The sequence below is a fragment of the Equus quagga genome, unplaced genomic scaffold (genome assembly GCF_021613505.1).
Source record: "Equus quagga isolate Etosha38 unplaced genomic scaffold, UCLA_HA_Equagga_1.0 153_RagTag, whole genome shotgun sequence".
Taxonomy (NCBI): Eukaryota; Metazoa; Chordata; class Mammalia; order Perissodactyla; family Equidae; genus Equus; species Equus quagga.
Genome location: NW_025796915.1, coordinates 1 through 113960, shown reverse-complemented (window position 1 = coordinate 113960; position 113960 = coordinate 1). Strand labels below are relative to the sequence as shown.

General features: G+C 39.8%; 2 protein-coding genes across 2 annotated transcripts; one reads left to right on the top strand and one right to left on the bottom strand.

Annotated features, from left to right (window-relative positions):
• Positions 1-831: 831 nt before the first annotated feature.
• On the bottom strand, positions 832-5838 carry LOC124233062 (insulin gene enhancer protein ISL-2). The gene is made up of 6 exons (XM_046650122.1): positions 5717-5838; positions 4704-4893; positions 4196-4458; positions 2138-2421; positions 1354-1521; positions 832-948 (listed from the first exon to the last, which is right to left on the bottom strand). Exons 1-6 carry the CDS (start codon positions 5772-5774, stop codon positions 832-834), a joined length of 1080 nt encoding a protein of 359 aa, XP_046506078.1. The 5' UTR covers positions 5775-5838.
• A 25218-nt stretch (positions 5839-31056) lies between these two features.
• Positions 31057-107293, top strand: LOC124233046 (electron transfer flavoprotein subunit alpha, mitochondrial). The gene is made up of 10 exons (XM_046650067.1): positions 31057-31195; positions 43436-43582; positions 45870-45951; positions 46054-46136; positions 54845-54944; positions 58757-58867; positions 59525-59626; positions 60792-60860; positions 66269-66351; positions 107165-107293. The coding sequence occupies exons 1-10, from the start codon at positions 31157-31159 to the stop codon at positions 107246-107248; spliced, it is 900 nt and encodes a 299-aa protein (XP_046506023.1). The 5' UTR covers positions 31057-31156; the 3' UTR covers positions 107249-107293.
• The last annotated feature ends 6667 nt before the right edge of the window (positions 107294-113960 follow it).

Below are 113960 nucleotides of genomic sequence, written 5' to 3'. Positions count from 1 at the left end.
CACGCGGGCCCGCGGCGCGCGAGGCACGGGCACGAGCGCGGGGCCCCGCCCGGGCCGGGCCGCGGACGCCGCCGGGCCTTGTTTTCGTTGAAACGCCCCAAGCCTCGAGCCGCGTGCGCACGGCCCTCCCGCTGCGCCAACAGCACACCGGAGCAGCATCTCGAGGCTTGTTTTTTTTATTAAGATCAAAATATTCGTCCCACTATGAACTGGCTATTCTCTCAATAAATAACAATAACTTACGTTTTGTTCGGCAAAGGCTCACACACTCTGTCCTCCGTCGACTGATAATTTAAAACATTTTCAAAGAAAGTCTCGTTTCTACTTTTGTCCGGCAGTCATGCGCTTTGGGGGACTGAGTGTCCGTTCCTTTGGCTTGTCCCCGTCCTCTTCCCCGCTAGAGCCCCGCGAAGCCGCCCGGGAGCGCGGGGCCGGGTGGGGCAGGGGCCCGCGTGTGGAGCTGGGGGCCGGCGGAGCGCGGGAGGGGCCCTGCGCGCTCTCCACGCGGAGCGGGGCAGGTGGGGGGAGGACAGAGCGGCGGCGGCCCCGCGCAGCGAGGGAGAGGAGAGGGCAGACCTAACGCTAATAAATCCCAAATTCTGGTTTTGAAAAAATGAAAGTCCTCGGAGCTGGGCTCTCTGGTCTGGTGAAAGCAGGCTGCGTCTTGGCGCTTTTGGCTATCCTGACCGCGTCTGTCAGTCCTCTCTCTTTAAATAACAATAACAATAATTACAAAGACCAGAGAGTTTTCGGAGCTGGAATGGCTTGAGCATGGGTGAGTCTCATGCAGGGAGCATGCGAGGTCCGCGGGCTGGCGGGGAAGGGTCCCCCTCACGTCTCCACGGGACTCGGCACCATGCTGTTGGGGGTGTCCGGGAGCTGCGAGGACAGGGAGGTCACGTCGCTGCCAGAGGAGTTGCCTAGAGAGCCAGACTCGGAGAAGGATACCTGGGGTGGTGGAGACAGGAAGGAGCAGGTGAAGCCGCGCCCGAGCTGGTGCTCCCCGGCCGCGTGCTCCGAGTCGAGTGTCCTATGGGGTCGAGCCGCTGGCTGGGAGCAAGCCCTTGGGAGAAGTCAACCAGGTCCCCAAGCGCACGCAGGGATATTAGGGCGGGGGCGCGAGTTGGTTAATCCCTCCACCTCTCCTGCGAGCGCTTTAATCCAGGGAGGCCTGGTTTAGAGCGAATTATGGGCTGAGAATGGTTGCAGCTCCCCCTACCACCCACCCACCCCCGCCTAGCGCTGTCCCCAGCCCCTCAGTCCATGGAAAGCCCCCCATTCCCACCGTGGTTTAGTAGCTAAATCCCACCTCCCCCGAAGCCCTGAGGTCGCGCCGGTAGGGCTGAGCCTCACCAGCTGCTGGAAGGCGGGTTGGTCCAGGTCACTCTGGAGGGCGAACTCGCTGAGAGCTTTCCACGGCGGCTGGTACGTCTGCACCTCGACTGCGCTGCCTTGCACGGCGCTCTCATGGCGGATGGGGCTGCCCGCCACCAGGGGCGTCCCGGTCAGTCCCTGGAGACTCTGCGGGACAAGTAGAAAGGGGGATGGGGGGCGCTCGAGTAGGTCCTGGCGTTTCTCAACACCTTTGAGACTTGGGCCCCAGGCACTGGCGCATTATTTGGGGCCTGAAGCGGTCTAGCGGAGGCGGACACTCGACCGCACCCGAGTAAGCCCTCCTTTACCGGGAATACCCTGAAGCCCGAAAACCCGCCACCTTAGGCCAGGCCAGCCTCAGTACTGGGAGCCAACAGGGCAAGGAAACACGAGACATGCCTTCCCAATCCGTCTCTAGGCATGCAGAGGAAAAGTGTTCAAACCGAGTCATGCCAAGAGAAGGACACAACCCGCCCCGACTTGCGGGCGCTGCACAACTATGCTGCCTTGGGCTGCGAGCTGCGCACAGGACCACGAACTCAGGTGCGTCGCTGGGTCAATGAGAAGAGCCTACCTCAGATACAGTAATTAAGGAGACTTAAACCCCAAGGTAAGCCTTGCTCTGAAAGCCCAAACACACGCTCTTTGGAAAATCCAGTTGCCCCTGGATCTCCCCAGAGCCCACCCAGAAAAGGGCACGCAGATGCCGCGGGGCGCACCCGAGGCTCCACCCGACCAGCTCCTCCGGCACCTGGTCCCTCACCGTCTTGTCGTTATGCTGCTGCTGCTGCAGCTGTTTCATGAGGATGGATTTCTTCTTGTCCTTGCAACGCTTGTTCTGGAACCAAACGCGGATGACCCGCGGGCTCAGGCCAGTCATCTCCACCAGCTGCTCCTTCATGAGTGCGTCCGGCCGCGGGTTGGCAGCATAGCACGTCCGCAGAGTGTGCAGCTGCTTCTCGTTGAGCACGGTCCGCACGCGGGTCGTCTTCTCCGTCTGCTTGTGCACGTGCGGGCGCAGCGAAGCCTGCCGGCCCGCCCCGGGATCTGCGATGACAGGGGGTCGAGACACGGTGAGCCAGGGGCCGCCACCCGCCCGCCCAGTGCCCCGCCCCGCGGCGGCCGAGCCCTCCGAGGCCCGATTTCGTTTCTCTTTTATTCCGTTTATTTCGTTTTATTGTTCTTTTCCCTTTCCATCTGTTCGCCCTACCCGGAGGAAGGTGTGCGTTCTCGTCCCTCCCTTGTCCCCCAACTGTCCCCGCAGCGATCTCCCTGAAGCGCAAGCGGAGCGTGGGAGTTCCGCGCTGGGCCCCTGCGGGACAGGAGCGGCCGCTCGGGGCTGAGCCTCCTCCACTTACTGGGCGCTAGGAACGCCCGCGTGGGCGCCGCAGGACGAGGGAAGCCCTCCGGAAGAAGTCGGAGTTTCAGAGGAAGAGGAAGGAGGCGCGCCCCGGACTCTGGAGGGGGAAGGGGGTCGACGCGGACCCGGAGCGCCGCTCTGCTTCGGGATGGGGGGCTTGTCTCACGCTCCCGGGGGCCCGCGAGAGCCCTTCCCCCTTGTTCAGAGGCCACTCGGACAAGGCCGCGCCATGTGTCGCAAAGACCCAGCCCGGGGCGCGGATGGGCCCCAGGGACCGGAACGGTTCTTCCCTGCCAGCCCTCGGGCCTCCTCCCTCAAGGCTCCAGGATTTTTGGCGCTGCGGCCTGTCCGCCCTCCCAGCCCGCGCGCAGCCGCTAGCACTCTCCTCGCTTGGCCTTAGGTTCTATCAACCCCGGGTAAATAGAGCCTGATTCCCGCGGTCCTCAGCCTGCAACAAACAAAAGGGTGCCCCTCCGAGGTCGGAGAACTGGGTGCAGTCAACACCAGCTTCATCCTGTTTCACAGCCCCTTCCTAACCAGGTCTACATACCCACGGATGAACGCCGCACTGTGTGAATTTATATTCCCCTTCCAGGCATTTCTAGGTCTAGATAAATATTTACAAATAGACCATCCAGCCCAATTCCCTCATTCTATAGGGGAGGAAACAGAACCAGAAAGGGCAGGAGCACTACAAGACCACATAGCACCCAGAGGCTCAGCTTGGTCTAGAGGTTGGTGCTTCACGTCCGCGGCTGCCTGGCCTGGGACGCCGTCCCCACTCCCTAACCACACAGTCAGACCCCATGTTTGAGCAGCTCCTGATTAAGACCCAGAGCATCCCCTGAGGTGTTTCCTCTGATGCCCGAGTCGCCGGGCCTCCGCCCCCTCCCTACTGAGAAGCGTTCGGCTAAGTTATTCATCAAACTGGGCCTCAAAACACAAACACAGACACCCGCTCTTTGTTGGGTGGTTGGCTTTCAGGAGCCGTCTTCAGCGGGGAGATCCCGGCTGGCTGAGCCCAGGCCTAGCTCTAGGATGGGAGCTGTATTCCTGATACACGTACCCCCAGGCAAACCTATCTTTCCTCTCTGGCAGTAACACATCTTGCTTGAAATTCCCAGTGCAAGTTCCCCAGACAGGCACCACTTCAGATTCCCCGTTGTCATTCACCCTCCTGCTCCTAGTACTGTGTCCCACGTATTCCTGACCACGGCGAACACAATTCTCCACACTTCCCTCACTCTCAGACACTCAGACACAATCCTGGCTCACGTTGACCCACAGTTTTTCCCCTGGCACACACGCTCTCAGCCGTGTTCCCAGCACACAGTTCTGCACTCACACAGAAACATACAATCCTGACAAACCGAACCGCACACGAGTGACAACTTTTCGTCGGAGCACAAGCCTCCTGCACACACGCGCGCGCACACACTCACACCGGCGCGCGCGGCTTACCTGGGAGATGCAGGCCGCGGGCGCCGGGAAGCGGGCCGGGGCTGCGCGGGCTGCCGGCCGCGGCGCGCTCGAGCAGGAGGCCGTGGTCGGCGCGGCAGAGCAGCTCGTGCTCCCGGAGCGAGAACTCGTCGCCCGGCAGCAGCTGGCGGCTGCACACAGAGCAGCGGAAGCACTCAATGTGGTACACGCTGTCCCGAGCCCTCATCACCAGATCGCTGCTGCTGAAGCCCACCTGGCACTTGGCGCACTTGATGCCGAACAGCCTACGGGCCCAAGGCGGGCGGTGTCAGCGCGGGCCTGCGGCCGGCCTCGCCACCTGAGCCAGTCGGCTCGGGGCACGCGCGCCCAGGACGCTTTGTGGCCCAGGGGAGGCTGCGGGGAGCGGCCCTCGGGGAGTTCCCGGGCCCCGAGGCGCGCGGCGGCACGCGGTCGGGGTGGGGGCGGCCTTCCCCGACCCGGGCGCGCCGCCGGGCCGCCATCCCCGAGCCCCGGCTCCCGCGGGCCTCACCTGACGTAGTCCCGCTTGCAGTAGGTCTTCCCGTCTCTCACGAAGCACGTGCACGTCTCGTCCAGGTACTGGCTGCACTCGGCGCACTTGAGGCAGGCGGCGTGCCACTCGAGGTCGGGCGACACTCGCAGGATAAACTGGTCGTGGATCTGACTCCCGCAGCCCACGCACATGGCGGTCCCGGGCTTCTCTGCCGGAGAAGGACGCGGGGCCCGCGTCAGGCCTGGCTGCCCGTACCCAGGTCGGCCTCGGCCGCTCCAGCCCCAGCCCAACCCAATCGCTCTCTCGCTCTCTTTCAAGAATCGCGACAGGGGAAAGGCAGTGGGCTTTCTAAAGACCGGACAATTGGAAACGAAAACACAAAATCTTCCGAATTTGTAAAGGCTTTTTGTCCCCCACCCCTAAAAAAATTCTTTTCGCTATTAGATTCATTTGGACACAGTGGCTTTATCGACGTATCTTTTAACTAAAAGCTAACACGTAGGTGAGAAAAAAGAGTAAATAGACATTTAAGCACTGCGGACGCCACCGCATCCATACTGAACGGTGATGTGCCGGCATTTCCGTCCATACACCCCGCTGCCAGCGGCTCCCTCCTATCCCAACACAGACACATCAGCTTTTAGCGGCATCTCTGCTCATCCTCTCCGACATTTCTTAGCTTAACTATCCGAGATCAAGCTAAAGAAATCGTACTTATTTGAAAGACCAAAAGACAAGCAAGTAAACCAAAAAAAACCCCACATCCCTAAATCAAACCTAATTGCCTTAGCGCAAAACAGGAGGTTTCACATCCTGAGGTCAGCCTAGCAGGCTTGAGAAAGAGTGTTTAATTATCAATTAAACAACAGGATTCCAAAGGATAAGCGGTCCCGTAGGAGAAATGCATTCGTTTTGTTTTCTCTCTCATTATCCTGTCAAACAGAAGCCACTTGTAGAATCCGCTAAACATTCTTCTGCATTAGAAATATTGCATATTAAACACACACACACCCACACAGAGAAAGACTTACTCTTGGAATGATCCCCCATAGCACCCAGAAAAGGATAATGAAAAATAATATCCACCATGCAGAAAAAAGATGTGCGCAAAGTGTGCGGCCAGGGGCAGAAGGACCAGGGTCGCGCGCCCAGCCTCGGCTCTTTACTAACTCCTCCTGCCCCGCGGAGTTGAAGGAGCGATTCCGCACCGGCCCGCACGCAGCATGACGTCAGCACGCATTCGCCCGGGGCCTGGGCTGGGGGCGGGACCTGTGGCGTCACGAAGCTTCTCCCGAACAGCGGGGGATGCGGGGGAGGTGGTGGGGACCTGGGGGCTGACGCGCGGGGTGGGTTGGGTGGAAGGCGGGGGCGACGGGGGATTGGCTGGAAGGAAAAGGGCAAACCCTGATTGGCCCGGAGTGAACAATGGAGTGCAGGCCCCCTCCCCTGAAATCTACAAGAATCCTCTATCTGGCCCGGGGTCGGACAATCCTGGTTGGCCCTTGCGACGTCGCTGAGCTGTCTCCGGGGCCGCTGCAGCTTTGAGCTTTCTCTTGGAATTGCGGGCTGGTGTCCCCAGGCGCGCCCAAGCGGGGTGATGGATACCTGGGGAGTGCAGGGGTGCCTCTGTTTTAAAAATTGCCTTCTTTTATAAATAAAAAGATTAAAAATCCACTCTCTTGGGACCAGAGCTGGGGGAAAGGGGGGGTCCAAGGGACATGACATCGCCGTCCAGTCAGTCACCTTTCTCCTCTCGCACGCCTTTGTTCTCAGGGTCCAAGCTAGAGAGAGAGGAGAGGAAACGACCACTGTGGGGTTGGATAAACTGTTTTTAGTCTTCCCCACCCGCTGGCCCGTGGAAAACTTCTCCAAGTTGGAGCATTAGCTGGCTAGCGCCAGGACGCAGAATCCGAAGACGCTCACCGATCCTGATTCGAGGCTTGACTTGAATTTTTTTGGGGGGGGGGGGGGGGGGGTTTTTTAAAAAGACCTCCTTCCATTCTTTCTCCACCCGAATAGCACAGCTCCTTCTAGGAACAATGCTAGGGTTGAATTTGTGTCCCACTTCCAGAGTAAACGATTTGTATAAACTCTTCTGTTTCGTTTCACAAACCAACTGCAACGCAAATAATCAGAAACAAATGTGGCACACAGGGTAATTTATTATCTGTGCAGCGGCTTGTCGGTCCTTAGAAAACCCGCGACTTCTGAGCAGAGTCTAGGCATTTCTTTCTTTCAAAGAAATCGCTTTGGGTTTTGTGCGAAAGGGTTCAAAGACTGGCCTATGAATTATAAATAACACTTATCCGTTCATAGTGGCTGTTGTTTTACCATTAAAAGATGTACCAAGAACTTGGTGCGCGCCTGGGTGGGGCTCCGGTGAGCGCCTGCGGATAAAATGTCTCCACCGGTAATCCCAGACCGGGGCCCAGGTCTCCGAGGGCCGGTCGGCCTGAGGGCGCGGTCAGACGCGGCAGCCCTTCTGCTAACAATCTGAGGCTGCTTGGCCTCAAGCTCTGGGCGGCTGGGCGGGAAATGAGTGCAGCCAAGGCTGCAGGGAACGGCGTTGCGGAGAGCTGGGGCTAGGCCCTCAGTGCACACCAAAATCACTACCCGGTCCCTTCGGTCTACTGAGGCTTTTGACCACCGCTACCACCTTTGGAATGTCTGTCTAGTCTTCTCACCGGTCCGGTTCCTCAGCACAGCATACCAACCGCTCTACCAACAGGCCATTTCTTGAGTCTTTGGCCATTAGCGTCCCAAACAGCGCTCATCCTGAATGTGTGTGGAGCAGGGCCACGGTAGAGAGAATGCTTCGTTTGAATGAGTGTGTCTGTGTAAATAAATGAGGTTGAGGAGCGAGGGGGCGGGGCATCTGTGCGTGTGTCTGTGCCAAGCGGCTTTGTGACCTCAGATATTGTATTTTACTTCCCTGTCCCTCAGTTTCCTCATCTGCAAAATGGGGGATAAAAATAGTAGCTACCTCTACTATTGTAAGAATTAAACTATTCTCTGAAAAAGGCCTAGAACAATACCTGGCACATAGAAAGTGCGCAAGCTGTGTCACCTATGATAATTATCATTCTGGCTGTATCTTAGTGTTGGGACCCTCTGTGTATGTTGCGCCTTTCCTGTGTGCCGTGCCTGCGAGTGTCTGGGGCTGGATGGGAGGTCTAAGTGTATCTGTGTGTGTGTCATCTGATGATTTCTTTGTGTATTTCCAGGTGTGCGTGCTCTGTGTGTGTCTGCTGTGGGGATGGAGGATCAGAAAGTGTGGTCTGAGTGTGGAGTTTGTGTACAGGTGATGTCTGTGTACCTGGGTAGAGTCTTGGAATGGGCAGCATGTGATAAGTAGGCGCTCCTCCTGTTGAGCAAGAAGGTGCACCTGGCACATAGGCCTCCCCCTCAGGCCACCCTGGGCCTGGTCTGATTTCCTGTACCCAGCCAGGAGCAAGCAAATTAATAACTTAGGGGTGCAGGCGGCCAGGAGGGGGTGACTCCAGCCAGCCTATTTAACCCTCTCCTGCCAAGAGGAGAAACTCCTCCTTATTGCCCAGAAAAAACCAATCCTTTGAGACTGTATTACAGAGGATGGGAGAGATGGTCACCTCTCCAGGGATGCCAGGAAGCCCCAGCTCAAGAATTAATATTTGTTCAGCCCCGACCATGTGCAAAGCCCCTACTGTTAGCCTATTGGGTCTTTACAACGTTGTAAGGTGCATAGTGTTAGACTCATTCAATCCCTGAGGAAACTGAGGCTTAGACAGGTGACGTGATTGCCTCTGGTCACAAGGTCAGTCAGAGCTGGTGGTCAAAGCCAGTTCTGCCTGGCTCCATCTCCCTTTTGTCTTTCGCAGTGCCATTGAAGATCCACATGGGTGTGGTTCCACCACTCACCCCCTACACCTCCCTGGAGCTGTAAAACCAGAGACCCATTTCAAGATCCCTCCATGTGGGTCTCCTGGATCACAGCCACCCCTGGGAGACCTGCCCTAAGGTGGGAGAAGAGAAAACCTCACCCCCTAGCACAGCTACAGGTGCTGTTGATCTGGCCCTGTGCTGGTTCTCTGCCTCCTGGCCATTCCCAGGGTCCCTTGCTGGGGGACACAGGGGTCACACTGCTCTCTGCTTCCAAGGGTCCCAGGCTGCAGTACACGGAAGACTTGGATGCCTCCTTTCCTGGGTCTGAGAGCATTCTCTACCCTTACTGGGAATGGCAGCTTGAGCTCCATAGCTCTGCATTATCCCATAGAACTAGCCTGGCTATGACCCTTCTCCTAGGAAGATTTCAGAAGCACAGAGAAGTCTCCTTGGATTCCTTCTCCCTAAATCTCCCCCACCACATCACTGCTGCTTAAAACTCTGCTCACAACTCCCCTAAAAGATAGGCTTACTGTGCAAAGATCCTTGAGAAAGAATAGAAGAACAGGTGGTCATTCACACTCCAGTGACAGCAGCTCCTATTCTGGGAACAAGACCTGAGAGAAAGAACAGGAAATCATGAGACCTGGCGGCCTGGGGCTGGGAGGGGATCACTAAAGCAGGCCAGGTCACCAGAAACAAACCAGCCTTTACTATTTTACCATTTTGCTTAGTCAGTCCTTCCATCCTTCCTTTTTTTCTTCTTTCCTTCTAGAACTCTAGAACCAGAAAACTGGAAGAGCCTTTGGAGACTTTCTCTTCCAGGCCCTTGTTTGACAGAGAAGAAACTGCAGCCCAAAGAAGTGGTCATCATCTCCCTGCCTGCTCGTGCAAGCACAGATCCCTGCTTGGGGGGCCCAGACAGCTGCTACAGGCCCACGCGTGCACAGGTACACACATGCACACACATACTCGACTTCCCCACTAACTGCCTTCCCATTCCTACCCACTTGGGAGAACCCCTCCTGCATGGAGATGTTTTGTCTCCTATTTTTCATGGAATCACATGTATGGGGAGGAATGCTGGGCCCCACTTATATCTTCAGTATCATACTGGCTAACATACTGACTCTCACTTGGGGCCATCTTCACACACATGACTGCCCTTATCCTCACAACAATGCCAGGAAGGAGTTGCTATTGTTAAAATGATCCCTAGTTCATGGATAAGAAAGCTGAGGCATGGAGAGATTAAGTAATTTGTCCCAAGTTACATAGCTAGTGGAGCCAGGATTTGAACCAGGCTTTTTGCCTCCAAAGCCTGCTTATGGAATCATTACATGCCCTTGCCTCCCAATCAGTCACAAAAGGGGTACCACAGATGCAATGCCCACCCAACACAGATGGAGCTGTTGCCAGAGGTAGGAGCATTAATCCTCAACATAAGTATCAGAAAGGAAACTGATGCCCATGGACCTCTCACCCAGCATGTAAGTGACAAAGAAGGAGCCAGAAGCCAGGTCCCCTGACCCAGACCAGGTCTCTTCCTGCTGGAGTCCTTGGGGGTGGAATTCTGCCATTACCCACCTGAGGACCAGTCCTCTCCTCTGGCTCCTGCCTCCGTCCTCCTCCCGCCCCATGCCTGTAGGACTCTACTTTTTTCCAAAGGCAATTAGAGATGTTGTGTAGAACAGGCCAGAAAGGGCCTCAGTGTTCACATCATCACCTGCCATAGGCTCCTGAGAGCTCAATTTGGGGGTAGGAGCTGGGTACCATGTTTCAGAGAAAGCAGCTAAGGCATTGGAAGAGAGAGAAACTTGGCAAGTCAGGCTCAGATGCCAGGCCTCCTGATATCCAAGCCCCTGCTCTCTCCTGAGGCTCCCTTGCCTGCCCCCCACCTGACTCCCTTTGAGCAAACAGATACCCAATGGCACTGCTGGGTCCCTGTCCCTCCTTCCCGAGCCCCTTTCTCTCTCCCTAACATTCACTGTGCACTTGCAAACTTTCTCTACTTGACAAACTCTAGCCAGGCTCATCTGAGCCCTCTTCTTAACTAGGCCTCAACCTTGGCCCATGGTAAGGCCCTGGGCTAAGCAATCATAAAAGGTCTCATCTCAAGGTCCCAACAACTCCCTGAGCAGGATGGGCTACATAACTTGCAGATACTAGTGCAAAATGAAAAAGTGGGGCCCCTTGCTCAAATGTTATTAAGAATTTCAAGACAGTGATGGCAGAGCATTAAACCAAGTGTAGGGTGCTTCTAAAGCTCAGGGCCTGCAGATTGCACAGGCTGCATGCCCATGAAGCCTGCCTTGCCTCTGAGGCATTGACTTCAGAAATGAATAAATCAGTAACCTTCACCAGTTAGTACGAGTAGTAAAAGGTGGGACTGAGACTCAAACCCACTAGTCCATGAGACTGGCTATGGACTTGTGCTACGTGAGTCCGTCCAGATGGGAATGGTCTTGTTTGTTTATTTATTACTTTGTTTCTAGTAGCCATGTGCCAACGTCGTTCTGTATTAAGAAACCCACAGTCTATAGCACACTTGTCCTTGGGGGATCAATAGGATCACTAAGAAGGATGAGAAAAATGAACACTTTTAAAAAAACATGGGAGCCTTTTTTTCCAAATCACACCCTGAAGGTAGCTGCAGGGATAACCCTTCAAGCCTAGATCTTGGGAGGGGAGGGGGCCATGGGAAGGAGCTGTGCCTCATTGCTTTCAGAACGCTTGCATTTTTCCTATCTTTCCAGAAGGGGGCACCCCAGCTGGCTCAGCGTGGCCTGGGAGTGGTTCTAAGCAGTCTGGCCCAGGGTGTTCCTGCCTGGCTTCTGCCAGTCTGTAGCTTCACAGGGCATACCTTCTAGTGTTCAGTTTTCTTCTAGAACTGTCACTTCCCTTGCCGAGATGCAGTTAATGGGCAAAATGAGAAAGAAAGGGAGGGAAGGAAAGGAGGAGAGAATGAGCTCCAAAGGGAATAGATTCACCAAACCAGGATTGGATGGTTGTTTTGCAGAGAGGTCAGCCTCTTGCCAAATGGGCCAGCCTTCAGGCTGGGGCCCTGGATGGACAGGGTGCCCTCCACTGAAACAGGCAGAGCAGTGGGGAAGAAAAGAGGATGGATGATGGCAGGTGACAAAGATTCTCTACTTGACAAACTCTAGCCAGGCTCATCTGAGCCCTCTTCTTAACTAGGCCTCAACCTTGGCCCATGAAGACTTTAGCAAAACACTGACATAGTTTCTAACAGCTCAGGACCACATCCCTAGGATGACCCTTGCCCCTCGTAAAATGCCTCCCTGGGAAAACTGAAGGCTGCCAAAATAATTTACTACTTGTTCCAGCCAATTACCTGAAGATAGGACCCCTGTCTCCCAGCCTCTGTGGGAACGTAGGAGCCTGCCTTGGATCAGCACCAGTTAGCAAACTCAGATGGGTTTCTCATGGACCAATCCCTACTTCCTGCTTTTTGTAATTTTCATTTCCCTGACTCTACTGAGCCCCTGCTCATCCTCCTCCCTATTCCTTTATTCTCCCTTTAAAAGGCTGGGTCACCTCCGTACAAACTGAAGTTGAGTTCAGTTCATGCTGGTCTCTTTTCCCTGTTGCAGAAGTGTATTACTGATTGACATCTGTCCTTGCCACTTTACCTAGTGTCCAGCTTTGTTTACCTTTGACTTAGGGTCAGCACTCTGAAGAGTGCTACAATAGAGCCATGATCTAGGGCTGTCACAGGAACACAAAGGAGGGGGTACAGACTGGGATGGTTGGAAAGGCTTCCTGGAGCCTAAGGCATTTCACCTGTGCCCTTTAGGATGACTATGATTCTTTTAGGCAGAAAAGGAGCAGGAAAGTCTGCTTGGAAGAGGGAACGTCCTCGCAGACAGGAGGAGGAGATGTGTGAGTCAAGGGATTTTTGGGGAAAATGTGAGCAGCTGGGAGAGGCTTGAGGCAGGAATGAATATGGGCAGTGGCACAAGCAAAGCCAAAGAGACAGGGAAGACCCCATAGCCACCCAAGGCAGGTCCATGCAGATGGACTGTCATGGAGGAGACAGTATGAGCAAAACACTGAAAGGGAAGTTGCCTGCCTCTGGTGCCAGGATGAGGATTCTGAGGGAATTCTCTCAGCAAAGGGGACACTCTGTGATCCTGCTGTTGTGCTGAAGAGATTCACATGGGAAAATGGCATGGACATGGCATTGTGCTGTAGAAAGATTGGCACAGGGATGAGCGCAGTGAGGCAAGAGGTCACAAGGATGTGAGTCAGAGCATGGAGGAAGGGCAAAGGAAGAAGATGTGTATGTGGTCTTCATGGCCTGCTCCTCTCTCCCCCCTAGAAATGGGCAGGTCAGGAGGAAGGCTGGTTTGGAGGAGGGGGTGGATGATGATAGGTTACTCTCAGCCATTGACATGGGGTGAAGGGAAGAATTTCTATTTGTAATCCCGAGGAAAGAGGAAGAGAATAGCATTCACTTATAACTTACTTGTTAAAGATATTGAAAAACCCATCTGTGTTGAGATACAGACACCAGTATTGTAGGGAATAATCCTACTTTGTGACTTGCATTCTCCTGGTGTGGAAGTGACTTCAGGTTTTTTTCTGCTGTGCAACAGAACTCTAGGGACCACGAGTCAGGGAACGTGGGTGAGGAATCAGAATTGCCAGGACTCGTGTGGTCCTAGCATTTCCCTTTAGCAGTATTTCTAGATTCACATGAGAGGAACTGTCAGCTGTGAGAGTTCAGTTTGACTTGAATGTTAATGATGCCTCTTTTTTAACTTATTTTTCCAGCAGGAAAACTGAATATTGTAATACGCTCCTCCATCCTATACAGATGTGTGTGGGTTGAGGTTTTGCAGACTTTGGGGGCTGATTACAGACCCTTTATTAATCATACATGATTGTCTTTATGATAGTAAAACACATGGAAAATGATTTCTCATATACCATCAAATGTGAGAATGCCTCCTCATAAAGTTATTGTCATAATCTTCTAAAGGCTTTGAAGGATATCTTTTATTCCTTCCAACACACATTCATAAGAGGCTAAATATGTGTGTGTTTTTCTCATAACAAGGACCAGGGACTCATGTCCTGTTTAGTCTATTCCTCACCTTGCAACAAAATAGAATATATAAAATGACACCAAATGTTTGGCTCTAGTCAAAGCCGTCAAGCAACAATTTTTTCAAAAGAACCTACAGAGGATCTTCTTTGGCTGGAAAACATCTTCTGGAGGCTAGAATGACCAGCAAATTCCAAAAATAGATAATAAATGAGATAATAGAATCTGGGTTGTCACCTCTTGTCCAATGGGATTATCCAATGTCTAATCATGGACAGATTGTGATTAATGTGATTGCAAATGGGGCCTTAATCCGATTCCAGAGGGAATCTAGTCAGATTTTCATCTGCTCGGAATGTGTAATTGGTTTGGAGGCAGCAGAAAAGCAGCTTGTACCAGATTTTGCCACATCACTGTGATGAGGTCTATTTTGATCAGCTTGAGTTATAGACAATATATATTATTTATAGCCTCTTTAGACATGCCTTACACTTGTAAAGACCTTCAGAACAAAATAATAACACTTCTCTTGCTGTTGTAGAAATCTCACTCAGCTGAATCCCAGCACCCACAGCCCATAAAAAGCAACGGAGACAAGAGATTAAAGGCTGGTATGTTCACCATCAAGTACTGATTGAACATTACAAGGGGCATAACGGTGAACCAGGCCCAGCAGAGGAGGCCAACTGAGGCATAAAGAATGCCCTGGCTCCAAAGGGCTTCACTCTAGATGGGAAGGTGGACCCAGATTCAGGAGAGTACAGGCAGCTACAGAAGGCGATATGTGGTGAGGCCCGGACAAGCCAAGCATGGAGAATTTCCCATGAGCTAGACAGGGTTCATGAAGGAAGTGGGATTTGAGCTGGGTCTTTAAGGGTGAGAAAGCTTCAAATGTGGCCTGTGCATGAGGTGGGAGAGTGCAGGGGGCAAAGGCTGGAATGCACACATGCACTGGGCACAAGGAAGGATGGCCTGGGTAGAGCTGAGGGGAAGGGAAGGCGCTGTCATTTATTGAGCAGTCACTATGTGCTGGGAACTGGCTGGTACTTCATATATCTCATTCAATCCTCATGTATCAGTAGGGGGCTTTGGGCTAATAGAAAGACCAGCTAAAAGTGGTGTAAACAGAAAATGAGCTGGCATAAACAACAAGCACAGAGGTATGGCAGACCCTAGAGTTAGATGACCCAGGGGTTCAAAGATTGTCATCAGCAGGTTCTTTCTGTTTCTCTGTTCTACCATCCACAGACTCAGCTTCATTCTAAGGATGGTCCTGATGGTCACACAATGGCTGCCAAAATACTTGGGACCATATGCCTCCTTGTCTGTGACCGTAGGAGAAGCTGGCTTCCTGGGGCTCCTACCAAAGAACAAGGAAGCTTCTTTCCAGAACCCCCTAGAAAAACTCTTTTCTGTTTCATTGGCCCAACTTGGCTTAGATCTGCCCATTCCTGAACGAATTACTGGCCGGGAATTTGGGGTTCCCTTATTGGCTTAGACTAGTCAGCACAGGCTCATACACCCCACGAGTGGGGTAATAATAAACGTTTAAGAACTGGTTCTCTAGGAGACAAATCTTATACATATATATATATACAGACACACACAAACAAATATATGTTTATTATAAATTTTACTGATAAAAAGGAAATACAGCTAACAATTTACAAATAATAATAAAATATGCAATACTCTGTATTGAGAATTCCACACAGCCAATTGGTTCTCACAGAATTCTTTCATTGATTTTTGCCAAACTCTTGCTTACTTATGGTTACATAAGTAAGTGAATAAATAAATCTCTTTCCTATAATCTAGCAATAAACATTTATGAAAATATACTAGACTTAGTATATTTTAAACAACAATATATAAAACCCTGTTGTTAATTCAACAAGAAATATGTAAGGTCTGTATGAAGAGAACTATCTTGACTAGGGCTGTGTAAAAGAAAACAAATAGAGTGCCAAAACATGTTCTGGACTGGAATTATAGGACGGCAATTCTCCCCAATTAATCTATAAATCTGTAAGTCTATGTATGTAACTTGGTATAGCACAAATATACTTAAATTGACAATAGAATTTGACATAATAATTCTAAAGATAAAATGAAAGAAGAAATATGTGGGGAAAGGTTATAAAAGAAGAGAAATGAGGGACAACTTTCCCTACTAGATATTCAAACGCATTATAAAGTTCTAATAATGAAAACAGTTTTATACTAAAGCAGAACTTGACAGATTTAATGTAACAGATTGAAAAAGCCAAAATTAGACTTTTCATTTGATATAAATTTAAAGGAAAGCAAGTGATTATTCAGTAGACATTATTGGTAAATTTGAAAACAAAGTTGGGTTTCTCTGCACCACACCATTTACCAAAACTTTCTTCAGATAGATTAAAGATTTAAATGTATGTAATAATAAAACCACAAAGATATTAGACAAAAATATATGTGACGGGGCCGGCCCAGTGGCGCAGCAGTTAAGTTCGCATGTTCTACTTCAGTGGCCCAGGGTTCGCCAGTTCAGATCCCTGGTGTGGACATGGCACCACTTGTCAAGCCATGCTGTGGCAGGCATTCCACATATAAAGTAGAGGAAGATGGGCACGGATGTTAGCTCGGGGCCAGCCTTCCTCAGCAAAAAGGGGAGGATTGGCAGCAGGGCTAATCTTCCTCAAAAAAAGTTATATATATATATGTATATATGTATGTGACCATTCCTATAACCTAGGGATGCAGATGGGCCTTGCAAGTGGCACAACAAAGGTAGACTGCAGATGGGAGAGACCACCGGATCTGACCACATAAACATGAAATGGCTGTTTATGAGGTATGATAGACACAGAAGTTGATACTCTTACCAAAAAAACCCATAATGTACTAAGAACTTTAATAAGAAAATGATGAATGCTAACAGAAAAATGGACTGGAAAGCAAAAAAAAAAAAAAAAAAAACATGATCGATAACACGTGGAAAGCTTGTAGCCTTTTTAGTTGCCTTAGCACACAACTCAGTGGCTTAAGACAATACCCATTACCATCTCACGGTTTCTGTAATGCAGAATTATGGTCATGTCTTAATGAGATTCTCTGCTTAGGTCTTATAAGACTGAAATCAAGGTGTTGGCCAGGCTGCACTCTCATATGAGGCTTGACTAGGGAAGGATAAGCTTCCAAGCTCCCAGATTGGTGGTGGAATTCAGTTACTTGCAGCTTCATTTCAAAACAGTTTGCTTCTTCATAGCCAGCAACAGAGACAGTTTCTGCTACTTTAGTCTCTAACTTCAGGGAGCCCTTTTAAAGGGGTCACCTAATTAGGTAAGGCTCACCTAGGATAATCTCCTTTTTGATTAACTCAAAATCAGCTGATTAGGGACTTTACTTACATCTGCAAAATCCTTTCACTTTTGCCATATTCTTTTCATTAGAAACAAGTCACAGGCATTCAAGGGGAGGGGATTATGCAAGGGTTTGGATTTTTGGAGGTTACCTTTGGATGTGTCCAACACATTAGTAGTCAAAGAAGAGCAAATTAAAGTGTCATGAATTGCCAGTTTTGTCTCTCACACTGGCAAAAATTTTTTTTAAAAAAGAAAGAAAAACCTGAAAATTCCCAGCGTTGGCTAGGTCTGGGAAACTGGCCCTCTCATAGCCTGTTGGAAGGAGTGTGAAGGGAAGTACAATGATCTGAAATGCAGTTTGGCAAAATGTGTCAAAGGCTTAGTGCTGTGTAATCTCTTTGACTCAGCAAACCTTCTGCTAGAAATTATTCTGTGGACATGCTTATGGATAATGTACATAAAGATTTAATCAGGAAGTTTTACTCTGCAGCTTTATTTATAATACCAAAAATTTTAAAAAGGGAAATTAATATAAACAAAAGTGAAAGACTGGTTAAATAAATTGTGGTAAATCCATATAATAGAAGTACACTGAATCATGCTGTTTTAGAATTTGGACTCCAGCGCCAGGCACTCATGGTCAAGATCCAGGCTCTACTACTTAGCAGCTCTGTGAAATGGGTGTGTATCTTAACCTCTCTGAGCCTCAGTTACAAAGAGGGAATAAGTATCTACCTGACAGGGTTGTCATGAGGGCTAAATGATCATACACATAAATGCCCAGCACAGTGGCTATACTTAGCACCTAGTAACAGTGGGGGGGGTGGGGGAGAGGACCAGTATAATGGGATATCATGAAAGTTATCAAACAGCCCATAGAAAATAACTCCATTTTGGTTAAAAAGTTAAATGATAAATTCAAAAAAATGGAATAGAAGTCCATCTCTCAGACTGTTAAATTTATTTGTTCATTTATTTAGTGAGGAAGATTGGCCCTGAGCTAATACCTGTTGCCCATCTTCCTCTTTTTGCTTGAGGAAGATTGGTACTGAGCTAACATCTGTGCCAATCTTCCTCTATTTTATGTGGGATGCCACCACAGCATGGCTTGACAAGTGGTGCTAGGTCCATGCCCGGTATGCGAACCTGCAAACCCAGGGCTGCCAGCGAGGGCCATGGAAACTTAACTACTACACCACTGGGCCAGCCCCTAAATTTATTTTCTCTGAGAGGTGGAATCATAGAGGATTTGTATTTTCGTCTTTGAAAACTTTTTTATTTACCAATTGTCCTACACTATAGACTTAGAACTTTAGGGGGAAAATATCCAAACCAATATTTTTTTAAAGAAAGGAAGAGTGAGCCTTGAATGACTGGGGAAGGCCTCCAGAGTGAGAGGGAAATTGAACTGGTCTTGTATGACAGAGGTTCTCAGACTTTTGGAATTTAAGAACCAGGAAAAAAACAATGGACATTACATAGGACTGCCACTATTTCATGATGCCAAGTGAGACAAAAAAAATAATAGAGGCTGGCCTGGTGGCATAGCGGTTAAGTTCATATGTTCCACTTCTTGGCGGCCTGGGGTTCGCCGGTTCAGATCCCTGGTGCGGACATAGTACCGCTTGGCAAGCCATGCTGTGGCAGGTGTCCCACGTATAAAGTAGAGGAAGATGGGCATGGAAGTTAGCTCAGGGCCAGACTTCCTCAGCAAAAAGAGGAGGATTGGCAGTAGTTAGCTCAGGGCTAATCTTCCTCAAAAAAAAATTAATAATAATAATAACTGCTATCTACTGTCATCATTTCATACAAAAGGAAACACATTAACATCACAAAAGAAAAGCTCAGTTTCAGAATAAATAGTCATTTCCATTGAGCTTTGTGAAAAACTTGGGGCCGGCCCCATTGCCAAGTGGTTAAGTTCACGCGCTCCACTTCAGTGGTCCAGGGTTTTGCTGGTTCAGATCCTGGGCATGGACATGGCACCGCTCATCAGGCCATGCTGATGTGGCATCCCACATGCCACAACTAGAAGGACCCACAACTAAAAAAATAAATACAACTATGTCCTGGGGGGATATGGGGAGAAAAAGCATAAAAAAAAAAAAAAGATTGGCAACAGTTGTTAGCTTAGGTGCCAATCTTTAAAAAAAAGAAAAGATAAGAAAAGAAAAACTCATTACATCGTCCTGATTTTTCTCATTTGGCTGCAAAATGCTAAAACCATCATCCTGGGCTGAAGACTGGGACCCACTGGGGTAGAGTCTTGGAAATGAGGAGGGCACACTAAGCAGCAGGCACCTGGCAGCAAAGCAGAGAGGCAGGGATGAGACCAAAATGTGGGGACTGTGGAGGGTGTGGCCCTTCTCCTTGGCCCCAAGGCTTTTGTCACACTTGCGTGGTGTGTGTGGTAGGCATGGAGACTCCTGGAGGCCAAGTGATGATTTAGTTCTCAGGACCTCTAATGGAGATTGCTTGAAATACCTTCTCTAAGCATTGAGAATACAGCCATGAATAAGACAGACAGAATCCCTGCCCTTTCTCGTGGAGGAGGAGACTCTAGGACAAGTGTCTTTCTTTAAATCTGAGATCAGAGAGATGGTATCAGTCTCCCCACCTGCATCCTCCAAAGGACTAGTGGAGGACAGCAAGCTCAGCAAAGAGCTGGTGAACCACAAGGTCTTCGGGTGTCCTGAAAAGTCCGATCAAGGGCATTAGAGGGAAGGACAGCTATCCAGTGGGACTTCAATTATATCTCTTGGGCACCTGCAGGCTCTTCTGCATCAGCAAAAGTTCTAGTGTCCATTTCTGTCCATGGGTATATTGCAAAGATATACATGTTTTATTAAGCTCAGAATAAGACTTCAATATTTATGTATAGATCTCAAGCTTCCCTTCAGCATTGTGAAGGCTAGCGAGATGTGAGGCTAATTTGATCACGTAGGCAAATTCCTTTGCCATTAATCCCATGAATCATACATGTCTCTCTAAGAGACTGAAACATGAATGTTTTAGCATAAGTAAAGTATCAGGACACAGCCATCTTGGTGGTTTGATTGAAACTGAAATTGAAATAGCATTGTATTTAGAGATAAATTTGAGTGAGAAGTGACATATTTATGATATTGAGTCTTCCCCCAATAATCATTGTATGTCTTCTCACTCATTCAGATCTTCTTTTCTGTCCTTATAATTTTATCCATAGAATTCTTTCATGAAGTTTTTTTTAAATTTTCCATCTTTATTTTTTAATGTGTACTTCAATCTGGCAATTTTTTTTGTGAGCAAGTTTTCAATTCCCAACTCTCCCCTTTAGCTATGTCTAATCTGTTGTTAAACAAATTTATTCAACTTTTAATTTCAGGGTTTTTTGTTTTGTAATTTCTATTTGATTCTTTTTAAACAATACTTTCTAGTCATCTGCTATATTCTCTATCATACCATCTACTTTCTTAAACATATTAGTGAGTCCTTTTAAAGCCTTTCTCTGATAATACCAATATCTAAATGGCTGGTGAGTCTGAAACGAATGTTTTTTTTCCCTTAATTGTCAGGTTATTTTTATCTTTATGCATGTTTGGTTATGTTTTTATTAAATGTCAGACAATGTGTGTTAAAAAAAAGTATCAGGAGCATAAAATTTTACTAATTGGGACAAACTGGGAGAATGTCAGAGTGCCTTCTAGAAGGTGTTTGACTCAAGGTTGCCTTACTATATAGCACATACATGTCTATATATACATTAAACATCAATGAAATTGACAGTGGATGAGTCATTGCCAAATAGAGGTCCCATCTTAGCTGCTTCCACATAGAGATGAGGAGCCCTGGACTTTAGAACCTTATTAGTGTGCCTATAGATGCAGCCAATGTCTGAAAGAATAGTTTTGGAAAATAACCACCTTGCACGAGTGTGGATACCATCAACTTGCCTAGTACACCTTTTTCTCACAGACGATTATAATTGCTGTCTTTACTTCAGCTAGGATCCTAAATGTAAATTCTCAGCCTCTACACTGAAAATTACAGAGTCCTCCAACTTGTAGTTGTCACATCTGGGGAGGGTTTCCCTATTTTCCCAAGTGGGAATTACTTGGATTGTGGCTGTACCCCTGATTTGTGAGCTCCCCTTTTATGAAGTTTTTTTGTTTCTTCTGCATGGGGAGAAAATATATTTCTTAAGCACTTACTATGGACCTCTAGAAGGGAAGTCCTTGAGGGCAAGGACTATGTCTATTTTGTACCACCTAGGCCTGGATAAGGCCCTGTGCATGATAAATCCTCAATAAATGGCTGTTGAGTTAGTGATGTCCAGGTGTTCAAGCTGTGTGCTTTATATGTAGGTGGTAGCCAGCCTCCAAGATGGCCTCCAATGATCCCTGCCTTCTGTTATTTTCACCCTTTGGTAGTCCTCTCCCACACTGTATCGGGGTTGGTTAGCCATGATGGTATGTCACTACCGAGTTTAGGTTAGAAAGACAACAGCTTATGTCTCAGTATTGCTATCTCTATCTGTCTCTGATCACTGCCTCTGGGAGAAGCCATATGGATAGGTCCCTGTGGCAAGAAACTGAAGCCTTCTGCCAACAGCCACGGGTGAGCTTGGAAGCGAATCCTCTGATCCCATTTCAGTCTTCAGAGACTTAATAGCTGATAGTTTGGATGCAACCTTGTGAGAGATTCTGAGCCAGAACCACCCAGCTAAGCCACTCCGTGATTCCTAACCCTCGGAAAATGTGCAAGAGAATACTGTGAATGTTGTTTCAAGCTGCTAAATTTTTGGGGGTAGTTTGTTACACCACAATAGATAACTAATACAACATAAAATTCCACACATTTCTCACCAAAACCCTATGAGGAAGGCATTAGCAGCATTCTTTGACCAATGAAACACAGAGGATCAGTGAAATTAAGGAACTTGTCTAAGACATCTCAGGAGAAAAATGGATACAAACCCAGGTCAGATACCTGCTATCACTCAGAGAACAAAAATATCACATTTCTCCTGCCCGAATAACCTTACCGTTAAAGTCTGTCACTCTGTTATCATCCGAGATTTCAACATCTGGGAATAATAAGAGCAGTTATTATTAAAACATATAGCAAAGGAAGCTGTTTGCATAACCCATAAATGTTCGAGCTTTCACGGTTGTGATTTTCAAATAGAGAAATGACAACACATGGGAAGAAACAGATACGCTGAAAGGAGAATCTGAAAGTGGCACAGTTAAAATCATCTGTAGGTATTTTTAGCACAAAGAAAGAAGACCTGTTGGCAGACATTGCTAAAAAGGTGGTCCATTTTCATGTGCTGTGTTCAGAAAGGCAGATGTCACTGCAGAATCATTGCTTGTTGAGAACACACGGATGAGCCTTGAAAATACAAAGTAGGTTTTAAGAATATAGGTCCATTTCTATGTGGCCCTTATTGAATCAGAGGAGGGGACCACCTAGGAGCAGTATCCTGGCGTCCAGTCTCCATCAACCCCCAAATTTTAAGGGAAAAAGTGGATCTGCTATGCAAACACAGCTTCAAGACAAATCCCTGGGCCTCCCCATCTACGTAGACTGCTGCCCCTGATACACTCTGTGCAGAAGTCTGGAGCAGTTCTGGAAAATGGTGAATTTGAGTCATATAGAGGGATAACAGAGAGAACTGAAGAGTGTTAACCATGTTGAATTAAGGTGTAAAGCCGAGCTCTCATTCAGGGAGTTCTGAAACACCAGTGGGTCGAGGTTAGTGTTTGAGATGTGCTACAAGACCCTTGTAATTATTAACAGTTAAATTACTGGATTTTTCAAATGATTTGTTTTTTTAAACAGTAAGTAAATGAGAAGACTTTTCATAACATCCCTAACCCTCACGAGATGTGTGTGTATCTGTGCATGTGTGTATCTATACACTATGCAATTTACACATTTATTTATTTATTTAATTTTGAGGAAGATTAGCCCTGAGCTAACATCTGCTGCCAATCCTCCTCTTTTTGCTGAGGAAGACTGGCCCTGAGCAAACATCCATGCCCATCTTCCTCTATTTTATGTGGGACGCCTGCCACAGCGTGGCTTGACAAGCAGTGCATAGGTCCACAGCTGGGATCCGAGCTGGCGAACCCCGGGCCGCCAAAGTGGAACACGTGAACTTAACTGCTGCGCCACTGGGCCTGCCCAATTTACACATTTAAGGTGTACAGTTCAATGATTTTTAATATATTCACAGAGTTGTACAACCATCACCACTATCAAGTTTACTCATTTTCATTACTCTCAAAAGAAAGCCCATACCCAGTAGCAGTCACTCCCCATTCCTCTCTCAGCCCTAGGCAACCATTAATCTACCTCTGTCTCTGTAGATTTATCTATTCTGAGAAAAAGTAACTTTCTCATTGTGAGGTTTTCCAATGCAAAAGAATAAAGTTGGACCCCTTCCTCACACCATACACGAGAATTAACTCAAAATGGACCATAGACCTAAATGTAAGAGCCAAAACTGTAAAACTCAAGGCCAGCCCATGGCTGAGTGGTTAAGTTTGCGCACTCTGCTTTGGTGGCCCAGGGTTCCACCAGTTCCCATCCTGGGCATGGACCTATCACCACTCATTAAGCCATGGTGAGGCCGCATCCTACCTAGCACAACCAGAAGGACCTACAACTAGAATACACAACTATGTTGGGGGAGCTTTGGAGAGAAGAAGAAGAAGAAAAAAAGATCAGCAACAGATGTTAGCTCAGGTGCCAGTCTTAAAAAACAGGAAGCCAAGGAAAGAGTAAGTAGCTAAGCCACGGGAGGACCAACTAGAACTCGCAATGTAAATGCTTGACTGGACCTTCAAAAAAAAATGGTGTAGCCTGTTTGGTAAACAATCTGGCAGTTCTTCAAAACGTTAAATATAGAGTTAGCATTTACCCAGCAATTCCACTCCTAAGTATATACCCAAAAGAAATGAAAAGGTGTTCACACAAAACTTGTACACAAATGTTCATAGCAGCATTGTTCATCATAGCCAAAAAGTGAAAACAACTCAAATGTCCATCAGCTGATGAGTGGACAGATAAAATGTGGTATAGCCACAGAATAGAATGTTATTCGACCATTAAAAGGAATGAAGTACTGACACAACGTGAATGAACTTTGAAAACATTATGCTAAGTGAAAGAAGTCAGTCACAAAAGACCACAAATTACATGATTTCATTTATATGAAATGTGCAGAATAGGCAAATCTATAGACAGAAAGTAGATTAGTAGTTGCCTAGGGCTGGGGAGATGGCTGATAGGGGTGTGATAGCTAAAGAGTATGAGTTTCTTTTTGAGGTGATAAAAATATTCTAAAATTGACTATAGTGATGGTTGTACAACTCTGTGAAATACTAAAAATAATTTATTTGAATTATATGGTACATAAATTATATCTCAATAAAGCTGTTGTTAAAAACAAAACGTAAACAGCAAAGGCTGAACAGAAGAGAGAGCCCAGAATTAAATCCTGGCAAATACCATCAACTAGTATTCAACGAGGAAGCCAAAAACACCCAATGGGGAAGAGATAGTCTCTTCAACAAATGGTGCTGAGAAGACTAGAGAAATACATGCACAACAATGAAATTGGACCCCTATCTCACACGATTCACAAAAATTAACTCAGAATGGATCAAAGACTTAAATGTAAAACCTAACAAAACTAGAAGAAAACATAGGGAAGAAACTCCTCAGCATTGACCTTGGCAATGATTTTTTGGACTCAAAATCTAATAGTAGTAAATAAGTTAACTTTCTTTGGACACATTTTGTCAGCAGCTGCTGCAATCGAGCCCAATTTAATTAACTCACCATCAGTAAATGGCTTTCCTTGTTTGGCTAACAAATGAGCCACTCAGAAACTTACTTCAGTTGCAGCTTCATTTTAATTCTTTACATTCGTGAAGAAATTCTGATGTAATGAGACATTGAGATATTCTGTTTTAAATATCTCAGATAGGTGATACATTCTGTTTTAAATTTTCTACTTTTTCTGATGGTTGCTCTTCTGTGAGTTGAGAATATTATGGTGAATGTTTAGTCTGTTGATGTCGATATATACTGTATTCTTTTAGTATGGTTATAGTGTTATTGCATAATAAAAACATAATAAAAGCCAGCCCTGTGGCATAGTGGATGACTTTGGCATGCTCTGTTTTGGTGGCCCAGGTTTGCAGTTCATATTTCAGGTGTGGACCTACACCCCACCTTGTCAGCCATGCTGTGGTGGTGACCCACATATAAAGTGGAGGAAGACTGGCACAGATATTAGCTCAGGGCTAATCTTCCTCAGCAAACAAACAAACAAACAAAACACTGCTTTGTCATCTGATCCAATAACAGAATAATTCACATTCCAGTGGATATCCTGCGTATGGTCAGGGCTGCATATCCACCTGGCTTCTCCTTCTGCCAAATTCTGCTTTGTCTCATCTTTTACACCAGTGTGGATCCTAAGGGCACCCTCTAATAATCATCATGTACTTTAAACGTCTCAGTGCCTGCTTCCAATAAAAGCAGGAACGATCTGAGACAGCAGGTGGTAAGATGGAGTTTGGGAGCTATAATACTCTTTGCTAGACTAGCACTGAGGACCACATCACTGCTGGTAGCTGGAACACAGATAGCCCTTAGCATAAAGTGGTGGTCCAATTGTTAAAACTTTCACTGGTGGTGAATTGAGATGGTACACTTGTGGAAGGGAATGTGCTGGGCAGTTGAGAAACATGGGGAAATAGTAACTACAAGATAATGGCATTGGATGGCAGTTGCTAAGCTCCATTGATATCTTAGAAAAAAAAATTATGAAAGACTAGGAGTGATTAACAGGCAACTGAAAATCATGTACAAAAGCTAGAGGGCCTGTTTGTCAACATACAATGAAGCAACCTTCAAGGATCTAAAGGATCACCATCATTTTCTCATTTAATTCACAAGTATTGTCCCTGCAGAAACCAGACCAAACCTAAGGATGACAGTAGACTGCTACAAACTCACCTAAGTAGTAGCCCTATTGCTGTCACCACACCAGTTTTGATATCTTTGCTGGAGCAAATTAACAGCACCAAGTACATTTTGTGTGGACATTGATTTGGTGAATGGGTTCTTTTTTATTTCTATGAGAAAAGTAGATCAGAAACAGTATGCATTCACATGGAACAGACAACAGTACATATCTACAGTTTTGCCCCAGAGCTATGTTAACTTTTAGCTTCTGTCATAATATAGCCTGAAGAGATCAGGACCATTTGGACATCCTGCAGAAAATCACACTGATCTGTTACATCAGTGACATAATATGGATTCAGTCGGATGGACAAAAAGTGACTAGCATAATAGAGGACTTGGTCTGACTCATGTACTCCCAAGGGTAGGAGATAAATTCTATAAAGATGCAGGGGCCTCTTGCATCACTAAGATGTTTAGGGGTCCAGAGTCAGGGGAATGCCACACACCCCATCCAAAGAAAAAGATACATTATTGCACCTCCCACAGTGAAGAAGGAAGCATAATGTCTGGTAGGCCTCTTTGGGTTCTGGACATAGTATATTTCCCACCTGGGAGTATTGCTCTGGCCCATATACCAGGTGACACAAAAGGCTTCCAGCTTTAAGTGGAGTTCAGGGCAGAAAAAAGTTATACAGCAGGTTAAGGCTGTAGTGCAAGCAGTCCTGCTACTTGGCCATGATCACAAGATTAGATCACACGACAGGAACACATGGATCCAGCAATCAGGGGTGGAAGGAGGAGAGACCTACTTTACCATTTTTCTCAGTGAGCACTTAGGGAATTTGGGCTTCCAGACCTCATAACTCTGAGCTCTGCAGGGTTAAAGGTCTTTGACCTCAAGGGGGACTCTTCCACCAGAGGACACGGCAAGAGTCCCATTGAACTATTAGCAACAGATGCTACCTGGACACTTTGGGCACCTGGTATGTAGGGACCAGCAGGCAAGAAGAGGAGTCATCATCTTGGCCAAGAGTGATCCACTTGGGTGCTTCAGTACTCTCTGGCCCTATTGTGATGATAAACGGACAAGCGCAGCAACCCTAGCCTAAGAAGGGCATGGTGGTCAAGGGCTCAGATCCTCAGATAAGCCACTGAGACCAGAGAAGATGCTAGCTGAGGGTGAGGGGAAGTTAGAGTGGGTAATGAAGAAGGAGACAATGAGTATCAAGTGTGGTCCCCAGAAAGTTGCAGCAGCTGGGGCTGCAGTTCATCCCATTAGCCTTCCTCTTTTAAGTTTCCACTAGGAATCCTGGAGGAGCTGTTCCTGAAACTGGCCAGTGAAGAGGAAAGAGGACAGTGAGGTGCTTTTCCAAATAGACTGGAGTAAGTCTTCAAGAGTTGGCTGTGGCAACTCCTCCCTCCATCCCCCCAACCATCTCTTCCTTCCTTTTCTCTTTGGACAAACATTTCTACACTCACTCACTAAATATCCATAAACATGAAGCAGATAATAAACACCATGGGTCTCCACCAAAGCAGCTCATAACTTGGGTGGGAAAAACAGACACCCAAGTATCTGTAGGGAAAAATCCTCGAATACAAAGGTTTTAGTACACATATTTCCGTGGTACTTGACCCCCACATAAATAAAGAACTCCCCACCACTCCCTCACAAAGTCCCTAAGGGGTGCCTCAGGTGTGCTCGTGAGCAGGTCTGGTCAGTTATCACATACTTTTCCATTTTCTGCCTCTTTCTCAGCTCTGGTTCTGCTCTGCCAGGAACCACCCTGTCCCAGGGGCATCATGCTTCTGCGGGGGCAGCTGCTGCTGATTCACTAGAGCCTGGGAGGTGCCAAAGCTCTCCCAGAGTTGGGGGTAGGGGAAGCTTCTCTCTCCTTTGTGTTTTGCTTTGTCATGGGAGGGAAGGCAAGGAAGGAGGATAGTGTGTGTACCAATTTTTTACATGGTTTTTAGTAAAGTATTCCTTTCAGTTTTTACTGAAAGAACCCTTCCCTCTTCCTTCCACTTCTATAGTACTCAAAAATGAGTCCAGTGTGGGACTGGGTTGGGAGGCAAAGGCAGTGATAAACAGAACACTAAGTTGCCCTTCCCACACACAGCTTCGCCGAGGGGCATCCATAGCTCTGGTCTACCACACGGGCACAGACATGTTCTAAGTGGATGCAACTTATGTTCAAGTTGGGTCCTATCTTCTGTGTTCACAGAACTAGTAGAAGGAAGAAGAGGAAAGCATTCATTCATCCTGGAGGATCAGGGAAGACCTTACAGTAGAAATGTCACTCGAGCTGAGTGTTAAAGGTGGAACAGAGGTCTCTCAGGTGAGGAAGGGAATTTCAGACAGAGGGAAGAGCAAAAGCTGAGCATAAGGCCCTTAGAATGTGTTTTTATTTTTTTAATTAATTTATGTTTTAAAGATTGGCACCTGAGCTAACATCTGTTGCCAATCTTCTTTTTTTCCTTCTTCTCCCTAAAGCACTGCCCCCGACTCCTGTACGTAGTTGTATATTCTAGTTGCAGGGCCTTCTGGTTGTGCTATGTGGGACACCACCACAGCATGGCTTGATGAGTGGTGCCATGTCTGTGCCGAGGATCTGAACCAGCAAAACCCTGGGCCCACTGAAGGTGAGTGCGCAGACTTAACTACTCAGCCACAGGGTGGCCCCCCTCAGAATGTTTGTTGGCTCAAAGTTCTTGCTCCAGGGAACTTACATCCTCATGCAGGTAGAATAGCATTAAAGAAATGAACAAAAACGTGCACAGATGGTCCCTGATTTACAATTTTTCGACTTTACGATAGTAAGAAACCAATATGCATTCAGCAGAAACTGTACTTCGAATTTTGACCATTTCCCAGGCTAGCAATACGCAGTATGATACTCTCTTGTGATGCTGGGCAGGAGCAGCAGCCACGGCTCCCAATCAGCCACGTGATCACAAGGGTGAACAACTGATACACTTGCAACCATTCTGTACCCACACAACCGTTGTTTCACACTTTCAGTCCAGCAGGCAATAAATTAATGAGATATTCATGAGATATTCAACACTTTATAAAATATGTTTTGTGTTAGATGATTTTGCCCAACTGAAGGCTAATGTGAGTGTTCTGAGCTCATTTCAGGTAGGCTAGGCTAAGCTATGACGTTCAGTAGGTTAGGTGTCTTAAATGCGTTTTTGACAATGATATTTTCAACTTACAATGAATTTATCTGGATGTAACCCTATCTATGGTGAGGAAGAGCTGTATCTTCTTATATGGTGATAAATGCCAAGAAGAAAAATCAAACAAGATGATACAGAGTGCGGAGGGAGGGAGGGTGTTTTATGTAGGGTGGCCAAGGTCAGCCTTTCTGAAAATGTGGCTTATGAGAAGAGTGAGGAAAAGAGTGTGGATCCCCAAGAAAGAACATTTCAGGCAGAGGGAACAAGTGGAGTGCAAAGCCCTGAGATGGGAGCAGCTTGGCATGTTCAAGGAGCAGCCAGAAGGCCTGTGTCTGGGGCAGTAATAGAGGGGGACAGTGGTAGAAGAAGGCTTTGAGCAGAGGACACGATCAGTCTGCTGTTTAGAGAAGAGACTTCAGGAGGCACGTGTATAAACAGAAAGACCAGTTAGGAGGCTCTTGCAGTGATCCAGGAGAGAGACGATAGGGGCCTGTGGGCAGGGGGTAGTGGTGGAGGAATAAAGAAGTGTTGGTGGAAGTTGTTGGATTCTGGATATCTTTTGAAGGTAGAGCCAATGGGATTTGTTGGTGGACTTCATTGACAAGGTTGGAAAGATAGGTTGTTGCTAAATTGGGAATTGTGATAATTTCCAAACATACCACTCTCCTGCTTAAAAATTTCATGGTAAAGTCCAGGCTATTTAGCAAGTCATTTATTAACTTGGTGATTCATCCAACAAATAACATCATGTTAAGGGGGTTGCATTTCATCCTAAAAGCAATGGGGAGCCATTGAAGTGTATTCATCAGGAGAGTAACCTCACCAGTTTACCCTTTTGAAAGAGCCCTTTGGTTGCAGTGGGAGATGGATTGGAGGGTGGAGAAGACTGGAACAGTAAAACTGCAGCAATCTAAACACAGAGCGGGGTAGAAGAGAGTCCTAGGTGGATTTAGGAGCTGTTTCAGGAGCGGAATGGCTAAAACTTAGTGACAGGCAATAAAGGAGAGAAAGGAGTCAAGTATGACCTCAGGTTTCTGGCTTGAGCAGCTGCCTGGAGATGGAAAGTGTTCCCTGAGAAAGGCAAAACAGGAGGAGAATTAAATCTAGAAGAGAATGCTGTCAGTTGTGCACATATGGGTTTGAGGTATTGAGGGACATCCTGAGGAGATACCCAGCAGGCAGGTGGATATGTGGATCCAAAAGTCAGGAGAGATTTGTTAGTCAATGAGATTGAAGACAGGGTGTTAGTGGGACTGTGTGGGGATAGGTAGAATGGGGATTCCCAATAAGCTGTTGCAGCTGCATCTCCAGCCATTCTGCCTCCTTCTGCAGGCAGCACACAGGGTCCTACCCCTTGTCCTTGAACCTTCCTGTCATGTTCCTTACCTGTTGGTGCCCATGTGGTTCCTTCTACCGGAACCCAGCTCAAATATCACCAATTCAGTGAATCCCTCCATATCATAGCAATGATATGTTTACTTGTATGTTTCCTCCAGTCTCGTGAAGTCAACATCTTATACATCCTTTTATTATATTTCCTTGATCTGGAAAACGTGTTTAGCACATTGCAGATGTAGCGTTGAGGTCTGTGAATAAAAGAGTGAGCAAAAGAACAACTGGAGTGAGAGGGGTGGACTTCATCCAAAGAGCTGGCAATAGCGACGTTAGCAGCTCAGTGGGAACGTTCACTCTAACAACGTTGCCCACTGTGGGGCTGGGAGGCGGCCTAGGGCACTGTCACCAGCAGCTCGCCTGCTTTGCCCCAGCATTCCTGCACCTCGCTTCCCCGGAGACCTCCTAGAGAACAGCCTCACCTTGGCCCCACTCCCCAGTCCAGCCCTTAACTTTCCGCTGTCCTCATTGGCTGCGCGACCATCCAATGGCCAGGCAGGAACCGTGAGCTCGCTCTCCTCGCCTGGGGCGTCAGCTCTCGTTCTCGTGTCTCGCGAGCGTTACTGTGACTGGCGGAGGCGGCGCAGCTTGGTCCGGCTCAGGGGTGTTGTGAAGCCGAAGGTGCCGCGAGGCGGGAGGGAGCAGAGACCATGTTCCGAGTGGCGGCTCCTGGGCAGCTCCGGCTGGCGGTGAGTAGAGGCGGGGAGGGCCGAACTCGGCGACGGTCCAGCCTCAACCTGTCGTCCCTGTGAGTGTCTTCGCGAAGGTCACCGGCTCCCACAGACCTGACTGGCCCTCGCGAAGGCAGACTCCGGCTGGCCTCGGGCCCGGGCCAAAGTTCTGGGGCCTGCCCTTGACTCCTTCCAGGCCGCCAGCTGGGGAGCGAGGTCAGAGGTCGGGGGTCAGGGTGACCCAGAGTAAGGACCCTGCGCTTCCACTGCCTGTCCTCCTCTCCGCCGTCTCCCCAGCTCCTCTCCAACCCTCCAGGTTTACTCTTCGCGCTTGGCAGGGAGCGAGCAGCTACGCCCCAGGGAAATCTTTACCTGAGGGAGGAAAATGTCGCTTCTGGAATACCCTCTTGGAACGAGTTTTAGACCTGAATTCAGCGTGGAAGCCGACTTTTCTGGAAGAGTTAAACATTTTCACTGGGGGCGTTGTGGCTGCTCGAATGCTCTCAGTCATGGGCTGGGTGTAAAGGGCGGTGTGGCTATGGAAACTTGCTCTGCTCTGGCTAATGGGGCAGTGCTCAGTTAGGTGATTGTATGAAGTGTGTCATCCAGTTTGACAGCTTTAGCCAATTTTGAAAGGCAGCCGTCTTTTTGTACTGCATGCTGACTTGCTTTTAAATCAGCAGATTGTTGGTTAAATAGCCAGGGATGTGTTGGTAGTAGTAAGTTTTTGATGCTTTCGTTAGTGATAAATCATAAGTTTACCACGTTTCTCTCTTCTATTGTGAGAAAGACTGGTAGAAAATATATTTTTGTCTTAATACTATGGGACAACGATATTTGGAGGTTGACCGATTACAAGTCAATAACAGTTTATATTGTGGATTTTGTAGATTTTCTAATTTACAGTTAGGTTAAGTGAGAAGACTGCTTGCTAAACTTGGGTGAGAAACTTTCCTAGTGGTTTGTAATGTTTTTGCAATTTTTTTGTGCGTGCATGTTTTCCCATCCACCACTGGGATTTTCGCCCTGAGATATAGGTGGCAATCTTTCTAGATGCCTGTAGGATGTTTTCTTCTGTGTTCCTTGTTCCATTAAAAAATCCTGCCCCCCAAAAAAGTTCACACTCACATCTTTCAGGTCAGTGTTTATTCTTTCCCCATGAGATTATTTTCCTCAGAAGATCTAGACAGAAACAAGTTAAAGTCATGTATTTGGAAAAATTCTAGGTATCAAAGCCAGACTAGCAGAAAAATACTTCTCTGTGCAGTAATTGGAAGGAAGTTTTGTGGACAGGTTAGAAGTATGGCGTAAGTGAAATAATTGGGGTGGGGAGAATTTAGGACTCAGTTATTTTGTAGAGCTAACAGAAAAAAGTGGAATGATTAGCTTAAATAATTATTATGAACACAGTTTGCCAATATACATAGACAGTATTTCCAAATCTTTACTGTGGTTTGCCAAAGACTTTGACCTCGATTTATTTATAAAATTTGAAGTCAAGCTAAGTAGAGTGGCTGCTCTAAAGTCATTAAGAACGTTTGAGAGATTTGAATTTCAAGTGTATAAGAAAATGGCAGGAACGCTTCTAAAATGGATACATAAATACACATACCTATTTAACTTTTTTAAGTTTTGAAATTTCAAACTTACAGAAAAGTTTCAAGAATAATATGAAGAAATCTCACAACCCTTTGCTGAATTTCACCAGCTGTTAACAGTTTGGGACATTTGCTTTATGTCTCTTCCTATATACGTATTATTTTTTTTTTAACCATTTGAGAATATGTTGCAGACATGATGTTTACTCCTAAATAATTCATTGTATTTTCTAAGAACAAGGAGGTTTACCTTTCATAACCGCGATATAATTGGCAAAATCAGCAAGTTTAACAATGATATAATATTATTATCTAATCTACAGACATTATTCAAATATTGCCAATTGTCTTATTAATATCATAGCAGTTTTTCTTGTTGTGGCCTAGGATAGTCCAGGATCATGCCTTGTATTTAGTTTTCATGTCTATTTAGTCTTGGTTCAAAAAGTTCCTCAGCCTTTCTTTGGCTTTGATGGCATTGACATTTTTGAAGAGTACAGGCCTTCTATTTTGTTGACTGTCCCCCAATTTAGGTTTGTCTGCTGTTTTTCCTCATAATTAGATTCAGGTTATGTATTTTTGGCAGGAGTATCACAGGAGTGATACTGTGTTCTCAGCGCATCATATAAGGAGGCTCATAGTGTTGGTTTATCCCATTGTTGGTAGTGGTAACTTTAATTACTTGGCTGAAGTGTTGTTCACCTGGTTTCTCCACTATCAAGTTACTACTCCTCCCTTTGTGATTTTTAACTAATTTGTGGGGAGATACCTTGAGACTATGTAACTCTCCTGTTTCTCATCAAATTTTCACCCACTAGTCTTAACATCTGTTGATGATTCTTGCCTGAGTAATGGTTAGTGTGATGTAAAATAGTGATTTTTCTAATTCTATCATCCATTCTGCTTTTATTAGCATTCTGTTTCTGTTATAAGGAAGAACATTATCTTCTTGCTTATTTATGTTTTTATTTATGGAGTCGTGGATCCTTATTTTATTTAGTGGGTTATAATCCATTACTACTCTTAAATTTTTTGATGCTCAAGTTGTCCCATATTTCTAAAGTGGGAGTCCCTTCAGTCTGGCTCCTGTTTACTTATATTTGTGATCTCATAAAGTCAGAATAGCTTATCTAAAATCTCCACTCTTGAAATTTTAAAAAATTGTTCTGTAGCTAACCATGAGTAAATTTAGGAAGATAGATTTTCACAAAACCATATTTTTAATAATGGATTAATCTATTAAAAGATTTAAAAGATTACCTTAAACTGTTAACACAACACTGAAAATAGCTAACACTACTAAACTGTACACTTAAAAATGGTTAAGATGGTAAATTTTATGATATGTCTTTTACTGCAATTAATGAGAAAAAAAAGAGATACCTTAAACTGTTAGAATGTTAGTTAAATGACTTGCATTTGGTATCTTAAGTTCCGTTTCCAGTTTTGATTGATTTATGCCCTTGAGCAAAATCCTTCATCTTTGGGGCCTTCTCAATGCCGTCTGTTAATGAAGTGGTATTTTACATCTACAATAAAGAGCTAGAGAACACGCTAAGAGGACAATAGGTAGTCATTTGCAGTTGGTTAGCATTCTTGTGGGGATATTAATCTGATTTATTAGCATTTTATTCATTTGCATTTGAAATTGATTTGTTGACTAATAAGATACCAAAGAAATATTTTATATGGAGAGTAAAGCAATACTTTTCAAGATTGCTCAAGTGTTCCTGTTACTGTGTTCATTGCCAGACAGGAAGGCATATCCATCATGATTCAGAAGCTGTGAAACTGGTATGAAAGAACACGACATTTTTCAGAGTCCATAGTCTAGCATTGATGAATGAGACTGAACTCTGTAATTTGCATGTAAATTTTAATTTCTTTTGAAAGAAGACAGCCAATTTCCATGTGGTTCTAAAAGATTTATTGCATAAGGTGAATTCCATAAAATTGTGCTGCCTACCGATGTGTCTGCTAAGGGTCTTCTCTGTTTTTAAAGTGAAGTAGATCGACTGTTTTTAATATTGTAATCAATGTTATATGACATTTCCAGACATGATTAAAAGCTACCATATTGCTAAAGAGGTTAAAGTCGGTTATTTAAGTACAGAAATGTAATACACATTTTATTATTGCAAAATGTATGTTAAAATAGGGGTAGGTGACTTTGTATGTTATTTATCTGTTTCAGTAGAACTTGGAAAGATTTTATAGCTTATTCCTGCTTTTTTATTTTGGAGTTAAGAAGCAAAGACCCTCAAAAGAAAGGGTTAGAGACCCTCACACTTCCCCTCCCTTACACTTACCCCACTTAGCTTTCAAAGATGGTTGGGAGAAGTAGGTGAAAATTATTCTTACTACTTTAGGTTTTAAACTGGTTTGTAAGGGTAAAGTAGGGAGTTGGAGTCCAGCTGTTTTTTTCCCCCCTAACATCTGTGGTAGTTTACTATATGGACATAGAGTTAAAGTCACAGCAGGAACTCCTTAGTTCAAAATCAGTGTCAAAACTGTTAAGGTTGAATAAGAGAAGGACCAAAGCATGTTCATTGGACTTAGCTGTAACAAGGTTATTGGTGACTTTGACGAGATTGGGTTCAGTGTTGTAGTGGAAGTGAAAGCCGTTTTGCTGTGAGTAAGGGAGAAAGAGAGAGGTGAGGCAATAAAGTGGAGTGTACAGGCATTATTTTCAAGAAATTTGGCTCTGAAAGGGTGGAGAGAAGATGATAACCCCTTTCAACTCGGCCCTCAAGAAGTACACCATCTCATAAAGGTCAATCAACTTAATAAGCGTATGTGGCTGGTAGGTGAAAGAAAACTTCACATTTTACTATTTGGACATAAGTCTAGTCAGTAGTCTAGATAAGTTCCCTAAAAGCATGATGAGGTATCTGTCTTAGTAATTTAACAAGTTTTTGTACTGTTCTTGGGGGGTACACGTGTAAGTGCTTAGATAATTATCAATGAGATAGAAACAGTTGCTTTTTAGTTTTTGATCCTTTGAGGGAAGCTTTTCATTTATGTGCTAAACATTCATTGAATGCCAGCTATGTGCCAGGCACAAATGTAGGTGCTGAGCTCACAGTGGAGAACAAGACACACCTAATCCCTTCCCACGTGGTAAGAATAGACTGGGGAAGACAGACATTGAACATGTTATTTTAAGTGTAATCATTGTAACAGAAAAGTGTATAGACTTTTTGGGGAAATGTAATGAGGGAGAGGATTAATCTAGTTAGGGGCCTAGAAAAACTCTGAAAAGATAGGTGTGAAATTACTTTGTAAACTAAGGTGCTCTGCAACTATTGTTATTGGGTGATGAAGTAATAGTAAGGGTGAAGGATTTTCTTTAGATGAAAATGTCACTTTGTTTTTGAGTTTTGTGTGTCTTAAATCATCTGTTTATCATTGTTTTAATTCTGTTCATATTGTATGTGTTATTAGATACATATCTTTTTTAATGTGGCATTATTTCTAGAGTTGAATTAGAAACAAGAGAAAGCATCAGTCGCATTTGATTATTAAAAAAAAGCAAAACTAAAAGTCCATGTGAATCTGTCTAAGGTAAGGTGGATCAAGCTGAAAGGACCCTGGAAATTAAGAAAAGATAGTCCTGGAGTAATGACACAGTGTGAAAAGCAAGATTTACATCCCCCTTGCTTCAGTTCTGCACCACTCTGAAGGGCCATCCTAGCTCCAGGGCTCCTTGTGGGATCAGCTGAGATCTTTGTTGTGACTGCATTGCAGTTTTGCAGTTCAACTTCTTCCACTGCCCAGTCCTGTTTCCTTGATGCCTCATGGATGTTGTTCCCAAGAGTACTTCCCAATAAACATATTGCACACCCACACACACCAAAGGAAGAGGCAAGTGTAAGGTGGAAACAAGCTTTTATAATCTTAAAGCATCCACTGAATGTAATGAATTAACTTCTCACCTGTGTGTCTAGAATGGTCCTAGCTGTGTTCATTCTTGGGAGAATTAAGAAAATAGTCATTTACATCATTTTCTGTGCCTCAGATGAGCAACATTGGAGAATGGCTGATCTAGAGTCTTAAAATAGCTTTTTATAGTTCAATGTATAAAGTAGAAGTACTAAAAGGATGTTTTTAAAGCAACAAGATTAAAAAAAAGGTAGACTTTATTTTCTGGAGCAGTTTTAGATTCACAGCAAAATTGAGCAGAAAGTGCAGAGTGTTCCCATATCCTCCTTGCCTCCTACCCACGCAGCCTCCTTCACTATCAATAGCTTCCACTAGAGTGGTACATTTGTTACAATTGATGAACCTACCTTGACACATCATTAGCACCCAAGATTCATAGTTTACATTAGGGTTCACTCTTGGTGTTACACATTCTGTGGATTTTGACAAATGTACAGTGACGTGTATCCACTGTTGTAGTATCATACTGCCCTAAAATCCTCTGTGTTCTGTCTATTCATCCCTGCCCTCCCCCCCAACCCTGGCCGGCAACTACTGATCTTTTTATTGTCTGCATAGCTTTGCCTTTCCAGCATGTCATTTGGGGGAACCATACAGTATGTAGCCTTTTCAGACTATCTTTTCACTTAGTAATATGCATTTATGTTTCCTCCATGCCTTTTCATGGCCTGATAGCTCTTTTTTTAATTTTTTTTAGCACTGAATTATATTCCATTTGCTGAAAGTACCACAGTTTATTCATTCATCTGCTGAAGGACACTTTGGTTGCTACTAAGTTTTGGCAATTATGAATAAAGGTGCTGTAGACATCTGTGGGCAGGTTTTTGTGTGGACATAAACTCATAAAATGAGTTTTCAGCTTATTTGGGTAAATGTTAAGGAGCACGACTGCTGGATCGTATGGCAAGAGATATTTAATTTTGTGAGAAAGTGCCAAACTGTCTTCCAAAGTGGCTATATCATTTTGAATTTCCACCAGAGTTTCTATTGCTCCACATCCTCACCAACATTTGGTGTTGTCAGTGTTTTGGATTTTCACCATTCTAATAGGTGTGTAGTGGTATCTCATTCTTGTTTTAATTTGCAGTTCCCTAATGACATATGATATTTAGCATCTTTACATGTGTTTATTTACCATCTATATATCTTCTTTAGTGAGGTATCTGTTCAGATCTTTAGCCCATTTCTAAATCAATTTGTTCATTTCTTTTTGTTTTTGTTTTTTTTGAGGAAGACCAGCCCTGAGCTGACATTTGCCACCAATCCTCCTCTTTTTGCTGAGGAAGGCTGGCCCAGAGCTAACATCCGTGCCCATCCTCTTCCACTTTATATGTGGGTCGCCTGCCACAGCATGGCTTGCCAAGCAATGCCATGTCCACACCCGGGATCTGAACCAGCGATCCCCGTGCTGCCAAAGCAGAACGTGCACACTTAACTGCTGTGCCACCGGGCCGGGCCCAATTTGTTCACTTCTTGTTGTTGAGTTTTAAGAGTTCTTTGCATATTTCAGGTAACAGTCCTTTATCAGAAAGATGTTTTTTGCAAATATTTTCTCCCAGTCTGTTGCTTGTCATCTCATTCTTTTGATGAAGAGGTTTTTAAAGAGAATGCTCAGTTTATTTACTGGATGTATACTCTGTGCTAGACACTGAAGTAGAGGCTAGGGTTATAGTGGTAAGAAAATCAGATGTGGCCCCTGTAATCAAAATCAAGTGGGGAAGACAAGTTAATCAGGTGAATATAGTCAAGTGTGGATAAGTGCTATAATAAAGGCAAGGTAAAGCCTGAAAAGTATCTCTTGGTAATTTTGGTGAGAGCAGAAGCCAGAATGCAAGTAGTTGAGGCATGAGTGGGAGATGAGGAATTAGAAAGCTGGAGTGGAAGGTGGAGTAGTGGGTTTTTAATTTTGGGGTCCTTTAAAGTTGGGAGAGCCTCATACTTGTGAAAATGTTGATGGGAGGAAGCCTGGGAAAAGGGAGGGGTTGGAGACATTACTTAGAGGAGATTACAGAAAGAAGTCTGACTAGATTTGAAAGGATGAAGGAGGGGCGCCAGCTTGGTGACACAGCAGTTAACTGGGCACATTCCGCTTCGGCAGCCCGGGGTTCGCCGGTTTGGATCCCGGGTGAGGACATGGCACCGCTTGGCACGCCATGCTGTGGTAGTCATCCCATGTATAACGTAGAGTAAGATGGGCATGGATGCGAGCTCAGGGCCAGTCTTCCTCAGCAAAAAGAGGAGGATTGGCAGCAGATGTTAGCGCAGGGCTAATCTTCCTCAGAAAAAGAAAAAGAGAGGATGAAGGGATCAGATCCAGGAGGAAGGACCTGCAGCAGCTTCCACTGTGATAGGCAGGGGCAGAAATTTCTGTGTTGGATATCAGGAAGGGGAAGGAGGTTCATTCTGATGGCTTCAGTTTTCATTTTGAAGTAGGAAGTAAGGCTCTCTTCTGAGAGCAGGGAGCAGATTGTGTTCGCAGTTTGAGAAACATCAGAAGGAGATAATTGAAATAGTTGCTATGGAGAGTAAGTGAGTGCCAACAAGGATATCGTAGTAACATTGCCAGGGAGTTTTGAGGGTCCAGATAAAGGTGATGACCAAGAGTTATGGTGGCAGCAGTCTGCGTTAATTAATTTTAATTTAAGTAGCGTTGTTTTGAAGAGACTGAGATTTCTTTCTGGGCAGTTACCTTATTATTTCAATAGTTATTTTTAAATGTTTAAGAATTGGGCTCCTTTTTTCCCCATAAAAAAGAGGGCCCTAAAGTATACCAATGCAGTGGGTCATAAGATAATAAAATGACTTTTGTTTAAAAACCTTTTCAGTAATGGACCTGTACTTTTTGAATCTTTAATGATATTCTATGCCTCTCTGTTACTTAAGATAGGATTTTAGTGTTATAGAATTTTTAGAGCTGGAAGAGGCCTTTGATGTCACCTTTTTTTGTTTCTTTTTGACCAGGGCTGTTTTTTAAAAAATCAGGAGAATATTTGCTAAGTGAAATCTTATAGGAATGCCCCATATATACAACAGCTAAAAATGATGGTGCTTTGATGTGAGCTGGTAATTAAAAAACCCAATTTCTGAAGTCTGACTACTTGGACTTTTAACATGGCTCTACTTCCTAGCTATGTAGCTTCTAAGCTCCAGTGTCCTCATCTGTAAAGTCAGGGTAATAATAGTACCTACATCATAGAAGTTTTATGAGTTTTAAATAAGGTGTTTTTTCTATATATGCTTAGTACAGTGCTCTGTAAATGTTAGTTTGGTTAATTTGGTTAAAGCAAAGCTATGGGCCGTTCTGGCAGCCCTACCTGCCTGGTTCCTACTTTATCCTTTGTGGTGGTTCATTCCTTAGCTGCCTCCCTGAAAACCTTAGCTTTTTGTGGAGTGTAGTTTGAAAACATCTGATCTAGTTTGTTTCCCTCAATTCACAGATGAAGAAACTGGGCTGTAGGTTGAGGAGTAACATCTTGAAGGTCACAGACCAATTTCTCCTGCTCTAGGCTACACACAGCTATTATTGCTGAATTAAGCCCCATAACTGTTTAGATGATGGAGCTTCTCTTTAGGTAGTGTCTAAGAAATAGAAGGTAGAACGTTGAGTTAGAAGGAAACTTAGTATTAAAAAATGCTTTTATGCTTAGTAAAGATTGATCAGACAGATGGACTGAGTGTGTTCTTACATATTTTCTTTTGTTTACCCTCATAAATCTAACTTTGAACAGTGAACTGTCTTTTGAAAAGAATATACAGTGTCCCTCTGGAAGTTCTAGAAAACTTGATGATTCCTTAGGAGAACTACCTAAATTATCTTATGATAGAACTATAATTTACAGCAAATATGGGCTTTCTGCCACCAAATCTTGGATTTATTCTTCAAATGGTGATGGAAATCTCCTAATTTTTATGGTAAACGATGTGTGAAACATCAGAAATATGATGTCTGATATTTATTGGTAATAAATAGTTTGTTACTGGCAATTCTTGTGAAATGTGATTTAAATCATAAATTGTTCCATTGAGTCCTAATTACAAAGTTCTTTACGAGATATTATGCTCTTCTGGTTAAAAAAGAAAAAGTACCATGTAATTCTTTTTTTTCCTTTTTTTTTTTTTTGAGGAAGATTAGCCCTGAGCTAACTACTGCCAATCCTCCTGTTTTTGCTGAGGAAGACTGGTCCTGAGCTAACATCCATGCCCATCTTCCTCCACTTTTTTTTATACGTGGGACGCCTGCCACAGCATGGCTTGCCAAGTGGTTCCATGTCCGCACCTGGGATCCGAACTGGTGAACCCTGGGCCGCTGAGAAGGGCACTTGACTGCTGCATCACCAGGCCGGCCCCCACCATGTAATTCTACAGATATATATTTGTGTTAGACTCTGGGGATAAAAAAATGAACAGGTACGGGGCCGGCCTGGTGGCGCAGCGGTTAAGTTCACACATTCTGCTTTGGCGGCCAGGGTTCGCCGGTTTAGATCCCAGGTGTGGACCTATGCATGGCTTGTCAAGCCACGCTGTGGTAGGCGTCCCACATATAAAGTAGAGGAAGATGGGCACAGATGTTAGCTTATGGCCAGTCTTCCTCAACAAAAAGAGAATTGGCAGCAGATGTTAGCTCGGGGCTAATCTTCCTCAAAAAAAAAAAAAAGAACAGGTATGGTATTTGTCTTCTAAAAACTTTCATTCCCTCCCAAGGATTGTGAATTGTGAATTGCTATAACTTTTATGGAGAATGGTTTGTGTCAGTCAGTGTTAAAAAGCCTTAAAAGTGTGCCTACCTCTTGATCTAACACTTCTAGGAATTTTTCATTAGAAAAGCATCTTAAGATACGCATTAAGATTTCTAATGTTAATTTAAACCAGCTTGTGTAAGAAGGTAATTTTTTATTGTAAAAAAGAAAAAGATATACAGACAGGTACTTGATTTGACAACAACAAAAGTCTCATTTTCTCCCCTTTCCTTGCTTCAACTAAACAAAAAGGGAGGAAAAAGACAAAAAATGTCACCTATTGATACACAGTGCAGTGATTCCTTCCTCTGGCATGTCCTGCTGTGCTCATCTCTTCCTCTTCCCACCCTCAGGTTGGTGTGGCTCAGGAAGCATTTCTACTCCAGGGATGCTTACGCTAGAGTCTCTGGTCCCCGGCTCTGTGATTGAGTTCATCAAGGATAGAGGACGTTTAGAGGGCTGAGGAGAAGGTTAGGGATGAACTGGTAGTGTAGGAGGTAGGTAGGTGTGTAGGTATGTAGAGTAGAGGGGTAGGAGGGTTCCTATCTTCTTGAAAGTTGCACAGAATCTGGCTTAGTCTTCTGTGGAAGCAGAATAGCTAGAGTAGAGTCTGGCCGGCTTCCAGACAGAAAACTCTTTCTAGGAAAATAAGGGAACTGTCATCTGTTGAGCATCAGTGCAAAGATTTAGCTCTGAGGATGGTCTTCTCTGCATTGTTTATAATAATAAAAAATTACTGATAACCCAGATGACTGCAGAGACTGGTTAACTGGTATGCTTATATACTATATTAATGAAAAGGTGAAAAATATTAAAATGTAACCATTGATATTTACAATATATAAATGAAAACAGGTATTTTGTAAATTTAGTTGTGTAACCAGCATTATGGTTTCCTGTCTGGCTTCCCTTCATTCATACCCTCCTTGTAAATTTCCAGCTCTGGGTAAATTTTATACTATGCTTTCTTCACTCCAACTCCAGGTCTGAAGATTATTGCTGAGTTAAGCCACACAATCGTCAGTGCCTCTTTTTCTCATTGCCATTTCCCACAAGGATAGTTCCAGAGTTTTCTTCTTTCCTCATGCCTGTGGTGCCCGTCCTCCTCTTTTCGCATGACAGGAACACCTGAACTTCGTTCCTTTCTTCCTCATGATTCTCTACTTCATGCTTTGCAGCCTCCAACATTTTGGATCTCTTCATTAACTGAAAAACTGTTCTGACTTATAATTGTGTGTGAGCAAGTCTTATTTCCCTTCAAATCTTTGAGCACAGGGTCCATTTTTGTCCATCTATGTGTTCCTGGTGTTTGGAATTATTCCAGGTGAGCATGAACTATTGGTGATCTCTTGATAATCCACAGTAGATATGAGTGGATATTGGTTGGTTCCAAGATACTGTCTACAAGCTTCTTTTTTGAATTTGGAAGCATATTTGAACAGTTGAAACTTCAGCAAAATTGCTATGTAGTGTTGTATTTTCAAAGACAGATTTACATTATCTTTTATTTTGGTATTGAATGCATTTTGCCTGAAGCAATAAAATCAACTCTAGTAACTGATTTCAGATCCATTATTTCTGGATATACTGTACTCTTTAGCAGTATTGCTGCAGGTGAATGTAATTGGTAATAGTTTGATTCTTAGTTTGACGGTTAATATGTTCTAAGGATTTTAAATGTAGATATATTTGGCAGTTTCTAATTGAACATAGATTAGTGGGAAGGTTTTTTTTGAAATAATTAAAAATTTTTTCTAACAGTAAAACTAATTTGCATGTTTCATGTTAGGGAAAAATATTAGTAATAGAGTGATAGATACAAATAACTCAATTTTTGCTAGTGAACAAATACTTTATAAATACATTTATAGAACTGAGTATTATGTATAGTTTTCTTTAAAGTACATGTGCTTAACAATTAGAGTAAAAAAAACCCTACTTGTGTGACAACATTCTTTTCCCTTTTTTTTCCCTCTTTTTAGGCCTCATTGCTACGATTTCAGAGTACCCTGGTAATAGCTGAACATGCAAATAATACCCTAGCACCTATTACATTAAATACCATCACTGCAGCCAAACATCTTGGAGGTGAGGTGTCCTGCTTAGTAGCTGGAACCAAATGTGACAAGGTGAGAAATTTTTAAGGTCAACCATAGCAAATACAATCTCTATCAAGAGACCGGGAACGATGCGACAGAGAATTATACTGAGGACTTTAGCCCAGACTGGGCTCTAATTCTCATTAAATGGCCAATATCACAACCATTACTAAGTGTGAAAAAGGAGCTAAAAGGTTTGCTCACTAAGCATTTTGTCTTTTGAAATGAGCATACTTGATTTAGTTTCACTGGCACCATTATGTGCCATCAGGTACCAAGTAGAATGATAATGTTTGAGTCCCCTTTGAGGGCCAATCCTTTTTTTGTATTGATGAATATACTTGCTAATCGCTTGTAATTCCTGAAAGTGGTAAATCTGGATAAAGTGTCATGGGTGTTAATTTTTAATTGGTATGAGAATTCAAATGTAGGTATTATACTTTCCAAACTATAGCTGGAACTAAAAGATGTTCTTTGTTTTTTTTGTTGTTGTTGTTGTTAAGACAATGATAGCCTTGTAAACTAACCCCCTGGAAAGGTGCTATAATATGGTTTGCAGAGTATTGTACCACTGGGCTGCAGTGTAGTTGAAATTGTACTCCAATTAAGCTTACCCAGCTTCAGCCACCAGTTCCCTCTCAGACCACACGGTAGCTGCTGAGTGTGTGTAGTTGGGGGCTTGGACCTCAGAGGAGGAAGTGTGGAGAGAACATGTTTCTTTGTAGAGGAGTTTACGTATTTTTTATTAAATGTCATTGATGCAGAGCATGTGATAAAATATGCAGGTTCAGAATGCTAGTGTCACTTCTCTCTGATATCTTACATGAAATTGGTATCTTAAGAGAAGGTATTCTAACAGGTTTGGGGTTCAGTTGTCTGAATTTCTTTACCTAAATCCTGCTAACAACTATTGAATCTTATGTAGTTGATATTAACCACAATGGATGATGACATGGCTAAGCTATCTTTTTTGATTGCCCTGCTTTCAGATATGTAAGTTCTGGGTTTGAGCACTTATTTTGCTGTGAGTTTAAATAACTATTTTAATATTACTTTAAAAATATTTGAAGTGCTATTTTATTTACACTATTTTGAGAAAAATCAAAACAAGTCATCTTCTCTTCAATTATAATCTCATTATCATGTCATATTCTAATCTTAAAGAAAAATAATCAGTACCTGTATAAAGAGATTCTGTTAATAGCCTAGGCAGATTTCAGTTTTATTCTGTTTTCTTTAGCTGTTTATTGTAAACAGCAAGTGATTCTTCTGTGTAGTGCCTAAAGTTTTTGCTGGTAAAAAAAGATAGTTTTTATAGTACAAGATAGTCTGCCAGTGAATACTTGATTCAACACAGGTTTTTTTGTGCTGCATCCTTTCTTCAGTGAATATTGTTGCAACCTTACAGTCCATTGAGGGGGGCAGAAGGCACAGCCTTTTATGACTACTCATCAGTGAATCAGCGTGAAGGTAAACAAGAAGACAGAAGACCATAATATGATTTTCATGTCTCTGCTAAAGCAGAAACCAGTCATGCTGTAGTTAAAGAGACTTTAAAGGGGGAATTCTAATTGCCTTTTGTATAAAGGAAATCTCAGTGGTCAGAAAGCTTTCCCAGAACACCATCCTGATGCCAAACAGGAAAAATGAGGAGTTAAAATATTTTGCTTCATCATAAATAAATATATGTAGATGGATAGGAACTCAGTGACTGACAATGGACTATTATATAAGATTTTCTCTATGGCCCAGATTCACTAGTTTTGATATTGGCAGAAATTATTGCCAAATAAAGTGCAGTGGCCTGTATACCAGTGTGGTTAGGTCTTATTCTTTACCTCCAGGAAACCCTAAGCCTGGAATGTATTGGCTGTGTTATTAGTTTGTGTGTGTGTGTGTGTGTGTGTGTGTGTGTGTGAGTGTGAGAGAGAGAGAGAGAGAGAGAGAGAGAGAACCTAATCATTGCCTTATTTTCACCATTTCTAAAATGATGGCTTACACTTGCATTGAACAAAAGGTAAAGAGCTCAGTTTATAGTTAAATTTGAATAAAGAGCTGTGTTGATTTTAGTTTATTGATTAGTACTTTTCTTTTTTGGGGCAGGAATTTTTGTTTAAGGTCAATTGATAGCAAGATCAATTGGCATTATATTTTCTTTGTTAAAGAATTTTTTTTTTATTCCTAAGTAGCCCCTTTTCTAATAAGAATGATTTTTGCAAGTGGCCTTTAAGGTTTTATGCTCTGTTGATATTTATAGTGGGTGGCTCTATTTGTGTCTTTCTGTTAGGTGGATAATTAAAAAGTCTCTTAATCGTAGGTGGCACAAGATCTCTGCAAAGTAGCTGGTGTAGCAAAAGTTCTGGTGGCTCAACATGATGCATACAAAGGCCTCCTTCCAGGTAACGTTTTCCAGTGGAAAAAATGTAATGTCTAAATTACGCTTGAATATATGAATATGAAAATATTATGAAATGTGTTTATCAAATGTGTTTAATTCTCAGAGGAACTGACACCATTGATTTTGGCAACTCAGAAGCAGTTCAGTTACACACACATCTGTGCTGGAGCATCTGCTTTTGGAAAGGTAAGAAGATTGAGAATATGGCATCTGATGTCACTACTCAGAAGGGGTCGATTTCATTGTGCTGACAATGTACAACAGTCTTTGTTTAGATAGCTAATCATGGCTTTCTGAATGAATGTTGTAATTTTGCTAAAATTTATTCTTTCGAGATTTTATTGTAATTTTTGTTTAAAATGCTATCCCCATGTTTTGAAATTTTGTCACAGAGACAACTCTGTTCTTTAAAAATTTTGTCGTAATTTATTAGAATGCCTCTTTCCAATTTTCAAATTTTGTCATGGAGAAAACTCTATTTAGGCTATTTAAAAAATTATTTTTCTTTAAAAACAATGTTGGACTGTCTCTGTGTGTGAATGTCATTTGTATTAGAAACCCATCTTAAGTGGTAGTTTGTGTGGCTGATGGATATTTATCAAGGCCAAATCCTGTCTACTTGAGGGGTTTGGGCAGGGCTGTGTGGTGGTTGAAAACATTGTTAGGGTAAAGCAAGCTGTAATCTGATCTTGTGCATTGTGATATGTCTGAAGAAAGAATGTGCTATCAGATGGATAGTGGTCTGCATGAAGTTTTTTAAAAAGGGAGGAGAGGGAGGTAGGGGGAGCCCAAGAGAAGGAATTTGTCACTGGGTCTTGCTCTCTCTGTGGCCATGGGTATCGTCTTCGCTCCCTTTTCTTGTATCCCATTCTTAATCTACAGTTTTTAGTTTTTATTTTTGCTTTTAAAGATTATAAATCAAGTTGTACAAAAATACATTCTTCTTATAAAGGATGCATACAGTACAGCAGTATGCACAGCAAGGTATCAGAGTCTCCTTTCTTATTCCCAACTCTCTCTTCCATCTTCAGAAGTACAGATGTTAACAATTTTACATTCTTTTAGGCTTCTTTCTGTGTTGATTTTCAGATTGTAATACACACACAATTTTTTTTCTTTTAACTCTAAAATGGGATAATATTTTATGAATTGTTTAGCAACTAGTGGTTTTTACTTAAGAGTATGTCTGGAAAATATTTGCTCATAGCATGTCTGTCTCCTTTTTCTTATAACTGCATAATAATCTGTATTTAGCCAAGGATGGACAGTTAGGTTGTTTCTAATTTTTTTGTATTTATGAACTTTGCTGCAAGGAAATGTCCCTGTATGTACCTCTTTGTATACATATGCTGGTATTTATTTAAAATGGCGTCCAGGAAGTGAAATAGCTGGGTAAAGATTATGTGTTTTAAAATTTTGATATATATTGCTAAGTTACTCTTAAAAGAATGCCTCAGGGGCAATCCCCTGGGTTTAATGGTTGAGTTTGGTGTGTTCTGCTTTGGTGGCCCGGGTTCACAGCTTCAGGGCCTGAGTGGGGATCTATACCACTCATCAGCCATGCTGTGGCAGTGACCCACATACAAAATAGAGGAAGACTGGCAAAGATGTTAGCTCAGGGCTAATCTTCCTCAAGCAAAAAGAGAGGAAAATTGGCAACAGATGTCAGTTCAGGGTGACTCTTCCTTGGCCAAAAAAAAAAAGAGGGATGCCTCAGTTTATACTCCATCAGTGCATATGAGAATAGCTTGCCAATACTTTGTATTCTACATTTTAACATTTTTTCCCCTAATCTGACGGGTGAAGACTATATCTTTTTAAGTTTTGTATTTCTGTAATTGATATTGAGATCAAATATCTTTTCATATAATTATTGGTTATTTTTATTTCTTCTTTGAATTGTCTTAATTTGACTTTTTTCCCCTTTACATTTGCAGTTCTGTTATGATTGACTTTTAAATATGAGTTTGGGGAGTAAGATATAAGCTGTTTCATCAAATAACCATGTTGAGTGACATTAACAGTGAGTTCCCAATACATTGATCTCTCTCTCTTTTTTTTTTAAGGTATACTTTTTGGTGAGGAAGATTGGCACCGAGCTAACATCTGGTGTCAATCTTCCTCTTTTTTTTCCCTCCACAAAGCTCCAGCACATACTTGCATATCCTAGTTGTAAGTCATTCTTGTTCTTTTATGTGGGATGCCGCCACAGCATGGCTTAATGAGTGGTGTGTAGGCACATGCTCAGGATCCGAACTGGTGAACCCTGGGCTGCTGATGTGGAGTGTGCAGACTTAACCACTTGGCCACAGGGCCATCCCCTGATCCGTTTTCTTGCAAAATGTGTGTTTGTGAATATTTATCTGTGGTACAGTATTGCTTCTAGACATGAATCACCGCAAACTGTGTAGGGACCTTGCACAGTCCCTAAACACGTAAATCATTCTAGTTTGTTTTTAACTTCTAGAAGTATCAATTTGAACTCATTAAAATTTTTCTTTGAAAGTTAGTAGAATTCCTAGGCAATAACAGAATTTTCAGTGTACAATGTAAATACTGAGTTTAATGAACAATTGTTCTTTTTTTTAGGTTGTCACATTGCAGACTATCATAACTTTTTCAGTTTTTATATGAGGTTCAGTAATTGACAAGTAAGATGGTTCCACAGACATATCTGACCTTGGGCTATCATTTACCTTCCTGTAGTCTGTTTTTCTTACATGAAATGGTGCAGTTTGAACAATCGATGTTTTAAGATCTATCAACTAGAGAAGTTAAAAAATGGAGTGGGTTTCCTCTACAATAGGTTTTCTTTTCCCTGAGGATGATTAACTCAGAGGCTTGGCATCCAACTACTGTATTTTGGCATGTTAGAGATGAGCACTGAAATAAAAAATTTCCTCTCTGAGAGTTTTGATCCTGTTTTGTGTGATTTACACAATTTCATGCATCTTGAGTTCCTGTGATGGCAGTTCACCTAAAAGATTGTTAAACCAAGGAAGGGTGTTTGTTGTATCTAATTAGCTAGATTTTAATACTCTGGACTTAATTACTATGTTGTGACATATTGGAGTTTTGAGGACAAGGGTCACATAATAGTAGCTGGTGCTGCAGCCTCTGAAAAGAACACTCTGGCAGTTATTGCCTCTCCTTCCCTGAAACCAGGTGGTCAAGCCTGTTGGATAACATAGAGATAGATCTTTTACCATCCACCCTCTCAGGACATTTAGATGGAAGATCAGACCTGGAAAAACATGCCTTTAAGTACGGTGGTAAATTTACTTTCAAGAATTCCCCAGAGAAGCCATCTGGTCCTGAACTTTTATTTTTTGGGAGAGTTTCGATTATTGTTTGATTACTTGTGATTGGTCTATTCAGATTCTCTGTTTCTTCTTGATTCAGTTTTGGGACGTTGTATGAGTCTAAAAATTTATCCAATTCTTCTAGGTTATCCAATTTGTTGGCATATAGTTTTTCATAGTATTCTCTTATAATCCTGTGTATTTTTGTGGTATTCATTGTAATTTCTCCTCTTTCATTTCTAATTTTATTTGGGCCTTCTCTCTTTTTACTTAGTAGGTCTCGGTAAGGGTTTGTCAATTTTGTTTATCTTCTCAAAGAACCAACTTTTAATTTCCTTGATTTCTTCTATTGTTTTTTTTAGTCCCTATTTCATTTATTTCTGCTCTAATTTTTATTAGTTTCCTCCTCCTGCTGACTTTGGGCTTCATTTGCTCTTCTTTTTCTAGTTCTGTTAGATATAGTTTAAGATTACTTATTTGAAATTTTCCTTGTTTGTTAAGGTGGGCCTATATCGCGATAAATTTCCTTCTTAGCACCACTTCTGCTGCATCTCATAAGAGTTGGTATGTTGTATTTTCATTTGTCTCCAGGTGTTCTTTGATTTCTTCATTGACCCAATAGTTGTTCAGTTAGTTTCATGTTGTGTAGTCTCCACATATTTGTGACTTTCCCAGCTTTTTTCTTTTAGTTGATTTCTAGTTTCATAACTTGTGGTCAGAAAAGATGCTTGATATGATTTGAATCTTCTTAAATTTAGTGAGGCTTGCCTTGTTTCCCAACGTATGGTCCATCTTTGAGAATGTTCCTTGTGCACTTGAGCAGAATATGCATTCTTCTGTTTTTGGATAGACTGTTTTATATATATCTGTTAAGTCCATCTGGTCTACTGTTTCATTTAAGGCCACTGTTTCCTTGTTGACTTTCTGTCTGGATGATCTATGCATTGGTGTAAGTGGGATGTTGAGGTCTCCTACTATTGTTGTATTGCTGTCAGTTTCTCCCTTTAGCTCTATTAATAGTTGCTTTATATTCTTTGGTGCTGCTGTGTTAGGTGCATATATATTTGTAAGTGTTATGTTCTCTTGGTGGAATGTCCCTTTTATCATTATATACTGCTCCTCTTTGTCTCTCTTTTTTTTTTTTTTTTTGAGGAAGATTAGCCCTGAACTAACATCTGTGCCCATCTTCCTCTACTTTATATGTGGGATGCCTGCCATAGCATGGCTCGACAAGCAGTGCGTAGGTCCACACTAAGAACCTGAACTGGCAAACCCTGGGCTGCTGAAGCAGAACATGTGAACTTAACTGCTGCACCACTGGGCTGGCCCCTCTCATTGTCTTTTTTTATGTCAAAGTCTGCTTTGTCTGATAAGTATAAGCATGACAACACCTGCTTTCTTTTGCTTGTCATTTGCCCTGGAGTATCATCCCTTCACTCTGAGCTTTTGTCTGTATTTAGAGCTTAGATGTGTTTCCTGGAGGCAGCATATTGTTGGATCTTGTTTTTTAATCCACCCAGCCACTCTGTGTAATTTGATTGGAGAATTCAATCCCTTTACATTTAGAGTGATTACTGATTTACGGGGGCTTAATACTGCCATTTTATCTCTTGTTTTCCAGTTGTTCTGTGTTCCCCTTGTTTCTCTTCCCTCATATTTCTGACTGCCGTTTCAGTTTGGTGATTTTCTGTGATGGTTTTCTCTTTATTTATGATTTGTGTCTGTGTTCTGATTTTTTGTTTAGTGGTTAACATGAGGTTTGTATAAAAAATGTCATGGGTGAAATAGTCCATTTTCTGATAGCCTCCTATGTTCTGTAGCCTAAGCAGGTTCCATCCCTTTCCTCTTCCATTTCTGAGTTAATGTTGTCACAAATTATTATTTTTTGTGTTGTGAAATTGAACTGTTTATGGTTATTTTTGATGCTTTTTTCCTTTCATCATTTATGTTATAATTGTTTGCTAACCTGTTAGATAGAGAGCTGCAATTTTCTGATTTTTGTCTACGTATGTATCTCCTTGCTCAGAGCTTTGTAAACCTTTGCCTTTTTGTTTCAGGTAAGAGGGCTTACTTCATCATTTCTTGTAAGGGGGATCTAGTGTCAAGGAACTCCCTCAGCTTTAGTTTATCTGGGAAAACTTTTATTTCTCCATGATACCTGAAGGATAGTTCCACTGGATAGAATATTCTTGGCTGAAAGTTTTTGTCTTTCAGTATTTAAATATATCATTCCATTCTCTCCTAGCCTGTAATATTTTTGCTGAGAAATCTGCTGAAAGCCTGATAGCAGTTCCTTTGTAGGTTATTTTCTTCTGTCTTGCCCTTAATATTTTTTCTTCATTATTGACTTTTGCCAGTTTTAATATTATATGCCTTGGAGAAGGTCTTTTTTGCATCGATGTAATTAGGAGTTCTATTGGTTTCATGTATTTGTAAGTCCAGTTCCTTCCCCAGTTTTGGAAAGCTCTCACTTGTTATTATTTTGAACAAGCTGTCTACTCCTTTCTCCCCCACTTCTCCCTCTGGAGTACCTACAATCCTTATGTTGCTTCTCCTAATTGAGTCAGATATTTCTTGAAGAATTTTTTCACTTTTTAAAAATCTTATTTCTTTCTCCTCTACCTGAAGCATTTCTATCCTGTCATTCCCTAATTCTGTCCTCCATAATGTCAGCTGTATTTTTTATGGCTTCTAGTTTATTTTTTATCTCACTAATTGTGTTCTTCATATCCAGAGTTTCTGTATAGTTTTTTTTAAGGGCTTCAGTCACTTTGGTGAAGTATTTCTTCTGCTCGTTAATTTTATTCCTGAGATCATTGAATTGCCTGAGTTTTCTTGTAACTCATTGAGTTTCCTTATGACAACTATTTTAAATTCTCTGTCATTGAGATTGTAAATTTCTGTGACTTCAGGAATGGTTTCTAGAGACTTGTCATTTTCCTTCTGCCCTGAAGTGTTACTGTAGTTCTTCATGATGTTTTGGTTTTTTTTCCTTCTTCTTCTCCCCAAAGCCCCCTAGTACATAGTTGTATATTCTAGTTGTAGGTCCTTCTAGTTCTACTATGTGGGATGCTGCGTCAGCCTGGCTTGATGAATGGTGCTAGATCCACACCCAGGAACCAAACCAGTGAAACCCTGGGCTGCTGAAGCAAAGCGCGCAAACTTAACCACTTGGCTATGGGGCTGGCCCCCATCATGGTGTTTGATGAATTGATCCTTTGCCTCTGCATTTGTGGTAGCATCAGGTCGCAGATTCCACCTGTCACTGCTGGGGTGGAACAGGAGCTTTGTTTCTGATGCTGCCCCATCTGCTGGAAGTTGTGTGGGTAAGGCTGCTCTGTGCTTGGGTGGGCTCTTGGTGGGTCACTCTAGTGTTGGTAGGGCCTCTGTGCTCAGTGGGTGGGTTGCACAAGCATGGACCTGCACTGCGCTCATGGGTGGTTTAGCTGAGCTGCTGTGTTTGGTGGGTGGGGCACCTTCACAAGGGCTGAGCTGCTGCTCCTGGGGGGAGCATTCCCATGGGCAGGGCCACCATGGCACAGTGGGTGCTCCTGCAGGTGTGACTACCACTCCAAAAGTGTTCATGCCCCCAGACTCAGCTGTTCCCACCTCCTCTTACAGTGTTGCCGGGCTGCTGTGTGAGGCTCTGTGACCTTGCTTACTGCTGCTGGGAAGAGGGAGGGGTGTGCTCACCTGATTCCACTGCTTTCTGGGGATCCAGTCCACTCACTTTCAGATGTACGGCTGTGTGGATCTCTCAGGCGTCCTGTTGTGCTGTGTAGGGAATCTTCTGTTGGTTAATGAATGTCTGTTTTGTTGTAACTTAGAGGGGAGAGGCAAAGGGAATAGCTCACTCCACCATGATGCTGACATCACCCTGACCAAACCCTTTATTTTCTACGAGATCTTAATTTTTTCTAAACTATGGAACTTTTAAGTAGCTTTTCTATCATGGTTGAAAGAGCATTTCTATATATATGTAGGTAGCAAACTGAAAATTAGAAAATCTTTCCTGTTGGAGATATGACAGGAGGAAATTGATTTAGGCCATCAACACTTGTTAGCATCAATTTATATAGACCACTTGTTAGATAAGGGGTAAGGACATAAGATAAATAGAAGACACAAAATCTCTGCCCTCAGGGTGCTTATAAATTTAGTTGAAGGTCATATAGTATGTATATTAAAAATTATTTCTAAACAAAATACATGCTAGTGCCAATTAGATATTGTACATTCATGTAAGAGGATGCAGAATAAAGGACTAATTAGAGGATAATCCTGGGAGAATTCTTAGAGAACAGAGAGGGTTTGGGGATAGAATGAGGGGAGGAACATGGATACTGTTATAGTGAAAGTTTACCTGCCAGAAGTGGTATCATTTATCAAGTTCAAGAGATGCCGTCTATTTGTATGATAAAAGCAACACTTCACTTTTTTTATTCCACTTAGATAATGTCATCATCTGAGAGACCTTTGAGTCTAGAAAGTATGGAAATTCAGTCTTCACTAACTGACACTCTCTGTTTAAGAGCTCTGGAGTCATAGAATTTTAGTCTAGAGGTATAGGGATTCTCTTCTTTTCATCGTGAGGTGAGGTAACTGAAACCTGGAAATATTGTGAGATCCCTGCTAGAGAGAGCAAAGTTATCACATGTATCTATTCCAGAGATGTTACATGCATATATGAGGAGAAGTGTATACATTAATTTTTGTTGCTCTTTTTATACATACTATACATGCTGTGCTTCACCTTTGTCATATGTATTTTTTTTTTTGGTGAGAAAGGTTGGCCCTGAGCTAACATCTGTTGCCAATATTCCTTTTTTTGCTTGAGGAAGATTGTCACTGAGCTAACATCTGTGCCAGTCTTCCTCTACCTTATGTGGGATGCTGCAATAGCATGGCCTGATGAGCAGTGCTAGGTCCGTGCCAGGGATGCAAACCTGTGAACCCTGGGCCACTGAAGTGGAGCGTGCAAACTTAACCAAACTATGCCACCGGGCCAGCTCCTTTTTCATTGTTTTTTATGATTATATAGGATTCCATTATATGGATAAACTATAATTTATAAACCTATCCCCTGTTGATGGACATTTAGGTTAGTTTTGATCTTTTTTTATGCTATCGATTTTTTAAAAGGTGAAAATGTCTTTGAAATTTTTCTTTCATACACTTTAAGTAAATATGTACAAGTATATTCTTTTTCAGTATTTGAGAATTTTACTGCTCTTCTGAGTATTTTTTTATCTCTTCTTATCTAAATTCAGTAATCTGTAACTGTCACACTCTGTAAGTGATGTTTGTTAAAGCAAATATCATATCTCATAATTCAACATACTGAATGAAGGTGGTTTATTACTATAAAACTGATAAAACTCTTAATGTAGTTAAAGTAATGGTTGGCTCTTACTTAGTCTTAAAGGCTGTCCAAAAAGTTGTACTTAAAGTTGCAGTATGTCTAAAGATGCATGTAAAGTATATTTGAATTAAAATTTCTACAGAATATGCATTTAGAGAATGTTATTGCTGATAGTTTATAGCCATGCATTAGCACGTATGTGTGTAACTCACTGTTTATTTTACTTTTAGAACCTTTTGCCCAGAATAGCAGCCAAACTTGATGTAGCCCCAATTTCTGACATCACTGTGATCAAGTCACCCGACACATTTGTAAGAACTATTTATGCAGGTGAGTACGCAAGGAAAATAATTAATAAACATGTTAAATTTTTATAAATTTTAAAAGCAGAAATTAATTCTTGAAGTAGGATTTTCTGTCTGTCTTTATTTCTTTTTTTGTTTGAGGAAGATTAGCCCTGAGCTAACATCTGCTGCCAATCCTCCTCTTTTTGTTGAGGAAGACTGGCCCTGAGATAACATCTGTGCCCATCTTCCTCTACTTTGTATATGGACGCCTGCCACAGCATGGCTTGACAAGCAGTGCATAGGTCCACACCTGGGATCTGAACTGGTGAGCCCCAGGCCGCCGAAGCAGAATGTGCGAACTTAACCACCACGCCACCAGGCCAGCCCCTTGAAGATAGGATTTTGAAACAAGTCATACACTTGCTGTAAATGGTCTATCTTAAAGGTTTCTGAGAAAAATCTTAGAGTTGCTACTAGACCATGACATGACATTCTCTCTGATAGATTCAAAGCACAGTTCTTTCCTTCTTGTCTTTCAGTTTACAGAATGAGATTTTTCCAGTGATCAATAAAAATTAGATTCACTATTCAATATATTTTGTAAGTGGCACCTGGAAAAGCAGACTTTTTATTTTTATTTTAATTTTTAAAATTTTTCAAATTTTATTGAAGTCATAATAGTTTATAACATTGTGAAATTTTAGTTGTACATTATTATTTGTCAGTCACCATATACTCATCCGCCAACCCCCTTGCCCTCTGGTAACCACTGATCAGTTCTCTTTGTCCATGTGTTTGTTTATCTTCCACGTATGAGTGAAATCATATGGTGTTTGTCTTTCTCTGTCTGGCTTATTTTGTTTAACATAATACCCTCAAAGTCTACCCCTGTTGTTGCAAATGGGATGATTTTTTCTTTTTTATGGCTGAGTAGTATTCCATTATATATATACACCATGTCTTCTTTATCCACTCATTGGTTGATGGGCACTTGGGTTGGTTCCACATCTTGGCTATTGTGAATAATGCTGCAGTGAACATAGGGATGCATAAGTCTCTTTGAATTGTTGATTTCAAGTTTTTTGGATAAATACCCAGTAGTTGGGTAGCTGGATTGTATGGTATTTCATTTTTAATTTTTTGAGAAATCTCCATACTGTTTTCCGTAGTGGCGGCACTATGTTTGCATTTCCACCAGCAGTGGATGAAGGTTCCTTTTTCTCCTCCACATCCTCTGCAGCATTTGTTGTTTTTTGTCTCGGTAATTATAGACATTCTAACAGGTGTAAGGTGATATCTCATTGTAGTTTTGATTTGTATTTCCCTGATGATTAGTGATGGTGAACATCTTTTCATGTGCCTGTTGGCCATCTATATGTCTTCTTTGGAGAAATGTCGGTTCATATCGTCTGCCCATTTTTTGATCAGGTTGTTTTTTTGTTGTTGTTTTATGAGTTCTTTGTATATTGTGGTGATTAACTCCTTGTTGTATATATTATTTGCAATGTTTTCTCCCAGTTGGTGGGTTGTTGCTTTGTTTTGATCCTAGTTTCTTTTGCATTGCAGAAGCTCTTTAGTCTGATTAATTCCCACTTGTTTATTTTTTCTTCTGTTTCCCTTGTCTGAGAGGACATAGTATTTGAAAAGATCCTTTTTAGTTCGATGTCAAAGAGTGTACTGCTAATATTATCTTCCAGGAGTTTTATAGTTTCAGGTCGTATCTTCAAGTCTTTGATCCATTTTGAGTTTATTTTTGTGTACGGTGTGAGATAGTGGTCTACCTTCATTCTTTTGCATGTGACTGTCCAGTTTTCCCAGCACCATTTACTGAAGAGACTTTCCTTTCTCCATTGTATGTTCTTAGCTCCTTCGTCAAAGATTAGCTGTCCATAGATGTGTGGTTTTACTTCTGGGCTTTCAGTTCTGTTCCATTGATCTGTGTGCCTGTTTTTGTACCAGTACCTTGCTGTATTGATTACCATAGCTTTGTAGTATATTTTGAAGTGAGGCATTGTGATTCCTCCAACTTTGTTCTTTTTTCTCCGTGTAATCAAACTTTTTTTTTAAAACAGTATTCTCAATCTTCTTTGCTGCTTCTACTCCATTTCCATCTACATTAAGAAATTTATTTCAGTGTCTCTTTAGTTGATTGCTGTTTTGCTAAGCACACTGGTCCCTAGAGAGGCCGGAGGAGGTAGTGAACTCTTTGTTCTTCCTGATTGAAGTTGTGTCCTTTAGTATAAATGGTCAGTTCTCAAGTCTTTCATCTTTAGTAGTGTTTGAGGAGAAATAGTTGATCATAGTTTAGGTCACTCTTAATGTGATTGCTAATCCATAAGAAATGTCTCAAATCCTTTTTGAGTCTTGGAATATCATAATTCTTATTCTTTGTGCCCTGTCATGTTTTCACTTTCTTTCCTCCCTTAGCATGCATAGTAGCTTCATTCTTATTAAGTTGTTGCAACTCATATTGTTTAGTTACCGATGGCGTTGTTTTTGGAGAAAGAAGCTTTTATTTATATTCCTTCTTTGGAATAGTGTACCTTATTAGTGTGGCTGCCTATTCCAGTTTCTTGCTTTCAGGCTGGTCAGCACTTGTCCTATTTTTAAAGACATTCGAGGTTATACAGATATCCACTGATATGTTTCTTCATGTTATGGGTACTTTTCCTATAGTCTGTAGAGGTGGTACAACTGGTCCACAGTTACTTCTTCCTTGTCTTTGTGAAGTAAATCCTGAATCTCAAAGAAATACTTGTTTTGTTGCCTTTCCTCTTTTTTAAAAATAAATTGTGTATTTTCTTAAAAGGATCTTTTCAAATACCATGTCTTCTTGGACAAGGGAAACAAAAGAAAAAATAAACAAATGGGACTTCATTAGACTAAAGAGCTTCTGCAAGGCAAAGGAAACCAGGATCAAAATGAAAAAACAACCCAACAACTGGGGGAAAATATTTGCAAAGCATGTATCTGATAAGGAGTTAATCTCCATAATATATAAAGAGCTCACACAACTGAAGTACAAAAAAAGAAACAACCCAATCAAAAAGTGGGTAGAGGATATGAACAGACATTTTCTACATGATCTACAGATGGCCAATAGGCACATGAAAAGATGCTCCGCATCACTAATCATCAGGGAAATGCAAATCAAAACTACACTTAGATATCAGCTTATGGCAATTAGAGTTGCTATAATCACCAAGACAAAAAATAAATGTTGGAGAGGTTGTGGAGAAAAGGGAACCCTGATACGCTGCTGGTGGGAATGCAAACTGGTGCAGCCACTGTGGAAAACAGTGTGGAGGTTTCTCAGAAAATTAAAAATAGAAATACCATATGACCCGGCTATCCTACTACTGGGTGTTTATCTGAAGAACTTGAAGTCAATAATACAAAGAGACTTATGCACCCCTATGTTCATTGCATCATTATTCACAATAGCCAAGACATGGAAGCAACCTAAGTGCCCATTGACTGATGATTTGATAAAGAAGATGTGGTATATGTATACAATGGAATACTACTCATCCATAAAAAAATACAAACTGTCCCATTTGCAGCCACATGGATGGACTGTGAGGGTATTATGTCAAGTGATATAAGCCAGACAGAGAAAGACAAACACCATATGATTTCACTCATTTGTGGAAGATAAACAAACTTATGGACAAAGAGAACAGTTCAGTGGTTACCCGGGGGAAAGGACCCGGGGCTGGGCAGAAGAGTCAAGGGGCACATTTATATGGTGTCTGAAAAATAATAATGTACAACTGAAATTTCACAATGTTATAAACTATTATGACCACAATAAAAAAAATAATAAATACAAAATAAAGAAATTGTGTATTTCAGGAAATGCTTTATGTACGGTGAAGTGTGACGAGAAAGTGAAGGTATTTACTGTCAGAGGAACATCTTTTGAAGCTGCAGCAACAAGTGGAGGTAGTGCTAGTTTGGAACAGGGTGAGTGTTCAGTTGGAGTTTGTATGTGTTTCTTGTTTTTTAGTTTACAGATTATATTAGGGTTAGAGATGGCCTCTGGTTAAATTTGTAATGCAGAGTATTTGAGAGCTGAATCTCAGTGATACTCCCAAGCTTATACAAAAATAAGAAATATTCATAACTATCTTTTTCCTGTCATTTTTGGTACTAGGATAGTCGCTTTGGTGGAACAAAAGAAGTGGTGGAGAGAGGGTCCATTAAGATTAATCTGTTATATTGATGTTAACATTTTTTACTCTCACTGTTCCTATTATACTTGGGAGATTTGATATAATGGAAGAATGTAGTAATAGCAAATGTATAGAGGGTGCTACACTTTAACATATATAGTATCTTATTTGAACCCCATGGAGAGAGAATTATTCCAGTTTTACAGGTAGACTCAGAGAATTAAGTAATTTCTCAAAAGTCGTATAGCTGATGAGGTGAAGTCTGGAATCTAGTCTCTTTAAGTCTTTCCAAAAATCAGAGGAAATGAAGTTAGGAGGACAAAAATTCACAGTAACTAACTTAAATTTCATGGAATTAATTCTTTGTGTGTTTCTCCTAAAAATTATTATTATTATAGAACTTGAACTCATAGTCATTGTTTTGTGATATGTATGTCAATGTATGCAGCATCAAGTACTTCCCCAGTGGGGATATCAGAATGGCTTGATCAGAAATTAACAAAAAGTGATCGACCAGAGCTAACTGGTGCCAAAGTGGTAGTATCTGGTGGTAAGTGGAATATTAAAATGTATTAATTTAAAAAGATGATGTAAACTTAAAATACTTTGATTTTATTAATAGTTATTTTAGAGAGGTACAGATCTTTTTTCAAATGTAAGAAGTATGCAAGTATTATTGGCATTTTACCAATTAGGAAAATGAAATCATGACCTTAATACACAATTTGGGCTTTTTGTTGTAAATCTGTTTCAGTGGCACTAGGGGGAGCATGGTACAAATCATCCCCATAGCTTTGCATCTTGGTATCTTTGTCTTGTTGACTGACTTCCATATTATCTTGAAGAGTATGGTTGGCTTCTGAATCATAGAAAGGACTGGTGGGAATCTCAGGATCATGTTGTATGATCCCCACCCTTTACTTTGAAAGACTTCCAGAGTTGTCTAGGTCTCTATGAATAACTCTTTGAAAGTTTTTTCACATTTAATATCAAAGCTGTTAATACTGCACAAGACTTGCTTCTTTTTTGTATATCATGCTCCTTATTAAAAAAAACTTTTTATAGCTTGCTGACTTTTTGAAAAAATAATTACTGCTATGATTTAAAAATCTTTCCAGACTAAACATCAGATAAAATAATTAAGTTTCCAAATAGCCTTGTATTACAAGCAACATCGAGAGGAAGTCATTTAATATTTCAGAAAGATATATCTGACTCATTTATTCACTTATTTACTCAAGAAATGTTTCTTGGGTATCTATTCTATGCAAGGCCCATTGTAAAGTGCTGGAGAAACAGAGGAAAAGGCAGGGTATTCTTACTCTTAAGGAATTTAAAGACTAGTGAAATGACTTCCCTTCAAATAATTTCATTCAGTCAGTTAATGAAGTTTTGCTAAATACTGTGGATATAGCCGTGACCAAAATAGCTATGCATCCTGCAGTTAAAGAGTTTTTCTTCTAATGGGGAAGACTGATTTTTAAGACTCATTATACAATTAGTTAACTGGTTAGTTAATTACAGTAGTGTTGAATGCTTTATAGGAGAAGTACAGGAATATAATTGGAGAAGTCAGGAAAGACTTTATAGAGGAGATGGCATGCTTAATATGGCAGATGTGTAATATGAAGATTCACTCTATACAAAATTGCAAAATTTTTATAGAAGCAAGTTTATATTTGCTTAATTTGTTTTTTTTCATCTTTTTTAATGAGGTCGGGGTTTGAAAAGTGGAGAGAACTTTAAGTTGTTATATGACTTGGCGGATCAACTACATGCTGCAGGTAAAGTTATTTTCCTTAGTAGAAAAATGTTCCCTTTTCGGTGAAATATTTTTCTTCATTATTTCAATTATATATAAGTCACTCAAGGCTGCAAATTATTTTGCTTTTTCTAGTTTTCAACTTTTCTGTCTTAAACAGTTTTTCCTAGTCTCCAAGTAACGTTAGTTACTTATTCAGTGAGAGGGTGTCTTTGTTCTTTTTTATTATTTATGTGATACTCTTACAGTTGCTGAGTCTTAGTAGTCTTTTTCATTTAAAAATAATTTAAATGGTAGCTTTGGTGCCTACTTCAGATTCAGGAATGCTTTTGTTTTTCTCTTTATTGGTGGTCTAATATAAATCTCATACAAATAGAAGTTAACATTTAACATTATTTTAAAATTATAGTTTACAATTTATAGGAAAGATCGAACTTATTAAAGGTCTATCAGTGAGAATGGAATGATGTTTTTTGAAAAATCAGAAAACTAAAAATATTTTAGTTTTTAATTATACACTATTAAATGAATATATTCTGCTTTTTACAAAAAAGTCTCAATCCTGTCCTCCCCCTTTTAAGAGTTTTGTGTATAACTTTCTAGGTTTTTCCTGTGCTTTTATATTGCTATCTGTACCCATGGAAACAGTAATGGTTTTGTCTGAATAAAGGCATGATATTGACTCTTTATAATCAGATGGTTGCATTTCACTGAGGATGTTTATTTCACTCATTGTTTAATTGAACAAATATCTATGGAGTGTCTGCCATATGTAAGACACTATTTTAGGAGCTAGGGAAATAGCAGTGAACAAAATAAGCAAAAAGTCTCTCTGCTCTTGTGGAAGTTACATTTCTGCTTCGGTGAGATTAGACTTTGTATTAGTTTCAAATGGCTACTATAATAAATTAGCATAAAAATGGTGGCTTAAAACAACAGAAAATTATTCTCTTACAGTTCTAGAGGCAAGAAGTGTGTTGAAATCAAGGTGTTGGCAGAGCCACACGCACTCTGGGGGCAAATCTGTTCTTTTCCTCTTCCAGGGTCTAGTGGCTGCCCTGGCACTCATGGGCTTGTGGCTGTGTCACTTCAATCTCTGCCTCTGTCTTCATATCACCTTCTCCTCTGTATCTGCATCATCTCCCTCTGCATCCTTATAAGGATACGTGTGATGACATTTAGGGCCCACCTAGATAATCCAGGATAAGCACCTTCTCCCAAGATTCTTAACTTTGTATCATTTATGCTGCCATAGGTAATGTTCACAGGTTTTGGGGATTAAAATGAATATATCTTTGGAGGAGCCATTTTTCTGCCTACTGCAGACACTAAACATAATAAATTAGTAAATAAATAGTATATTAGAGGGTAGTAAATGCTGTTGGACAACAGGAAAAGGAGAAGGAGTGTCGGAGAGGGAGGATTGCAGTTTAAATAAGATGGTCAGAGTAGGCCGTAATAAGAAGGAGACACCCAAACAAAGGTTTGAAGGAGCTGAGGAATGAAGCCATGAGCAGATCTGAGAGAGAGGTTTGAGGTAGAGGGACCAGTAAAGTGCAAAGGGCTTGGCTAAGGCAGGCGCATGTCTGGTCTGTGTGATTAATAGCAAGCAGGCCAGTGTGGCTGGAATGAAAAGTGCAAAAAGGGAGAGTAATAAGAGATAAGATTGGGAATAATAGACCAGATCACATAGGGCTTGTAGGCCTTTGTAAGGAGATTGCTTTTTTATGACTGAAATGGGGAACTATTGAAAAGTTTGAGCAGAAGAGTCACATGATCTGACACAAAGTAAAAGGATCACTCTGGCTACAATTTTGAGAATAGACTAGGTGGTTAAGTGCAGGAACAAGGAGATCAATTAGGAGGCTGTTTCAATCATTTGAGTGAGAGATGCTTGTGGTTTGGACCAGGTTAGTAGCGATAGATGTGGGGAGAAATAGTTTTGGGACATATATTTGATGGGAGAACCATTGGGATTTCCTGACAGATTGGATATAAATTCTGAGAGAAAATTTTTATTTGGCAACTCGTAGGATGGAGTTGCCATTAGCTAAGTGGGAAAGACCCCAAGTGGTATGGTTTCCAAGAAGAGATCAGGAGTTCAGTTTTGGGCATATTAAGTTTTGAGATGTCTAATAATGGACATCCAAGTAGAGATGTTGATTAAGCAGTTGGTATAGGAAGTCTGGAGTTCACTGGAGAAGGTTGGGCTGGAGATATAAATTTCGGAGTCAGTTTCATTTAGATGATGATTGAAGCCATGAGACTGGATGAAATTACCAAGGGGAATTGAATGTAGATAAAAAAAGAGGTCCCAGGACTAAGCCCTAGACACTGTAAGGTTGAGAGGTAGGAAAGAAGGGGAGAAGACAACCAAAACGGGAATGGTAAGTAAGGCAGGAAAACCAGGGCAGAGAGTATGACATTTTGGAATCCAAATGAAGTGTTTGAGTAAGGAAAAGAGTGGTCAACTATGTCAAAAGCTGTTGCTAGGAAGGTCAAGGAAGATGAGGATTGAAAAGTGACTAATGGATTAAGCCACTTAGAGGTCATTGGTGACTTTGACCTGTTTTAGTGGAGTAGTAGGGGTGAAAACCTGATTGGAGTGGGTTTAAAAGAATCGTCTTAGGGACCGGCCCGGTGGTGCAGCGGTTAAGTTCGCACGTTCTGCTTCGGCAGCCTGGGGTTCACCGGTTCGGATCCCGGGCGCGGACATGGCACCGCTTGGCAAGCCATGCTGTGGTAGGCGTCCATGCTGTGGAGGAAGATGGGCACGGATGTTAGCTCAGGGCCAGTCTTCCTCAGCAAAAAGAGGAGGATTGGCAGCAGCATGTTAGCTCAGGGCTAATCTTCCTCAAAAAAAAAAAAATCATTCTGGGTAGTGGTTACATGGCTGTAGTCACTTTATGATGAGCCATTGAGCAGTACATTTGTGATTTATGTGCTTTTTTGTATGTGTGTTAAATTTTAGTAGAAAAGGTTTTAGAAATAGAATAGGAGGACTGGAAGGGAAACAGTGAATACAGATGACTCTTTAGAGGGATTTTGCTATATAGGAGAGCAGAGAAATGGACAGTAGCTAGAGGAGGAGTGGGACCAGCAGAGGGACTTTTTAAAGATGGGACAAATAATAGCATGCGTATATGCTAATGGGAATGCTTCAATTGAGAGGGAAAAATTAATCATATAGGAGAGAGGGGAGAGTTGCTTGAACAATGTCCTTGACTAGACAAGAGAGAATATGGACACAGCTGCAGGTTGATGGGTGAATGTGTTAGTTGGAGCACGAGCAAGTTCTCTTCGGATTGTTACAGTTTTTCAACGAAATAGGAAGCAAGGTCCTCAGCTGAGAGTGAAGATGTTAGGGAGTACTGGAAGTTTGAGGAGTGAAGAAAAGATGAAATTATAGTTTAGGAAAGAGTGAGAGAATTAAGCCTATTTTTTTTTTTTAAGTTAAACTCAGTAAACATGGCTGAGTATCGGTCTTTTCCTCCAGTCATGCTGAACGACAGGAGGACAGGTATGGAAAAGGTGGAGAGATTGCTTAATCAGTTAACCAGAGATGGAGGTTTTTCCAAATGAGTGTGATGATGTAAGAGGAGGGCAAGGAAATTGAAGGCAAATGCAAGGAGTGATTAGAGTCATTGATCATAGAATTTAAGCTGGATAAAGAAAGAAGAAAGAACATGAGGAAAGAGAGGGATAGTGAGTAGAATTTCACTGTTCTATTCACTATCCCTCTGGGGTATATAATCCCAGTGGGGTCAGTGGATTGTTGGAGTTTGGTACTAAAGGAGGTCAACTGTAAAGAGGAGATCACGGAGAGACGTTGGAAATTGAGATTATTGAGGGATATTGGTAATGGAAAGGTTGGGGATATGACCATGGGTATGGCTGAGGTAGGGTGGAGGACAAGATGACTGGAGAAGAGTTGTTCAAGGAGCTGAGAAGCCAGAGTGCTGAAATCTCCAAGAATTAAGACGAGAGCAGTATTGGAGAAAGTGACAATGACCCAGAAGCTAAAAATCATGGAGAAATGAAGGGGATTGATCTAGGGAGGTGATAGATGACACAGCAATAGACGGTTGATATAATCTGATGACATGAGAAGCAAAACTGAGGCCTTTTAATTTTAAGGAGGAAGGAGGGGAAACTTTCTGAGAGTGGCAGTGAGGAGTCCCATCTCCAGGCCCAGTGGTATGACTATGGTGGCAGACAAAGCAACATTTGCTGGAGCGGGTTGCAGGGGAATTGTCCTCAGGGAACATCTAGACAAATAGATGGAATATATAGAGAATCTGTGAGTTCCAGAAATCATATCTTAAGTGTTCAAGAATTGAGGAGGAGTGTGAGATGGGTGCAGATTAGGGAGCATGCAGGGCATTATGGGGATCAGTGTATGGGTTATGAAGGATAACCTTTGAGTCTGGGACTTGTTATAGTGACTGATGTAAGTAAAAGGCAGAATGTGATCAGTCCTGACTGACTCAAGATGGGTAGTGGTGTTGAGACTGTGAGTTTTAGGAGGTAGTGAGTATTGTCTGTGGCTTCTTCTGTCCTCTCCAGTTGGAGGTGAAGAGGATGTGAGGCTCATTCACACCTGCTGCGAGTGAGGTGGCTTTACTCCAAGAACGGGGCTGCCTGTTGATTCCTGCTGAATGAGGATAGAAGTTTAGTTAAATTCTAATTTATTTTTTTTAAAGCAAATATTGGTTAAACCTTTATCTTGTGTTATATGTTGCTTTTTTCTTTATCTGGTCAAAAGAGGCAATGGTGTTATAGTACCTGTCTTTAAAAGTTGTGAAGTTATTACATAAAAGAAGTATTATATAATGACATCCCAAACAGATTATAACATGTTTTGTGAATGTCTGAATGCCTTTTGATAAAGCAAACAGGGGAGTTAGGCCAAATTTAAAATCTTAAATCCTTGGTTATAAGTAGAGGGCAGTTCTTGAAGCTTTGTGTATAAAATGTGCTAGTACTTAGTTTTAGAATTCTTGATCAGAGACAAGGGATTTTTTTTTAAAGTAAGGCCTTTATGAAATAAATTTTTCTTTCTTTTTTTTTTTGAGGAAGATTAGCCCTGAGCTAACTACTGCCAATCCTCCTCTTTTTTGCTGAGGAAGACTGGCCCTGAGCTAACATCCATGCCCATCTTCCTCTACTTTATACCTGGGACACCTACCACAGCATGGCTTTTGTCAAGCAGTGCTGTGTCCGCACCCGGGATCTAAATCGGCGAACCCCGGGCTTCCGAGAAGCGGAACGTGCAAACTTAACCGCTGTGCCACTGGGCTGGCCCCATGAAATAAATTTCTTACTGTACTATATCAGTGTCTTTTTCTTTTTTTTTTTTAGTTATCAGTGAATATCCCAACTAGCTGAATAAAAGAGCTTAAAAAAATGCCAAATATTTGTTTCCCTTAGTTGGTGCTTCTCGTGCTGCTGTTGATGCTGGCTTTGTTCCCAACGACATGCAAGTTGGACAGACAGGAAAAATAGTAGCACCAGTAAGTATTGCAATAAAATATGCCATGCAAAATTCTATGGGGTACGAACTGTATATATTTGTTAAACAATCATCTCTGTGATTTATGTCCTATTCAGTGTACGTAAGGAGTTAGCCATTACCGTGGTGAATCTGTCCTCCTCCTCACAATGTCTGTGGTTTTCTTGGTTTCAGTAAAATGCTTAGCAGTTCTTAAATCCAGCATTGTTTTTCAAATTTTTTAAAACAGTGGAAAACTTTGTCAAATTTGTATCACAACACCAAATATAAAATTGATAAAAGCAGCATTTTATTATTAAATGGATTTTATAAGTTTACATTAACGTTTATTACCATTAACCTATATAAAATCAATCTGTAAAAACAAGAATCTGTATTAATGAACACAGAATCTCAAAATCAAGAGCCGTGAATGACAATTATAGCTTTCTGAACATCTAGTTTATATCTGTATTTTGTCTAGTTATACGAAATTCAGAAAATTCTGATCTATATAGATAAATTATACTAAAATATTCTTCAGTAAAACCTATCCAAAACTTAGAAAATGAATACTTTAGTGTCAAAGTTGAATCACTAACAATATCTAATGATAGTTTACATTTCTTAGATGATAAAAGTTTTCACTGAATAGGATTCTCAGCCTGTTTAAATCTTTATTGTGTGGAGGAAAATGAGTTCTTTTATGTATTTCAAAACAAAAGGTATTTTTTATGTATTTCAAAACAAGATATTAAGTCATATCTATTAAAAAAATCTCATATCTCAATTCCCTGTTCTATCAGATGTTCATTCAAAATTTCAAAATAGTCAAAATTTTTAACTCGTCTTTGAATTTTGTTTTGAAGTGTCTGTTCAGTCTTTTCCCATTTTAAAATTAGGTGTCTTATCTTTTTATTGTCTCTTTGTAGGACATCTTTATATAACCTGCATACAAATTCTTTGTCAGATACATGTACTGTGGGTATTTTTGCCCATCTCTATTGATTTTCTTTTGATGAGCAGAAATTTTTAATTTTTATGAGATCTAATATATTGGTCTTTCCTCTTATGATTAATACTTTTTGTGTTATTCAGCTTGTTTGAAGTAAGATAAGATCTCAAAACCTAAAATAGGTACTAATACTGTTTATGAATGAAGTCACAAAATGATGTAACCTGTTTGCTTGTGATACTACGTTAGTCAGGCTATGAGAGAGCATTTATTGAGCAGATGAGCTCAAGCCTTCCACGGCATTTAATTAGGAGTGGCACACATGTATTTTTTGTGGAAGTCTTGTTTGTCCAAGTTTCCATGAGTCACTTCTTCAGGCTTGAATTTACAGAAGATCACATTTACAACCTTCCTAATCAATAATACCACAAGAAATCCAGAGATAAGCACTGAGATGGCAGACAAACTTTTATTTATTTTGATTGAAAGGAAGCACTTGTTATTAAGCAGAATAGCAGAATGACAGGGAATGACCCGTGGCATCTTTACATGTATTGAAAATAAATGTCATGCAATCAGCATCCTTTAACATGACTGTTATGAAGATAGAATTATTGAATTGTTTTTCATAAGGAATTTAAATATGTTAAATGCTTTGAAGACTTTCTTTAACATAAATCATATAATCCCCAGAGATTCTGATTCCTTAACTCTGAGTTAGGCCTGGGCATGTATAAATGTATGTATTTGCGTGTGTGTGTGTGTATTTTTCTTTAAGACGTTAAAACTTTTTTTGAAACCACCTCGAGTTTACAGAAAACTTACAAGTACAGAGCAAAAACCTTTATCTTTGTGGACCACTTGAGAGTAAGTTGCTGAGATGATGCCCCATCATCCCCAAATATGTAGGACATTCTCCTACATAACCACAGTACAACCTTTAAAATCAAGACATTAACACTATCTAATCATCAGAACCCATTCAGGCTTTGCCACTTGTCCCAGTAATGTCCTTCATAGCAAAAGGATATATTTCAGAATCGCGTGTTGCACGTGTTGTCATGAATCCTTCCATCTTAAACAGTTCCTGTCTTGCCTTGACTTTCATGACTTTGACACTTTTGAAGATTATAGGACAGCTATTTTGTAGAATAGAATATGCCTCAATTTAGGTTTGTCTGATGTTTTCTGACAATTCCATTTAGGTTATACATCTTTGACAGGAGTATCACAAAAGTAATATTTCATCCTATCAGGTGCTACACAATTTCATTTTGTCTTATTACTGATAATTTTGACTTTGATCATTTGTTTAAGGTGAGATCTGTCAAACTTCTTCCTTTGTAATTAATAAATGTTTTATGAGATATACTTTGAAATGATGTGAATATTCTAATTCAAACTTTCAGTTTATTCATTTATTTATATCAGTAGGGACTTAGGGGTCCTGTTTTATTCAGTGAGTGAATATCTGTTATTTTTATTATTGTTGATATACAAATTGTCCCACATTTGGCCAGTGAGAAACCCCTTCAGGGTGGCTTTTGTGTCTGTTTGACATGTTTCCACCATTCTTTGAGCCCTTTTTTAGATGTTCCAGGCTCATTTTGTGCTTTTCCTATACCAGCCTTGGGATCAGCCTTTTCTCCAAGGAGTCCTGGCTCCTTTTAGAGAAGAATGGTATTTAGAAGGCAACATCTGGATGTTAATTGTGCTCATTGCTATTGGGATGTTGCTCTTCCCAGGACCTCTCGAAAAAAAAAAAGCTTGTGTACATTTATGTATGTATACAAACACATTTACATCTTTATTTCTCTATCAGTCTACATATATTGAAAACCATGAGTTCACAGTGAGACTCCCAATCCAAGTCCAGTACCACAGGGTCAGTTCTAGTTCTCTCCCTTTCCCTGTTTGTAATGCCCTTCCCCTGCAGTGAAAAACCTGGGCTCTGCCAATACCCTACCCTGCACAGGTTGCCCCACTCAGGCTCTGACACCCTTCACTGAGCAGCCCTTCTACATAGATACCCTGTCCACCTTGCTTGGACTCTGACACCCCTGTCTGGATTATTTCCTCCCAAAGTAGTTGTATGATTTTATATTTCTACCAACTATGTATTTGAGTTTCAGTTGCTCATTTTCACCAACATTTGGTGTTTTAGCTGTTCAGGTGCATGTGTAGTGGTACCTTATTGTGGTTTTAATTTACATTTCCCTGACATCTAATGATAGTGAACACTGTTCTGTTATTGGCCATTCAGATGTCTTCTTTGTGAAGCATGTGTTCATATCTTTGGCTCTTTTTTATTGAATTGCTTATCTTTTTGTTGAGTTGTAATAGTTTTTTATATATTCCAGATATGAGTTTCTTGTCAGATATATGTTTTACAAATATTTTCTCCCAATCTATGGTTTTCCTATTTATTTTCTTAATGGTATCAAATTGAGGAACTTCCCTTCTGTTCCCAATTTGCTGAGAGTTGTTACTATGAATGATTGTTGAGTTTTGTCAAATGTTTTTCTGCATCTATTGAAAGGATCATATGGTTTCTCTCCTTTATTCTGTTAATACGGTGAATTACATTGTTTGATTTTTGAATGTTAAACTACCTTGAATTACTGTGATAAGCCCTACTTGATCATGGTATGTTATCCTTTTAATATATTGCTGATTTTGATTGACTAATATTTGTTAAGGATTTGTGAATCTTTTTTCATCAAAATAATCTGTAATTTTCTTTCTTTTTTTTTAAACTTCTTTATCTAATTTTGGTATCAACATTATGCTGACTTTATAAGATGAGTTGAATGATGTTCCCTCCTGCTCCATTTTCTGAATGAGTTTGTGTAAGATTGATGTTTTTTTTCCCTTGTGTTTGAGAGAATTCACCAGTGAAGCCATCTGGGCCTGGGGTTTTCTTTGTTGGAGTGTTTGACAGTTAACTCAATTTCTTTAATAGATTTAGAGCTATTCATATTTTCTGTTTTATTTTTGAGTCTGTTTCATAAGTGGTATGTTTCAAGGAATTGGTCCAATTCTTCTGAGTTGTCAAATATATTGGATAAAGTTATTTATGAAATTGCCCTATTTTCTTTTTATTGTCTGTAAGATCTGGAGTGGTAGCTCTTTAATTTCTGAAATTGGTAATTTGTGTCTTCTCTTTTTTGTTCTCCTTCTCTTCATCAGTCTAGCCAGAAGTTTATAAAAAATTTTTAAAAAAGCTTTTCTATGATCCAATGTTTTACAATAATAGCTTTATTAGATATAATTTATATACCGTATTAAGTGTTTAATTCAATGCATTTAGTATATTCAGAGTTGTGCAACCATCACCTCACTCAGTTTTAGAACATTTTCATCACCCCAAAAAGAAACTGCATACCTATTTTCTTCTCAACTTCCCCAGCCCTAGGCAACTACCAATCTATTTTCTGTTTATACAGATTTGCCCATTCTGGACATTTCATGTAAATATAGTCATATAATATGTGGTCTTTTATGAGTGGCTTTTTTCATTTAGCATAATATTGTCAAGGTTTGTCCATGTCATAGTATTCCTTTTCATTGCCAAAAAGTATTTCATTATATGAATATACCACAATTTATTTATCCATCCATCATCTGATATACATTTGGGTTGTTTCGCTTTTTGGCTATTATGAATAATGCAGATATGAACATTCATTTACAAGTTTTTGTGTGGACATATATTTTCATTTCTCTTGGATATATACCTAGGAGTGGAATTGCTGGATCATATGGTAAGTCTGTGTTTAACCTTTTGAGGGAATGTCAAATTGTTTTCCAATGCAGCTACACTGACAATGAACTTTTAGCTTTGTTAATATTTTTCATTGTTTTCTTTTTATTGATTTTTCTTCTTAATTTCCTTCCTTGTAATTACTTTGGATTTACCTTGTTCTTAAGGTAGAACTTTACTTCATTAATTTTGTATTTTTCCTGTCTTTAAATGTAAATATTAGAGGTATACATTTCCCTGTAAGCACTGCTTTAGCTGCATCCCACAAATTTTGAAATATTGTATTTTTATCATTTCTTAAAAATATTTTCTAATTTAGAAAATTAGAAATGTTTATTTCTAGAGATTTGTGTTTTTTTCCTAGATAGTTTTCCATTATTGATTTCTAATTTAATTTTGGAGAACATCTCTTTAATATTTGTCTTAAAATTTGTTGAGCCTTATTTTATGGCCTAGCAAATGCTCTGTCTTGGTGAACATACCATGTGCACTTGAGAAGAATATATATTCTGCCAGTAGACATTGCAGGAAAAAAGATTAGTGAACTTGAAGATGTGGCAGCAGAAACTCTCCAAAATGAGACAGAGAAAAACAAGAAAAAAACAGGAAAAAAATGGACAGTGCATTGGTGAGCTGTAGGACAACTTGAGGAGGCCTAATGTATGTGTGATTGGAGCAGCAAAACTATTTGAAGAAATAATGGCCAGAAAATTTCCAAATTTGGTGAAAACTAGAAACCCACAGATCTCAGAAACTCAACAAACCCTAAGAATAGAAACGTGAAGGAAACTACAAGGCACATCATAATTAAATTGTTTAACAAATGATAAAAAGAAATTCTTAAAAGCAGTCAGAGCAAAATATAAATGAAGTTAATGCTCCACTCAAAAAGAAGAGACTGACCGAGGTGGCGCTCTGCTTCAGTGACCTGGGATTCGCTGGTTCGGATCCCAGGCACAGACCTATGCACTGCTTATCAAGCCATGCTGTGGTAGGCGTACCACATATAGAATAGAAGATGGGCACAGATGTTAACTCAGGGCCAGTTTTCCTGAGCAAAAAGAGGAGGATTGGTGGTAGATATTAAGGCTAATCTTCCTCAAAAAGAAAAAAAAATCAGAGATTGTCAGAATGTATAAAAGCAAGACTCAAGTATATGTCACCTATAAGGAATACATTTTGGGGGCTGGCCCCATGGCCAAGTGGTTAAGTTTGCACGCTCTGCTTCAGCGGCCCAGGGTTTTGCTAGTTCAGATCCTGAGTGCGGACATGGCACCATTCATCAGGCCACGCTGAGGCATCATCCCACATAGCACAACCAGAAGGACCTACAACTAGGATATGCAACTATGTACTGGGGGGCTCTGGGGAGAATAAAAAAAAGAAAAAAAAAAGAAAAGAATAAGAAATACATTTTAGATATAAAAAAAGATATACATTGAAAGGGAAAGGATAGAAAAAGATACAGCATACAAACAGTAAGCACAAGAAACCTGGAGTGTCTTTATTGATACCAAATCAAGTAGACTTCATGACTGTGAGTACTGCCAAAGATACAGAGGGAATGTTACATAATGATAAAAGGATCAATTTATCAGGAAGACAGAATAATCATGAATGTATAAGTGTGCAAAACGGAGTTTCAGGATACATCAAGCAAAAACTGACAACTCAAGTGAGAAATAGACAAATCCATAATGATAATTTGAGATTTTAACACGTTTTCCCTGTAATTGATAGAATGACTAGACCAAAAAGTTCAGTAAGGACATAAAAGGTCTAGACCAGGGGTCTGCAAGCTTTGTAGAGTCAGATAGCAAATATTTTTGGTTTTATGGGCCATAGAATCTGTGTTGTAGCTACTTAACTCTTCTGTATAGAGCAAAAGCAACCACAGACAAACAAGTAAATGAATGAGCATGGCTCATTGGAGCTTTGCTGTATTACAGTAAAACTTTATATACAAAAATAGGTAGCAGTCTGGATTTGGCCTGTTGACCTCACATTTATAGAACATTATGCCATATTTTTTTTCTCTACTTTTATTCCAGGATTCTAGTTACACATATTTTAGATATCTTTATATTCTTCCACAGATTACTGAAGTTCTGTTCATTCTTTTTCATCTTTTTTTCCCATCTGTTCTTTATGTTGGATAATTTCTATTGGTCTACCTTCAAGGTCACTGATTCTTCTATAATTTCAACTATGTTGTTAAACCCATCTAGGGAATTCCTTATTTAAGATTTTGTATTTTTCAGTTCTAGATTTGCCTTTGTTTTTTTTTATAGTTTTCTTTTCTCTGCTGAGTTTTTTTTATCTTTTCGGTCATTGCAGATATCTTTTCCTTTGCATCCTTGACCCTACTTACAATAGCCACTTTTAAATCCTTATGTACTAATTCCAAAATGTGGGTTATTTCAAGGTTGTATTTTCTTATTTTCCTGTTTCTTTGTGAGTGTAGTATGATGGTTCTCAATTTTTTTGTCTTAGGACTCCTTACTTTTAAAAATTATTGAGGGCTTTCAAAGAACTTTTGTTTATGTGGGTCGTCTGTTGATAATTATTGTATTAGAAATTCAAACAGAAAAATTAAAAATATTTATTCATTTGAAAATAACAATAATAAAACCCTTTATCTTAGTTTTCATTAAAATGTTATTTATATTATCTTCCAAAACAAAAAGAAGTTCAATGAGAATAGTAATATTATTTTACATTTTTGGTTTCATATCTGGCTTAATAGAAAATGGCTAAACCCTCATTTCTGCTTCCCGTATGTTGTTTTATATTGGTTTGATTGAAGTAAATGAAGAAAATCCAGCATCACAATATGTGTCGTTGGAAAAGAAAGGAGAATTTTAATAGCCTTTTCAGAAAATCGAGGATATTCTTCTTTTACACTACAGCAAAACTTGATAAGTAGTAATTTCTTAACAGTTATTTGCAGTGTGGAATCTGAAACAGTATCAATGAACTTTTTATACTCTTAAGTTAAAATCACTTGCTCTGTATTGCACTTTGAATAGATCTTTTACTATCTTGTAACATCGTGCATTATTTATTTAGAAAATAATGGTGTACTGAGTTTTGCAGATCTTCCAAATGTTGACATATTTTATCAATATCAAAAAATCACATCTATTAATATCACCACTCATCTTGTTAGAAGAGTCTTTAAAGCTTATATTCATGGATACAAGTTTTTTGGAATTCTAATTATCATTTAAAAGCTCAGATTTTGTCCTTGGAAACAAAAACTTTCAGTTTTTTCCTCAGAATTGATAAACTCATTTCATTCATTTTGAATAAAACATCTGCCAAAAGACCCAAATATCTGTCAGTTGTTCTTTGAAGTAAAAATGGTGTTCCATGAAAAAAGTGATTGGTTCAACTTATAACGGAAACCGTTGTCCAAGTGATTTTCTTCAAGATATTCATTGTGGTTTGGTATGCAGTGGAAGTACTTTATGCATACTTTACAGTTTGTCACAGAATACTAAAAAGGTGTGCAATCAAAGGTCAAGATTTAATAAAACTAATAATTTTTATTGCTTCATCAAGGATATTCTTAAGTGAAATCAGCTTTTTCTTTTTTTCTTTTTTTGCACTGTGAGTGTGTGGTAATGAGAATGCAGTGACAGCTAGTACAGTTTGGTGCAACTGTCTTGATTAATGCTAAGGCAGCAATATTTTTATCTACTATTGTTTTTACATTATCAATGCAAAAGTCAATACAGTTTTTCCAGGCTACATCATGAGATTCAAAAAAATTATTTAACACTTTGAGTATTTCAGCACCACTTTTGTTTGTTGCCAAGCATTCAAATAAAGGAATTCTTTGATGATTAGTTGGTATTGATACTGGGCAAATACAACTAAAACACAAAGCCCAACTATATAGGTTTTTTAGGCAAAAGTACAATTTTGCGGATAAATTAACTTAGTATTCATGTTTACAATTAAGTTTTTATTCAGCAAGTTACTGTGTCTTTGGAATGTGGCAGTGCCTTAGTTTCTTTTACTGATTTTTCATCGAGCAGTCATTCAGCAATGTCATCTTTATTAGTCTTTCAGCAACTGTGCTTCTTCAGCCAATGAAATATGATAACCCATAAGATGCTGCAGTGACTTTTTCCTTTCTGATTTGAAAAGCTTACAATAAACAATTTTTGGCTTTTAACCTTCATCACATCTATGTTTAAAAATAAAATGTTCAATTTTTCTCATTTTCAAAATGGCTGTCGTTTCCATTGCATAAGATACAGTGATGTAGATTAACATCTGTAAAGCCAAGAGAAAGATAACTTTCATCATGTTTTCACTTATTTTTAATTTTTCTCAATATTTTTTAGAATAGATTGCTCTTTTCTATAAATTAGAGAACTCATCAGTTTCATCTTTTTCAGCATTTGTAGATGTAGACGTTGCAGCTCTGGGTTGAGAAAGTAAGACTTCTGTAGTTTAGTATAAATATTAGCAAAATCTAAAATAATAGTTTTAGGTAAATTTTGAAATGTATAAAAGTTTTCAAAAATTTTTAAGTGTTATTGCCATACCAGACAACAAAGTGTACTTTTTGTAGTGTTTTCTTTTTGGCACAAGGAAATCTTTGGGATTTCAATATCAATTTATTGAATGATAATGAGGTTACAGGTCTTATAACAGTTATAACAGTAAGAGCACAAACTACTATACTGTACTGAGAACAAACTGAGTTAATCTCTCTAAACATACATATTTATACTTAAAACCCACTACCTTAAAAAATTTCTAGGAAACACAAAAATACAGATGCGTACGTTCTAGTAATTTATCAGAGTATGATTTCCTCAACAGTCATGTAGTTACTGGAAAACTCCACTATACAATTGTGATAGAATAAGAGAGAAAAGGGCAAATAACGTTTTAGTATTACTGTGAAAATAGTTTTTACCTTGTAGATCCCTAGAAGGGTCCTGGGGCTTCTAGTGATGTGCAAACCATATTTTGAGAATCACTGGCCTAGTGCTTTGGATTATATTATAGATATTGAATAATATCTGTAGAGATTATGGATTCTGTTATATTTCAATTAAGAATATTAATTTTTTGTTTTAGTAAGCAGTTAACTTAGCTGAGCTCAAACTCCAAGCTATGTCTTCCCTTTTAGTCCTAGCCAGGCGGCTTAGAGGCAGCCTCACACACATCAAGTACAGGGATCAGCCAGAGGTTTAAGCAGAAGATATATGCAGTTTGTCGTTCTCCCTCTGGAAATTTTTCTTATTTTCCAGCTGATGTGGCAGGCACAAATACTGTCTTCCGTGTGTTTCCTTAACTAATATGATTGCATGTTTCCATCCAAAATGGCTGCTTTCTAATTGGCTTTTATTCCCCTTGTGGGAAATTCACAAATACCCCAGGGGAAAAAGTTGAGGTACATGGTGGGCTCATCTTATTGTGCTTCCCTTCCCTGCAGAATTCTGGCTTCTCAAATGCTGCCTGTCCTGGTTGATCTCAAATGTATTTAAACAGTTGCTGTCTGTATTTTAACCAGATTTCCTAGTGTTTCTCCACAGGAGAGTTAGTCTGATACAAGCTATTCCCTCAGGGCCATAAGCAGGAGTCCTGAGGCCCGGAATTGAATGCGTTACTTCACATTGTGTTCTGACTAGTACAGATTTGGATTATCTTCCTAAATAATATGTTAATTAATGCTACTTAATATTGCATTAGATTCTTGGCAGCCATATCCCACTGCTGGCATGTATTACGCTTAGGGACGTCCAAAATCTCTGTCTTCTCCTCCCGCCATGTTGTATTGCCTGCTATTAAACCATGTCTCCCTTGTATAGTAATAATGCAGTGTTTCTTTGTGTTTAAAGCTGAACACAGTACTTTCACTTACTTTTATTAAATTTAGATCTGTGTTCTCTACCATGGAAGCCTCTTGAATCTTTTAAAGCTTGATTTTTTCCGTTCACATTTCCTTTAACTTTATATTATTTGAAGATCCTGTGTTATGTTTTATTGTCATTTTATAATAGCTATGGAAAGCATCACTGTGGTTCTGTCTGATGATAAATAGTAAGAAGTTGTGTATTTCTTCAAGTAAGGGAACATCTAAAGGAAAATTTTGTTATCCTCACAAAATAATTTTACTTTTATGATCAGCTTTTATGAGAAAACACGTAATAACCAAAAGATGCTGTGAATTTAGTTGTACTTTTAAATACATTTTTACCATTTGCAGCAGTTTACACATAAATATGGAAGATTATTAAATGTATATATATAAAACAATTCCTGGGGCCATCCTGGTGGCACAGCAGTTAAGTGTCCACGTTCCGCTTCTCGGCAGCCCAGGGTTCACTGGTTCAGATCCCAGGTGCGGACATGGCACTGCTTGGCATGTTATGCAGTGGTAGGCATCCCACATATAAAGTAGAGGAAGATGGGCAGGGATGTTAGCATAGGGCAAGGCTTCCTCAACAAAAAGAGGAAGACTGAAGGGGCTGGCCCCGTGGCCGAGTGGTTAAGTTCGTGCGCTCCGCTGCAGGCGGCCCAGTGTTTCGTTGGTTCGAATCCTGGGCGCAGACATGGCACTGCTCATCAGACCACGCTGAGGCAGCGTCCCACATGCCACAACTAGAAGGACCCACAACGAAGAATATACAACTATGTACCGGGGGGCTTTGGGGAGAAAAAGGAAAAAATAAAATCTTTAAAAAAAAATAAAAAAAAAAAAAGAGGAAGACTGAAGTAGTTAGCTCAGGGCTAATCTTCCTGAAAAACAAAAAACAAAAAAACAAAACTAACAATTCCTGATAAGTTTATGGATTCATGCTCCCTGCAAGAATTTAGACTGAGTGATGGGGAACCACTACTATATAGCTTACTGTTGCAACAAAGACTTCTGTTCCTCTTTATTTTTTAATTAATTTTTTTATATTAATTTAGTTTTTATTGTGTTCATGATAGGTTACAATCTTGTGAAACTTCACTTGTACATTATTGTCTGCCAGTCGTGTTGTAGGTGCACCCCTTCACCCTTTGTGCCCACCCCCAAACCCACCTTTCCCCTGGTAGCCACTAATCTGTTCTCTTTGTCTACATTTTTAACTTCCTCATATGAGTGGAGTCATACAGAGATTGTCCGTCTCTATCTGGCTTATTTCACTTAACATAATTCCATCATGGTCCATCCATGTTGTTGCAAATGGGACGATTTTGTTCTTTTTTATGGCTGAGTAGTATTCCATTGTTTATATATATCTATTAAGTCCATCTGGTCTAATTTTTCATTTAATTCTATTATTTCCTTGTTGATTTTCTGTCTGGATGTTCTGTCCATTGGTGTTAATGGTGTGTTGAGGTCCCCTACTATTATCGTATTGTTGTTGATGTCTTCTTTTAGTTCTATTAAGAGTTGCTTTACAAATTTTGGTGCTCCTGTGTTGGGTGCGTATATATTTATAAGTGTTATGTCTTCTTGGTGGAGAGTCCCTTTTATCATTATATACTGTCCCTCTTTATCTTTCTTTATCTGTTTTGCTTTGAAATCTACCTTGTCTGATATTAGTATAGTGACACCTGCTTTCTTTTGTTCATTATTAGCTTGGAGTATTGTTCTCCATCCCTTCACTCTGAGTCTGTGTTTGTCTTTGGGGCTGAGGTGTGTTTCCTGGAGGCAGCATATTGTTGGATCTTGTTCTTTGATCCATCCTGCCACTCTGTGTCTTTTGATTGGGGAGTTCAATCCATTTACATTTAGAGTGATTATTGAGATGTGGGGGCCTACCACTACCATTTTGAGTCTTGTTTTCCGGTTTTCTTCAATTTCCTTTGTTTCTCGTCCCATGGTTTAATCTGTTCTGATGTAGAGCTGCTACTCTCTGTTGTTGTCCTTCTACTTATCTCCTCTGCTCTTGGTTTTGTAGCCCCTTTCCTTTTTTGGATTTTTCAGGAATGAGGGTTTTCCTGAGGATTTCCTGTAGAGGAGGTTTTGTGGCAATGAACTCCCTTAATTTTTGTTTATCTTGGAAAGTTTTTATTTCTCCATCGTATTTGAAGGATATTTTCGCTGGGTAGAGAATTCTCGGCTGTAGATTTTTGTCCTTCAGATTTTTGAATATATCATTCCACTCTCTTCTAGCCTGTAAAGTTTCTGCTGAGAAATCTGCTGATAGCCTGATGGGGGTTCCTTTGTAGGTTAGTTTCTTTTGCCTGGCTGTCCTTAGTATTTTCTCCTTGTCATTGACTTTTGCTAGCTTCACTACTATATGCCGTGGAGTTGGTCATCTTGCATTGATAAAATTTGGAGATCTATTGGCTTCTGTCACCTGAAGATCCATCTCTCTCACCAGATTTGGGAAGTTCTCAGCCATTATTTCTTTGAATAGGCTTTCTGCCCCTTTCTCCTTCTCTTCTCCCTCTGGTATACCTATAATCCTTACGTTGCATCTCCTAATTGTGTCTGATAATTCTCGGAGAGTTTCTTCATTTCTTTTTAGTCTTGCTTCTCTCTCCTCCTCTGCCTGCAGCAATTCTATATTGCCGTCTTCCAAACTGCTAATTCTTTCCTCCATATTATCGGCCCTACTGTTCAGAGCATCTAGATTTTTCTTAATCTCCTCTATTGTGTTCTTCATTTCCAATATTTCTGTTTGGTTCTTCTTTATCGTATCAAACTCTTTTGTGACATAGCTCCTGAACTCGTTGAGTTGTCGGTCAGAATTCTCTCTTAACTCATTGAGTATTTTAATGATGGCTGTTTTGAAGTCATCATCATTTAGGTTATATATCTCATTTTCTTTGGGATTGTTTTCTGTGTATTTGTTACTTTCTTTCTGTTGTGGAGATTTAATGTATTTTTTCATATTGCTTGATGTTGTTGATTTGTGCCTCCGCATGGAGATAGAGTTTAGTTGCTCCTTTCACTTGTTTCAGCTGCTTAGGTGGGGGAGCAGCTGTTTATACTGCACCAACCAGGAACCCTGTCCGCAGTTGCTAACTGGGCCTGGGCCCCTCCTCGTAGCCACAGTGGTCCTTTGGAATCCCCCCTCTGCCGTGGGGGCCGTCACAGGGGGGCTTCAGGCTGCTGGTGGTGCCTACTGTTGCAGCCCACCTAGATGTGCTCCTTCCTTGGGGTCTGCAACGGTGTTATGGGCTTTTCCAGCGGCCAGGGGTGGGATCACTTATATTTGTCGCTCCGTTGCTATCAGCACCCACAAAATCTCACTTGTCCTCTATGGGTCGCAGGAGAGCTATTGGCATCTTCTACAGTCTGTGGTTAGTTCACCTAGCTATGCTGCTTTTGCCCTGGGGTCTTCCAGCCTTGTGGCTGGCGGCTGGGTGCCTTCTACTGGTGCTGTGCAGAGGCTTTCCCTAAGGCTGCTGTGAGCCTGTAGGGTTTCCCCCTAGGCTACGGAGCTGGGTCTCTGGAACTCCCCCCAGCCCCAGTCCTCTCCGAGATCTCCGGCTATCCCTAGTCCCACGGGGCGGGCAACGGCAGCTGGGGGTCGCCCCGCCCTCTGGGATTCTCTCCAGGACTCTCCCGGAGCCGTGAATGCTGGGCGTGGCCCCTCTGCTAATGGCAGACAGAGAGTTTTGTCTGCTGCCCGGGCGGAACTCCGGCGCTTCCCCTCCGGGTCGCAGAGCCAGCCTTTGAAACTTCCCCCAGCCCCAGTCCTCTCCGAGATCTCCGGCAATCCCTACTCCCACGGGGCGGGCAATGGCAGCTGGGAGACCTCCGTACCCTCAGCGACTCTCTCTGGGACCCTCCGGGCGCCATGAACACCAGGCGGGGTCTCCCCGCCAATGGCGGGGAGAGACTCTCCCCACGGGCTCAGGTGTGCAACTCCAAAGTTTCCCTCTGCGTTTAGGAGTAATTGCGGGGGGTTTAGGTAGGGTTCTGGTCACCTGTTTCCACCGTCGCTCCTCTGTTGTGTGCTCGCTCCTGCCCTAGATGTGTGTAGATCCTCTGGGGGCGTCCGTTGGAAGAAAGCCACTTGCGGGTACTAGGCTGCTCGGTCGGGGTCAGAGAGTTTTCACCTATTTCCACATCCTCCCAGAGGAAAGTCCGTCTGCCTTCCGATGTATAGTCGCGTGGGTATCTCAGACGTCCTGAGATGCTGTCTGGATATCCTTTGTCAAGCGATAAGTGTCCAAATAATTGTAGACTCGAAGGGGGAGAGACAAAGAGGACTACTCACGGCGCCATCTTGGATCTCTCCATTGTTTATATATACCGCATCTTCTTTATCCAGTCGTCTGTTGATGGGCACTTAGGTTGCTTCCACATCTTGGCTATTGTAAATAATGCTGCAATGAACATTGGGGTGCGTGGGACTTTTGGAATTGCTGACTTCAAGCTCTTTGGATAGATACCCAGTAGTGGGATGGCTGGATCGTATGGTAGTTCTATTTTTAATTTTTTGAGGAATCTCCATACTGTTTTCTGTAGTGGCTGCACCACTTTGCATTCCCACCAGCAGTGGATGAGGGTTCCTTTTTCTCCACAACCTCTCCAACATTTGTTACTGTTTGTTTTAGTTATTTTTGTCCTTCTAATGGGTGTAAGGTGATATCTTAGTGTAGTTTTGATTTGCATTTCCCTGATGCACAGCGATGATGAGCATCTTTTCATGTGCCTGTTGGCCATCCATATATCTTCTTTGGAGAAATGTCTGTTCATGTCTCCTGCCCGTTTTTTTTTAATTATTAAGATTATGATAGTTTACAACCTTGTGAAATTTCAGTTGTCCTTTATTGTTAGTCATGTTGTAGGTGCACCCTTCACCCTTTGTGCCCTCCCCTCAACCCCCTTTCCCCTGGTAACCACCAACCAGTTCTCTTTGCCTAAATGTTAACTTCCACCTATGAGTGGAGTCATACAGAGTTCGTCTTTCTCTATGTGGCTTATTTCACTTAACAGAATACCCTCAAGGTCCATGCATGCCCTGCCCATTTTTTGATCAGGTTGTTTGATTTTTTTGTTGTTGAGTTGTGTGAGTTCTTTATATATTATGCATGTTAACCCTTTGTCGGATGTATGACTTGCAAATATTTTTCCCAGTTAGTGGGTTGTTTTCTTGTTTCAATCCTGATTTCCTTTGCCTTGAAGAAGCTCTTTAGTCTGATGAAGTCCTATTCGTTTATTCTTTCTATTGTTTCCCTTGTCTGAGAAGACATGGTGTCTGAGAAGATCCTTTTAATACTGATGTCAAAGAGTGTACTGCCTACATTTTCTTCTAGAAGCCTTAGGGTTTCAGGTCTCACCTTTAGGTCTTTGATCCATTTTGAGTTTATTTTGGTGAATGGTGAAGAAGAATGGTCAGTTTTCATTCTTTGACATGTGGCTTTCCAGTTTTCCCAGCACCATTTGTTGAAAAGACTTTCTTTTCTCCATTGTATGCTGTCAGCTCCTTTGTCAAAGATTAGCTGTCCATAGATGTGTGGTTTTATTTCTGGGCTTTCAATTCTGTTCCATTGATCTGTGCACCTGTTTTTGTACCAGTACCATGCTGTTTTCATCACTATAGCTTTGTAGTATGTTTTGAAGTCAGGGATTCTGGTGCCTCCGGCTGTGTTCTTTTTTCTCAGGATTGCTTTAGCAATTCGGGGTCTTTTGTTGCCTCATATGAATTTTAGGATTCTTTGTTCTATTTCTGTAAAGAATGTTATTGGGATTCTGATTAGGATGTCATTGAATCTGTAGATTGCTTTAGGTAGAATGGACATTTTAACAATGTTTATTCTTCCAGTCCATGTGCATGGAATGTCTTTCCATCTCTTTATGCCGTCATCTATTTCTTTCAGAAAAGCCATGTAATTTTCGTTGTATAGGTCTTCTACTTCCTTAGTTAAGTTCAACCCCAGGTATTTTATTCTTTTTGTTGCGATTGTGAATGGTATTGTGTTCTTGAGTTCTTTTTCTGTTAGTTTGTTATTAGAGTATAGAAATGCTACTGATTTTTGCAAATTGATTTTGTACCCTGCAACTTTGCTGTAGTTGTTGATTACATCTAAGAGTTTTCCAGTGGATTCTTTGGGGTTTTCTATATATGAGATCATGTTGTCTGCAAACAGGGAAACTTTCACTTCTTCCCTCCCTATTTGAATTCCTTTTATTCCTTTTTCTTGCCTAATTGCTCTTGCCAAAACCTCCAGTACTATGTTGAATAAGAGTGGTGATAGAGGGCATCCTCATCTTGTTCCTGTTTTCAGGGGGATGGCGAGTTTTTGCCCATTGAGTATGATGTTCGCTTGGGTTTGCCATATCTGGCCTTTATTATGTTGAGGTAGTTCCCTTCTGTCCCCATTTTATTCAGAGTTTTTATCATAAATGGCTGTTGGATCTTGTCAAATGCTTTCTCTGCATCTATTGAGATGATCTTGTGGTTTTTATTCCTCAGTTTGTTGATGTGGTGGATCACATTGTTTGATTTGCGGATGTTGAACCATCCCTGTGTCCCTGGTATGAATCCCACTTAATCATGATGTAGGATCCTTTTGATGAATTGCTGAATTCAGGTTGCCAAAATTTTGTTGAGAATTTTTGCATCTATGTTCATCAGCAATATCAGCCTATAGTTCTCCTTTTTTGTGCTGTCCTTGTCAGGCTTTGGTATCAGTGTGACGTTGGCCTTGTAGAATGTGTTAGGAAGTGTTCCATCCTCGCTAATGTTTTGGAACAGCTTGAAAAGGATAGGTATTAAATCCTCTCTGAAAGTTTGGTAGAATTCCCCAGGAAAGCCATCTGCTCCTAGGGTTTCATTCTTTGGGATGCTTTTGATTGCTGTTTCAATCTCTTTACTTGTGATTGGTCTGTTCAAATTGTTTGCTTCTTCTTGACTAAACTTTGAGAGATTGTAGTCCAAGAATTTATCCATTTCCTCTAGGTTAGCCATTTTGTTGGCATATAGTTTTTCATAGTGTTGTCTTATAATCCGTCATATTTCTGCAGAGTCTGTTGTTATTTCTCCTGTTTCATTTCTGATTCTGTTTATTTGAGCGTTCTTCCTTTTTTTCTTTGTAAGTCTGGCTAGGGGTTTGTCAATTTTGTTTATCTTCTCAAAGAACCAGCTCTTTGTTTCATTGATCCTTTCTACTACCTTTCTTGTTTCAATAGCATTTATTTCTGCTCTGATTTTTACTATTTCTCACCTTCTGCTAACTTTCGGCTTTGTTTGTTCTTCTTTCTCTAGTTCAGTTAGGTGTAGTTTAAGGTTGCTTATTTGGGATTTTTCTTGTTTGTTAAGATGTGCTTGTATGGTGATGAATTTTCCTCTTAATACAGCTTTTGCTCTATCCCATATGAGTTGGTACGACACGTAATCATTTTCATTTGTCTCCAAGTATTTTTTGATTTCTTCTTTAATTTCTTCAATGATCCATTGCTTTTTCAATAGCCTATTGCTTAGTCTCCACATCTTTATGCCTTTCTCAGCTTTTTTCTTGTAATTAATTTCTAGCATCATAGCATTATGATTAGAGAAGATGCTTGTTATTATTTCAATTTTTTAAAATTTGTAGAGGCTTGCCTTGTTTCCCAGCATATGGTCTATCCTTGAGAATGTTCCATGTGCACTGGAGAAGAATGTGTATTCTGCTGTTTTTGGATGGAGTGTTCTGTATATGTGTGTTAAGTCCAACTCTTTTAGCTTTTCGTTTAACTCCACTGTTTCTTTGTTGATTTTCTGTCTGGATGATCTGTCCATTGATGTGAGTGGAGTGTTGAGCTCCCCTACTATTATTGTGTTATTTTTGCTATCTTCTTTCAGGTTTGTTAATAGTTGCTTAATGAACTTTGGTGCTCCTGTGTTGGGTGCATAGATATTTAGAAGCGTTATTTCTTCTTGATGAAGTGTCCCTTTGATCATTATATATTGGCCCTCTGTGTCTCTCTTTACCTGTCTTATCTTGAAGTCTGTTTTGTCTGATATAAGTATTGCACCACCTGCTTTCTTTTGTTTGGTATTAGCTTGGAGTATTGTCTTCCACCCCTTCACTCTGAGCCTGTGTTTGTCCTTGGAGCTGAGGTGTGTTTCCTGGAGGCAACAAATTGTTGGATCTTGTTCTTTAATCCATTTTGCCACCCTGTGTCTTTTTATTGGAGAGTTCAATCCATTTACATTGAGGGTGAGCATTGATGCATGAGGGCTTAATGCTGTTATTCTGTTGCTCATTTTCCAGTTTTCCTGTGTTTCCTTTGTTTCTTGTCCTGTGTGTTTCGTCCTACCTATTGACTTCTGCAATTTCTTATGCTGGGTTTCTTAGATTATTCCTTATTTATGTTTTGTGTCTGTGTTTGTTTTTTAGTTCAGTGGCCACCCTTAAGTTTGTATTCAGACCTTCGTGTATAACATAGTCCATTTCCTGTTGGTCTCTTACTTGCTTAGCTTAGACTGATTCAATCCCTTTCCTCCTCCCCTACTAAATTATTATTTTCATTTCTTACTCCAATTTGTGTTGTGAGTTTGTGGTTAGAGTGATAAGACTGTCTTTGCTTTGATGATTTCCTTCCTTTTATCCTAATGCTATAGTTGAATATTTGCTATCCTATTCAGATTCTATTTGTCTCCCTACTGTGAGTTTTGTGACCCCTTACTCCCTTTTTTTCTTTTTTCAGGTATGAGAGCCTTCTTGAGGATTTCTTGTAGTGGAAGTCTTGTGACTACAAAGTCCCTTAGCTTTTGTTTGTCTAGAAAAGATGTAATTTCTCCCTCATATCTGAAGGATATTTTTGCTGGATAGAGTGTTCTTGGCTGAAGATTTTTATCCTTTAAAGTTTTGAATATGTCACTCCAATCTCTCCTACCTTGTAAGGTTTTTGTAGAGAAATCTGCTGAAAGTCTGATGGCGTTCCTTTGTGGCTTATTCTGCCTTGCTGCCCTGAGTATTCTTTCTTTGTCATTCATTTTTGCCATTTTTACTACTGTATGCCTTGCAGTAGGTCTTTTTACATTGACAAGTCTAGGAGAGCTGAAAGCTTCCTCCACACACATTCCTCTCTCAATCCCTAGATTTGGGAAGTTGTCTTCTATTATTTCGTTGAGCACGCTTTCTGCTCCATTTTCCTTTTCCACGCACTCAGGAATTCCGATGATTCTTAAGTTGTATTTTCTCATTGAATCTGCTAATTCTCAGAGATTTTTTTCAGTGTTTTTAATTCTTAGTTCTCTTTCTTCCTCTGTCTGGAGCCATTCAGCCTGTCTGTCTTCGGTTATGCCAATTTCCTCCTCTACGGTGTCTACATGGGCATTTGGGGAATCTGTATTTTGTTTTATCTGATCCATTGTATTTTTCATCTGTAGTATTTCTGATTCGTTCTTTTTTATAGTTTCAATCTCTTTTGTGAAGTAACTCCAGAACTCGTTGACTTGTTTCTGTATATTTGCCTTTACCTCATTGGGTCTTTGATGATAGCTATTCTGAATTCATTTTCACTTAGTTTACCTATTTCCAAGTCCTCAGGACATACTTGTGTGTTTTCATTGTTTTCCTTGTGGTCTGGAGCTTTTATAAATTCCTGGATGGTAGAGGAGCGGTTTTTGCACATAATGCTATTATTCGATTGCAGTTACAGCCTTTTGCCACTAGATGAGGGTCGAGAACCACACGTTCTGAGCCCTCTGCCTTCAGCCGCGATGGCGGGTGCGCAGGTTGGGGGAGCAGGGCCACTTTTTCTCACGTGCAGACTGGGATTCCGTTCAGCTGTCACTGTCTGATTTCCTGGGGCCCTGGCTTGTTGGCGTCCCCCCATGTGAAAGCTTTCCCCCGTTAGAGGGCTTCCGCTGCATGGTCTGTGGGAGTCCTGGACGATCCTGCGGATGCGCGGCCCCTCCTCTGCTCCTTCCCTCACCCGCGGTAGCGATCCCAGTCTCTACGGGAGGGAGTGAAGTTCTCTCTTACCCCATTGCAGCTCCTCCAAGGGCGCTTCAGCCTCTCCACCCTCCGTCTTTTGGCTGCTGTGGGTCTCTGACGATGTCTGTGTTATTAGGAGTTTTTGGTTGAAAAGCAATTGCTCCTTTTGATTGTAATTTGGAGGGGAGAGAGTCCAGGGCAAGCTCACTCCGCCATGTCACTGACGTCACTCTTTAATTAACTTTTATTTGGAAATAATTTAAAACTTACAAAAAGTTGAAAATTAAAAATAGTACAGTGTGCGTGTGTGTAGACACATAGATACACAAATTTTTTAAAAACTGTTTGACAGTAGCAACATGACCCCTAAATACTTCAGTGTGTATTTCCTCAGAATGGAAATATTCTCTTACATAACTGAGGAACAGTTATATTCCATATTTGGATTTTGTCAGTTTATATTCTTATTTAAATTTTCCATATTTTAATGGAACATTTCAATTTTATCATTTAGCCTAGTAATGTTCATCATAATATTTTCCCTTCTCAGTACAGAATCCAGTTTAGGGTCAAGTATTACATGTGGTTGTCATATTTCTTTAGCTTTTAGTCGCATGTTTGTGCTAAGGGGTGGTTCTGAGGTCTTTTTTAGCCTCAGTCTTAGACCAGCCTTCAGCACCTGGGCCTCAGGGCTGGCGCTTTCTTAGTGTTTCTGCACCTACTTCCCACCCCCTTACCGGTAGCAGCCAAACTGCTTTGTATGTCTTGTGGGGGCTGGATGGTGGTTTGAGTGGTCTTGAGAAAATTCAGGTGGAGGGTAAACAATTGTTGGAGGTATATGTTGAAACTAGGAGAGAGATTTTAAAGGAAATAAATTTTCTGTAGTCCTGTACTTTTGCTAGATTTGGGCTGCAAATTTGGCACTAGGTTTTCTAGAAGCAAATTCATATTGGAAAACAAGATCAGTGTCCTGATTTACAGTGTCTCTAGGGTAAAGACAAACTAATTGCACATGGGATGCCTGGTATCAAGATCAGAAAGAGATATTTATCTCTTGAGCCCTTATGAAGAGGACATTATTGATTAACATCCTCAGCAATATCTTTACTATAAATACAACAGTGGTTTCAATCCCGCTTTTTAAATAATGTCCCTCAGTTTGAGCCAACTGTCTAATATTTAAGTGCATTTCCATAAGGAGCCAAAATTATTTGGTTTGGGGCCTGCTGGTCTGGCTTACTCTAGGGTTAAATTTCAGACTTGTGATTTAGTTGTAGAACCAACCCTTCTTCAAATGAAATCTTATCAGGAAGCCCCATTCATAACAGAAAAAAAGTGGAGTTGAAGTGGGGTGATGTACCTAGAGTGCTACTAACTCAGCTCTCTCCCTCTCTCGTTTTTCTGAGTCTCTGTGGCACCTCTGCAGAATGATGAACCTTGAGCACATTTTGAAAACCATTTGTCCAGAAAAAAATGGTGGATTGCATAGCCTCAGACAGTTCTCCACAAATATATCTACCCGAACTGAATTTTTATTTTATCCTCTTATTGTATATCAACTGTATTATTTTAAATTTGTACCAATTTTTTAAATCCCTTATTTAGTATATTTCTCTTATTATCGGGCACTGACCTTTCCTTCTACTTCAAAAGTCAACTTATTGTTCTCTCTATAAAAGCAAAGCAGCGCAAAACAAAAACCTAACTTATCCAGGTGCGTCCAAGAAAGAGGTGACTGTTTTCTTATTTAATGCTAATATCTCTACCTGTCCTTAGATCCCATCACTTCCTACCTCTTTGGGGACAGTATTCCATTAGTTACCCCCATCCTTTGAGTCCAGAGCCTATCCCTCTCTATTGGCTCCTTTTCTGTAACCTTAAAAAAGAAAATTCTTTGTCCCAGCAGCCTCTTTTCCCCACTAGCTACTGTGGCTTTCATCTCTCTTGCTAGACTAAGCCTGAAAAAGTAGCTTACATTTGCTAAATTCACTTTGCTTCCCATTCTTTTCTTTTTTTACTTAAATAATTTATGTATAAATTATATATAAAAGTAATACAGTAAGCACCTATGTTTTTACCACCAAATTTAAGAAAAAATATTACAATACAGTTGAAAGCCCCTGTGTACTCTTCCTTTAATGCATCTTTTCCTCCCCTCAAAAGTACCCATTATCCTAAATTTGATGATTATTTCAATACATTTCATTTTTACTTTTACTATATGTCCACAGATTCCTAAACAGTACATAGCTGAACTTTTCAGCTGGAGTACTGTGAATGATTTATAAGTGTCCCAAGATGTTGATCCTCTCAGTCTTTGGAACAGGAAACATTATGACTTGCCTTGTTCATTTAGCCCAGTGTACCATACAAATATTACCATTTTGTGTGTGCCATAATATAAAAAAGTTGGGGAGCACTGACATATAATACTGTCTTGTATATAGTTTTAAAACTTTGTCAATAATAGCATACTATATGTGTTGTGTTTTTTTTAAGTTAACATCACCATATAGTTACAAAATTTTTTTTCTTGTCATGAGGACTTTTAAGATTTACTGTCTTGGCAACTTTCAGATATGCAATACAATATTAGACTGTAGTTGCCATGCTGTATATTATGTCTCCAAAACTTAATTGTTTTATAACTTGAAGTTTGTACCTTTTAACTCCCTTTACCCATTTTGCCCACTGGCAATCAGTTCTCTGTATCTATGAGCTTGGGTTCGGTTTTTCTTAGGTTCCACATATAGGTGAGATTGTATGGTATTTGTCTTTCTCTATCTGACTGGTTTCATTTATCGTAATGCCTGTTGCAAATGACAAGATTTCATTCTTTTTTATGGCTGAAAAATATTCCATCATATATATATATATACACACACACAACATTTGTTTATCCATCTGTCAATGGACATTTAAGTTATTTCCATATCTTGGCTGTTGTAAATAATGCTGCAGTGAACATGGGAGTGCATATATCTTTTCAAATTAGTGTTTTCGTTTTTCTTTGAATAAATACCCAGAAGTGGAATTCCTGGATCATATGATAGTTCTATTTTTAATTAATTTTTTTTTGAGGAAGGTTAGCCCTGAGCTAACATCTGGCGCCAATCTTCCTCTTTTTGCTGAGGAATGTTGGCCCTGAACGAACATCTGTGCCCATCTTCCTCTATTTTATATGTGGGACACCTGCCACAGCATGGCTTGATAAGTGGTGCATAAGTCTGTGCCTGGGATCCGAACTGGCGAACCCCTGGCTGCCAAAGCAGAATGCGCAAACTTAACCACTGTGCCACTGGGCCAGCCCCTATTTTTAATTTTTTGAGGACCTGCCATACTGTTTTCCATACTGGCTGCACCAGTTTACATTCCCACCAAGAGTGCACAAGGGTTCCCTTTTCTTCACATCCTCACCAGCATTTATTATCTCTTCTCTCTTTGATAATAGCCATTCTAACAAGTGTGAGGTGATATCTCCTTGTGGTTTTGGTTTGCATTTTCCAGATGATTAGTGATGTTGAGCATGTACCTGTTGACCATCTGTATGTCTTGGAAAAATGTCTATTTAGATCCTCTGCCTATTTTTTAGTTTGATGTAGTCCCACTTGTTTATTTTTGCTTTTGTTGTCAAGTCCAAAAAATCATCACCAAGACCAGTGTCAAGGAGTTTACCACCTATGTTTTCTTCTAGGAGTTTATGGTTTCAGGTCTTATATTCAAGCCTTTAGTACATTTTGAATTAATTTTTATTTATGGTGTAAGATAGTGGTCCAGTTTCATTCTTTTACATGTGCTGTCCAGTTTTCTCAATACCATTTATTGAAGAGACTATCCTTTCCCCATTGTATATTCTTGGCTCCTTTGTCATAAATTAATTGACCACATATGCATGGGTTTATTTCTACGCTCTCTATTCTGTTCCATTGATCTATGTGTCTCTTTTTATGCCGGTACTCTACTGTTTTGATTACTATAGCTTTGTAATATAGTTTGAAATCAAGAAGCCTTCACAGCTTTGTTCTTCTTTCTCAAGATTGCTTTGGCTATATGGGGTCTTTTGTGGTTTCATACAAATTTTAGATTTGTTCTATTCTGTGAAAAATGCTATCAGAATTTTAATAGGGATTGCATTGAATCTATAGATTGCTTTTAGTATGGACATTTTAACAATGTTAATTATTCCAATCCTTGAGCACAGAATATCTTTTTATTTGTGTATTCTTCAGTTTCTTTCATCAGTGTCTGATAGTTTTTGGTGTACAGGTCTTTCATTTCCTTTGTTAAATTTATTCCTCAGTATTTTATTGGTTTTGATGCAACTGTAGATGGGATTTTTCTTAATTTCTCTTTCTGATAGTTGCTAGGATATAGAAACGCAACAGATTTCTATATATCGATTTTATATCTCGCAACTTTACTGAATCATTTATTAATCCTAACAGTTTTTTTGTGGAGTCTTTAGGGTTTTCTATGTATAATATCATGTGATCTGCAAATAGAGTTTTATGTCTTCCTTTCCAATTTGGATGCCTTTTATTTGTTTTTCTTGCCTAATTGCTCTGGCTGGGACTTTCAATTCTATGTTGAATAAAAGTGGTGAGAGTGAGTGTCCTTGTCTTGTTCCTGATCTTAGAGGAAAAGCTTTCAGCTTTTCACCCTTGAGTATGATATCAGCTGTGGGCTTGTCCTATATGGCTTTTATTATGTTGACATATATTCCCTCTATACCCACTTTGTTCACTGTATGTATTCTTTATCCTTTTTTTAGTCAGTCTTATGTTTGTGAGATTCATCCATTTTAATGCAGGTAGCATTTTTTCATTTGTGTTTCATCGATGTGTATGGTATTCTATTATATAAACATGTCACACTTTACCCATTTTCCTATTAATGGATGTTTATTTAGGTAGTCTATAAATTTCTTGCTATTACAAGTAAAGTTGCTATGAAGATTCTTATATGTCTTCTTGTATATTAGTGTTTCCCTAGAAAAGTATGCCTGAGTGAAATTGCTTAGTTATAGAAAATGTTTAGCTTTACCAGATATTGACAAATTGTTTTCCGAAGTGATTATTTACAGTTACCAACAGTTTATGAAAGTTACCTTTACTCCCATCCTTTCTGAAGTTTGGTATTTTCAGTTTTTTGAAGTTTTGCAGTTCCAGAGGTAGATCGTGGTGAAGGTTGCACAACAAGGCGAATATACTTAATGCCACAGAGCTATACTTAACAATGATTAAAATGGTAAATTTTATATTATGTATATTTTAACACAATTTGAAAAGAAGTTTTGCTAGTTTGATGGTTATGAAATCTCACTGTTTTTTATTTGCTTTTTCCTGATTACTAGCGAGTTATCTTTTCATATGCTAAATGTCCATTCATGGTTTTATTTTTGGAAGTTCTTTTATATATTCTGGATAGTAATCTTTTGTTGATTATGTGTGTTGCATGCATTTTCTCTGTTTATGTCTGTCTTTTCCACTTTTTTAATCATATCTTTTGATAAACAGAAGCTTTTAATTTTAATGTAGTTGAACTTATTTTTTTCCTTTTCAATAGATATTTTGTGTTTTGTTTAAGAAATCTTCCCTAAGACAGTGTCATAACAGTATTCACTTGCATTGTCTTCTAAGAGTTTTAAAGTTTTGCTTTTCACATTTTGGCTTATAGTCTGTTTGATTTGATTTTTATGTTTGGAGTGAAGTAGGTATTCAGTTTTTTCCTCATATGGCTAATGATTTATTACACATTCCTTTTCTTCCCCACTGATCTACAGTGTCGTCACTTACATAGCAAGTTAACATATTTGCTCAAGTCTATTTCTAGGCTATCTGTTCTGTCCTATTGGTCAAATGTTTAGCATTGTATCAGTACTACACTTAAAGCTTTATTATAATAAAGTTATTTAGTTACACAATACCTCCTCCCCCATTCTTCTCCAAAATTGTCTTAGCTATTCTTGGCTCTCTGCCCTTCTCTGCAGTTTTAGAATTAGTTTGTGAAGCTCCACAGTTGGGCTTTTGATTAGAAATGTAGTTATATCTTATCCAAATATAGTCCATTCCTGAAATTGCGTAGATACTGAAGCTTAAGAGAACCTAAGTCTATATTTTATTATTTTAAAAGAGAGAATTAATAAATAGTTCCCAATCCATCAAAAACCTTAAGTAATTTCCCTCCAATTATAAAGTCTTCTGTAAACATCTAGAAGAATCCACCAGGGGCCAGCCCAGTGGCATAGTGTTTAAGTTCACACACTCCATTTCGGCAGCCCAGGGCTCGCAGGGTCGGATCCCAGGTGCAGACCTACACACCACTTATCAAGCCATGCTGTGGTGGCATCCTGCATACAAACCAGAGGAAGATTGGCTACGGGTGTCAGGTCAGGGACAATCTTCCTTGAGCAAAAAAAAGAGAATCCACCAAGATTTTCTGCATAATATAAAGCATTTAAAACACTAGTTACTTAGTCATTTCACACTTACTATACTCATTAGTTGGTATGTTTCTGGACAGAATGCAGTCATACTGGAAAGTATCAGATATTTCTTCTAACGGCTCCAATCATGTACCGTGATGTGAATAAACAATGAGAAAATATGCTAAAGATGCATGATGCATGCAGATCATTCTTAGTTAATAACCACGGCCATTTAAAAATGATAATTTACTGATTGAAGCCTTGCCTAGGTGAGATTTGGTGGTGAGGGATGGAAGAAACACTACTGTTTAGTGGTGGGTCGGGATTTGTGGGAGGGAACTGGTGAAGGGGCTCACATTTGTATTTCAAGAGATGTTTTCTTTTGGGCTTCTGAGACTCCAGAAATAGATGCTGTGGATCATTGTCCAAAGCCTTAGATTAACCAATGAAATGAAAAAAATCTCAAAATGGATGTCTCTTTGTGTTCCCGTTGTGGTTATACAATGTAAACATAAAATATGATCCTGTCAGGAAAATAGCTGAGATACAACTGCTGAGTGGACAGGACAGTCTCTCAGATTCATAAGCACCTTAAATGTGCACTTATGCAAATTCATTATAGTTGTGTTTTTCTTTTTCAATAGTGACTTCTGGGTTAAAAAATGTACAAGTTGTAATAGATATTCAGATAGCAAAAATTCTTCAAGTGAGGAACATTGGATATATAGATTAATTTGGAGAGAGTTGACATCTTTGCAATATTTAGTCTTCTATCCCTGACCATGATTTTATTTCTCTATTTGTTTAGATAGTTTTATACTTTTCTTATAAAGGTATATAGATAAAGAAGAATACTATATATATATATATATATATATATATATATATATATATATCTTATTTATCTGTAGATTCTCTTGGGTGTTGTATATACACAGTCATATTTTCTGAGAATAATGAAATTTTGTTTAATTTTCTTTTCTTACCATGTCAGCTATGGCTCCCTGGACATTGTTAAATAGAAATGGTGATGATAAACATCCTTATTCCTTATTTTAGGTATGATGTTTGCTATGTGTTTTTGGTAGATATCCTTTATCAGATTAAAGAAGTTTCCTACAATAGACAGTGTTGTATAATGGTTAAAAATGGTCGAGTCCAGACTTTCTAGCCAAGTTGCCTGAATTCAGCTCTTAGCATTACCACTTGCTTGCTGTGTGACCTTGGACAAATCACTTAACTTCTCTGTACCACAGTTTGGTCAGCTGTATAATAGTGATAATAATAATCTGTACTTCATTTGGTAGTTGTAAAGACTTAATGAGTTAATATATGTAAAACACTTAAAACTGTGCCTGGCATAAAGTGTAAGTGTTATGTGTTAGCCATTTTTACAGTTACTATAACAAATCCTCTTTTGCTAAGAGATTTTTTGTTTTCAAATCATGAACAGGTATTGAATTCTTATTTATTTAACTGTGTGATAGTCTCATTGGATTTTCTTAAGCACATTAATTAATATTTGTTAAGCTTATTAGAGTGTCAGATTTATGCTATGACTAGAATTTAATTTGTATGGCTTTTTAAGCCTTGGCGTATTTAGTGGTAGTTCTCATTTTGCACTTTTTTCTGGATGGCCTTTTAAGAAGCTTGGTTAGTGACTTTGCCATCCTGACTATTCACACTTATATAAACCTATTGTAATCATGAAACAATCTGTTACCTACTGTCAGGGAAATGTGTTTTTATACTTAGCGCAATTTCTTGATGGAAGTAGATTACCTTGTCTCTATTTTGGTATTTTACTAACAGATTAGTAGTCTATTTATAATTCTGAGACAAGGTGAAGAGTTATTAGATGAAGAAGCAGTTTTGGGAGAATTTACCAAGACAAGAAATTTTGTTTCTTTGGTCCTCTTTTGAAAATTCACTAATGTTGAAAAGTCTGTGTGGGAACAAACTTTATAGAGTTATTTGTATACAGCTGGGACTGAATTTATGAACTGCTTTTCCAACTTGCTAAAAAGCTAAAGATTGACAACCCCTTTCATACTGCATTATCCAGCTTGGCTTTTAACTCCAAGAGAACTGTGTTCACAAATTGATGCTCTGTTCCTTTGGGGTTGGTATAGAAGCATTAAATTGTACTAAAATATTCATATGTGAGTGCATTAGCTGAAAGCAATTGATGTTCTATTCCCAAGAGGACAAAGAGAAATGCTGTATGGACCTGTAGTCCAGAAAACACCCTGAGCATGCTTCTTAAAGGTAATTACGTGGCCTGGATGATCAAAGCCCTTACAGTGAAGCTTAAAATGACAAAGGAGAAGTTGTAGAATTTATAAACTGTGGTTTGAATTATAAATTGTTTGGTCGTGCAATAGGTAAAAACTTATTGGCTAAAAATTAGTTCTGACTGTATCTTTGAATTCTAATTATCTTTGATTTATTTCTTAGCTAATTTTTATCAGACTGATTTTGCTAAAGCATTTATTCCAGAGGACCAATATCAGTGGTTTTTTATCTATTACCATTTTACATATAAAGTTGAAATTTTTAAGTTTTGGAGAGAGTCTATTGAATTCTTTTACATATATAACTGTTTAAAAGCATGCCACTGATATGATAAATTGACATGTCTTGTAGATAGTCTAATTTAACAGCTGGCATGGAAATCAATAAGAGTAGACAGCAAATCTTTGTTGTAGCTATCTTGGTGTGGTAACTTGAAAGGAATAAGACTATTCTAAATTTCTATTCTTATTCTAACCGCATTTTTGGCTCTTTTATATAAAAGCTAATTTATTTTCTCATGTATAGTTTTAGATATGGTAAACATGCATGTGAATGTCAGAGAACGTAAGACACTGTACTAAAAGGAAATGTTTATTCAGTGGATAATTGATCACTTAGCATAGGTAATTCAATCCTTATCTTCACTTAGGGCCGAAGATATAAGTACTAAGATCTGGTACAAAAGAACATTTTAATAACTTGATTTAATATTATTATATATTAACATTAACCAAACAGTCCAAAAAGGAATTTGGGAAATTGCATTTGGGGCAGGGGGATGTATTCCATTTCCTTAAAGTGAGATTATTTAGAGGGTCTCTAGTTAGGTTGGATGAATGGCAAATTTATTATTTTCTTACAGGCATTATTTTCTGCCTTGCTTTCCATGTTATTTTTGGCAGTATTTCCATATTCCACAATACCTACTCAAATTTTTGTAACTTTGGAAGGTGCTTCAAGGAGTCTTTGTGTAACTTGGGCTGAACTTCACAACTCTGGTTGCTTTTTTTAAAAAATAAACTTGATTTTTTAGAACAGTTTTAGATTTTTACACAAAAATTGCAAAGATAGTACAGAGAATTCCCATAAATCCTGTACCTGGTTTTCCCTATTATTGTTACTTTTTTAATGTTATGCTTTTGTAATTGTCAAAACCACAAGATTTTAGAATTAAATTTTTGAAGATGGAGAATTGGGTGAAGGTTTCTGTCGAGGTGATAACTTTCTAATGAATTTTTATTGTGGTAAAATCTAGCAAAATTTGTCATTTTAACCATTTTTAAGTGTATAATTCAGTGGCATTAATTATATTCACAATATTGTGCAACTGTCACCATTATCTATATCTCAAATTTTTCATCACCCTAAACTAAGAAACTCTATATCCATTAAGCAATAACTCTCATTCCCTCCCACCCCAGCCCCTGGTAATTCGCTAATCTACTTTGCCTCTGTGATTTTGCCTATGCTGGATATTTCATAAAAGTGAACTCACACAATATTTGTCCTTTTGTGACTGTCTTATTTCATTTAGCATGTTTTCAGATTTTATCCATGTTGTTGCGTGTATCAGAACTTCATTGCATTTTATGGCTGAAAAAATATTCCAATAATATTCCATAAACAGTTTGTTTATCTATTTATCTGTTAATAGATACTTGTGTTGCTTTGTTTTCACCTTTTGGCTCTTGTGAATAATGCCGCTACAAACATTCACATACAAGTATCTGAGTCCGTGTTTTCAATTCTTTTACGTATATACCTAGCAGTAGGATTGCGGGGTCATGTGGTAATTCTATGTTTAGCTTTTTGAGGAACCTCAGAACTGTTTTCCAATGGTTACTTTGTAGCTCTCATGAACTCCTTGGCCTGGAAGTTATCTTAATTTTAGATTAAACATCAAGAAAGGCTGTGCGTAAACAATGGCCTAACTCGTATTAATTTTGGGAAAGAGGCACCTGGTGAGTGAAAAGAATAGTACTTGGAAGTCAGGTTCTAGTGCCAGCTCTGTTTCCTGGGGCCTTGATTTTTTTATTGATAAAGAGTTGCATAGATAATCTTAGAGGTTCCTTACTGCTCCAAAATTCTACATAGCTATGTGTAATTTAGCGTGTTCTAACTATTTGGATCAATTAAAGAACCTTACTGATAAAAAATTTGACAGTGAAACTTTTTATTTGACCTGCTAAAATGCAAAGCTTTGTAATAGACTGATCATATATCTATTTTAATGTCGTATACCCAACTATTTCAATGTAAATTAATCTGAGTAATTTTAGCAAAGTATATGATATACTTGGCTTTCTATCATTCCAGGTATACTTGAGGAATATTTTTCCACGGTGGAAAATCTGTGAGTTAGTATAGAAGCTAATTGGGTAAATACTAAGCATTTAATTGCAAAATAGTAAAAAAATTATATTTTATTGTAAAAATATTTTCCTAAGAAAAAACTTATTTCAGGTCCTATGCATCTATGTAATCAAAACCTGCAATTAAAAAGTACTACTAAAAGGTCAAGAGCTGAAATTTCACTTTTTCTGGTTTACATTTTAACATTTGCATTGCAAGTCACAGTATATTAGTTAATGTCCTTGTTTTTTAAAAAAAAATCTTTAACTTTATATTTGAGCAACTGAGTTATTAAATTTACATTTTGAACAAAAATAGTGAAATACGTAATGAAGCATATGCTACTGATATAAATTGCCATCTGCTTTGGGCATATTATAACTAGGCTGGTTGTGAAGAAGACATTTGGCTTCTCCTGGCAAAAAAGGTGGGCCAGTAGAAAGAATATTGAGGAACTAATATCTAATGAGTTGGATGTCTAATGAATTTAGGGTTTCAAAGAATCTTTGACTAAAAAGTCCAAGCTTCATATTCTCTGCCCAATAAGCACCAAGTCCATCTACTGAGCCACGGAATGTCCATTCATGTGAGAAACCTTCAAAGGCTAGATGAGGACTGCTGCTTTTTCTTCTAAGTGAGTTTCCTGGCTTTGCTTCTACATCTTTCCCATTAATAGTTATTTGAAACAAGATATTGACTTCATTGAAAGCCAGGTCAAAGTTTGTATCCAAAAGTGTTATCTGTCAGTACAGGTTACATAAATTAAAACAAACATACATCAAGAACAAACGAAATAATTTCCGAATCTTACCTCTTCTGTGAGTCAGTCTCTTTGATGGCCTTGTAGCTAGTACATGTGTGTGGAGGGCCTGCATTAGAGGTACTCCGGCTGTGACATGCAAGTGGGTGGTAGAGAGAGAAATCTAAAGGGTGTAGCTTATGTCCCTATTCAGGATAAGGAACCCAGAGCTAATGGACCAACTGATACTTCTAGTAACGTGGGATAAAAACTATGCTAGCTAAAATTGATATTTTTTAATACATAAACTTAAGTTAGCTGTTCATCTCATCTCGTTTTAGTGATTTTTCTCTAAGATAAATATATTTACTGAAGTTTTAATAGACTAGTGACTTCAGTTAAAGCATATTACCAGTACTGTCACAATACTGAGTTATTTGTGGTGTAGTAGAAAAAGTACTGAATTTGAAATCAGTGGACTTGGGTTAAGAAGCCTGCCTTTTACTAGGTGTGTATAACCTTGGACAACTCACCAAGCCTACCCGAGCCTGTGCTTTCTCTTCTCTAAAATGGGAATAACTTCTTACCCCTTAGAGTTATTGTCATAGTTAAGTGAGATAGTATATATCAAGTACAGCATGATTACTAGCATATATACAATTCATGTAACTGTGATGATTAATATGCCATCTTGAATCCTGATAACCTGAGCTAGTCCTAGTATAAGATCATTGTCTGATGGGTAGGACATACTTTGAGCTTCAAACCAAGAGTATGGGTAAAGTCCTCCATTCATGAAAACTCAGTTTAGCCATAATCCTGCCTGAGAATTTCATATACAGATAGCTGGTTGAGAAAGAGCCACAGTTATGCTTTGCATTTTGGGGCCTCTTCCAAAAAGAGCAGAGACTTAAACACAATTTGACAAAGAGAGGAAACAGTTTGGCCTTTTAAATGAGCAGCAGAAAGATATATAGCAATATTAATGCACAGGAGACTTGCAGTAGTTAGAAAATATAGTTTGGTTAATCTACTTCTCAAAGAGACATTCATTATTTGCTGTGATTAATTCCATTTAACTCCTCACCTGGCATTTGGCCTGTGTATGTGTATTCTGTTTTAGCTGTAACAGTTGCTGTTTAAGGTTATGCCTCTGTAGCCTTCTGAGTAAAGAAGGTTGAGAGAGCATTTGCTTTTTTGTAGAACTGTTGTCCTGAGGCAGTCATAGGGGTTTTGTTTTTGAGCACATAACATTGCATCTCTGAACTCTAGTTAGAACTACTTATAAATTTTTAAATTTCTTAAAAAAAATTTTTTTTTAAAGATTGGCATCTGAGCTAACCTCTGTTACCAATCTTTTTTTTTTTCTTCTTCTCCTTCTCCCCAAAGCCCCCCAGTACATAGTTATATATTCTAGTTGTAGGTCCTTCTGGTTGTGCTATGTGGGACGCCACCTCAGCATAGCCTGACGAGTGGTGCCATGTCTGCGCCCAGGATCCGAACTGGCAAAACCCTGGGCCACCGAAGCAGAGCATGTGAACTTAACCACTCGGCCACGGGGCCAGCCCCTCTTAAAGAAATTTGTTTTTAAGATTTTATTTTTCCTTTTTCTCCCCAAAGCCCCCGGTACATAGTTGTATAAATTTTTTAGTTGTGGGTCCTTCTAGTTGTGGCATGTGGAACGCTGCCTCAGTATGGCTTGATGAGTGGTGCCATGTTGGCGCCCAGGATCTGAACCAGCGAAACCCTGGGCCGACGAAGCAGAACGTGCAAACTTAACCATGCAGCCATGGGGCTGGCCCCTAAAATTTTTATCTTTGAAGAAATGTAGTTTTTTATGTTCCTTCCCCAACTCTATCTAGAAAGGGAGATGGTTGATAGAAAAGAAATTTTAAACCTGATTTTTAAAGAGATGGAGCAATATTGGCTTGGTTTTTCTGCTCTGAAAGCTCCAGGTTTAACCACTCTGCTCATATTCACATTTCATATAAACAAAAGAGTAAATGTTTAAATCTTTCCTTTCTACTTTGTTTAAAGAAAAGCAGATCTGAAGTTGCTGCAAGCAGAAAACTGTTCCAATTCCAGAAAAAAGTGAATGTGTGAGTTTATATCATAAACTCATGTAATTTCAACTTCATATATATATATATATATATATATATATTTTTATATGACCCATTTGATGTCTTGGTACTTGTATCTGGGATATATATCCCTGTACGAATATTGTGTTAGAATTTTGTAAAGAAATTCACTCCAGCATCCTAGGCCAGCCAGCACTGTCTAGGAAGTTGGGCAGAAATTCTAACTTTATAGCTAGCACTAAATGCAAAAAGGAAATTACCAAGTATCAGTGAAAAGAAATTTTCCCAGTACATTATCCCAGAAGAATTGTATCAGTTAATAACAACTTTCCTTGATATAGTAATAGTTACTATTACTGAACTATAGTAATAGTTTAAACTGCTCAAGTTTAAACTTTTATGATACTTGGTTGTCTTATGCCTTCTAGTTTAAAGATTTAATGATCATTTAACAATAATAATAATAGTATTAATAGTAATATCTAACATATTTTGAGCACTTCATATGTTATTTAATAATCACAACAATCCTATTAACTGTAGGTGTTTATCTCCATTTTACATATGAGAAGAGTGAGCCTTTGAGAGGTTAAAAGTAACTTACCTGAAAACACAGGTGGTAAGTGGAAGAGTCAGGATCTGAATCCATCTCTCTCTGATCTTATTTATTTAGTTATAATAGTGATTAAATAAATGTAGTAATTTCTTGTACTTGCTCACTTTCAACTTTTTGAGATCTAAGTCATTAATTTTCTAGCATCTTATTTCCTAATATATTTTTAAGGTTATAAATATTTTTCTAAGTACCACTTTAGCTACATCTCACAGGTTCTCATATCCTCTGCCTTTTTTTGGTGTTCCAAGTATTTTTTAATTTCCACTCTAATTTTTTTTAACTCAGATGAGTTAAATAATCTTTTTTGAGAAGTGAGTTTTTAAAGATAGATTTTTTGGGTTCTTCTAGAGTTTTAAAAATATATATAACTTACTAGAGAACAAAATTTGATAGTTTCTTTTCAGAGCATAAATTTGCTATATTAAACCAATAGTTTTCATCTGCTTTTGATTTTCCTTTTGGTCCACACTACCTGAAATTTGATGGATTTTTGTCATCTATTTGTGACTCTCTGTTGGCTGCTCTCTTATTTAATCTTGCTGCCTCTCATGCTGGTCTTCAGCTTTTTCACACTGTGGACTTTCCTTTTTGGTTCTCTTCCCACAGAGTTTAAAACAACCTATCATTGATCTTGTGAGCCAATATAAGCAAAACAGACACATGAGACTAATATCATTCTATCTCCAGATCTACTATCAGACCATGCTCCACAGTACCCTTATAGAGCTTGTAAGAAGGCTCTTCTTTAGCTTGTCCTAAAATTATTTTGGATCTGTGCTGTCCAACACTGTAACCACTAAGCCACACATGGCTGTTGGGCACTTGAAATGTGGCTAGTCTGAATTGAAATTATATTATCCAAGTTAGTTTCGCCTGTTTGTTTTTACTTTATTTAATGTGGCTAATAGAAAATTTAAAATTAAATATGTGGCTCACAATATATTTTTATTTTATATTTCTTTTTGATTTCACAACAGTGTTAGGCAAAAGTCACAATGCGTGAGTAAGAGGGAACCTTGTCCTTAGATTCAGCACTGAAATCCTCTGGAGAGCAGGACTCAGATAGTACCTCTTGGAATTCCAGGTTTCTTGCACAAGGTTTGGGTAAAGCAGGAGTGATGTTAGTACATACTTCCTTCTGAAAAAGGCAGCCAAAACCCAAATCATCCACCAGAGAATACTCTGGTCATGTTGATTCCACAGATTGGTTAGATTTCTGTAAAAGAATTAAGATTTCATTCCAGTCATCTTTCTGTTTCTTAGACATGCAGGTTTGTCATCAAGCTAGGACCAATAAAACCTGCTTTTAAAAGCTTGTTCTGTCTGAGGGACTAAGGGAGCAGGAACAGATGGGGTGGGCTGCAAAAGTGGGCTCCTGTTTGGCGGAGGGTAGAGATGACTACAGAGGAATATCGTCCCCTGATCTGCTTCCTGCTTCTAAAAGCCTTTCCACTTCCCCGTGGCAGGTACAGAAAGTGAGGGGTTGCACGAGAGATTAGAGCTCTATCACACTTTGATTTTTTTCCTATATTGGATTACAGATTTTTATGATCTTACCCTGTTGTTAGGCTGTAGCTTCTTGAGAACATGGACAAAGAATTAGTTGTCTTTATATTACCTTTAAGGTACAACAACATCAACATCAGAAAAATCATAGTTAACCAATGCCTCTCAACTTTTTACTGCTATGGCACACTTAGAAGATTACGGTATTTGTACCACGGGAGCTTCTGACTGTCCTGCACTCCTTCTAGTCCATATAACTCTTTTGTATGAATTAGGAAAAAAGTACCTCTTTCTCAAGTTACTTTACTGCCACCTGTTGGAAAATTATTGTAATAAAAATGCAGATCTATAATGACTGTGATATGAATGATGCCTCCCTCCAGAGTTGTTCAGTGTACAGCCTGCTCAGCTGTACCTGGTAGCCCTAAGACCGTGCCAGGAGCCCATCTGGTCACCCAGTGGGCTGAGAGAATCAATATTTGAGTAAATTTCAGCTCATGAGTGGCACACCACTGTCTTTGGGAAAACATACTGTGCTAAGGACTGAAGCCTCGCAGTAACCCTATGATTTAAGGTTTCTTCTAAGCCCGGTTTTTCAGATGAGCAAGCTGAGGCATAGGTAACATAGATAACTGGCCCACAGTCACAACTGTACAAGTCTGAGCTGGCATTTAACCCTAGGCAGTGACACTTCAGAGCCTAGGTTCTTAACTGCAGTAATAGACTCCTCTTGCAAACCTCTGTTAAACCGCACTGGATGCATCAGTTTCCAAGCCCTATTCCTGATTCCATCTCAGCCCATTGTAAAGTAGTTTAGACCTCTGCCCCTGAGTTCCTTGGATGAGTCTATAGCTAGAGTCTTTTTTTAGATTTTGGCAAAAGAAGAGGGATTTGTACTTTGTTCTACTGGTCCTTGTTTATATTGAAGTAAGTGCTATTCCTTCTTTATATTTCAGAATAACCTTTGGTCGTTTTACCACCCTGTTGCTTGACTTCTTCCCACCAGTCCCCATTCCTGATTCCAAACTGCTACCAGCTGTGTAGGTTGATCTAGTCTCTTGTTCTTATAGCTTTGTTCAGGCTGCTAGGATTTTATCTCCAGGACTACCCCTCCTTCTTTCTGTGTCTGTTACTTTCTTTAATCCCACCTCTTTTTGAACTCTTAATTGCTGTTGCCTCCAACATTGCCTGTCCTTTTCTCTCCAAATGATCTTTCTTGCTTTCTATCTGATTTAGAAGGAAAGTGCCTCAGGGCAGGGATTGCCTTGTTCGTTGTGAGGCAATGTCTTAAGTGCTCCATAAATTAGCATCTGTGGAGAATTTTGTACATAGTAATTATTATTATTGAAATACAAAAATGCTTTCTAAACCATGAGGAAGCATCCTATGATATTAGTCTAATTGTGTGTATATGTTTTTTAAAAAAGAAGAAAAAGCCTCTCTTCCTGCCTGAGAGAGCTATCAGACCTCAGAACAGCAGCCAAAATACCAGGACTTGTTCTGGGCTATTATTTCAATGTTTTTTTATTTATTCAGAGAACTGTGTTTGCAAGACAGTAAAATAAGGTCCTGCTGGTCATGTGGACCTACTGGGACTATTTATTCTGGTCAGAAAGGCAGGAAAGGGCCTGGAACTATCTGCTTTGGCCCAGTCTGTGTGACTTAGTGACATTTAAGGTTGAAGTCAAGGCTGTTCATCTCTTGGGGGGTTTAAAGTAAATTTCATTTATATAAATGTCTATTTCCAGAGTGAATCAACATTTTTATTAGCATTTTTATGATGCAAGTGGAGACTTGTTGAATTTTAATGTAGACATATATGTCAGAAGGACTCATTTACAGAACTATTGATCCTTTCCAATGCTGACTGAAAATATACTTAGAAGAGAAGTTAGTGAGTCGGTTTCGGTCTATCTGAATAACTTGCTTTAAAAATCTTTACCACTTGTTCACCTGGTTTTCCTGAATGTGAGATTTAGTAAGTACATTTGGATTAACAATTTAAGGAATATCTTTTTATGAAAGAAATACTAGTCAGAATAAACTGAAATGGGGGTTGGCCTGGTGGCGCAGCAGTTACATGCGCACAGTCCGCTTCAGCAGCCCAGGGTTCGACTGTTCCCTGTGTGGACATGGCACCACTTGGCAAGCCATGCTGTGGTAGGTGCCCCACATATAAAGTAGAAGAAGATGGGCCTGCATGTTAGCTCAGGGCCAGTCTTCCCCAGCGAAAAGAGGAGGATTGGCAGCAGTTAGCTCAGGGCTAATCTTCCTCAAAAAAAAAAAAAAAAAAAAAAAAAAAGAATAAACAAATGATGTTAAAATTATCAATTGAAGTTACCTGTAAATCTCCAATAGAAAATAGTGGTGCTTTTTCAAAGAAAAGCCTGTTTATCACTTGTATGAATGTCCATGTCTGATGAGACAGTATAATGACAAGGCCTCATTGCATTGTCCAACTCTGTATGGTCATAATTGACGCATTGGATAGGTTTAAGATAGTATCATGGAGCAGGGATTGCTTTTTATCCTCACCCATACGTTTTACTTTCCACAGTATACTTTTACACCCTAAGACACAGTCTCTTTAGGCCAAATTGCTCTTACTTATCTTCAAGCTTTTGATGATAACTATAGAGCAAGTTGAATTGGAAAACAAGCCCAGCTCATTTTCAGATGATTAACTTACTTTGGGGACTAGGTTGTTTCCTTTTCCAGGGTACACAGTGGTATCTTGTGCTCTAGAAGCAGGTGGACACTTTATGCCTTTAAAGATAAGGCCCAGGGATATACCATCAATGTGCTGGATAGAGTTACAGGTTTCAGGCTGCAGGGATCATCTATTCTAGTGGTTCTCAGCTCTCGCTGCACATTAGAGTATCCTGGGGAGCTTTTTTAAAAAGCTCCAATGCCAGGGCTATGCCTCCGCTGTTTACAATTGGGAAAACCGAGAGAGGGGGAAATTGACTTGTATACAGCCTAACACACTTAGGTGTTATGAAAAATCATAGTATTAGGTGGCAACGACATTATTCCCAGATCCTAGTTGAAATGCTCTCTTATTTTGGAGTGAGCAGTGGTTAAATTAGATCATGAGCAGTGCAGAAACAAGGTGGGACCATCTGACTTTCTCATTGACTTTGAAGTATCTGCCCTGTAGTAAAACTGAATGTGACAGAGCCACCTTCAATGCCGTCCATGTTATTGATATTGAGGGGAGACTTTTTTGTCAGTTGCGACAAATTTGTAGTGTCAGTTTTGGTTACATGGTAGGTGCACCCTCTACCCAAGCCAGGACTTGTTAGTTCAGTTTACATGTGGGAAAAACTTTTCAGTTGAAGCTTTAATTATACTTAGTAGACGGAATGGAGCAGTTAAGCTCTTCTAATTAGGCACTTATTAATTGGTTTTTCATGATGATAGTTTTAATTTTCAAACATGGATACTTGAAGATTTTTAGATAAGGGGACAGAGAGAAGCAGTCAGTTGTCATTCCCTTGGTAATTATTGGGGGCAGAGAGGTAGGAAGAAGTGCAAATATCACCAAAATTTATTTAGAAACTACAGTGTGGGGGCCGTTTTGTTAGATGCTGGAAATTAAAAGGTTCAGCCTATGCTTTCAAGAAGTTTGTTGTTTTTTACTTAGGGATATTGTGCGTGTGTGTGTGTGTGTATGTACTTAGAATCTCTTGAGACTGATTTGTATTTTTGGTTTTTCTAAATACAAAGTTTAATAAATATATCCTAATTACCGTTTTAACAAATATCCTTTTATGAGAAGGCAAACAACTAAGTCAAAATATATTCTAATACATGTGAGTATAAGTGTTGTATGTTAATATACAATGTGTGTATATTGTGAATGGGTATATACTGTGGTGAGTTGAAGTATGATATCCAAATGAGCAGCATAGACAAAAAGTGCTACCTCACAGGAACCTGTGAGATAAAGTCCAACAATTGATGTAAAATGCTTTGCACAGTGGTTGACACATAGTTAATGCTCAACAATTCTCATTATCCATGTATTTATTATTATACCACCACTACTATAGGAATTCAGAGGAAAAAGAGGACTATAGGTTAGGGAGATCAGGGAAGGAGGAAAGTATAATTTAAGTAATATCCATTGCATCTATTTTATTTAAAATAGCTTTTGCCTACGACTTGAATTACTAATAGCAAATACTTTGGAAGGTATTATATAATATAATATAAACACATGTTAATTATATGGTCTCTTTTGTTTCAGGAACTTTACATTGCTGTAGGAATATCTGGAGCCATCCAACATTTAGCTGGGATGAAAGACAGCAAGGTGACTACACAACAGTAATGATGCTAAGAGAAAAACGTTTTGTATTCTAAAATTTGAGTTTCACTGTATGTTTCCATGTAGTACAGTGTGTGTAGTTGAACCGTTCACATTAACACAGATGTAGGAACTGAAAGAAATATAAGCTACTATTCACTGCCTGAAAATACACCATTGGTAGGAGACGCAATGCTTTGTCATAGAAAAAGACCTAAACCTGAGTCCCCACTCCATGCTAGCTTACCACATGACACATCCTGTCTGTACTTCAGTTCTTTGTCTACCAAATGCAGGTGTTGGATGATGATCTCTAAGGTCCCTTTCAACTCTGACAGTCTATGGATCGAAATTGTGGGGCAAAAACAACATAATGAGGTTCTGAGCATCTAACAAATTTTATGAGGTTCTGATCCCTGGTTCTTTATCTGCTTCACTCTAGTCCCCGAACATTCCCACCCTCATACGTCAGCAAGGCCCCTCTTCTTGGGTTGTTACTAAAGTGTAGCTGATACATTTTGGGTTGGAGCATCTTAATTCCTCAGTAATTGTCAAAAATACAGTGTATAGAGCAAACACTTGGTTTTATCTTGCTCCATGGTCTGTATCTGGAAGTCCTGTGTAATTACTCTGTGAACATACATTTCAGAATATGACACATTAATTCATGCATAACAATGTACAGTTTGAATTATGAACTCAGTCTTTCATGAAGTCACAGATGCCTCTGACACTCCTGCTTTTATCCATTCAGATGGAAGTTTGATATAAAAGGTAATAAAACTTTTAATAGGTTTAACTTCTAGCTTGAAAAAAATGCATGCACTACCTCCTTGTAACCTCTAAATGAATTGGCCCCAAACCAGTCAGATTTCACAGTTGGATGGCAGGTTTCTTTATCGAGCTATGAAAACAGCAGTGCCAATGGGGAAAATGTTGTTGCTGCATTAAAGAAAAAATACCACTCCAACACCAGCAACCTTAAAACATATTTTTAGCCAGACCAGTTCAGACATATCTAGAATTCTGCTTCTCTAAATTAAAGATTCTGCCTGCCAAGAAGATCCTGGTGAAAATTCTCATTCCATGCCAACAGGGATTTGGATTAGGGGAGAGATGGACTAGATAGTATATGTCAAAGCAAAAAGGGAACAAAGCATAAGAATAAACTTGAGCCAAGACTTTGTCTCTCCATCCAGTCAACAAATATTTATTAAGCATGTACCTTGTACTAGACACTGGGGATGCTTAAATGAAAAAGACATAGTCCCTGTCATCACTGTCTTGTGTGGGAGACACAGCAATCTCTGGTTGTAATTTGGTTAAGCTCTAAAATAGGATATTAGAGTGACTGGTTTAAATCTGATAGTTGTATTGCATACAAGCTGCAGTTTTAATTAGCATTGTGGTATAGTTGAAAGAATATGAGATTTGATTGTTCTATCAAATGAGTCCATGTAATGAAAGCAGTTTTCGAACTATGTACATATTAATATGGTTGAATACAGTCTGTGCTTTAAATGCTCTGTAAGGAAGAAGAGCATGAATTTATAAGGACATATTAAGAGAGCTCTAGGGCGCAAGGAATATTTTATCACAGTTATTTACTGTTGATAATTTAAGAGTATTCTTCTAATAATCTGAAAAACTGTAGCCAACCCAAATCTTTTTCTTACATACTTTAGTGGTTCCTTGCCCACAGTTATATGCTCTTTAAAAATAACTATATAGTGGGATGGAAAAGCTTTTATATGATTAAACTGTCAGATGTTTGACTAGGTGGCTTCTAGGAAAATCATTAACCATTGTTAAATAAATCTCTGCTAGTAGCTGTGAAGCAGGCTGCCCATTCCCAGAAGTGAAACACCTCAATACAAATCAATGCCTGTGACTTAAAATGTTTATTCTTGTGACTTTGGATTTGAGTCTCATATTGAAACCATCATTTATTGTCTCTGACCACACATCTTTTAATATATATGGCATATTTCTCTGGATTGGTAGAGACCTAAACTACACTATGCTCCAAACTCAGATATTCTGGATTATTCTGCCCATCTTTTTGAGGGGCTCCTAAGAGGCCCATCTTTTTGAGGGCCTCCTGAGGGGCCCCTCTAGAGGAATTAAACATATGTTGTATAGCCTATATTTTAAGTCAGACTATATCAAAATACTTTTTAAATGTGTTTCAGCTGTTTTCATGAGATAGAGTAATAGGCAGGTAGAAAGTTAATTTTACTTCTAGAGATTTGAATTATTATAATCTACCATCTATTAAAATAATACCACTTAGAGTCAAAACTCTAATTTTACTTTAATTGCAATGGTGTTAGAAGCATCTGCGGGCTGGCCCCGTGGCCCAGTGATTAAATTTACATGCTTTGCTTCGGCGGCCTGAGGTTCGCCCATTTGGATCCTGGGTGAAGAGCAGCACACCGCTCATCAAGCCATGCTGTGATGGCATCCCATGTAGAAGAACTAGAATGGCTTACAACTAGGATATACAGCTATGTACTAGAGCTTTAGGGAGGAAGAAAAAAAAAGAGAGAAACATTGGCAACAGATGTTCGCTCAGGACCAATCGTCCTCACGAAAAAAGGAAACAGTATCTATGGGCGAATACCCATATATAAATAAATTTGTTAATAAAAGAATAATTGGTAAACACGGCACCTTTTTGACAAAGTGACTATTATTCATTAATCTTACTAATCTCTCATTATAATCTTTTACATTTAAATCTTTTATAGGACATGAGAGGAACTTTTAACAGTTTTTGTAGGAGATGTAGTAATTTACTTGTTTTATTACATTTATTTACTACATACATAAGGACTTAAGCTTTTTTGTTTTAAAGCTCTCTTTTACTAACAGGTTGACTAAATAGTTAACTTTTATATTCCCACAGTAGACCCAGTATAATAATTTTAAAATACTAAATAGAATATATGGGAGATTAATAGTTTGAGCTACAAAGGATATGAATTAGGGTGTGGATTTCTTACTCTTCTTTTTTTTAAGTTGAAGTCTAACATTTACAATCACAAATTTAAATTTATATGTTACTAATAGGAGATGGAAATAATTTTATAAGTGAGATAAGCTGAGAATTGACTCATATAATCATAATGAATATCTCATGATTTGATAAAGTAGACTTCTAACTTATTGAATAAGAGCACAACAAATATAAAGTAAGTTACTTAATTTTTCATCCATGGATTTTATTCACTATATCTAAAAGTTTTCAATGACCTCAAAACTTTCCAATTATATTTTGTTTTTTTATTTTAAGTCAAATTATTGAGGTATAATATACATACAGAAAAATTTTTAGTATACTCCACTTCAAAAAAATTTTTTTGTGGTGAGATATACATAAAATTTGTCATCTTAACTATTTTATTTTTATTTTTTTATTGAGTTCATAATAGTTTACTTCAGTGTGAGATTTCAGTTTTATATTATTTCTGGACTATCACAACAGAGGTGCTCCTCTTCACCTCCTGTGCCCACTCCCCACCCCTCTTCCCCTGGTAACCGCTGAACTGTTTTCTTTGCCATGTGTTTGTTCGTATTCCACATATGAGTGAAATCATCTGATGTTTGTCTTTCTCAGTCTGGCTTATTTTGCTTAGCATAATTCCCTCCGGGTCCTTCCATGTTGTTGCAAAAGGTAGGATTTTAGCTTTTTTTATGACTGAGTAGTAGTCCATTGTATATATATATCCCACATCTTCTTTATCCAGTCATCAGTCGATGACCACGTGGATAGTTTCCATGTCTTGGCTATTGTGAATAGTGCTGCACTGAACTTAGGGGTGCATATGTTACTTTAGATTGTTGATTTCAAGTTCTTTGGGTAGGTACCCAGTAGTGGGATAGCTGGGTCATATGGTCATTCTACTTTCAGTTTTTTGAAGAATCTCCATACCGTTTTCCATAGTGGCTGCACCAGTTTGCATTCCCACCAGCAGTGGATGAGGGTTCCCTTCTCTCCACACCCTCTCCAACATTTGTTATTTTCAGACTTACTGATTATAGCCATTTTAACAGGAGTCAGGTGGCATCTTAGCGTAGTTTTGCTTTGTATTTCCTGGATGATTAGTGACGTTGAACACCTTTTCATGTGTTTATTGGCCATCTGTCTATCTCCTTTGGAAAAATGTCTGTTCATATCCTCTGCCCATTTTTTGATCGGGCTGTTTTTCTCTTGTTCAGTTGTGTGAGTTCCTTATATAGTATGGAGATTAACCCCTTGTCGGATATATGATTTGCAAATATTTTCTCCCAATTGGTGGGTTGTCTCTTTGTTTTGATCCTAGTTTCTTTTGCCTTGCAGAAGCGCTTTAGTGTAATGAACTCCCACTTCTTTCTTTTTTCTTTTGTTTCCCTTGTCTGAGAAGACATGGTATTCGAAAAGATCCTTTTAAGTTCGATGTCAAAGAGTATATTACCTATATTATCTTCCAGGAGTTTTACGGTTTCAGGACTTATCTTCAAGTGTTTGCGCCATTTTGAGTTTATTTTTGTGTATGGTGTGAGATAATGGTCTACTTTCATTCTTTTGCATGTGGCTGTCCAGATTTCCCAACACCATTTACTGAAGAGACTATCTTTTCTCCATTGTATGTTCTTGGCACCTTTGTTGAAGATCAGCTGTCCGGAGATGTGCAGTTTTATTTCTGGGCTTTCAGTTCTGTTCCATTGATCTGTGCACCGGTTTTTGTACCAGTACCATGCTGTTTTGATCACTACGGCTTTGCAGTACATTTTGAAGTCAGGGATTGTGATGTCTCCAGCTTTGTTCTTTGTTCTTGGGATTGCTTTAGCAATTCAGGGTCTTTTGTTGCCCCATATGAATTTTAGGATTCCTTGTTCTGTGTCCATGGAGAATGTCACTGGGATTCTGATTGGAATTGCATTGAATCTGTAGATTGCTTTGGGTAGTATGGACATTCTAACTATGTTTCTCCTTCCAATCCGTGTGTGTGGAATCTCTTTCCATCTCTTTATGTCATTATCAATTTCTTTCAGTAATGTCTTATAGTTTTCATTCTATAAGTCCTTCACCTCCTTGGTTAAATTTATTCCTAGGTACTTTATTCTTTTAGTTGCAATTGTAAATGGAATTGTATTCTTGAGTTCTCTTTCTGTAAGTTTGTTATTAGAGTATAGAAATGCAACTGATTTTTTTAAGTTGATTTTGTAGCCCACAACTTTACTGTAGTTGTTAATTATTTCTAATAGTGTTCTGATGGATTCTTTAGGGTTTTCTATATATAAGATCACGTTGTCTGCAAACAGGGAGACTTTTACTTCTTCACTCCCTATTTGGATTCCTTTTATTCCTTTCTCTTGCCTAATTGCTCTGGCCAAAACCTCCAGTACTACGTTGAATAAGAGTGGTGATAGTGGGCATCCTTGTCTTGTTCGTGTTCTCAGAGGGGTGGCGTTCAGTTTTTCCCTATTGAGTATGATGTTAGCTGTGGGTTTGTCATATATGGCTTTTATTACGTTGAGGTAATTTCCTTCTATCCTCAGTTTGTTAAGAGTTTGTATCATAAATGGCTGTTGGTTCTTGTCAAATGCTTTCTCTGCATCTATTGAGATGGTCATATGGTTTTTATTCCTCATTTTGTTAATGTGGTGTATCTCATCAATTGATTTGTGGATGTTGAACCATCCCTGTGCCCCTGGTGTAAATCCCATTTGATCATGATGTATGATCTTTTGGATGTATTGCTGTATTCGGGTTGCCAATGTTTTGTTGAGGATTTTTGCATCTGTGTTCATCAGTGACAGTGGCCTGTAGTTTTCCTTTTTTGTGTTGTCCTTGTCAGGCTTTGGCATCAGAGTGATGTTGGCCTCGTAGAATGTGTTAGGAAGCATTACGTCTTCCCTAATGTTTTGGAACAGCTTGAGAAGGATAGGTATTAAATCCTCTCTGAAAGTTTGGTAGAATTCCCCAGGGAAGCCATCTGGTCCTGTGCTTTTACTCTTTGGGATGCTTTTGATTGTTGTTTCAATCTCTTTCCTTGTGATTGATCTATTCAGATTATCTGTTTCTTCTTGATTCAGCTTTGGGAGATTGTAAGAGTCTAAGAATTTATCCATTTCCTCTAGATTATCCATTTTTCTGGCATATAGCTTTTCATAGTATTCTCTTATAAGCCGTTGTATTTCTGTGGTAATCTGTCGTTATTTCTCCTCTTTCATTTCTACTTTTGTTTATCTGAGCTTTCTCTCTTTTTTTCTTTGTAAGTCTGGCTAGGGGTTTGTCAATTTTGTTCATCTTTTCAAAGAACCAGCTCTTTGTTTCATTGATCCCTTCTGCTGCCTTTTTTTGTTTCAATAGCATTTATTTCTGCTCTGATTTCTATTATTACTTCCCTTCTGTGACTTTGGGCTTTGTTCTTCTTTTTCTAATTCAGTTAGCTGTAGTTTGAGATTGCTTATTTGGGATTTTTCTTATTTGCTAAGGTGAGCCTGTATCGCAATGAATTTCCCTCTTAGGACCACTGTTGCTGCATCCTATATGAGTTGGTATGGTATGTTATCATTTTCATTTGTCTCCAGATATTTTTTGATTTCTCCTTTAATTTCTTCCATGATCCATTGCTCGTTCAAATAGCACGTTGTTTAGTCTACACATCTTTGTCCCTTTCTCTGCTTTTTTCTTGTAATTAATTTCTAGCTTTTATAGCATTGTGATTGGAAAAGATGCTTGTTATTA

Bases quoted from the DNA above. Each gene is read 5' to 3' on its own strand.
- LOC124233062 (XM_046650122.1), bottom strand. From the start codon at position 5,774: ATGGTGGATATTATTTTTCATTATCCTTTTCTGGGTGCTATGGGGGAT. The intron at 1,522-2,137 runs GTGAGGGACCAG...CTTGTCCCGCAG, and splicing joins AGCAGCATAACGACAAGACG to AGTCTCCAGGGACTGACCGG. The intron at 949-1,353 runs GTGAGGCTCAGC...CCACCACCCCAG, and splicing joins AACCCGCCTTCCAGCAGCTG to GTATCCTTCTCCGAGTCTGG.
- LOC124233046 (XM_046650067.1), top strand. From the start codon at position 31,157: ATGTTCCGAGTGGCGGCTCCTGGGCAGCTCCGGCTGGCG. The intron at 43,583-45,869 runs GTGAGAAATTTT...TCTTAATCGTAG, and splicing joins CTGGAACCAAATGTGACAAG to GTGGCACAAGATCTCTGCAA. The intron at 60,861-66,268 runs GTAAAGTTATTT...TGTTTCCCTTAG, and splicing joins GGATCAACTACATGCTGCAG to TTGGTGCTTCTCGTGCTGCT.